Below are 121,896 nucleotides of genomic sequence, written 5' to 3'. Positions count from 1 at the left end.
TTCACACCACCCCAGTGAATTCTGCTTCCTTTTGGTTTAGAGGAGGGAGACTAAAAACTATTTGCAAATCCAGGCATTTATTTTTCCTAATGAGCTCTAGTACCATTAAACCAAACAATGAAACTGCGAGATTATTTCAGATATTCCCTACTAACAGTCAGCCCAGAGCCGTCCTGTTTCTAAGGTTTCTCTCCTTCCTTTTCTCTTTTCCTCTGGGGAAGAAAGCAGCAGGCAAATCAAATCAGAGCTCTCCTGACTGTCCACCAGAGAGGTAAGAGGAGCAAGAGCCCTGCCAGAGAGAACTGAGGTTAGTTGTGCCGTTCTGCAAAGCTCAGGCTTCTCAGCATGCCCACACCCTGAGCTCTGCAGCTGGTCCTCGGAGACTGTATAGTCTCCGCTTTAAATGTAAATATATATATAAAACTTCCCCTGTCTCTTTCTCTCCTCCTCTCTCTCTTTTTTTTAATTTCCTATAATAAAGTTTCCTATTGGATAGGGTCAGCTCCCTGATTTATGCCTGGCTCCTATTGGAAGCTCACAGAGGCTGACATCACTTAGGAAAGCGAGGGGGTAGGGCTGCCAGATCAGTTTGTCACCACCCAGCTCCCTTGCCTTTGGCTGGGTGCAACTTCCATTTTAGGTGTTGGACCAGTGGGGGGAAGAGAGAGAGAGAGGAGAGAGGAGAGAGAGAGAGGGGAGAGAGAGAGAGGGGAGAGAGAGAGAGGAGAGAGAGAGAGAGAGAGAGAGAGAGAGAGAGAGAGAGAGAAAAGCAGGAAAGATCCTGAGAGAGAGAGAGAAAAGCAGGAAAGATCCTGAAAGGAGGAAGAGGTGGCGAAAACCAACTGCCTTGCTGGATTTGTCTTTCTCAGCACATTGGTGAAACCTGGGTTTCTTTCTTGAAGGACGGATTTTTTAAAGTCCACATTTGAGGTGTGTGCTTTTTTTCTTTTTTAAAAAATGTGTGTGAAGATGAGCAAAGGAGGATATCCAAGTTGAATTTTTGTCTTGACGGTAACTGGAGAGAATTTAAAAAGGAGAGTCTGTTAATACTGATGGGTGACTTTCAAGCAATTATTTTTCTTTCTACTTTCACTACTTTGGTGGTATTCGGGTATTTTATTTATATTAAGGGAAAGGTAAATTATACAAGACTTAGAAACAAACTTCCAGGTCTGATACAAGGGACTGAGTAGAATCAAAGGGATAAGAGAAGTTGTGTAAATTCCAATTTTGTGTGTTTTTTGATTTTGAGGGTTTTTTTCTTTTTCTTTTTCTTTTCTTTCTTTTTTTCTGTATTAAGCTAACATACTTATGTTTTCGGAGCCCAAATGAAAAGTTGTTTTTTTTGGCATGTTGTGTGTGGGTTGGGAAAGGAATTTGTCCGGGTCGGAAGCTAGTTGTACAGATGGTTCTTCATATGCTTCAAAACTTTCATTCCCCCCCCCCCCCCATTTGCTATTGGATTTGTGGCAATGGCAAATTGCAGGGAGCTTTACAGCTTAAATAGTATTGTCTATTTCCCCCAGAGAATTTGAACTACCGAGATCGGTTTTAGTCCTGCTGCTCCTGGGTGGATCCTTCTTACTTTTCCAGGTGCGGTGGGTGGGATCCCCATTCGCTGGTTGACGATTGCTTCCCTGGTTTGCTTCATAAAAGAAGGCAACTGGATCTATGTTAACCGAGTTGCCACTGGTTTCTTCGTCCTAAAATGCACATTTGATGGCAAAGATCCGTGAAAGTGTTCTATGTTAAATGTGCAAATATGATAATGTTTGGTTTATGTGCTTAAAAGGGATAAGGAAATTCTAATCATGGTTTTTATTTCTCCTGAGCAAAGTGGGCAGCTCACCTGAAAATATTTTCAGCCCTGTGGTCTGTGAGAGGGCTGTGGGTTGTGTAAGGTTAGGCTAAGAGAAACCACTTAAGAAAACTTCAGTTTTCAGTATGCATTTGAGAAAACACAAAAGAGGATTTTTATTTTTAGACCAATTGGAAAGTTAAATTTTTAGAAGTGAGTTTTTGTTTGGTTAATTTACCATTAAGTCTTAACGCTGTTAGGGCTGAAGGCCCGTACCATGATTGCTTTCATATCTTACATTTAATCTTAAGATTCCTATGGCTTTTGTTTTGCAAAAGTACTGATTGTCCATAATTGTATAGCCACTGCTTCAGGAGCTGGAAACTAGGATGTTCTCTTCCTTCTCCTTTTAAAATGTGAATCAGTCAAAATTACACTGGAATAGATACTGCCCTAATGTAACAAGATGGGTTTTACTATATAACTTGCTTATGAGCTTTATCTTTAATAATCCCCTGATCCCTCGTTCTTTTTAGACTGGAACAATTTCTTGAATTTCTTTTCTAAAATGAAGACATTTCTTGTAAGATGATTTCATCCTTATGAGGTTGTGGCTTCTGGAAGAAACAACTTTTGTTCCTCCTTTCCATATAATCTAGGCAAAGGCTGCAGGAAAATTTTGATGTCTGGATCTCAGAATAAAAAATGAGTTGAAGAAAAAGGAAAAAGATGTGTCAGTAGCGCTAAAGTTGTAGTTAAATTTTTTTAAAATTTTTCTTTGAAATGTTTTCTCTGCCTTGACTGTAGCCTGAGGAGGTTTCTTGGTGGGTCTTTGAAGGGTTGGTCATGTTGCTTCCTCGAGTCGGTTTCCCACTCAACCTTTAGGGGGAGGGATGAGAGAGCTGGAGTACAAAGGCAGTTTGAAAATGGGTTCTGGATGACTGGTGGTGGTTTAGGTCCGGCTTTGAAACTGGGCTTTGTGTAGCTGTACTGAGCATCATAGTTAGGGTCCAGAACTGTTTTCACAAACTAAGGCATTGTTTTCCCTGGTATGTAGCATAGGGCTTGGGAGATAAGATGGAAGATTTGTCTTTTACTTCACCTCCACTGGTTCTTGCAGTAATTACTGGAAGGGGTGCATATAAGTAAGTCTTTTATTTTGTTGTTGTTATTTTTACTGTGCTCCTTTTTTTGATTTTGGGGTCAAAAATGTTGACAACCCATTTGCATGAATTGTACAGATTTTTCTTTCCCTGTTTGCTTCCCATATATAACACTGTTGGTTTCTTTGTTATGTGAGTAAGGTAGTGGTCTGTCTTTCAGGTGGGCTGTCTTAGCTGGTTAGATTTCTAGTACCTTTCTTTTGATTCTTTTATGGACAGTTAAGGGGTTAGAACATGTTCTCAGCCAGTATAAAATTTGGACTATTTGGAGATCTACAAAGCTCTACAAAATTACCATTCAGCCTTAAGCTTTTCAAGTAGGGAAGGGTGACATAGGATGCTTGCAAGTAAATTCAGCATAGATTACTATCAGTTGGAATAACAATGATTAGCTCTGTGTAATTTCTTTCTGTTTTAGTAGGTGTGGTGATCCTCTGTTAGTAATTGCCAGATTCTCCTGTCCCTACCCTCCCTCTCATTTTCTTCCTGGGTGCTAATAGCATTTTGCATAAGCTGTTCACTTAATTTTTGATAACTTTTTTTTAAAAAAAGATTTTGAGACACAGAAGCTGAGGTTTACTGAAAATTCCACTGTCTGTAAATGGTGGAGGCCAGGATTAACCCTGGTCTGATTAACTACAAAGTCCATGGTTTTAACCACTAATAAACTGTTGTTCTCCAGAAGAGAGTGGAAGTAACAGTTGAACTAAATGAATGAACCCTTGCTAGAGGCAGGAATATGTAATTTTAGACACTGACCTGTTGGGATAATATATGTAAATGATCCAATTTTTCATAGCGTTTGTGGGAGTTGGTATTGCTAGTATGGATAGTGTTTTAATCCTGAAAACAGGGTTCTGATCAAATGCATGTCACTGCTGTCCTGATTTTATTTTCCTCTCCTCTCCTCGTCTCCCTTCCCCTCTCCCTTCTTTCTTTCCTTTCTTCCTTTATCCTTCTCTTTCTTTCTTTTTGTTTTTCTCTAGGTAGGGTCTCACTCTAGCCCCTAGCCCAGACTGACCTGGAATTCACTATGTAGTCTCAGGCTGGCCTCGAATTTGCATTGATCCTCCCACCTTGTCCTCCCAAATGCTGGGATTAAAGGCGTGAGCCACCACACCCGGCCTGAAAAAAATTTTACTAATGGTTGGGGTTGTAGCTCAGTGGTGGTACCACACTTGCCTAGTATGTATGAGGCCTTACAATATCAATACTTCAAAAGAAAAGAAGAGCCGGGTGTGGTGACGCATGCTTTTAGTTCCAGCACTTGGGAGGCAAAGGAGAAAGCGAGCAGTGAGTTCCAGGCCATTCTGAGACTACATAGGGAATTCTAGTTCAGCCTGGGCTAGAGCGAGACCCTACCTCGAGAAAACAAACAAACAACAACAAAACCCAGGAGAGTACAAACTAAGTTTGGTGGTGTATGCACTTGGGAGGTGGAGGTAAGAGGATTGCTGTGCATTTGTGGCCAGTCTGGGACTACAGGGAGAGTTCCAGGACAGCCTGGGCTAGTAAGACCCTGCCTGGGGAGAAAAAAGTAAAATTTCTTTAAAAGAGTTTTTTCAGTTCTTTGGGTTGAAATGAAATTAGTTTGTAGTGAGGAATGTAGGAGATACTTCAGGTAAATGTACTTATACTGTATTAAAAGTACATGTTGTCCTTCACTACAGATAGAGCTTGGCGTAGGTACTGTCTTATCTCTCTTTAGCACCAGTCTTAGTATGTCTAACATACTTATGTGCTCAGTAAGCCTTGGTTAATTAAGGTACTTGATGAGAATTAGTAGGGACTTCTGGGGAAAGCTTGAAAGTTGAGAAAAGAAGCAAAACAACATAGTGACACTAACATGTAATTCTGAAACTTTTTTTATTTTTTATTTTTTGGTTTGTTGAGGTAGGGTCTCACTCTAACTCAGGCTGACCTGGAATTAACTATGTGGTCTCAGGGTGGCCTAGAACTCATGGCAGTCCTCCTATCTCTGCCTCCCGAGTACTGGAATTAAAGGCGTGCACCACCACGCCCGTGTAATTCTGAAATTTTTACTGTAAGCTGTCATTTTCCTATTTATTGTTTGTTATTTTATTAATTAATTTATTTGTTTGCATTTTTGAAGTAGGGTCTTGCTGTAGTCCAGGCTGACCAGGAATTCACTATGTAGTCTTGGGATGGCCTCGAACTGCCAGTTCTCCTACCTCTTCCTCCCAAGTGCTGGGATTAAAGGCAGGCAAGTGCCTTCACCACTAAGCCATCTATCTCTCCAGCCCCCTCCCCTTTTATTTAATTTATTTGAGAGAAAGAGGCACATATGTATGTGTGTGTGTGTGTGTGTGTGTATGTGTGTGTGTGTCTGTATATACATAAATGGGCACCCAGGGTCTGTAGCCATTGCAAATGATGAACTCCAGACGCATGTGTTACCTTGTGCATCTGGCTTACATGGGTACTAGGGAATAGAACCTGGGTCCTTAAGCTTCACAGGCAAGTGCTTTAACTGCTAAGCCATCTCCCCATCCCTCATTTATTTGTTTTGTATAGTCTAGGTTGGCCTTGAGCTTGCTATGTAGATAACAATGACCTTGAATGAACTGGGCTTCAGAACTTGTGCCACCATACTGAGTTTTATGCCATACCGTAATGGGGATTGATCCTAGGATTTGTGCATGCTAGGCAAGCATTCTACCATCTGAGCCACATTCCCTACCTCAGCCTTTTATATCTCCTCCCCCTACTCCCGCCTGTTTTGATTATTTCTGTTTTCCAAGGTAGGGTCTCTCTCTAACCCCACTGACCTGGAATTCACACTGTAGTTCCAGGCTGGCCTTGAACTCAAGGCAATCCTCCTACCTCTGCCTCCTGAATGCTGGGATTAAAGGTGTGAGCCATCCTGTCAGGTCTGGTCCCCCCCCCCCCCCCCCCCCCCCCGCGTTTTACTAATCTCACTAATGTTCCTCGTTGGCCTTGAACTTAAGTGATCCTCTTGCTTCTGCCTTCTGAGTATAGGTATTACAGGCCCGTGTCACCATACCTTTAAGTTTTAGCTTTTCTGTCAGTCAATCCAAAGAACAGAGTTAAAAAAAATATAGGAGGCCTACTTAGGTCATTTCATAACTTACGCAGCTGTTATATTCAGTCACTGAAAACTTCATATAGCCATTTTCTGGGAAAACATAGGACAGCAAAATGAAGGCACTGATTTTAGCTCTGGTTGAAAATATAATGACCATTGCCGGGCGTGGTGGCACACACCTTTAATCCTAGCACTCAGGAGGCAGAGGAGGCAGAGGTAGGTGGATCACTGAGTTCAAGGCCACCCTGAGACTACATAGTGAATTCCAGGTCAGCTTTGACTAGAGTAAGACCCTACCTCAAAACAAACAAACAAACAAACAAAAACCCCCAAACAAACAAAAAAAGAAAATATAATGACCATGGAATGATAGTTGTTTTTTTTTTCCTCGAGGTAGGATCTCACTCTAGCTCAGGCTGACCTGGAATTCACTATGTAGTCTCAGAATGTCCTCAGTCTCACAGTGATATTCCTACTCCTGCCTCAGTGCTATGATTAAAGGCGTGTGCCACCAGTTTTGAAATGAAGATTTTGAGTATCATTGCTTCAGAGAAAATGTTTGATTTTTCTTTTGTATGTGTATACTGTGCATATGTACATTCATATGTGTGTTTAGGTATATATGCATGTGTGTGTGTGTATATGCATGTGTGCGTGGTGGTGGTGGGGAGACCAGAGGTCAACATTAGATGTCTTTCTCAATTGCTCTCCATTTTATACTTTTTTTTTTTTAAATATTTTTTTGTTCATTTTTTATTTATTTATTTGAGAGTGACAGACACAGGGAGAAAGACAGATAGAGGAGAGAGAGAGAGAATGGGCACGCCAGGGCTTCCAGCCACTGCAAACGAACTCCAGACGCGTGCGCCCCCTTGTGCATCTGGCTAACGTGGGACCTGGGGAACTGAGCCTTGAACCGGGGCCCTTAGGCTTCACAGGCAAGCGCTTAACTGCTAAGCCCTCCATTTTATACTTTGAGACGAGAACTTCTCAGAGTATTTTCAAGAGTTTGAGGCCATCCTGGGACTGTATAGTGAATTCCAGGTCAGCTTGGGCTAGAGCAAGACCCCACCTTGAAAAAACCAAGAAAAAAAATTATATGCGTATGTGCAAGCAACTGAATTCCAGGTACATGCACCACTTTGTGCATCTGGCTTTATGTAGGCATTAAGGAATCAAATCAGGCCAATGTGCTTTGCAAACAAGCCCCTTTAACTGCTGAGCTATCGCTCCCTTGCCCCAAGACAGGGTCTTCTCACTGGACCTGAAGTTTACCAATTCAGTTAGTTTAGCTGGTCAGTGAGCTCTAGGGTTCTTCCTCCCTGACCCTGGGATTGCAAGTGCACACCACCGTGCCCTGCATTTTACATGGGTGCTTGAGACTCTCATGCAAGCATTGCCAAGGGCTTTACCACTGAGGCATCTCCCCACCTTTTCCTTTCTTTTTGTTGTTGCTTTGAGACAGGGTCTCATGTATCTCAGGCTGGTCTTGAACTCTTGATCCTTCTGTGGCTACCTCCCAAATGCTGGGATTATAGGGTCATAGTGGGTTTTTTTTTTTTTTTTTTTGAGTAAATTTCCCCCGTAATGTACTTGAGATTGCAATGATAATAAGGCCTGAATTTATTGTTTTTGTTCAGGGACAGTGTTCTCCATTTTTAGGGTCACTTCTTTTCTAGTAAGCCCTTCAGATTGATTGGAGTGGTTTTCTATAAGAAGGCATGATAAGAATCCAAAGATTTTTTCAAGTGTTCTGTGCTGATCAGCAGTAAGTAATTGGTGAAAACTTTCACATGTACCACTGTATGATAAAAGTTTTTTTTTTTTTTTTTTTTTTTTTTTTTAAGGTAGGGTCTTGTTATAGCCCAGGCTGACCTGGAATTCACCAGGTAGTCTTAGGGTGGCCTTGAACTCATGGCGATCCTCCTACCCCTCCCTCCCAAGTGCTGGGATTAAAGGTGTGTACCACCACACCCAGCTGAAAAACAATTTTTTTTTTTCAGAGGTAGGGTCTCACTCTAGCCCAGGCTGACCTGGAATTCACTATGTAGTTTTAGGGTGGCCTCAAACACATGGTAATCCTCCTACCTACTGCTGCCTCCTGAGTGCTGGGATTAAAGGTGTGTGCTGCCATGCCTGGCAAAAGTGTTTTTTAAGGTTTTTATTTGAGGGATGGCGATTTGGCTCAGTGGGTAAAGGCACTTGCTTATAAAACTTGCCAGCTCAGGTTTTATTTCCTAGTACCCATGTAAAAGTCTGATGCACAAAGTGGCTCATGGGTCTGGAGCCCTTTTCTCTCTCTACTCCCCAAATTAAAAGGAAAATATAAAACAAAAACCTTAATTTTAATTTCAAACTCTGAGGAATTTTGCAAGACTCGTGCATTAACTTTGATACTCTTCATGAAGACACCAAGAATTTTTTTTTTTTTTTTTTGAAGTAGGGTCTCACTGTAGCCCAGGCTGACCTGGAATTTACTCTGTATTCTCAGGATGGCCTCAAACTCACAGTGATCCTTCTTCCTCTTCCTCCTGAGTGCTGGCATTAAAGGCATGCGCCACCATGCCCGGCAGACACCAATTATTAATATTTTACTTCAAATGTTTTACTGTTATGTTTTGTTGTTGTTTTGTTTTGTTTTTTGAGGTAGGGTTTTGCTCTAGTCCAAGCTGACCTGGAATTCACTATGTAGTCTCAGGGTGGCCTTGAACTCTCCGCGATCCTCCTACCTCTGCCTCCCAAGTGCTGGGATTAAAGGCGTGCGCCACCATACCCGGCTCTGCTATGAATTTTTCTCACTATGTTGAAACAAAAGCTTAATTTATCAGAAAGTCCCACCAATGGTAAGTCAAGGCAACAGAATAGTGGATAAGAAAGAGCAAGGATGCTTAAGCCAGACTGGGTTCAAACCTTGCTTTGACTATATAGCCTAGAAGTGAATTGCTTAGTCACTGCCTGCCTTGGTTCCCTTGTCTCCACAATGGGGATATTAATCATCTCAGTGAGGATATAGCTCAGTGGTAAGTGTCCTTGTCTTGCATGTTCTGGGCTGTAGGTTGGATCTCTAGTACCACCACCACACAAAAATAGTATTAACCATGTCAGAGGCTTGTCATGACAAGTGGATTTTATTTCTATATAGGTCACTGAACAGTGTACAACTCAGCAACACCATGTATTTACCTTGAAACCATGACCTAATTCTCAAACTTCATTTGTTGGACCAAATGTCTTTTATTTATCTTCCATTGTTTTTTTTTTTTTTTTTTTTTTTTTTTTTTGAGGTAGGGTCTTATTCTAACCCAGGCTGACCTGGAAAATTCACTATGTAGTAGTCTCAGACTGATCTTGAACTCATAGTGATCCTCCTACCTCAGCCTCCCTAGTGTTGGAATTAAAGGCATGTGCCACTTACACCTGGCTTCCATAGTATTTATTTTTAATTAAAAAAATATTTTAGGGCTGGAGAGATGGGTTAGTGGTTAAGTTGCTTGCCTGCAAAGCCTAAGGACCCAGATTTGATTCTCCAGATCCCACGTAAGCCAGATGCACATGATGGCGTATGCATCTGGAATTCATTTGCAGTGGCTAGAGGCCCTAGCACACTCATTCTCTCCCTCTCTGTCTCTAATAAATAAATAATAAATAAAATATTTAAAACAAAACAATTTTTTTATTTTAGGAAGAGCAACAAAGAGACAAAAAGAGAGGGAGATAATTGGTAGTTTTAGCCACTGCAATTGAACTCCAGACTGCTTGTGCCACCTAGTGGGCATGTGCAATCTTGCGCTTGCCTCACCTTTGTGTATCTGGCTTATGTGGGATCTGGAGAATCAAACATAGGTCCCCAGGCTTCGCAGGCAAGCACCTTAATCACTAAGCCATCTCTCCAGCCCTTCTACAGTATTTTTTTTTTTGGGGGGGTTGAGATAGGATCTCACTCTAGCCCAGGCTGACCTGGAATTCACTATGGAGTCTCAGGGCGGCCTCAAACTCACAGCAATCCTCTTACCTCTGCCTCTCAAGTGCTGGGATTAGAGGCATGTGCCACCATGCCCAGCTCCTTCCATAGTGTTTTTGAAACAATTTTATTGTATAGCCCAGGCTGACCTCATATTCAAAATCTTCCTGCTTCCCAAGTGATAGGATTCCAGGCATGTACCACTATACTCAGCTACCATTTTTGTTTTTTTTTTTTTGTAAGTAGTAGGCAACTTTGAGGAATGGTGGTATGAGAGTAGATAACTTGGGCCAGAAAGATGGCTTAGTGGTTATGGTACTTGCATGCGAAGCTTAAGGACGGTCCAAGGTTCAACTCCCCAGAACCCACATAAGCCAGATACATATGGTGGCTCATGCAGCTGGAGTTTGTTTCCAGTGGCTAGAGGCCCTGGTACACTCATTCTCTCTCAGTAAATAATAACGTTAATAAAAAGAGAGTGACTATAAACCGGGTGTGGTGGTGCACGCCTTTAATCCCAGCACTTGGGAGGCAGAGGTAGGATTGCCATGAGTTTGAGGCCACCCTGAGACTACACAGTTAATTCCAGTTCAGCCTGAGCTAAAGTGAGACCCTACCTCAAAAAAAAAAAAAAAAAAGTAACTTTTCATCAAGTGAGGCATTAACTAGGGAGACAAACAGGTGGCAACACCCTAATGCCTTTAAAAAAGTTATTTATTTACTAGAGAGAGAGAGAGAATTGGCATGTTAGGGCCTCTAGCCACTGCAAACGAACTCCAGATGTAAGCACCACTGTGTGTATCTGGCTTACATGGGTTCTGGGGAGTCGAACCCAAATCCTTAGGCTTCACAGGCAAATACCTTAACTGCTAGCTGCTAAGCCATCTTTCTAGCCCTAAATGTCTTTGTTTGTTTGTTTGTTTGTTTTTCAAGGCAGGGCCTTACTCTAGCCCAGGCTGACCTGTAATTCACCATGTAGTCTCAGGGTGGCCTTGAACTCACAGTGATCCTCCTACCTCTGCCTCTGTGCTGGGATTACAGGTGTTTGCCACCACATCCGGCTTTTTAATTTTTATTTATTAGTTTGAGAGAGATATATATATACAGAAATAGGCAGGTAGAGAGAGAGAATGGGTGTGCCAGGGCCTCTAGCCACTGCAAACGAACGAACTCTAGTGTGTGCGCCCCTTGTGCATCTGGCTTATGTGGGTCCTGGGGAGTCGAACCTGGGTCATTTGGCTTTGCAGGCAAGCTCCTTAACCACTGAGCCATCTCTCCAGCCCCCACATATCTTTTTTGTTTGTTTGTTTTGTTTATCCAGGTTAGGGTCTTGCCCTTGCCCAGGTTAATTTGATTTCAGCAGAATAGATTGAAAATGGTTTTGCTTAGGTTTGACCTTGAGCCTTTTTTTTGTTGTTTGGTTTTGTGTTTTTGAAACCAGGTTTCACTATGTAACCATGTTGGCCTGGAACTCCCTATGTTGAATGAAAAGCCTGGCCCTGAACTTGAATTTGGTGATCCTCTTATCTCTGTCTTGCTGTATTTGGATTACAGGCTTGTGCCACCACACCTGGCTTTAACCAGATTCTTTACCTCGATTTTGTTTGTCCAACCAGAACTTTGTAGGATAATATTCAACAGGTTGAGCAAAATACAATTATTTATAAATGAAAGCAGGCTTATCCTGCTTTCCTTTATTGAAACGAGTGTCCTCCTTTGTTGTTCAGCTGAGTGTAGTTACAGCCCTTGTTTATGGACATTTACAAAACTGTGACATGTAAAAATTTTGAGCTCATGAATATTTCCTGTAAAAAGTATTCTAAGAAAATAATTTGTTTTTATAAGTGGAAAAAACAAGCTGTGACCTGGGGGATATTATGCATAAGCTGCAGCCTTGCTGGGGACTTGCAATTTTATTTCAGCCTAGGGTTTTCTTCCTCTCCTCCCCTTTTGTCCCTCCCTTATTTATTTATTTATTTATTTTTTGGTTTTGCGATGTAGGGTCTCACTCTAGCCCAGGCTGACCTGGAATTCACTATGGAGTCTCAGGGTGGCCTCGAACTCACGGTGATCCTCCTACCTCTGCCTCTGGAGTGATGGGATTAAAGGCATGTGCCACCATGCCTGGCTTTATTCTTAAATTATTATAGCTTTTTCAAAATTATTTATTCATTTGCAAGGAGAGAGAGAAAAAAAGCAAAAGCAAAAGAGAAAGTATGGATGTGCTACATGCATGCACCACTTTGTGTATTTGGCTTTATGTGGGTACTGGGGAATGGAACCAAGGCTGTTAAGACTGTACAAGCAAGCACTTTTCACTGCTGAGCCATCTCTCCAGCCTTATTCATTTTTTCAAAATTTTTACTTGTATTTTTTAATTATTGACAACTTCCATGATTGTAGATAATGAGCCATGATAATTCTCTCCTTCCCATTTTCCCCTTCACAACTCTACTCTCCATCAGATCCCCTCCTCTCTCAGTATTTCTTTTTTTTTAAATTTTTTTTGTTCATTTTTATTTATTTATTTGAGGGTGACAGAGAGAGAAAGAGACAGAGAGAGAGAGAGAGAGAGAGAAAGGGGGGGAGGGGGGAGAGAGGGAGGGGGAGAGGGAGAGAATGGGCACGCCAGGGCTTCCAGCCACTGCAAACAAACTCCAGACGCGTGGGCCCTCTTGTGCATCTGGCTAACGTTGGTCTTGGGGAACCAAGCCTCCAACCGGGGTCCTTAGGCTTCACAGGCAAGCGCTTAATGGCTAAGCCATCTCTCCAGCCCTCAGTATTTCTTTATTTGTTTTTTTTTTTTTTTTTTTGAGGTAGGGCCTCACTCTAGCCCAGGCTGACCTGGAACTCACTATGTAGACTCAGGGTGGCCTCGAACTCTTGGCAATTCTCCTACCTCTGCCTTCTGAATGCTGGGATTAAAGGCGTGCGCCACCATGCCCGGCTTCAGTATTTCTTTTTTATTTATTTATTTACTTTTGTTTTTTGAGGCATATGCCACCATGCCTGGCTCCTCCCTCTCTCTTTTATTTTGATGTCATCCTTTCTTCCTGTTATGATGATCTTGCGAAGACAGTGCCACCAGGCACTGTGAGGTTATGGTTATCCAGGCCATTTTGTGTCTGGAAGAGTGCACTGTACGAGTCCAGCCCTATTCTTAAATTATTAACTGCATTTGTGCTAAAAGATACAAGTGCTAGGATACTGCTTTTGCTTTACTTCTCTTATATTACATGAGGATTACAGTTGTACTCAAGAAGATTAAGATTAATCTCTTCTAGTAACTCAGATTAGATATTCTTTCTTTCTTTTTTTTTAATTTTTTTTTTTTTTTTTGGTTTTTTGAGGTAGGGTCTCACTCTGGTCCAGGCTGACCTGGAATTAACTCTGTAGTCTCAGGGTGGCCTTGAACTCATGGCGATCCTCCTACCTCTGCCTCCCAAGTGCTGGGATTAAAGGCGTGTGCCATCATGCCCGGCTCTTTTTTTTTTTAAAATTTTTATTAACATTTTCCATGATTATAAAATATATCCCATGGTAATTCCCTCCCTCCCCACCCCCACACTTTCCCATTTGAAATTCCATTCTCCATCATATTACCTCCCCATTACAATCATTGTAATTACATATATACAATGTTAACCCATTAAGTATCCTCCTCCCTTCCTTTCTCTTCCCTTTATGTCTCCTTTTTAACTTACTGGCCTCTGCTACTAAGTATTTTCATTCTCACGCAGAAGCCCAATCATCTGTAGCTAGGATCCACATATGAGGGAGAACATGTGGCACTTGGCTTTCTGGGCCTGGGTTACCTCACTTAGTATAATCTTTTCCAGGTCCATCCATTTTTCTGCAAATTTTATAACTTCATTTTTCTTTACCGCTGAGTAGAACTCCATTGTATAAATGTGCCACATCTTCATTATCCACTCATCAGTTGATGGACATCTAGGCTGGTTCCATTTTCCAGCTATTATAAATTGAGCAGCAATAAACATGGTTGAGCATGTACTTCTAAGGAAATGAGATGAGTCCTTTGGATATATGCCTAGGAGTGCTATAGCTGGGTCTTTAAGGTAGGTAGGGTCTCACTCTAGCCCAGGCTGACCTGGCACTCACTTTGTAGTCTCAGGCTGGCCTTGAACTCACTGCTCTCCTCCTACTTTTGCCTCTCAAGTGGTGGAATTAAAGGCGTGTACCATCATACCAGACTCTCAGATTATCTTTTGTCTTTGATTTTCAGATCTCATCTACATTTCCTAACTACTCATTTTGCCTTAGCAGACAGAGCAAAAAAGTTTTGTGTATATACACTGTGGTGTTCTTTATTGGAATGAAGTAGTACTTTTCTCATTGTGAAGTGAAATGATTTTTGTTTTAGGAAGCTGATATTTTATTTAAAAAATTTTTTACTTTATTTATTAGAGAGAGAGAGCCAGAGAGAGGGAGAGAGAGAATGGGCACACCAGGGCCTCCAGCCACTGCAAACGAACTCTAGACGCACGCGCTGTCTTGTGCATCTGGCTTATGTGTTTCTTGGGGAATCGAACCAAGGTCCTTTGACTTTGCAGGCAAATGCCTTAACTGTTAAGCCATCTATCTAGCCCGGGAGCTGATATACATACATACATATATATAATTTTTTTTTTTGTTTTTGGTTTTTCGAGGTAGGGTCTTACTCTGCCCCAGGCTGACCTGGACTTTACTATGTAGTCTCAGGGTGGCTTTGAACTCATGGCGATCCTCCTACCTCTGCCTCCTGAGTGCTGGGATTAAAGGCGTGCACTACCATGTCTGGTTTGGGAGCTGATGTTTTGTTTTGTTTTGTTTTTCGAGGTAGGGTCTCACTCTGGTCCAGGCTGACCTGGAATTAACTGGGAGTTGATATTTTAAGGAACCGAAATTTATTCTGATAGTTGAGGACATAAAACATTGTAGAAACTAGGTCAACTTTTCAATACCCTTTTCAATGCACCTGCAGTTCTCATCTCTTTGTAAGTGAAGTAAAAATCTCATTGAAGTAAAGTAGCTGGTGTATATTCAATGCACTTTTAAAATAGAGGAGTCTATTTTAAAAGAGAAATTGGTGCCAATCTGATTTCATTCCTGCTTCTTTGTTGGGATGGGGGAAATTCTGCAACCTTTTTGCTGTTCTCTTCATTACTGACTTTATAGGACACAGTTGGCCACTTGTGAGTCTACCCTGCTGAAGGTAGATGGACCCTAGGCAAAGAAGGAGGTAAGGCTGTAGGAGTATAGGAGTCGCTAATTCATACACCTAAGAACACAGTTAGGAGAATACAAAAGTAGAAAGCTGCCAGGCATGGTGGCACATTCTTTTAATCCCAGCACTTGGGAGGAAGAGGTAGGAGAATCACCAAGACTTAGAGGCACCCTGAGACTACATAGTGAATTTCAGGTCAGCTTGGGCTGGAGTGAGACCTTACCTTGAAATACAAAAAAAAAAAAAAAAAGGTAGCCAGGCTAGGGATATGATAGTAGAGTGTTTGCCGAGTGTGTATGAAGCTCTGAGTTCAATCCCCAGTGCCACAGAAACTGAACATGGTGACACATACCTGTAATCTCAGTATTCAAAATGAATTAATTTCTGTCTCACAACTAGAATGTAAAATCTGTGAGGACAAATATTAATTAGGCTATTTGGTTTATTGTGTACCTAGGAGCATTTATAGCACAATACAAATTTTTTGGTGGAAGGCTGGAGAGATGGTTTAGTGCTTGCCTGTGAAGCATAAGGACCCACGTTCAATTCCCCAGTACCTATGAAAGCCAGATACACAAGGTGTCTCATGTGTTTGGAGTTTATTTGCAGTAGCTAGAGGCCCTGGTGCGTCCAATAAATAAATTAAAAAAAAAAGATTTTTTTCTTTTTTCCCTTTTTCAATTATTATTATTTTTAATTTTTTTGTTTTATATTTATTTATTTACTTGAAAGTGACAGAGAAAGAGGCAGAGAGAGAGAAAGAGAGAGAGAGAATGGGCACGCCAGGGCCTCCAGCCACTGCAAACGAACTCCAGACGCATGTGCCCCCTTCTGCCTCTGACTAACATGGCTCCTGGGGAATCGGGCCTCGAACCGGGGTCCTTAGGCTTCATAGGCAAGCGCTTAACCGCTAAGCCATCTCTCCAGCCCATCAGTAATTATAATTATAATTATTTTGTCTCACTCTAGCTCAGGCTGACCTGGAATTCACTATGTAGTCTCGGGGTGCCTTGAACTCTCCACGATCCTCCTACCTGTGCCTCCCAAGTGCTGGGATTTCAATTTTTAATGGTGGAGATTGAACCCAGGTCTTGTACATGGTAGACAAGTGCTCTACCACTGAACTATATATTCTCTAGTCCCTGGTTTTTTCTTTGTTTTGTGCCAGTCTTGCTATATATAGCCCAGGCTGTTTTCAAACTCCTGATCTTCCTGACAGCCTCAGCCTCAGCTTCAAGTGCTGAAATTGAAAACACACATCACTACACCCAGCTTTTTGTTTGTTTGTTTGTTTGAAGCCAGGGTCTAATGCTACCCTAGACTGATCTGGAACTCAGTCTATAGGCCAGGCTGGCTTTGAATTCTTAGTTCACCTTTCAAATATCTTATTTTTCTCTTTCTTTCTTATTTTGTTTTGTTTTGTTTTTTCAAGGTAGGATCGCACTCTAGCCCAGGCTGACCTGGAATTCACGATGGAGTCTCAGGGTGGCCTCAAACTCAGGGCAATCCTCCTACCTCAGCCTCCTGAGTGCTGGGATTAAAGGCGTGCACCACCACGCCTGGCTAGATTACTTTTAAATGAATAAATGTGTTTCTAGTTCTTCAGTGAAAAATTATCAATTTTGTTTCATTTTTATTATTTTTATTTTTTGCTTTTTGAGGCAGGGTTTCACTGAAGCCCATGCTGACCTGTAGTCTAAGGGTGGCTTCAAACTCACAGCGATCCTTCTACCTCTGCCTCTGGAGTGCTGGGATTAAAGGCGTGCACCATCATGCCTAGCTTTGTTTTTTTGTTTTTTTTTTTGTTTTTTGGGGTTTTTCGAGGTAGGGTCTCACTCTAGCTCAGGCTCACCTGGGATTCACTATGTCATCTCAGGGTGGTCTTGAACTCATGGCGATTCTCCCACCTCTGCCTCCCAATGCATGTGCCACCTTTTACATCTGGCTTTACATGGCCACTGGAGAATCAAACCTGGGTTATTTGGCTTTGCAGGCAAGTGTGTGAACCACTAAGCCATCTCTCCAGCCCCTTGATTGCTTTTAAAATATTTTATTTTTCGCACGCCTTTAATCCCAGCACTCGGGAGGCAGAGTTAGGAGGATAGCTGTGAGTTCAAGGCCACCCTGAGACTCCATAGTGAATCCTAGGTCTGCCTGGGTTAGAGTGAGACCCTACTTCGAAACCCCCCCAAAATTTATTTTTATTTATTTGACATAGAAGGCGGGGGGGGGGTGAGAGAGACAGGGAAATAGAGATAAAGAGAGAGAATGGGCATACCAGGGCATCCAGCCACTGCAAACGAACTCTAGCTGCGTGTGCCCCCTTGTGCATCTGGCTAACATGGGTCTTGCAGGCAAACACCTTAACCGCTAGGCCATCCCTCCAGCCCCCTTTGATTGCTTTTTTTTTTTTTTAATTTATTTGAGAGCGACAGACACAGAGAGAAAGACAGATAGAGGGAGAGAGAGAGAATGGGTGCACCAGGGCTTCCAGCCTTTGCAAACGAACTCCAGATGCGTGCGCCCCCTTGTGCATCTGGCTAACGTGGGACCTGGGGAACCGAGCCTCGAACTGGGGTCCTTAGGCTTCACAGGCAAACGCTTAACCGCTAAGCCATCTCTCCAGCCCCCTTTGATTGTTTTTTAAGACAGGGTTTCATGTATATTTCAGGCTGGCCTAGAGCTGATCTTCCTACTCTCACTTTACAAGTTCTAGTGATTTCTTTGTATTTTTAAAAAATATTTTATTTTTATTTATTTATTAAAGAGAGAGAGAATGAGAATGAGAGAATGGGTGTGCCAGGGCCTGCAGCCACTACAAACAAACCCCAGATACATGCACCACTTTGTGTATATGGCTTACGTGGGTCCTGGGGAATTGAACCTGGGTCCTTTGGCTTTGCAGGCAAGCGCCTTAACTGCCAAGCCATCTCTCCAGCCCTGGTTACTATGTTTTTGAAGAGTGCTCTGGAATGGCCTTATGTATAAGGTATATTTGGGAGAGACTGGAAAAAAAAATGAGGGATGTTGGGCTTGGTGGCGCATGCTTTTAATCCCAGCATTTGGGGAGCAGATGTAGGAGGATTGCTGTGAGTTCGAAAGCCACCCTGAGAATACAGAGTGAATTCCAGGTCAGCCTGTGCTAGAGTGAGACCCTAGCTCGAACAACAACACACAGAGGGGTGGAGTCATGTAGATAAGAAGAGTGGAAAAGCCAGGCGTGGTGGCACCTGCCTTTAATCCCAGCACTTGGGAGGCAGAGGTAGGAGGATCACCGAGAGTTTGAGGCCACCCTGAGACTCCATAGTGAATTCCAGGTCAGCCTGGGCTGGAGTGAAACTCTACCTCGAAAAACCAAAAAATAAAAAAATAAAATAAAATAAAATAAAAAAAGAAGAGTGGAAAGTAAGTGCAAAGACTCCCAAGGCTTATTGTTGCCAGTGACCAGGAAAGATGGTAGAAAAGTAAGAGACCTGTCCTGACTGGTGTGTATTGAGGGGAAAGGGAACTAATATAGGGCTTTGTTTAGCACTACAAAGAAAAGTTATCTCCTCTCTCCTGGCCCTAGAGACAACAGCTGTTACCCCTTTTTTTGTATATTTCTCATATTTTGTTACAGCACCTGTCCCAGCCTTAATCGTTTTCCCATTATAGAAGCTCTATGAGAGTCATTTTCTTTTTAAAATATTTATATTTATTTATTTATTTAAGTGGGGTGCTGGAGAGATGGCTTAGTGTTTCAGGCGCTGGCCTGAAAGCCAAAGGATCCAGGTTCAATTCCCTAGGATTCAGGTAAGCCATATGCACAAGTTGGCACATATGTCTAGAGTTTGTTTCCAGTGGCTGAAGGATCTGGTATGTCTATTATCTCTCTCTTCCTCTATCTGTCTCTTTTTCTCTTTGTATCAAATAAATAAATATAAATAAAATTTTAAAAAATCACCCAGGTAGGTAGGTAGCACACACCTTTAATTCCCCCAGCACTTGAGAGGCAAAGGTAGGAGTATCACCGTGAGTTCAAGGCCACCATAAGAATACATAGTGAATTCCAGGTGAGCCTGGACTAGAGAAATACCCTACCTTGGGAAACAAAACAAAAACAACCACAAAAATCAAACAAGGGGCTGGAGAGATGGCTCAGGGGTTAAGGCACTTGTCTGCAAAGCCTAACAACCTGGGTGTGATTTGCCAGTACCATGTAAAGTCAGATTCATTCATCTGGACTTTGTTTGCAGTGGCTAGAGGTCCTGATGTGCCCATTCTTTCTCTCTCTCCCCTTGTTAATAAATAAAAATTAAAAATAAAACAACAGGGCTGGGGAGGTGGCTGGGGGGCTAAAGATTTTTGTTTGTAAAGCCTGCTGGGCCTGGTTTGGTTCCCCAGTACCCATGTAAAACTAGAAGCACAAGGTGGTGCATGTGTCTGGAGTTCTTTTACAGTGACATGAAATCCCTGTATACTCATGCTCCCTCAATAAAATAAATAAACAAATAAATAGATAAATAAATAACTACTACTATTAAAAACCCAAAATCAATCAACAAACTAACCAACCAAAAAAACCTTATCTATCCACCTATCTGTCCTATTGATTTGTTCTCTCCCTTCCCCCTTCCATTTAGGGGAGAGTGGGAATCAAACCTAGAATCTTACCTATGGTAAGAAAGTGTTCTGCCACTGAGCTAAACCCCAGCCCTAGTTCTGGTTCCCTGGAAAATTTATTATTTAAGAAATAAATAAATAAAATTTATTATTAAGAGAGAGAGAGAGAGACAGAGACACAGAGTAAGCAAGTATAGGCACACTAGGGCCTCCTGCCACTGCAAACAAACTCCAGATGCATGTGCCAATTTGCATCTGGCATTACATGGGTTCTGGAGGATTTAACTTGGGCCATCAGGCTTTGAAAGCAAGTGCCTTTAACCACTGGGCTATCTCTAGCCCAAGAGAATAATTTTCTTAGTAGTAGATTTTGCATAGTTGATGAGTCTTGTCTTGGAGATTTATAATATTAGGTCAATTACTTAGACTGAGTTCCATGTGTTTGGGAAGTATGCTCAATTTTATTTTATTTTAATTAATTAATTAATTTATTTTTTTTGGTCTACTCTTTTTTTTTTAATTTTTATTAACATTTTCCATGATTAAAAATATATCCCATGGTAATTCCCTCCCTCCCCACCCCCACACTTTCCCATTTGAAATTCCATTCTCCATCATATTACCTCCCCATTACAATCATTGTAATTACATATATACAATATCAACCCATTAAGTATCCTCCTCCCTTCCTTTCTCTACCCTTTATGTCTCCTTTTTACCTTACTGGCCTCTGCTACTAAGTATTTTCATTCTCACGCAGAAGCCCAATCATCTGTAGCTAGGATCCACATATGAGAGAGAACATGTGGCGCTTGGCTTTCTGGGCCTGGGTTACCTCACTTAGTATAATCCTTTCCAGGTCCATCCATTTTTCTGCAAATTTCATAACTTCATTTTTCTTTACCGCTGAGTAGAACTCCATTGTATAAATGTGCCACATCTTCACTATCCACTCATCAGTTGATGGACATCTAGGCTGGTTCCATTTCCCAGCTATTATAAATTGAGCAGCAATAAACATGGTTGAGCATGTACTTCTAAGGAAATGAGATGAGTCCTTTGGATATATGCCTAGGAGTGCTATAGCTGGGTCATATGGTAGATCAATGTTTAGCTGTTTTAGGAACCTCCACACTGTTTCCCACAATGGCTGGACCAGATTGCATTCCCACCAGCAGTGTAGAAGGGTTCCTTTTTTTCCACATCCCCGCCAACAATTATGATCATTTGTTTTCATGATGGTGGCCAATCTGACAGGAGTGAGATGGAATTTTTTTGAGATAGAGTCTCTAGCCCAGGCTGACCAGGAATTCACTTTGTACTCTCAGGGTGGCCTCGAACTCATCATACCCAGCTGAAATTTTCTTTTTATCTACATAGTCAGTTTTCCATGAAAAACAGAGACCTGATACAATTTCTTTTTTAATACATTTGTTAATTTGGCTTATGTTCTTTTGGGCCTAATGCTACATTTATCCACCTGCTTCTCTCTCTCTCTCTCTCTCTCTCTCTCTCTCTTTTTTTGTTTATTTGAGGTAGAGTCTCACTGTAGTCCTGGCATTCACTATGGAGTCTCAGGGTGGCCTCAAACTCAGCGATCCTCCTACCTCTGCCTCTGGAGTGTTGGGATTAAAGGTGTGCGCCACCACACCCAGCCTTTTGAGGCCAAATTCCAAATTGGAATTGGAAGAGTGCACTGTAAGCAGTCCTTCCTAGCTTCCTTTGGCTCGTATATTCTTTCTGCCTCCTCTTCCATAATGGACCCTGCCCTGGAGAATGTGATAGCGATGTTTCAGTGCTGAGCACTCCTGTCACTTCTCAGCACTATAGTTGCCTTTTGAGTCAAGGGATGATCATTCTTGATAAGCACCTGAAGGGCTCTGTTTTTCCTTTCCAAATGTCTGTTTAGCTTATTAGGGATTATCAGAGCATACAGTGAGCCACCTCACTTGGTTGATTTCAATGGAACTGAAGAAGCACCAACTGTTGTATGATTTGGTGTTCTTTGGCAACCCATATAGGAAAGTAAAAGGATACTTGATTACTTGAGTACCTATGTCTTTATCACGCACTCTTACTTTTCCTGTCAAGATTTCTGGTTAAACTAGTCCATCATACAAAGAATCTAGTGTTCTCTCTCTCTCTTTTTTATGTTTTTGAAGCACTGTCTCAGTCTGTAGCCCAGGCTAGCCTAGAACTCACTATATATCCTGGCTTGTCTTTGAATTTGAAGCAATATTGCCACAACCCAGCCTCCCCTGTGTGGAGATAAACAGGTATGAGCCACCATGCCCAGCTTTCCCTCCCTATTTCTGTTTAGATTATAGCCCTGGTACTTGACCTGTATCCTATTCTTCCTTTTAATTATACTTATCTAGTTGTTATCTTGTTATTTAATACCATACTTGGGAGATGACCTTAATGAAGGGACATTTCCCTTCCTCCAAGTCCCTTTTCCTCTGATCAGGTAACTGTTGCAGTCACAGATTTCCCTAAGATTTTCTCTATTAGTTTATTTTGCTTCCTTTGGTCTTTCTCAAACAGAAGTTGAAATAACTTGTTTGGATAAGTGTCAGAGATAGCTCTTGAATTCTCAATTTCTGGTTTCCTTCCTTCCTTCCTTCCTTCCTTCCTTCCTTCCTTCCTTCCTTCCTTCCTTCCTTCCTTCCTTCCTCCCTTCCTCCCTTCCTCCCTTCCTCCCTTCCTCCCTCTCTTCCCTCTCTTCCCTCTCTTCCCTGTCTTTCTTCCTCCCTCCCTCCCTTCCCCCTCCCTCCCTCCCTCCCTCCCTTCCTTCCTTCCTTCCTTCCTTTCTTTTTCTGAGGTAGGGTTTCAATCTAGCCCAGGCTGACCTGGAATTCACTGTGTAGTCTCAGGGTGGCCTTGAACTCTCTGCGATCCTCCTACCTCTGCCTCCCATGTGCTGGGATTAAAGGCGTGTGCCACCATGCCCATCTGGTTATTTTTCTTTTTTTTAAAATTTTTATTAACATTTTCCATGATTATAAAAAAATATCCCATGGTAATTCCCTCCCTTCCCCCCCTCCACTTTCCCCTTTGTGGTTATTTTTCTTATACGTTATCAAGTGGGTTAGGCTTTGTGATAGAATATGGAATTTATCTTTGAAAAATTGATAAAATTCTTTGTTCCTTGGAGGAAATTTTAAGGCATTTAAAAAGTCATTGGAGTTAGATGTGGTGATACATGCTTTGAGACCCAGAAATTGGGAGGCTAAGGAAGGAGGATCTTTGTGAACTGAGGCCATCTTGAGCTACGGAGTGAGTTCCATGTCAGACTGGGCTAGGGTGAGACCCAGTCTCATCATTCCCACTCCAAAAGAAAGTAATTGGGTTGTTGAGTCTGTAGTGTCAATAATAGGCATATATACTCCAGTGTAGTCACTCATGAAACCCAAGGAGGGTGGTGCTGTTCAGTTCTTCCTTCTAGGTTCTGAATCTAGAAAATATGATTTAAAGCTAGGTTCAGTGGTGCACACCTTAATCCCAGTTCTTAGAAGCAAGATAATCACTACAAGTTTAAGGCTAGCAAACTGGTCTATATGGTGATACCCTGTCTGAAAATAACCCCCCTCACTTATACACAAGGGATTTAGGATTATGCCATTCCAGCCATCCTATACTTAAACCCATGCTTTCAGAGTCTAATCCAGACTGAGTAATGCTGAGGTATCTAGTGAGCAGCAAAACAGGCCCAAGTGTATTTTGTAACTAGTGCTCTTTTTACAAGCAGAATGTGGTAGGTAGTTAGGGGGTTGTCAGGGATAGGTCGGTTCCCTGTGGGCTATCAGAGTCACAAGGAAGTTTTTTTTTTTTTTTCCAGGTAGGATTTCACTCTAGTCCAGGCTGACCTGGAATTCACTATGTAGTCTCAGGGTGGCCTCGAATTCATGGTGATCCTCCTACCTCTACCTCCCAAGTGCTGGGATTAAAGGTGTGCACTACTACACCTGGCTGAAGTCTTTTTAAAAAGCATGACATCCTGGCTTTCCCTCTCCATAAATATTTGTGATGGTGTTTTTTGAAAGCTCCTGCAGTTCAAGAACACAGAACCTAAACATTCAAGTTTGCAGGTGGGTTGTTATTTAATTTGAGTAAGTAGAAAAGACTGTTACATCATAGTAATAGACATGGTAAGAAGTGCTGGACAGGGCTGGAGAGATGGCTTAGCGGTTAAGCGCTTGCCTGTGAAGCCTAAGGACCCCGGTTCAAGGCTCGGTTCCCCAGGTCCCACGTTAGCCAGATGCACAAGGGGGCGCAAGCGTCTGGAGTTCGTTTGCAGAGGCTGGAAGCCCTGGCGTGCCCATTCTCTCTCTCTTCCTCTATCTGTCTTTCTCTCTGTGTCTGTCGCTCTCAAATAAATAAATAAATAAAAAAAAATTAAAAAAAAAAAAGAAGTGCTGGAGGTCCTGGTGCGCCAACACACTCTTTCTCTGTCACTCTCTGTTGCTCTTAAATAAATATAATTTTTTTTAAAAGAAGCTGGTTAAACTGCAGTGAGATTATCTGCCTCTATGTAACTCCATATTGCTTTATTAGAGATGTTAATGCTAGCTTGAAGGTTATGCCAACTCTTAGCATGGAATGGAGAACTTGCTTGTTTAGAGGAAATTTTTAAACCATATCTCCATTTCCCCTCTCAGTTTTAAGATTGTGGAACAAATTCAGAAGAGGATGTTAGTATTGAAATTCAGTCATACAGTTTGTTTAAAATTGGTCAGGAAGGGCCAATTTACTTCCCGTCTGAAAAGGAAATGCTGGCTTCCTCAACTTCCTCCTTGGCTAACTCTGATCAACTTGGAATATGGGTGGGGGAGGAGTTGCCATGTTAGTACTCTTTTTTTTTTTTTTTTTCAGGGCTAGGGATTTAATAAAGAGTTTCATACATGCATGCCATGCATGGTGACACATGCCTTTAATCCCAGCACAGGCAAGGTAGAAGAATCGCCATGAGTTTGAGGTCACCTTGAGACTACGTAGTGAATTCCAGGTCATCCTGGGCTAGAGCAAGACTCTAACCTGAAAAAAGAAGAAAGAAAAAAAAGAACCTCATACATGCTAGCCAAGTGCTCTACCTCTGAGCCACATCCCCAGCCTCATGTTAGTCCTCTTAACTGGCTACCAATGCCTTAGGACATTGTGCTAAAGCCAATGTTTGCGTATGGCTGTGGAATGCTTGCTGCTTTCGTCTGTGGTGTGGGCTCTTGTTTATTACCTTTTTGTGGGAGCCTTGTAGTAGGAGTAGATTTTGCAGTTAAGGAAACCTTATTGTGCAGACCTTATTTAGTCTTATATATACCTTTCCTGAATTCTCTTAACATTTAAACCAAGGAGTTGAGGGAAGAAACTGAAATCCATTTGACATTGAGGGATAGGTTGTAGAGAGAACATAATTGGGCAGAGTGGAATGGATGACAAAGGTTTCTTATTTTTAAATTGGGCCAAAAAAGCATTCCAAGTGGGGCCAGTTGGCACTCTTCCTGCTATTTTAGTCCAGGCTTCTCCTTCCTACTGACCAGTCAATTGTATTAAGTGTTTGATATGAGTTTTAACTGTGGTCTCAGGAGGTGGGGGAGGGCAAGGAGGGAGTGTGGTGGAAACAGCTGGTGCCTTCATCAGATTCTCTTAATTATCCTTCTTTTCTAGTGCTTAGGAGTGAGGGGTGGGTAGCAGTGTTCCAGTTACTCTCTATGGAGTCTTGGTTCTCTTAATACTATGTGGGATGTTGGCCAGTTGGAATGTACTAGCTAAACTTTTCCAGTCACATTCTTTTATATGCTCCCCCTCCCTCTAATTCTTTTTTTTTTTTTTCCCTGAGACAGGGTCTCACAATAGCCTTGTGGTCTCAGACTAGCTCTGTAGATCAGGTTGGCTTCATTCTTGGAGCAATTCTCCTTCCTTTGCCTCCTAAGTGCTGAAATTACAGGCATGAACTACCATGACTGTCTTTCTTGACTTTTTGTTCTTCTTAAAGAGTGTTTTTGGAGCCAGGTGTGGTGGTGCCTGCCTTTAAATACCAGCATTCAGGAGGCAGAGATAGGATGATTGAGTTCAAGGCCATCCTGAGACTACATAGTGAATTTCAGGTCATTCTGAGCTAGAGTGAGACTCTACCTCAAAAAAATGAAAAGATTTTTTTTTTTTTTTTTTTTTTTTTTTTTTTGTTGGGAGTCAGGTTGAAGAGATGGTTTAGCAGTTAAGTGTTTGCATGCAAAACCTTACCGCCCGGGTTCAAGTCCTCACTATCCATGTAAAGCCAGTTGCACAAAGTGGCACATCTGGAGTTGGTTTGCAGTGGCTGGAGGCCCTAGAATACCCATTCTCTCTATCTGTGCTTGCAAATGAATAAATTAAATTTATTTTATTTATTTATGTATGTGTCATATGTGTGTGCCACTTTTTGTGGCCTAGCTTTGCTTGGGTACTGGGGGGATTGAATGAAGACTTTGCAAACAAGCACCTTTAACTAGTGAGCCATTTCTACAGTCCCTGCTTTTTTTTTTTTTTTTTTTTTTAGACAAGGTCTCACTGTGTAGCCTACTCTGGCCTTGACTTTGTGACAGTTCTCCTGCCTCTGCCTTTCAGGTGCTGGTTTTAGAGTCCTGATCCACTCACCATTTGCAGCATCCCTTTTCAGATGTGGGACTACTCTGGAGACCTGTTTAGGAAGGTACATAGCAAAACAGACTCATCCTTCTCACCCACTGAGTTAGTTAGCTTTAAGTCTTAGCCTTCCAGGGATCTCTCCTTATCCATTCACTATTCATTTGGTTGGAATTTCCAAATACATCTGCAAAAACCAGATATGAAATTGGAACCAGGATCTCTGGTGAAAGCACTGTGATTGGTTGGATATGCTAGTATCCTTGCTTCCTTCTCACTTCAGTATGCAGTATGTCTGAGTATGACTTTTGTATGAGCACTCCTTTTCTCTCTCACCTACTCATGCCCAAGATCTGCCAGTCATCATTTCAGAGCAGCAGCCTTTGGAGGGGAATGCTTAGTTGTCTAGTTAGGATGTCTTTACATCCTTTGTGTGTGTGTGTGTGTGTGTGTGTGTGTGTGTGTGTGTGTGTGTGTGTTTTAAAGTTTCTCAGAAAGACTCTCCTTAGATGTTATTGTCTTTATCATTTGTATGTCCATCACACCCTGTGGTACTTAACTGACTTGTTTGGTCTGGACTATGAGCAAGAGAGCACTGAGTAAAAATACTAACATTTATAACTAAATTTTCAATATGCTTGAGAGAGGAGAGTTAGTGTGATTTTATTGCTAAATAAGAGATCTTAAACTTTTGTTTTTTGTGTGTGCTTCAGTGATAGAATTTACAGTGGCTTGGCCTTGCTTTTCTAAAGCATAGTGTTGCTAAATATTCATTTCTTTCTAGCCCTAGAATAGCTGACTGCTGTGTATATTCCTGCTCTACCTCTCCATCTGGTTGTACCAGATCCCAGACAAGGACGAAAGTCTTCTAAATTGTCTTAGAATTAGCTTCTTTTGCCTCCTGTGTGGCATAGACCAGGATGTAGCCCAGAATGCTTCTAGGAGGTCCAAGAAGGAGAGGGAGCCTCAGGGGAAGAAGTGGAGGAGGAAAGATGGAAGATGGCATTTTCTTAGTTTCTTGCTTGGAATGTCCTGGGTGGAGAACTCTGCTGTTTACACATAGTGAATTGAGCCCTATGGGCAAAGGATGTCTTTGGATTTCAAGACTGTCTGGCTAATAGAGCTTAACCTCCATCTAAATCTTTGCTTCTGGGGCTTAGGGCTAACTTCCAATGGGCTGTACAAGATAAAAGAAAAATGCATCATTTAGCCCATTCTTGGAGCCAGCCCAGAATCTTTATTAGGAACTGAGGTTCTCTTTTCTGACCAGAGTGCAGGCAAAGCTGAGGTTGCTATCTTGACCTCTTTGCTCCAGGGTTACAGTGCAATTCCTAGTGGCCTCCTTCTGTTCTCTTGGGAAGTGGGGAACTTTGCCCTCAGCCCTTGATAAACTGCCTCTTTGTAGGGTGGAGTCTGCAACCTCTGTTTGTTTTCTGTGGGGCCCGGTTTAGGAATCAGCTTTGCAGGGCAGAGAAAGGAAGAGTTTGAAAGCTATAGAAATAGGTGATAGGGAAGGGAATAGGATATGTCCTAAAGTGGTTCTCCAAGTGGGAATATTCTATTCTCTGAATCCAAATTGGTGATCAAATTGCTTTGATGAAGCTTTCTTGGGATGTCACATGTATTTGAGCTGACTGTAACAGCCGAATTAGCTCTAAAATCCCCTGCACTGTCTCCAAAATCTTGCCCAGTAGGAATCTTAAAAAAATCCCTTGCCCTCTCCAGACTCTTAGGTCTGTGCATACAGTATCATTCTGCTGAGTCTTAAAAGGCCTGAGCTTTGTCCTATGTAGTGTTGGCTTTGGGGCTGGGAGGAGGGTTGTTTTCCCGAACATGATAAGGAATGGAGCAGGGCAAAGTGGGAGCTCCGGCTGGTGATTGGTAGACAGGATGCCCTGGAATGTGGTTGGCCTGCAGCCCAGAATCCAGCACTTTGTATTTGTTTGTTTCTGGGAGACTGTGGTCTGGTGCTACTGTGACAGGAAGTGAGAAAGCTGGGAGTGGGGGAACAGAGAGGGGCGATGTCTTTGTGGTTCTCCTGTGAAATCTCTTTGTCCCTGGAGAGCAGCTCTGCTACCGATCCCTACTGAGAAGAGAGCAGCCTTTGTGTGTCTAATGGGTCTCAGAGCATCTAGCTACTCTGAGGGATTAGAGGGTGTGAGACTGACTGTGGCCTTTTAGGTCTTGGCACTTGAGTTATATAAATGGCCTTGATCTCTTAGCATTGGAGAGTTTACTGAGTTTTGTGTGCTACTATTATGTATGAATCTCTAGGATTTAATTAAGAACAGAATTCTAGAAGGGTGTAGATGTTAAATAGCATTCATGTACTATATGGGTAGCAAGTATCTTGTTGGGTCTAAAATGGTCAGACGGAGACAGGTAATGCTGGGGCTGTTATATTTAGATCTCATCCCTCTACTCTAGTACACATAGAACATGAAAATTCTGCTCATCCTTTGTTTTCAGTATTGAGTTATTGGTGGTTATCTGCTGTTTGTACATGGCTGGGAATGGTTGATAGTGTCCTGGGACTTTCCTGCTCCCTGAGTCTATTGAAATAGCACCTATGGTACTTAGTCCTCCTCTTCCCATTCTCTGTCTACCTTGTTTTTTGTTTTTCCTGCCCTTTATTCCAGCTGCGAAACAGGCATCTTTTCTCACTTTGGATTGGGTGTCTGAGTCCTTAATTTCTTGCCAAATTGGCCAGCCCCTGAGCACACTCACAGACCCTGCTTTGACTGCCCTGGACGACAGCTGCCCTAGAGGCAGATTGCTAACATACCACCAGAACAATCCCTCCCCTCTGTTCTGATGCTGGCTGGAGCAGTGTTCTCTGCTTCTAGTTCCTTCTCTTTCCCTCCCCAACTCTGATTATTGCTTTTGGCTTAGCGAGATGTCATACTAAAAATGAGAGTAGATAAAACTACACCTATAGTTCTAGCACTCAGGAGGTTCAGACAGGAGTATCAGAAGTTCAAGTTCATCCTTAGTTACAGCCTGGAATGCATGAAACCCCATCTCCAAAAAAGAAGGAAAAATTAGAGTAGGAATATTTGTGCATAGATTTTCCCTGCTGGGGTGAGGGTGATCAGAGAATGTGACATGTTGTCAGATTTCTAGACTAGGTTGCCAGTAGAAAGGTAGGTGAATGGTATAAGTCATATTGTTTTGAGTATTTGATCCTTGAAAAGGGACCTAAGTCTGAAGTAGATTGCAGGGTGCTCCTTCTTTCCCCAGAATTGAGTAAGGACTTTTAATTTTTATTTATTTATTATTTTTTAGGAAGGGTCTTACTCTAGCCCAGGCTGATTTGGAATTCTCTCTTTAGCCCAGTCTGGTCTCAGGCAGTCCTCCTATTTGGGATTATAGCTGGGATTCATCATATCTTGCTTTTTATAAAGTGACGATAAGATCTAGAGATTTCAGGATACTTTTTTCTCTTGCCACTCCCCATCAAAGAAAAAAAAATTTAAGCTGTGGGCTTACTACATAACTCAGGCTGGTTTTGAACTAAAAATTCTCCCACCTCAGCCTTCCCAATGCAGAAACTATAGGTGTGTACTACCATATCCTGCTTTAAAAAATCATCAAATCGCTGGGCATGGTGGTGCACACCTTTAATCCCAGCACTACGGGAGGCAGAGTAGAAGGATCACGGTGAGCTGGAGGCCACCCTGAGACTACATAGTGAATTGCAGGTCAGCCTGGGCTAGAGTAAGACCCTACCTCGAACCCTCCCCCCAGTCAAACAGCTTCTCCATTGGATTTAGAATGACTTTTTTGTTCATGCACGCACATGTGTGCGCGCCTGTGTGTGTGTGTGTGTGTGTGTGTGTGTGTGCATGCATACAGAGGCCAGAGAATGAGTGTCCTTCTCTCTTTTTAAAATTTTTATTTGAGAGAGAGAGATAAAGAGGGAGATAGAGAGATAGAGATGCATGTGTCACCTTGTGCATCTGGTTTTACACGGATACTGGGGAATTGAACCTGGGTCCATTGGCTTTGCCAGCAAGTGCCTTAACCGTTAAGCCATCTCTCCAGCCTGAGTGTCCTTTTCTAATGGCTCATCAGTGGATTTCCTTGAGATGGGGTTTCTCCTTCAACCCAGAGCTGCTGTTTGTCATCAAGCTCCAGTGATTCTCTGTTCGTTAGCCTGTACCCCTTCCTCTTAGGCTGGGATTATAAACATGCTTGGCAACACCGAGATGTTTGTGTGGGTTCTGGATAGTTGAACTTTTTTTTTTTTTTGGCTTTTCGAGGTAGGGTTTCTCACTCTGGCCCAGGCTGACCTGCATTTCATTATGTAGTCTCAGGGTGGCCTTGAACTCAAGTGATCCTACGCCCAGCAATAGTTGAATTAAAAAAATTATTTATTTATTTGAGAGAGGGAGGGAGAGAGAAATAGGGGGAGAGAGAGAGAGAGAATGTGTAGGAGCACCCGAGCCTTTAGCCACTGCAGATGAATTCCAGATGCATGCACCTTCTTGTGCATCTGGCTTTATGTGGATACTGAGGAATTGAACTTGGGTCCTTTGGCTTTGTAGGCAAGCACCTTAAACTGCTCAGGTATCTCTCCAGTCCTGGATAGTTGAATTTGAGAGGTCCTCATGTTTAAGTGGCAAGTGCTGTTAACCATTTAGCCATCTTCCCAGCCAGAATGACTTAATCACAAGAACCATAGAATGTCTGAGTTTCTCCCACTTGCTGGAGAGAACTCATTACTTCTAATACATCTTGGATGTGCTCATCCATGCAGGTGATAGGCCCGGCTGCTCTGGAAGCTGTGAAGGGTCACTTGAGTGCACCTGTTGTTTCAGAGACTAGCCTGGCCAACAACCCAGACCCCAGCTCAAAGGTGTTTGGGGAGCATTATCTTCTAGGGTGTTGAGGATTATATGTGATAGTAACTTTTACCTTTCATTCTGATTGGGAGGAATATTTCCTTCTGATACCTGTTTTGTACCTAAAATAGGACTTTTAATCAATCCTGATTGATTTCTTCTTAGATTCTTTCTCCCTAAAGAGAGATGTTTCTTAAATCTGATGGGAGGGGTGCCTGATGTGCTCTTTCCAGAGCTTTGAGGACATTGCAAATATGGCTCAATTATATGTTTTTTTACCTTTTCCAAATGATGGACAGAGACTGGGGAAATGCCGTAGATAGAAAGTTAGGGGTCTGGTTAGAAGCTGCCTCTTGAAACAAGGAATGTGCGCTCACACAGTTGGATGAACTCTGCTAAATCTTAAGGTTAAAGCTTTTCCTGAATATTTTTTTTCATGAGCCTAGGTGGCACAGAGTTTAAGGTATCACAGCTAATTTTAGGATTTCTCTTTTATGATGAGAGTTAAAAGTACGTTCCCATTTCAGTTAGATTTTTCTCACTTCCCGTCGTGTACTGGACCTGCCTCCCTTTTTCCCTCCTTTTGCAGGAAGGAGAAAGGCATTTGGCCGCTCCCCTTCCTCTAGTCTGACACCTCCCTGTTCTTTTTTTTTTTTTTTTTTGCCCCTCCCTCTTATCTTTGTTTCCTTATCGGCCTCTACTGAAAGCTCTGCTTTCTCCTTATAAGGCTAAGCGAGGTGCCCTTGGCAAGGTTGCAAAGGGATCCAGGTAAGTAACTCTGTCTCAGTGTTTCCCAGGATTGAGAGAAAATTCAATGTTGTTTGTCCCAGTTGAGGGCCTTGGAGAGGAACCTGGGTAATGGGGGAGGAGAAGGAGGTGGCCTGGCCTGGGAGATCAGGACTTGTTAGACCAGTCCTCTGTGTGTGTGTGTGTGTGTGTGTGTGTGTGTGTGTGTGTGTGTGTGTGTGTGTGATGCAGTGCCAGGGAGTAGCTGGTTTTGTTGCTTTCTCAACCCTTTCGGTCCTGGGCCGCCTTGCTAGCAGTCACACCTTTCCTCTGCTTCAAAGCCAGCCCAGCTTCAGCCAGTGTCAGTGCACTATGGTTTGGGGATGGTGGTAGGGGTTCCTAGAATATGCAGGAGGGAAAAAGCAAAAGATAATGTTTTATCTGGTTTTAAAGTTAGATGGCATGATGGTAGAGGTGACTTTTTTTTCTTTTCTTTTCAAGATGGTGTCTTTCATTATATTGCTTACTTTAAGCCCTTGGACTCAGGTGTGTACCAACATACCCTGTGGTTTTTGTTGTGGTAGCACTAGGGATGGAACTCCATTCTTCCTGCATCCTGGGAAACCTTTTACCACGTAGCTACATCCCCCGTCCCCATTTTATTTATTTAGTTTTTTTTTTTCGAGGTAGGGTCTCACTCTGGCCCAGGCTGACCTAGAATTAACTATGTAGTCTCAGCGTGGCCTCAAACTCACGGCGATCCTCCTACCACTGCCTCCTGAGTGCTGGTATTAAAGGCGTGTGCCACCACGCCCGGCTTTTTTGGGGGGTTAGGTTCTCCCTCTAGCCCAGACTGACTTAGAATTCACTATGTAGCCTCAGGTTGGCCTCAAACTCATAAGTGTATTCCTATCTACCTCTCGAGTGCGTGCTGGGATTAAAGGCAGGCACCACCATGGCCGGCACAATAATGCTTTTATGAGTTTTTTTAACTTTATTTTTTTTAATTATTATTTTACCGTGATCCTCCTTCCTTAGCCTCTTGAGTGCTGGGATTAAAGGCCATAATGCCTGGCTTTTTTTTTTTTTTGAGTCTCACTATAGCCCTTCTGAACTCATACTGGCCTTGAACTCTCAGTGATCCTATTTCAACCTCCCCAGTGCTAAGATTATAGGTGTGATGGATCATACTTAGTTTACACAACAAAACAAAAACCTTTGAAACTGGGGAAACAGATTGCTCAGTGGGTAAAATAAAGCACTCACCACAGAAGCACAGAGTTTGGATCTCTAACACTGACATAAAATGGGCATGGTGGTGAGCACCTGTAATCCCAGCACTGGGGAGGCAGAGGCAGAATATCTAGGGCTTGTTGGTTACTGTCCGTGAGCTCTAGGTTCAGTCAGAGAACCTGTCTGGAGAGATCGCTCAATGGTTAAGGCACTTGCCTGAAAAGTTCCATTCCCCAGTACCCACATGCAGCTAGATCCACAAAGTGGAGTTTGTTTGCAGTGGCAAGAGGCTCTGATGTGGCCATTCTCTCCCTGCCGCCGCTGCTGTCTCTCAAATAAATAAGTAAATAAAATATAAAAAGAATTAAGGTGGAAAACATTGAGGAAGACATCTGTTGACCTCTGGCCTCTACATACATTCACCATTTATACATGTATGCTAAAACATGTTAATGTGCACTTACATCTGTGTGCACGCACGCACACACACACACACACACACACACACACACACACATCCTAAACTTATTATTATTATTATTTTTATCCTCAGTAATAGGGTCTCCTCTAGTTCAGGCTGACCTATATAGCCTCAGGCTGGCCTCAAACTCATAGCTGTATTCCTATGTACTTCCTGAGTGAGTGCTGGGATTATAGGCAGGCGCATGGTTGGCACAGTAATGCTTTAAAAAAAATTATTTTTGTTTATTTTTATTTATTTACTTGAGAGCAACAGGCAGAGAGAGAAAGAGGCAGAGAGAGAGAGATAGAGAGATAGAAAGGGTGCACCAGGGTCTCCAGCCACTGCAAGTGAATTTCCAAATGTGTGTGCCCCTTGTACATTTGGCTAACGGTCCTGGTGAATCAAGCTTCGAACAGGGGTCCTTAGGCTTCACAGGCAAGTGCTTAACCTCTAAGTCATCTCTCCAGCCCACCATAATACTTTTATGAGTTTATTTTATTTTATTTTTCTTTTCTTTTTTGAGGCAGGGGCAGTCCTCCTACCTCTGCCTCCTGAGTGCTGGGATCAAAGGCATGCACCACCACACCTGGCTTTATGAGTTTATTTAAAAAATTTTTTTGGTTTATTTTTATTTATTTATTTGAGAGTGACAGAGAGAGAGAGAGAGAGAGAGAGAGAGAGAGAGAGAGGGAGGGAGAGGGAGAGAATGGGTGCACCAGGGCCTCCAGCCACTGCCAATGAACTCCAGACATGTGCACCCCCTTGTTCATCTGGCTAACGTAGATCCCGGGGAATCCAGCCTCCAGCCAGGGTCCTTAGGCTTCACTGGCAAGCGCTTAACCGCTAAGCCATCTCTCCAGCCCATGAGTTTATTTTAAGTTAAAGAAAAAAAAGATTTTGGGTTGGAGATATAGGTCAGAGGTAGAGAAAATTAAATAAAAATGTTATGTGTCTATTCCCCCTCCTCCTGGAGAATCACACCTGAGTCCTTTGGCTTCACAGGCAAATGCCTTAATATCTGAGCCATCTCTTCAGCTATATTTTATTGAGTGGATTCTTTTCCTCTTCCCTCCAGGGTCTCACTCTGTTGTTCTAGGCTTGCCTTGAATTTACTTTGATCTTCATACTGAGTGTTGGGATTAAAGGTGCATGCATTACCAAGCCCAGCACTGATTGGGATTCTTTTTCTTTTCTTTCTTTCTTTTTTTTGGTTTTTCGAGGTAGGGTCTTACTGTAGCTTAGGCTGACATGGAGTTCACTATGTAGTCTCAGGGTGGCCTTGAACTCACAGCAATCCTCCTACCTCTGCTTCCCTCCTACCTGTGCATCCCTAGTGCTGGGGTTAAAGGCATGTGCCTCCACACCCAGCTTTTGATTGGAATTCTTTAGTGGGAGGTTCTGTGCATTGAAAATAAACATTTTAGCTGGGTGTGGTGGCGCACACCTTTAATCCCTGCACTTGGGAGGCAGAGGTAGGAGGATCCCTGAGAGTTCGAGGCCAGCCTGAGACTACATAGTGAATTTCAGGTCAGCCTGAGCGTGAGTGAGACCCTACCTTGAAAAACCAAAAAAAAAAAAAAAAAAAAAAAGAAGAAAAGAAAATAAATATTTTAGGTGGGCGTGGTGGTGCACTCCTTTAATCCCAGCACTGGGAGACAGAGGTAGTAGGAGGATCACAGTGAGTTTGAAGCCACCCTAAGACTATTCTAGGTCAACCTGAAGGGCCTGCCACAACAAACAAACAAGCCAACAAACAATCGCAAAACCCCAAAACACATTTTATGTCCCTAGAAGACATGAATGTGGAGTTTGCTAATCAGTTTAGAGGGAGAGCATACATTTATGACGTTGATTTTGATTCCATAATGAATAGGAAGAGGAGAGGTACCTTTTTGCTATTAATATTTTTAAATTCATTAGGAACTTTATTGTATGGTGCTATTTCCCTCATATTATCCTAGTATACCCCCTTCTTCCCACCCTCATTCCACTGAGGGCCTTCCTCAGTGGGGTTACTGTTCGCCCTGGGGTTATAGGTTATGAATGCAGCAGTTCCTGTGGGAGGGGCTATGCCTTAGAATACTCCTTGCCACCCTGTGGCTCTTAAAATCTTTCCTCTTCCGCAGCGTTCCCTGAGCCTTACCAGTGTGTTATAAGTTTACTTTAGTGTTTGCAGCATCTACTTTGATAGTTTTTTTTTAAATTTTATTTATTTATTTATTTGAGAGTGACAGAGAGAAAGACAGATAGAGGAAGAGAGAGAGAATGGGCGCCCCAGGGCTTCCAGCCTCTGCAAACGAACTCCAGATGCATGTGCCCCCTTGTGCATCTGGCTAATGTGGGACCTGGGGAACTGAGCCTCCAACCGGGGTTCTTAGGCTTCACAGGCAAGCGCTTAACCGCTAAGCCATCTCTCCAGCCCAACTTTGATATATTTTGAGTGTCCTTAGTGTCTGTTGCCATCACCCTGGATCAGGTTGTGAGGATAGCCCAGAGAGTTGCACTCATGTTTAACTTGCTGTTTCCTCTGGTTTTACCTGGACCCTGGCTGATATGCAAGGGGTGGCTCATCTCATGACAGAGAAGAGAGTCAGGCAGTCTGCTATCTTTTCTTATCATGTTGATGGATTTTGGTTCTCCCTGGTTTTCCCCACTGTAAAAAAGAAAACATTCTCCAACTGCGGGTGAGAGCAGCATGGATTAAATGGGATAAACACAGTTAATTGAGACACATTTTGATGGGTATAGCCACACTGGCCAGACCAGTGGGAGCTTCACTTTGGAGTCTATGACGGTCATCTCCAGAGGATTCTGATTTGATTCTTAGTACCAGGTATGAGTCCTCTCCCCTACCCCCATCCCCCGCCACCCCACTGAGGAGGCCTCTTATCCAATCAGACAGCCTCTGGTTACCTGAGTGCCATTCTAACACAGATGTGTGCATCTTCTCTGGCTGGTTGATTTCATAGCTAGCAGGATTGCCTGCTTGTTCACACTGTTGGTGATCATTATTCCCCAGCAGCTCGTGAAACATTTTCTAGCATGATGTGGGCTGGCCATGGGAAACTGGCTTCCTTCTAAATTTCAGCATGACCTCTTCATGTCCTGTGTCTGTAGCTTGTGGTGCCTTTAGCAATAGGATCTTACCTTTTAGCTTATGGGTGAACAAGTGCTTTAGCAGAAACCTGCCTTCTTTTGAGAACTTTTTTTTTTTTTTCTTTTTCCAGGTAGGGTCTCAGTCTAGCCCAGGCTGACCTGGAATTCACTATGGTGTCTCAGGGTGGCCTTGAACTCACAGAGATCCTCCTACCTCTGCCTCCCAAGTGCTGGGATTAAAGGTGTGCACGCCCGGCTCTTTTGAAAACTTCTTAAGTCTACCTGACAAGCAGCTCACTGTGCAGTATAAAGAGCTACCTTTGACAAGACTGTCTATAGAAGATTAAAAAAAAAGTTTCTTCAAGAACCCAAAACAAAAATTGAAGTTTATAGTTTATCTTAGAACAAATTTCAGTTTCTCATTTAGTAGATCCTTGTTTGCTGAATTCCAGTCATGTCTTTGGGTATACTTACCTGAAGTGGGTGGAGGTAGGGGACATGTTAGCGAATTAAAATGAAACCCTCAAAGGTAATAGAATTTGAAGCTTACAGCAGTTACTAGCAGAGCCAGTGATTGAATCCCAGGTGTGTTGACTCCTTTTCCCATTACGAGTGAAGAGTTTCTGTAGCGATGAGAGCATGGGAGGACTTGTGCCACTAGAATATTGAAACTCTAGTAGTCCCATGTGTTTGTAAGTAGTAGTTACTACAGTAACATTGCTAATGCTTTCCAGGTATCAAGACCTTGTCCTAAGCACTTCACATGGGTTGTTTCATTTAATTCTCATAATTGGTCTATGGATTTTTTTTTTTTTTTTTGGAGGGGTGTTTCGAGGTAGGGTCTCACTCTATTCTAGGCTGACCTGGACTTCACAATGTAGTTTCAGGGTAGCCTTGAACTCATAGTAATCCTCCTATCCGGGCTTCCTGAGTGCTGGGATTAAAGGTACCACCACATCTCGCTTTAGTCTATGCATTTTTGCTTTTCCATTTTATAGAGAAGAAAGCTGAGGTTTATTGTGATAAGTGTTAGGTCTCAGACTTGAATGTAGTCAAATTTGAAAGCCCATATTCTTTGATTTTTTGGGGGGGGGGCTAGAGAAGGCCCTCTGATTTCTTTTTTAATTGAGATAAGGCCACCCTGTCTCTGTAGCCCAGGCTCTCCTCAAACTCATAGCAAACCTCTTGCTTCTGCATCTCAAATATGATTACAGTCATGAGCCGTCTTGCCTGCACCAAATTAGATTTCTGTACTGAGTTTACAGTGGAGCAAGTCATTTCATAGACTGTACTGTTGGTAACTGGTCCATACTGCTATTTGGTTGGCGTTAAATATTTGGTTCTTCTGAACATTCATGACAATCCTCCTACCTTTGCCTTCCTAATGTGCCACCACGCCTGGCTCTGAGATGTAATTTTTATCATTGTCGTTACTTGAATGAAGGAGTTGTAGATTCTGGGTCATTAGATAGAAAGCCTTTCTAGTGTGACAGGTGGGATTCAGTAATATAGGACTAATTGCTTGTTAAGAGTAAAACCACCTATTCTCAGAAAGTATAGTCTTAGGAGAATAACAAGGCTCATATTATGTGAATTCCTTGATGATTTTTTTTAAAATATTTGTTGTCATTTTTATTTCTTTATTTGAGAGTGACAGAGAGAGAGGGAGAGAAAGAAACAGATAGAGAGAGAATGGGCACACCAGAGCTTCCAGCTACTGCAAATGAACTCCAGATGCATGCGCCCCCTTGTGCATCTGGCTAATGTGGGTCCTGGGGAATCGAGCTTCGAACCAGGGTCCTTTAGGCTTCACAGGCAAGCACTTAACCGCTAAGCCATCTCTCCAGCCCTCCTTGATGATTTTTAAAAATTTATTTATTTATTTTTATTTTGTTTTTTTGAGGTAGGGTCTCACTCTAGCCCAGGCTGACCTGGAATTCACTATGGAGTCTCAGGGTGGCCTTGAACTCACAACAATCCTCCTACCTCTGCCTCCCAGTGCTGGGACGAAAGGCATGCACCACCATGCTGGCCTTAAAATTTATTTTTATATTTTATTTTTATTTATTTATTTGAGACAGACAGAGAGAGAGAGAGAGAGAGAGAGAGAGAGAGATTGAGAGAGAGAGAGAGGGAGGGAGAGAGAGAGAGAAATTGAGAATGGGCATGCCAGGGCCTCTAGCCACTGCATATGAGCTCTAGATGCATGTGCCTTCAAGTACATCTGGCTTATGTGAGTCCTGGGTCCTTTGGCTTTGCAGGAGTGCTTTAACTGCTAAGCCATCTCTCCAGCCCCCCTGATAATCTTTTTTAGTGAAAGCAAGTGTAATCTATTTTAGAACATTGAGTGGCAAACCTGGAAAGGTGTTGGACCAGATTTACAAGACTTTCCTGACTATCTGCCAAAATCAGTTAATGGTTTGCAGACTCTGGTCTGTAGTACAACCTTTTTGTGATATATATGGCATGGAGAAGAAACTTACTCGTCTCTGAGTTATAAGACTGTATACTGTAGCTGTGGTAGCTTCATTCTTGTTTCCAGTTTGTTTCTTTTTCATATATGGGTAATTCTTTTGTTAATTTTTTTGTTTGTTTTTTTTGAGGTAGGGTCTCACTCTAGCCCAGGCTGACCTGAAATTCACTATGTAGTTTCAGGGTGGCCTTGAACTCATGGCATTCCTCCTACCTCTGCCTCCCAAGTGCTGGGATTAAAGGTGTGCACCACCATGCCTGGCTATGGGTAATTCTTTTTTCTTTTTAAGATTATTTTTATTTATTTATTTGAGACAGAGAGGGAGGGAGGGAGAGAAAGAGGGAGGGAAAATGAGAATGGGAATGGGCGTGCCAGGGCCTCTAGCCACGGAAATGAACTCCAGACACATGCACTACCATGTGCACCTGGCTTATGTGGCTCCTGGAGAATCGAACCTGAGTCCTTAGGCTTCGCAGGCATGCTTCTTAACTGCTAAGCCATCTCTCCAGCCCTAATTCTTTAGCTTAAAGAAAAGTGGAAAATTTTTCCTTCCCTCTTTTCCTGTAATGGTTAGGAAGAAAGCTTTCAGAGGTTTAGAGCAGAATGACTTGTACCATCTACCTTTTTCCTTTTCTGTTTTCTTAAGATATATATAGATATTTTTTCAAGGCAGGATCTCACTGAAGCCCAGGCTGACCTGGAATTCACTATGTCATCTCAGGATGGCCTTGAACTTGTGGAATCCTCCTACCTCTGCCTCCCAAGCGCCTACCACACCCAGCTCTCTTTTAAGATTTTTTAATTTGCACATGCATGCCTATGTATAGGTGTATGTATGTGAGCTTCTCAGGGTCCCTTGTCATTGAAAATGAATACCTATCCAGCTTTATATGGGTAGCTGGGAAATTAAACCTGGGAGGGCAGGCTTTGTAAGCAAGTGCCTTTAACCACTGTGCCATCTCCCCAGCGCCGTCCCAGCACCCTTTGAAACATAGTTTTGCTGTGCAACCTTAGGCCTTACTTGAATTTGGGCTCTTCCTGTCACAGTTTCCTGAGTGGTGGGATTACAGGCATTTGCCACTATTCCCTGCTTAGACCATCATCAGATACTGTGCTTATACTTGGATAGCATGGCATAGAAAGAGAATGTAGGCTTTGGTGTAAATTCCAGATTTGCTATAAATTCTAAGACTTTGGTTAATTTTTTTTTAACCTATGATGTATCTGTTTTCACATTTGCAGTAAAACGTACTTCCTTATTGTTGTCACGATTGCCTGGATAAAAACAGCAAAGCATTCAGTAATTTATAATGTTTTGTGTGTTCTTTTTCTATGTGGTATTACACTGGAAAGGCTCAGAATAGGACATAAAGAACTTAGTGTAATAGATTTGTAATGCTGTAAGAACTGCCAGCCACTAGCTAAGCAACACTGGTCTAGGTGGGACCTTGTAAATAGAGTTGGAATAGGGAAACCAGCTCAATCACATTGCAGAACCCAGTTATGTTCTTGATCTGGTTAATTTCATCTACTACTTCACAAAATAGTTTGGGGCTGAGACATTACCATGAAGTAATGTAATTGGAAGACAGAAACTAACTCTTGTAACAACTTAATACCTCACATTTGTAACATACATTGTCTCACCTAATCCTCACAGCAGCTCTGAGGTAGACTCAGCTGGTGTTGGGTATCATGAAGATGAGACCAACCATTGTTGGCTAGTGGTGGAGCTGGGGCTGGGACTAGTCTTGTGGGTTGTCCCATGTAGCCTCTGCTTCTGCTTTCTTTCACGCAGAAAATCTACTCATGTGTTGTTTAGAGCAAGGAATCTGACCTCTCTTTCTACTTAACTGTGCTGTCCTCCAATTAGAGCAGTTTGGTCAGCTTTAAAGCCAGGAAGATGAAGGAAGCAAGTGTTTCTCCAGACTGCTTTCTGACCTAGATCCCTGGGTATTTTTCCTAACTTCCCTCCTAAGCCCCTTGATTGAAATAAAGTTGTGGGGGCAAAAAGTGACCATTTATGGCACGATGGCAGTTTCTTTCTGCAGCAGGCAGTGTTGTTTCTGTGTGCCCCATCGTAGTGGTAGTTTGAGCTTTTATTAGCAAAGAAGATTACAGGGTAGAGGCTGCCAGAGTGGTAAGTGCAGTGCAGGCCCTGTTCAAAAGGAGTAACTGGAAGAATTTCTCTCATGCTGAGTTTTCATGGTGTAGAAGGTTCATAGGTCATTGTACATAGTAGATAAAGGCAAGTGGTTAAAATGAAGAAACAGATGCAAAGGGAACAATTTAAAAGAAAAGGGCTGGGACATGGTGGCACACACCTTTAACCCCAGTTCAAGGCTTCCAGGTCAGCCTGGGCTAGATTGGGACCCTACCTTGGGGGAAAGGGACCACTGGTGTGGTGATGAACTCTTGTGATCCAGCACTTGGGAGGTAGAGGCAGAAAGATAGGAATTTAAGGCCCACTTAAGCTATATGAGACCTTGTCTCAGGGAAAGAACAAAACATTTCTTTCTAGTGGCTCATAGGATTGCTGGAGTATAGGGTGGGTATATTAAATGATATTAGGATTTAGACTGAAAGAAAGAACAGGGATATGTGATTGTGGGAGCTGAGTAGCACTGATTTAGGGGAGGTTCAACATGTTCTCAGATTTGGGGCTGAATGAATTTTGGAGTTATTGGGCATCTGCTTATCAGTTTTCTCTGGATACTCTTGCTTGCTTTTAGATACACTCTAGACAAACAGTCCCAAGGTTTTATGCTTGGTGGGGCTCTGGGGAGCGTGGGAAAGGGAACCTAAGCAAAAGGCTCAGCTTAGGCTAGTCCCCACATGTTTTCCCCACCGTGACTATTGCATTGGTTTCTCAATGTCTTTGTGGGCATGCTGGAACTGGGCTTTGAGGTTTCTGCCTTAAGGGTGGGAAGGCGGGGGAAGGGCATTCCAACAGCAATTCCCCCCCCTAGTTTGATTGCGGGGCACAAAGGATATGTGGGTTTTTATCAATATCATAACTGGTTCTGGTTCTGTATGAATTGAAAGTAGATGAACTCTGGCATGACAATAGAATCATGTTATAATTAAATATGGCGTAGTGATCTGAAGAAAAAAGTTTAAAGGGCATTTGTAACATTAAGCAATTCCAAGTTATATTTTAAATTACTCCCTTTCATTCCTAATACCCCTCCTTGCTCCTCTTTTATTTATGTATTGGGTATGCTTTATTTTCTTCTCATTTCATTTTTCTTCCAAATCTGTCTGCAGCTCTCTGCTTCCTGCTTCCTTCTTGCTGTGGTGGCTTGGATGCTTCTTCCATGATTTTCTTGAATCTGGACTGGGCTGTTCTCTGTGTTAAAGCAATCAATTACTACCCTTCTCTTAAAAGGTGTGTATAAGATATATATTTATTAAGAGTAAAGAGGTATTTTAGGTGCCTTCTTTTCTTAGAAGGTTGATAAGAGTGAAGATTAGGGGAGATTTATTCCTCAACTTGTCTTAACAGTATATATTTTGGATTGGCCATAATGTTTCCCATAGCTTATAAGTCAAAAGGCCCACAAAGTTCAATAGTATGAGTAATAATGCTTCTTTATTTACTAGCCAACTGGCTGTTTGTATAAGGACATGAGGAGGTCTTCATGTCTATGTTACTGTGATTTTTCTGGTATTGGGGATTGAATGGAGGTCCTCATACATGCTAGGAACTGATGGATATAGGCCTTACACATGATAGGCCAGCACTTTACCACTATGCTGTACCTTCAGCTCTTTTTAAAAAAATAAAAAGCAAAAATATTTTGAGATAGGGTCTTGCCAAGTTGTCCAGCCTGGCCTTGAATTCATTCTGTAGCCCAGATGGGCCTTGAATTTTTAGTCTACTGCCTCAACCTTCCAATAGTGGGGATTAAAGGTCTGTACCACCAGGCCAAGCTATTATTTGTTGTATAAGTAGCAACATAAATCCCTTAAATATATTGATACCTACCCTGAATTGAATCAAGTAAAGGGGTAAAAAGTCCTTTTTAGAATGTTTACAGGCTTTTAAGATAGAGGAAGTGCCAGTGCCAGTTGTTAATGTCTGGAGGTAAGGGTATGGACTACTTTAAGGCACCATATCAGAGTTTGATCCTAGTTTTCTTTCTTGTTTCTCTGTCTCCTCTTTGTTTTTGAGGTAGTGTTTCTAGCCCAGACTGACCTGGAATTCACTGTGGCCTCGAACTTGAGTCAATCCTCCTACCTCTGCCTCCTGAGTGCTGGCATTAAAGGTGCGGGCACCACCACACCCTGCTCTTTCCCGATTTCTATGGCAGTGATAATCTCCCTTTTTAGTGGTGCTCAGGATTGCATCCAAGGCCTCTTATGTGTTAACAAGCTCTCAGCTAAACATCCCAGCACCCCCCCTTTTTTTTCTCCCCTCAAGGCAGTATCTACTGTAGCCCAGGGCCGACCTGGAACTCAGTGGATCTAGCACCAGGCTGGCCTTGAACTCATGATGATCCTTCTGCTTCAGCCTGGGTCTAAAGGTGTGCACTGCCATGCCCATTTTTTTAAAGTTTGTATTATTTATTTTGGTTTTTCAAGGTAGGGTTTCACTGTGGCTCAGGCTGACCTGGAATTAACTATGTAGTCTTAGGGTGGCCTCGAACTCACGGTGGTGATCCTCCTACCTCTGCCTCCCGAGTGCTGGGATTAAAGGCTTGTGCCACCATGCCCGGCTTGCCTTGTCCATTTTGAAATAGGGTCTCACTAAGTTGTCCACACTGTCCTTGACTCTGTAGTTTGGGCAGACTTTGATCTTGTGATCCTCCTGCCTGGTGAGCAGGTGGTGTTATAGGCTGGGTTTGAGGCTGCCTTTTTACAGTGTTTTGTGCTTCTGTCACTGTCTTGTTTCAGTTAAGATATGCTTCGTCCTGAGAGGATAGTTTTGGAAGGTAGAAAGACCTCTTTAGAAATATATGAAACATGGAGGCTTTAGTTTTCTGCCTTTGATTGTAGGAAGTTTTTTATATTTCTGTTTCTTAACTGGCATTTTAAAGTAGATCTCCCCTCTTCCCCACACCAAGTGAGTGTTGGGGATTGGATGTTCTCCTTATACTTGTACAGCAAGCGCTTTTACCCACTGAACCAACCATTTCCCTGGCCCTTTCAGTGGCCTTTTGTTTTTGTTTTTGTTTTTGGAGGTAGGGTCTTGCTCTGACCTGGAATTCACTATGTAGTCTCAGGATGGCCTTGAACAATCCTACTCTGCCTCCCAAGTGCTAGGACTAAAGGTGTGTATCACCACGCCTGGCTTTTAAGTGGCAGTTTTGTTTAGCATATTAGTGTACTAAGTCAGTTTGTCACTACTGAAGCATTTTTAGTGTTCACATTTGGGAAAGGATAAGGAAAGTCCGTACTGTCCCACTGTCTCCAGAAGTGGCATGTCCTTGCTAGACAGTAAGTGCTTATCCCAACTGTAGATTTAAAACTTTTAAATTGGTGCCAGCAAAATTTTCCAGGTTAAAAGAATCTGATTTTAGTTTCATGTCATGAGTACGGTGCTTAGCCACACTGTCCTTGTCCTGATAACAGTGGAGACTCTTGGATCTAGTTGCACCTTTCTTTTCCATAGATGTGCTAGTGTTGAAGGGGGTAGTGAGTGAAAAATCCTGCTTGAGCAGACACTGGTGGTGGGCTCCCAAGCTTGGTGGTGGCTTGCTTTCTGTATTGCAGTAAAACCACAGAGGGCATCTTTGGCTCTGGGTTTAACAATTCAGCTGTCTTCTCTGACCTGTGGTCTTTTTTCTCCTCTCCCTTACCCTTTCCCGATAGTGTGGAGTGAGGGAGCATTCTTCCTCCTTCCTACTCCCTCTGTGATCCACCTTCCTTTTTACCCTGCCCTGCGGCGGCTCCGCCCCTTACCTTCATGGACGACTCAGAGGTGGAGTCGACCGCCAGCATCTTGGCCTCTGTGAAGGAACAAGAGGCCCAATTTGAGAAGCTGACCCGGGCGCTGGAGGAGGAACGGCGCCACGTCTCGGCGCAACTGGAACGCGTCCGGGTCTCACCACAAGATGCCAACACACTCTTGGCCAACGGCACCCTCTCCCGTCGGCATCAGGTAACCCCTCTCTCCACCAGACCTGGAGGTAGGACTTAGGCATGGTCCCAAGAGGCTGTGACCTTTAGTGAGAAGCTAGGCTTTCCTTAGGGATAGGCTATCTAATTCCCATATTCTATGATGAGTTTTTTTTCCCCCCAGGAATTTGAAGAGATAAAGGAATACCCATGCAGAGCTGAGTTGGCTGGACTTTAGAAGCACCATGTCACTTCCTGTTTTTGTTGCAGTGGGTTTTCTAGATAGGGATGCAGTTCTAGAAATGGTAGTGTCGTTTGGAGTTTTACTGGAGTCTCTTGACTGTTTTCTCTGAAATACATTTTTCTTGGTGTCAAAAATCTAGAAATTAGCTGGGTGTGCAGGTTTACGCCTTTAATCCCAGCACTTGGGAGGCTGAGGTAGGAGGAGCTCAGTGAGTTCAAGGTCAGCCTGGGCTGCAGAGTGAGTTCCAAATTAGCTTGAGCTAGAGCGAGACCCTGCTTCAAAAAACAAAAACAAAACAACAGACTTCTATGTTATACCCACCTAGTGGTTGGGGACGTTGGGCATTTTGTGCACCTGGGGTCTGGTCTGTAGATTGTGTATCCTGTTCTGTATTGTCCTTGCATGCTCTTTGTTGGCTGTGTAAATCATGTCTTGAAGGATGGCATCATTGTTAATTCGTGGTTAGGGGTGGAGAGGGAACATCATTATTAAATAATAAAAAATAAAAAAAAATGAAAATTAAATCATAATTTAGCCCAAATAACCATAGGAGCCAATGGGCTTTGGGTTGGCTGATTCTGTGATGTGACTGAGAGAGTTGTTAGAAATGAGAAGTAACTTGTGTAGTTTATATGTTTTATCTAGTCTGAGATTTTATCAGTATGTGTGCACATACACACACACACACAGTCACGCCTGGCTGTAGACATTACTTGATATATAGCATCTATCGAGGTCCTTAGGTGAGAACTAGAACACTGCTTATAACTGATAGTATATCTTACTGATTGCTTGCTTATTCATTTATTTATCTTGTGGTGCTAGGGTACCTTACACATTCTTGACAAATGCTCTACTGTTGAGCTACATAAGAGACTTACTGACTGACTGACTGACTGTCTACCTGTGTGGAACTGAGGATGGAACTCAGGGCCTTGTGCATGCTAGGTATTTGTTTTGCCACTGAGCATAATTCCAAGCTCCTTGAGGTTTTGAGGACAAGGTCTTACTATGTATCTTAGGCTGCTCTCAAATTCATGATTCTCCTGCCTTTGCTTCCTGAGGGCTGGGATTATAGGCATGTGCTATCATACCTAGCTGCCTGTTTAATATTTTAAGATATGGTAAGTCTGTCATGCTGAGGAGCCTCACAATAAGGTGAGAAGACAGAATTCCAGTTGGGGACAATCAGGAATATGAGAGAGGCTGTGTGTGTACAATTAGGATTTGGGATGAAATATCTTGAAAGGAGAACAGGACTGCTCAGCCTTAGAAGTGGTGGGGAATCCCAGGATTTATGTGGTTTTTCTCTCCTACTGTCTATTTTTAACTTCTGTTCAGCAATGAAACCACACCCTTCCTTCTTCCTGAAAGTAATGTTTAACTTCCTTTCCCTTAGTATTATACTCTATGTAAAGGGGCGGAGTCTCCCAAGGCAGTTGGATCTCATTGTATTCTACTGGGAGAGGAGCAAAGATTTTTTTTTTTTTTTTTTTCAAGGTAGGGTCTCACTCTAGCCCAGGCTGACTTGGAATTTAGTATGTAGTCTCAGGGTGGTCCTGAACTCATAGTGATTCTCCTATCTCTGCCTCCCAAGTGCTAGGATTAAAGGCGTGTACCACCATACCAGGCAAGAAATGTATTTTTTTAAAAAAAATATTTAATTAATTTTTAGAGAGAGAGAATGGGTACACCAGGGCCTCCAGCCACTGCAAACAAATTCCAGATGCATGTGCCCCCTTGTGCATCTGGCTAACGTGAGTCCTGGGGAATTGAGCCTTGAACCAGAGTCCATATGCTTCACAGGCAGGCGCTTAACCACTAAACCATCTCTCTAGCCCAAGAAATGTATTTTTATGGGTATAATATCATTATATTATTTTTTGTTGCTTAAGACAGAGCAATTTAGAGGCATTCTAGAATATGTTTTGTAGCTGTAATTTGATTTAAAGACATTGACACTGTTCTTAAAGAGAATTGGAGTACTTGCTTCCCTCATATCTAGCTGGATTGGAAGTTTCCAAATGGTAGTAGAGCATGAAGATTCATAGGGCAATACAGAAGGCATTTGGAAACCCCTATTTTTGCTTTTTTAACTTTCCTTATATTCTTAGGGCTTTCCAAAAAGGTTGTATGTAGCTGACTCTGTATGTAGTTCAGCATGTAGTTTCTGATGGACAGTTACATATCCTTAAACAAAACTACTGACTCCAAAACCTGTATACTCTTGGGATGTTCATTCTTATGTTCCAGTCTACCAGAATTCTAGGCCTAATTCCAGTTTTGAACTATACACTAAAGAGTATTGTGGTTCTTTTGAGTATTGACACCAGGACTTCAGGCCACAAATGTCTTCTTGTAGGCCCATTTCCTATTTGGAAAAAAGACATTTGGGTGCAACACAGCAAAAGAAGGCCATAAGTTGAATTGTCAACTTGTGGGTTATTTTTCAGAACGGCCGGTTTGTGGGCGATGCTGACCTTGAGAGACAGAAATTTTCAGATTTGAAACTCAACGGACCCCAGGTAAATCTGTTGATTTAAGGTCTGGGTGGTTTCATTGATGTTATTTCTTCCCTACCTTTATGAGAATATTGGTATTTTGTAAAATGCCAGGCACATCGTAAACACCCATTAATTCTTTCATTTAGGAAAGAAGGTATACCCCCAAAATATGTGACGTTTTGTTGATGATGATGATGATGATTATTAGTTTGGTTTTTCAAGGTAGGGTCGCACTCAAGTAAGTCTAGGCTGACCTGGAATTCACTATGTAGTCTCAGGCTGGCCTCCAACCCAAAATGATCTTCCTGCCTCGGCCACCTGAGTGCTGGGATTAAAGGTGTGCACCACAGACCTGCCAATTACTATTAGTATTTTTTGGTTTTTCGAGGCAGGGTCACACTCTATCCCAGGCTGACCTGGAATTCACTGTGTGGTTTCAGGGTAGCCTTGAACTCATGGTGATCTCCTACCTCTGCGTTGCTGGGATTAAAGGTGTGAGCCATCACCATTGGTTTTTATCATGACCTTCCTATTCCCTCACTTTTACTGTAATTTTGGGGAGGACATGATTCTGCTTTGTAGAAAACCTTACCTAAAATCTGACTGGACAGTATGTGAAAAGTAACAGAGCAGTCAGATGACGATTTACTGGGTCTGGTGGCCCAGGACTAAAATCCCAGCTACTGGGGAGGTGGACGTAGAAAGATTGAACTCCAGTGTAGGCCACTAATGATGTCTTTCAAAATAAAAAGTAAAACTAGACCTGAGGGTATAGCTCAATAGTAGAGCTCTTGCCTACCATGAATGAGGCCCTAGTTTTAACCCTAGGACTACAAAAACAAAACAAAACAAAAAAGGATTGGAGAAAAAAAAGGAGGATTTTTCCTTTGTATCTTAAAAATCTTTCTTGGGTTACCTCCATTTTTGAAGTATCACTCATGTATAGCTGTAACCAGTTAACACAGTTCATATTCAAGTAAGTGACCAGAACTGGGAAGTTAATCTGATGTCTCTGTTATTTGGATGTCAATGTGGTATAGTCAACTCGTTTCATGTTTGTTAAGTAATTAGAGCTGGAAAATTATATTAACTATCCTTTTATACAAGTTTAAAATGACAACTACCCTTTCTAAAAACCACACAGTCTATGGAAGATGCTGGATGAAGCCTCCCCATCTCCACAGGCAGGCACACGTGCTTATTAGATGGATGGTCAAGTCATACAGTTTTTTTAAAACAAAATTTATTTATTTGAGAGAAAGAGGTGGTGGGGAGAGGGAGGGAGGGAGAGAATGGGCACACCAGAGCCTCTAGCCACTGCAAGCCAACTCCAGACGCATGCACCACCCTGCCACCCTGTGCATGTAGCTTATGTGGGTACTGGGGAATTGAACCTGAGTTCTTAGGCTTTGCAGGCAAGTACCCTAACTGCTAAGCTATCTCTCCAGCCCAATACATAAAGTTTGATAGTAGCTTCATTCTTTTTCCTATTACAGGATCATAGTCACCTTCTGTATAGCACTATCCCCAGGATGCAAGAACCCGGGCAGATTGTGGAAACCTACACGGAGGAGGACCCTGAGGGAGCCATGTCTGTTGTCTCTGTGGAGACATCAGATGATGGGACCACTCGTCGCACAGAGACCACAGTAAGCTGAGATCCATATAGTGTCTTGAAGTGATAGATCTTCATAGTATCTGTAGGGAAGAGATTTGTCAAGGGCCAGTAATCTGTGCTGATGCCATGAAGTAAGTGATCTGGTTAAACAAAAGGTAAGGGAGATAGATGAAAATACAGTGGAATGGGAAGAGAGGTACTGTTAAGATCTGTAGAAACTTCCCTTTGAGGTTCAGTTATTACTAGGGCAAGTTTCTTGCTTAGGGACATCTATGGGATAGAAAAAAAGAAGGATGGCAGGCCACCAGATTTTTCTAAGTAAAGTGACCTAGACTCCTACTTACAGGTAGGGATTTCTTTTCTTCCTTTTTTTTCCCCTCACTCTAGCCCAGGCTGACCTGGAATTCACTATGTAGTTTCAGGCTGGCCTCAAATTTATAGTGATCCTCTTACCTCTTGCCTCCCAAGTGCTAGGATTAAAGGTGTGCAAAACCATGCCCAGCAGGGGTTTCTTTTCTTAGGATGGTCTAGAATTTGGGTGGGAGAGATGGCTCAGTGGTTAAAGGCACTTGCTTCCAAAGCCATCTCCCCTGGGTTCTGTTCCTCCAGTACCCCCTATAAAGCCAGGCACACAAAAGTGGTACATATGCCTGGAGTTCATTTACAGTGGCAGGAGCCAGTGGTATGCCTATACTCTCTCTTAAAAAAATGAAAAGCTAAAGCCGGGTGTGGTGGCTTATGCCTTCAATCCCAGCACTCGGGAGGCAGAGGTAGGTAGATTGTGAGTTCAAGGACACCCTGAGACTACATAGTGAATCCCAGGTCAGCCTAGGCTAGAAAGTGATACCCTACCTCAAAACAAAACAAAAAAACCAAAAAAGAAAACAAACAACAATCTTCTCGGCCTTTTGGCTAAGATCAAGTGTAGAAAACAAACAAATAAAAAATCAAAAGATAGTCAGGCTTGGTGCCTTTAATCCCAGCACTATACAGTGGATTCCTGGTCAGCCTGGGCTAGAGCAAGACCCTATTTCGGAAATCCCCCCCCCCAAAAAAAAAAGGAATGGTCTGGAATTTAAGTTTATGTACTTCATTTCTTTCAATAGTTTTTCTTTTTCTCATTCCTTAACCGAAGGTCAAGAAAGTTGTGAAGACTGTGACAACACGGACAGTCCAGCCAGTCGCTATGGGACCAGACGGGCTGCCTGTGGATGCCTCATCAGTTTCCAACAACTATATCCAGACTTTGGGTCGTGACTTCCGCAAGAATGGCAATGGGGGACCTGGTCCCTACGTGGGGCAAGCAGGCACTGCCACCCTCCCTAGGAACTTCCACTACCCTCCAGATGGATATAGCCGTCACTATGAAGATGGGTATCCAGGTGGCAGTGACAACTATGGCAGTCTTTCCCGGGTGACCCGCATTGAGGAGCGTTATAGACCCAGCATGGAAGGCTACCGGGCCCCTAGTAGACAGGATGTCTATGGCCCCCAGCCCCAGGTTCGGGTAGGTGGGAGTAGCGTGGATTTGCATCGCTTTCATCCAGAGCCGTATGGGCTGGAGGATGACCAGCGCAGCATGGGCTATGATGACCTAGATTATGGCATGATGTCTGATTATGGCACTGCCCGTCGGACTGGGACACCTTCTGACCCTCGCCGACGCCTCAGGTAGGCAAGAAGGGAAGGCTTTTCCCTCTCCTAAGGACTTTTAGGAATCAAAGACACTTAAGGCTTCTCTCCCTCTCTGTTTTTCATGGAAGGCTACCCTGTTTTTCCTTTTTCTAATTTCAGATTAATTTGCTGCATTATTCTTTTCTGTTATGCATTTCATAGATTGTAATTATGGAAAACTTTTTTTTTTATATTGAGGAGTAAAATAGGGCCTTGTGCATGCAGGCAAGCACTCTACCACAGAGCTATATACTCAGTTCCCCTTTTAATTTTTTTTTTTTTTTCGAGGTACGGTCTCACTCTAGCCCAGGCTGATCTGAAATTCACTATGGAGTCTCAGGGTGGCCTCGAACTCATGGCAATCCTCCTACCTCTGCTTCCCAAGTGCTGGGATTAAAGGCGTGCACCACCATGCCCAGCTTAATTTTTATTTTAAAAAATATTTTAGGAATTTATTTATTTGTTTAATAGAAAGAAGCAGATAGTGTGAGTATTGGAGCATCAGAGCTTCCTGCCACTGCAAACCAGCTACAGATACATGCACCACTTTGTGCATCTGGCTTTATGTGGCTACTGGGGAATTAAACCCTGGCCATCAAGCTTTGCAGGCAAGTGCCGTAACCACTGAGCCATCTCTCTAGCCCCTTATCTTTTTTTTTTTTTTTTTTTTTTGTGGTAGGGTCTCACTCTAGCTCAGGCTGACCTGGAACTCACTGGGTATTCTCAGGGTGGCCTCGAACTCACAGTGATGCTCCTACCTCTGCCTGCCAAGTGCTGGGATTAAAGACGTGTACCACTATGTCCAGATTAATCACTTAGGTTTTAAAATTTATTTATTTGCAAGCTGAGGGAGACAGAGGGAAAGTGAGTGAGAGAGATGAGATGGGATAGGGAGAGAGAGAGAGAGAGAATGGGTGTGTTGGGGCCTCCAGCCCCTACAGATGAACTCCAGAAGCATGTGCTACCTCATGCATCTGGCTTACATGGGTCCTGGGGAATTGAACCTGGGTCTTTAGGTTTCACAGGTGAGCACCTTAACCACTAAGCCATTTGTCCAGTTTTGGTTTTCATATTGTAAACAGTCTTAGTTCTAGAGTTGTACAAAAATCAGGTTTGACTCTGGGCTGCAAACAGGTCTGTGTTAGGCCAAAAATAAGGGGTGATTTATAGTTGTCTTCATGGTAGCTGTTGCTGAATTTGTGTATATAGGGGGTCATAACCTTCTAAAGCAAATGCCTTGCTACTTCCCTTAGATATTAGGTTGTATTGGCTAGGAGTAAACTGGATTGGGCTGGGAACAAGGGTAGAGGCCCCATTATCTAAAGCCTGGGTGAGTCACTCACCTTTCAGATGTCTTGGTTAGCTCATCCAACTTCCCATGTGACTCACTTTTTATTCCTGAAGGGTCACCAGACCTGAGCTGGTGCAGCCTAGAGCAGTAGATAACAGCTATGATTGGAGCAGTCTGCCTAGGGTGTGGGCTCTAGTACAAGTCTACTTTTTCTGACTTCCTCATTAGTAAAGAGTGATTAGACCCAGATGGGTGTGGATGGCTAGGCCCTTCTCTGCTGTGCCTAGCTATAGCAGTTAACAGAAAGAGAGTTTGGGGCTTGGTTCTTGGGTTTGTTCCAGGGTGGTGTTGGACTTAGAAACCTGCTAGACTAGCAAGAACCTTGGCAGCTTCCTGTTAGGAGTCTAGGAGAGCAATGCAAGGTCAAACTAACACAGTGAGGCAGTGATTAGTGGAAAGAACACTGAACTTGCTGGGCGTGGTGGTGCACTCCTTCAATCCCAGCACTCGGAAGGCAGAGGTAGAAGGATCGCCGTGAGTTCGAGGCTACCCTGAGTCTTCATAGTGAGTTCCAGGTCAGCCTGGACAAGAGTGAGACCCTACCTCGCAAAACAAAAAACAAACAAACAAACAAACAAACAAACAAACAAAAAACAAAACAAACAAAACAACAACAACAAAAAGAACACAGAACTTGAACTTGAAGACCTTGGTTCTGGTTGCACCTCTGCCACCACTTGTATAACCTAAACCAAGTCCTTTGATCTTTTGGGCACAATGTGATTATAAAGTGAAAGAAGGAATCTTGATCCTCTGATATTTAAAAAAAAAAAAAGGAAATACAAGATAGATTTCAAATAATGGTTCCTTTCCTGAGTGACTGAAATCAAGTCACATCAGTTATTTTTAATTGCTTATCTAAATAAAAAAGGAAAAAAAAAACATGCTCAGCTCACTGCTTGAAGCACCTAGAAAGCACACCATTCACTTTTGAAGAACCCTTGTTAATGTTTTGGGACATCCCTTGAACTTTTTTCTGTAAACATGTCCATTTCTCCCTCATTGAAATGAAATTTGGGGGCTGGAGAGATGTCTTAGCAGTTTTTTGCTTACAAAACTTGCTTTACAAAGCCTAACTACTAGAGTTGGATTTCCCCAGGACCCACTTAAAGCCACATGCAGAATGGCGCATATGTCCTGAGTCCATTCGCAGTGGCTGGAGGCTCTAGTGTGTGCCCATTCTCTCTTACTATCTCTGCTTGAAAATAAATAAATATTTAAAAAAAAATTGGGGGCTATGAGACTCAGTGGATAAAGAACTTGCTATTCAAGGATGAGCACTTGAGTTCAATTCCCCAGATGTAGAGCCAAATGCTGCAGCCTGAGCGTCCCAGTGAGCTTGTGATGAGAAAGGGAGGTGGAAACAGAATTCTCAGAACCTTTTGTGGGCCAGCTAGCCTGTCTAATGCAGTAGTGAACAGCCAGACACACTGCCTCAAACAAGGTGGAAGGCTCTGACTTGTATATACAATGTGCTGTGTGTGCATATGTTCTTTCATACTTGCACATTGGACACACAAATGAAAAAAAAAAATTTTTTTCCCCATGTACTGCTTAGTAGCCTGCTTTATTCCCTCCCTCCACCTTGTAGTGTCTCACTCTGGGCCAGGCTGACCTGGAATTTGTCTCAGGGTGGCCTCAAACTCATGGCAGTCCTATTTCTGCCTCCCAAGTGTTGGAATCAAAGGTGTGCACCATCATGTCTGGCTAGTAGCCTGTTTTCTTTTTAAATCGTCAAAGTTTTTTTTTTTTTTTTAATTTTTATTTATTTATTTATTTGAGAGTGACAGAGAGAGAGAAAGAGGCAGATAGATAGAATGGCCACGCCAGGTCCTCCAGCCACTGCAAACAAACTCCAGACGCATGCGCCCCCTTGTGTATCTGGCTAATGTGTTTCCTGGGGAGTCTAGCCTTGAACCGGGGTCCTTAGGCTTCACAGGGAAGTGCTTAAATACTAAGACATCTCTCCAGTCCCAGTAGCCTGTTTTTTAAAATGGAACTGTATAACTTGTTCCTTTTATGTCAATGATATTTTATATTAGTGATCCCCCAACTGTGATTTGTCCCTCTGTTAAATGGTCACTGTTGATACCTGTGAGATGGCTTACTTTGAGTGTTTAGTGACAGTGGGAATGGCTTTATTTAGCAACAGTCTTGTTTGAAGCATCTCACACAATAGATTTTGCCTTTCTCCTGTAGAAGCCAGAGTAAGATGAGCTCACAAATAATGGGGCTCTTCCTTTCTGGTGGTTATGAATAAATAATAATGTGACAGCTTCGCCCTCTAGTGGATGTTGATAGTACTGAAGCAGGAAAGATTGCCTCCTATTTGACTTGACCTTCAGTTCTCTCTGATCCTTGTAGTAGAGCATCCCAAATTTAGTATTGGCCAGTAGACTCCATTTTGACAAAATTGGAAGTGCTCAGAAATTGGAAGATGGAGAGGGGACTTGGGAGATGGCTTAATGGTTAAAGGCACTTGCCTGCAAAGCATGATAGCCCAGGTTCAATTCCTCAATACCCACATAAAGCCAGACACACAAAGTGGCACATGTGTCTGGAGTTTATTTGAAGTTACAGGAGGCTGTGGTGTGCCTATACTTTTCTCCCTCCCTTTCTCTCTTTCTCTTTCTCAGATAATAAATAAAAATATGGCCAGGTATGGTAGGACATGCCTTTAATCCCAGCTCTTCAGAGGCAGAGGTAGGAGGATCGTCATGAGTTCATGAATTCAAGGCCACCCTGAGACTATGTAGTGAGTTCCAGGTTAGCCTGGGCTCAAGTGAGACCCTACCTCGAAAGACCAAGAAAAAAACAAACAACAATAACAAAACAACCAACCACTCCCCCCCCAAAATAAAAGAAATTAGAAGATGAAACTTCTCAAACATACTTGAGTAGTAGATGTGACCTTGGGACAAGCCATGAATTAATGTTCAAGCTTGTACCTTAGTACCAGATGATGTAGCAAGACTTCTTTCTCTCTGCTTTTCTTTTTTTATTAAATTTTTAAAATTTTTATTAGCATTTTCCATTATTATTAAAAAAAATCCCATGATAATTCCCTGCCTCCCCACCCCCCACACTTTCCTCTTTGAAATTCCATTCTCCATCATATTACCTCCCCATCACAATCATTGTACTTACATATATACAATATCAACCTATTAAGTACCCTCCTCCCTTCCTTTCTCTTCCCTTTATGTTTCCTTTTTAACTTACTGGCCTCTGCTACTAAGTATTTTCATTCTCACGCAGAAGCCCAACCATCTGTAGCTAGGATCCACATATGAGAGAGAACATGTGGCGCTTGGCTTTCTGGGCCTGGGTTACCTCACTTAGTATAATCCTTTCCAGGTCCATCCATTTTTCTGCAAATTTCATAACTTCATTTTTCTTTACTGCTGAGTGGAACTACATTGTATGAATGTGCCACATCTTCATTATCCACTCATCAGTTGAGGGACATTTAGGCTGGTTCCATTTCCCAGCTATTATAAATTGAGCAGCAATAAACATGGTTGAGCACGTATTTCTAAGTAAATGAGATGAGTCCTTTGGATATATGCCTAGGAGTGCTATAGCTGGGTGCTTTTCTTTTTCTTTTTTCTCCAGTTAGGGTCTTGCTCTAGCCCAGGCTGACCTGGAATTTACTATGCAGTTTCAGGGTGATCTTGAACTCACAGCAGTTCTCTTCTGTCTGCCTCCCAAGTATTGGGATTAAAGGTGTATACCACCACATCTAACTTCTTTTCTTTTTTTTTTTTTTTTTTTCAAGGTAGGGTCTTGCTCTAGTCCAGGCTGACCTGGAATTCACTATGTAGTCTCAGGGTGGCCTGGAACTCATGGTGATCCTCCTACCTTTGCCTCCCAAGTACTGGGATTAAAGGCGTGCGCCACCACAACTGTCCTTCCCTTCCTTTCCCTTCTTTCCTCCTCCTTTCCCTGTTTTCCTCTTCCATCCCCTTCTTTCCTCCTCCCTTCCCTTCCTCCCCCCCCCCCCTTTTTTTTGAGGTAGAGTCTAGTCCTAGCTAAAAAGGCCCTCTATAGTCTCAGGCTGGCCTGAAACTCACATTGATTCTCCTATCCCTGTCCTCGCCCCCCAGTGCTGGGATTAAAGGTGTGCGCCACCACGCCCGGCTTCCTGCCTGTTATTTTCTGAATCAACAAAATTCATTACGAGAAAAAAGAGTAGTTTTAATCTCATTGTAGGTTGCCTATAAAGTTTGAAAATTGGACCTGGCTCAACAGATAAAGGCACTTGCTTGCAAAGCCTGCTGGACCATGTTTAATTCCCCAGCAACCATGTAAAAGCCTGATGCACAAAGTGGTATATGTATCTGGAGTTTGTTTGTTTGCAGCAGCAAAAGGTCCTGGTGCATCTATGCTTTCTCTCTCTTGCAAGTAAAATAAATAAATAAATAAATAAATAAATAAATAAATCAGCCTACCATGTGTAAAATGAAGAGGATAGGATTTCTGTAGTAAATTTGGGGTTAGTCCTTCCTTGAAGATGAGGGTAATAGGAACACTCAAGAAAGTAGACTTAACTGCTTGATTCTTTGTTCTTCCAAAACTTTGCAGGAGCTATGAAGACATGATTGGTGAGGAGGTGCCATCGGATCAGTACTATTGGGCTCCTTTGGCCCAACATGAGCGGGGAAGTTTAGCAAGCTTGGATAGTCTGCGCAAGGGAGGGGCCCCACCTCCCAACTGGAGACAACCTGAGCTGCCGGAGGTGATTGCCATGCTGGGATTCCGCTTGGACGCCGTTAAGTCGAATGCAGCTGCCTACCTGCAGCACTTATGCTATCGCAATGACAAGGTGAAGACTGATGTTCGAAAGCTCAAGGGCATCCCAGTGCTGGTGGGATTGTTAGACCACCCAAAAAAGGAAGTGCACCTTGGAGCATGTGGAGCTCTCAAGAATATCTCTTTTGGGCGTGACCAAGATAACAAGATTGCAATAAAAAACTGTGATGGTGTTCCTGCCCTTGTAAGACTGCTCAGAAAGGCTCGTGATATGGACCTTACTGAAGTCATTACTGGTGAGTTCTAGATCTGAAGAAGTTGCTTGGGAGTCACTATTACTTCCTAGAATTAAAGAGCTAGAGGGATTGCCCTTTAGCTGTTGACTTTAGGTTGTGAAATGGTGACCTTTGGTTCAAATCCACCTCATAGATTTATTTAGGTAACACAGGGTTAAAAAATCATTTGCTAGTGCTTAAAATTCTTCATGGTAGCTTCTGTTAGGTGTGGGGAAGTCTGAGGGAATTAAATCTGTTTCTCGCTACCAGCACTTGGTCTGAGCTGATTTGAGGGCCTGTGTTCTTCAGTTTGCAGCAATCTCCAATACATTCTGTTATTTCTGACCAATGTCTGTCAAAAAGGAAGATGTTTCCCACTCATGTGGAAGCGGCATGTCAATGCCATTTACCCACACATAGTGTTATAATTTGTTCTAAATATCTGCCTGCCTTGACTCATCTGCCTGGTCTATGTAGAACTTGTGATCCTAGCTTTATTTAGAATAGTAATTTTCCAGATTGTGGGTAGTGATCCATTAGTGTGAAATGAACAAAATTTTGCGGGTCATAATCGTCATTCTAGAGATAGAAAAAGAAATACTATAGATGATTAGTTTCCAATTGGGAGAGATTTTGGCTCCCAGAGAACATCTGCAGTATTGAAGTTGGGTTTGATTGTGATAATTTGAAGTGGAGTAGTGAATGCTCTTGGCATCCGGTGAACAAAGCTAAGACTCCTGGTAAACAGAATATCTAAAAATGGGCAGGACAGCTTCCTGTAATAAAAGATTATGTGACCTAAAGTAACTGTTGCTGGGTGGAGAACCTGATGTAGATTATTGAGCATTGCTTATCCTGTTGTGATCTGTGTGTTTGTATTGAACTAGAGCATAAAATATATATGTTAGCATGGGACATAAACAGAAGCACAGAGTCATATGGGCTCCACAAAGGACACATATTTGATTGTTGAGGAACAATAGAAGGAATGGAATAGTGGGTTCTCTCTGATATTCTCCAAGCACTATCTTGAGTACTGGTAAGCTCTTTAAATTGTTCCTGACAGGAACACTGTGGAATCTCTCATCTCATGACTCAATCAAAATGGAGATTGTAGACCATGCACTGCACGCCTTGACAGATGAAGTGATCATTCCACATTCTGGTTGGGAGAGAGAACCTAATGAAGATTGTAAGCCACGCCATATTGAGTGGGAGTCGGTGCTCACCAACACAGCCGGCTGCCTTAGGTAAGTGAAGGTTTATATGAAAATAGACTGAATTTTTACTGGGTCTGGTGGTATAGACCTGTAATCCAAGATACTCCAGAGGTAATAGTTCATAGCCTGTGTGTACACTACAGAGTGAGTCCAAGGTTTGTTGGATAACTTTGTAAGACTCTGTCTCAAAAAAAAAAAAAAAAAAAAAAGGTAGTATAGTGCTTATTTGGCATCCACAAGGCTCTAGATTTTATCTTTAGTACTATATACCCCCTAAAAGAAAAAGATTAAATTTTGATGATTGATATCTTTTCTTAAAAAAAAAGAAAGTTTTTTTTTTTGTTGTTGTTGTTTTGTTTTGTTTGTTTTTGGAGGTAGGGTCTCCTTGTAGCTTAGGCTGACCTGGAATTCACTATGTAGTCTAAGACTGGCCTTGGATTCACAACGATTCTCCTACTTGTGCCTCCTGAGTGCTAGGACTAAAGGTGTATGCCATCATGCCTGGCCTTTTTTTTTTTTTTTTTTTTTTTAAGATAGGGTCTCACTGATACTGGGGAACCCATCAGGCATTGCAAGCAAGCACATTTAACTACTGAGCCATCTCTCCAGCCCCCATCATTTATTATTTTAAACATTTTATTTATTTGAGAGAGAAAAAGAGGCAGATGGATAGAAAGAGAGAATGGGTTCCTCTAGCCACTGCAAATGAAGTCGACACATGCACCACTTGTGTATCTAGCTTATGTGGGGACTGGGGAGTTGAACCTGGGCTTAGGCTTTGCAGGCAAGTGCCTTAACCGCTGAACCCATCTCTCCAGTCGGTCATCATTATTATCTTTAAGACAAAGTCTTGCTTTGTAGTCTAATTTGGCCTTGAACTCTTTTTTAAAAATTTTTTTTTATTATTTATTTCTTTGATAGAAAAAGAGGGGAAGAGAGTGAGCATGGGGACACCAGGGCCTCCAGCCACTGCAAACGAACTCTAGATGTGTGCACCCCCTTGTGCATCTGGCTAATGTGGGTCCTGGGAAATTGAACCTGGGTCCTTTGGCTTTGCAGGCAAATGCCTTAACCACTAAGCCATTCCTGTATTCCTGGCCTTGAACTCTTGATTCTCCTACCTCAGCCTCACAAGTGTTGGGATTATAGTTATGAGCCACCACACCTGGCCCTCTCCTCCCCTCCCCTCTCCTCTGTTCCTTTCCCCTTCCTTTCTTTCCCCTCCTATCTTTCCTCAGGGTCTCACTCTAATTAGCACCCAGGCTAATCTGGAACTCACTCTGTAGCCCAGGATTTTCCCAAACTCATGGTAATTTCCCTACTTCTGCCTCTTGACTTCTGGGATTAAAGATGTGGCCCACCACACTTGGCCAGTGGACTTTTTTCCCCTCCCTGAGATAGGGTCTCACTTTGGTCCTGGCTGACCTGGAACTCACTCTGTAGCCAGGCTGGGCTTGAACTCACAGCGATCCTCTTACTTCTGCCTCCTCAGTGCTGGATTAAAGATGTGCACCATCATACCTTGCTAGTGTACATGTTTAATCCTGACTCCATGGGCTTACAAATTGATCATACTGTCAGTCAGTTTTGTCTCAAGTGTAGAGCCTTGTTTGTAATAGGTATTGATTATAGTGAATAGAAAAGGTTGGTGTTGGGATATTTATGAGAGACCTTCTGAATTTGAGTCATTTTTGGCACCTTCTGGTTCCCCTCAGGAATGTAAGCTCAGAGAGGAGTGAAGCTCGCCGGAAACTCCGGGAATGTGATGGCTTAGTTGATGCCCTCATTTTCATTGTTCAGGCAGAGATTGGGCAGAAGGATTCAGACAGCAAGGTAAGTTAATAGCTGAGTGAATTTCATTCACTGCATGTATGAGGTACCTGTAGTTCAGACCTACCACTTCAAGCTCCCAGATAATGTGAAATAGTTATGCCAGTCCCTTCTTAGAGTAGACATTCAGTTGAAAATAGTTTTCTTCAGAATTTCTTTCACATATGTATTAAAGCTGCTTAGTAGTCTTCAAAGATTATAATTTTTTCTTTAAATTAAAAAATATTTTTAATTATTTGAGAGAGAGAGAAAGAGGCAGAGAGAGGGAGAGACAGAATTGGCATGCCAGGGCCACCAACGACTGCAAACAAACTCCAGATGCAGGTACCCCCTTGTGCATCTGGCTTATATGGGTCCTGGGGAATGGAACAGGGGTCCATTGGCTTTGCAGGCAAATGCCTTAACCACTATCTCTCTAGCCCTAGATTGTATGTTTTCTAAGTAGGGAAAAGAGTGGCCTAAGTTTTGGAGCCACACACCAAATAATAGCAGGAGCCATTCTGTATCTATAATTAGACCTTCTGTTAGCCTGAAGATACAGGATTTTGGGAAGCATGGGGTGCTGAAGAGGCATCCTAAGAGATGATTGATTGGTCCAGTGTTTATTTTTTGTTTTTTTGAGGCAAGGTCAATAGACTGGCTTTAAAAAAAAAATGTTTGTTTTTTTTAAGTCTGAGAGAGCAAGAGAGAGAATTGGTACACTAGGTCCTCCAGCCAGTGTAATCAAACTTAAGACGTTTATGCCACCTAGTGTCATGTGTGACCTTGTATGCTTGTGTCACCGTGTGCATCTGGCTTACGTTGTACCTGGAGAGTACAACATGGGTCTTTAGGCTTCACAGGCAAGCGCCTTAAACAACAAGCCATTTCTTCAGCCCAAGCTGTGCATTTTAAGGTTGATATTTTATTGGCAACTTATACTTCCTTGGAAATCACCATAGGCATTGTTTTCTCCTATTGAATTTTTTGCCATACATCCCTAAGCTTGTGGAGAACTGTGTCTGCCTCCTTCGGAACTTATCCTATCAAGTTCACCGGGAAATCCCACAGGCAGAGCGTTACCAAGAGGCACCTCCCAGTGTTGCTAACAATACTGGGCCACATGCTGCCAGTTGCTTTGGGGCCAAGAAGGGCAAAGGTGAGTTGTAATTCCTGCTCTGTAGTGTGGAATAGGAAAAGAAAGGAACATTTAGCTTTAGGTACTTGCAAACAGTATGGGGGTCTGTCTTTTTGCTCTGTTGCTGCTGCTTCCCTTACTTTGTCTGCTTTGTGGTGGAAATGGCGGCGGCGGCGGCGGCTTTAGCTGTGGTGGTGGACCTGGGAGTGTGGCAGTCCTGGTGGTGGAGGCGGTGGTGGCATATCAGTGTATGGGGCAGTTTAAGACAAGAACTCAACTAACATGGGGCCTTCTTCCCCATTCCTCCTTTGTGTTTCTTCTCTGTGCTTTCCTGCTTACTTGCCCATGATGCTGTTGACATCTTTCTCCTGCATTCACTTCCTTCATTTCTCTCCTCTGCTTTCCGCCTTGGTGATGCACTGGAAGATGAGTGGTTCTCCAGAGGTGAGTGGATTCTTTTAAGGCACTTGTCTTATTCTAATTTGCATGTTTGGTTTTCCCTTCTCAAATGTTTCCTTGCCTAACCCTTCCCTGTGAATGCATGCAGGAAAATTCAGTTGAGAAAAAGCAGATACAAATTTAGCTCTCTTAGCTCTTGGGTAATGGCATGCTGTTTCTGGGGGCAGTCTCTGTTATCAGAACTCAGGTCAGCAGCAGCAAGAGTTGTCCTTGTACCAGTCTATTGCTGGGCTTTGTCCTTGTTTCTGCCTAGCCCCTGCTGGGACAGGTGTGAGTGGGGCTTCCTTTCTTTTGCCCCTTTTGATGCATCTCTGATCTGAAGATTCTGACTGAAGGATGAAAAATATGTCAGTTGGAATTTTACCTTCCATGAACTTTTCACACTTGTTCTCCCTGCTTTCTTTCCCATGTCTATAGGTAAAAAACCCACAGAGGATCCAGCAAATGATACAGTGGATTTTCCTAAAAGAACTAGTCCTGCTCGAGGTAAATATCCTTTTTTCTTAGCTTCTAAATGTCTCATAAACACAGTCCACAGGTCAGGTAGACATATCTGGTCATGGTGACAGCATGCTTTATCAGTGTGTTCACTATTCTCGTGACTTAAGGATTTGAAGTGATGGTGAAGATATTAGGAAAAACTTACAAAGGACTGCTTGTTAAGGCAGGGTTTTAATTACTTGAGGATTGGATAAGGTCCTGATGGTAGTCTGAAGGAAGAAACTAAGCTGGGCATGGTGCCTTCTTGCCTCTAAACCCAGTATTTGGGAGGCTGATGCAGGATGATTGCTGTGAGTTCAAGCCCAGCCTGGGCTAGAGTGAAACCATGTCTCAAAAAAAAAAAGGGAGGAAGTTCCTAGAGAAATGGCTTGGTGGATAAAACACCACATTAGCTGGTGTACTTGAGTTCAATCCCCAGACTTCATGTACAAAGCAGGAAACCACGAAGGGCTTCTCTAATACCAGCATATAGTCCTGATGCTGATGGTGAGACAGGAGACAGAAACAGGACAATTTCCTAGAAGCCTGTGTTGATCATAGCAAAGTATAGCAGAGCAAGAATTCAGAGTAAGAAGCCCTGCCTCAAATGAGTTTCATAGCCCAGTACTGACCTCAAAGTAGTTCTCTGATCTCCACAGGGCACACTGTGGCATATATACACCTTTACTCACATGTATGTAGTCACTCACAAATATGCACATGCATGTGCAAATAAATTTTAAAAATCAGAGGATAATTAAAGGGTATGCTGGAAAGATAGCTTAGTTGGTAAAGTATATACCTTGGAAGCATGATGCATCAATCCCTAGAACTCAAACAAAAGAAAATGCCAAGCATGGTGTTATGTGCCTGTAACCTCAGTGCTGGGAAGGTACAGACAGGCAGACCCTTGGGTCTTACTGGCTGGTTAATCAAGCATCCTAAGGAAATTTCAGTGAGAGACCTTGTCTTTTAAAGGGTGAATGATGCCTGAGAAGGGTTATGTTTGAGCTCATTGCCTGGTCTCTACATCTACCTGCACACACATCCTCCCATCTTCATATGTAAAGACTTAGCTACTGAAAGTGGCCACTGCAGTTCTGGGGACTTAAACTTTACTGTTAGAAGAAGCTTCTTTACCACAGTTTAGATCTCTGGACCCATTGTATTAATGAATTTAAAGTATACAGCTCTCCATGAATTTGAAAAATGTAAATGTTAAATCTGCAGTAGTTTTTTACATTTAGTCATAGCCACTGTACGATGAATGGCTGAGTTACATTAGAAGTAATTCATCTGAGATGAGGCATCTTTTTAAATTTATTTATTCGGATGGAGAGAGAGAGAGAGAATATGAATGAAAATGAGAACAAGAACGCCAGGGCATCTAGCTACTACAAAAGAATACCAGATGCATGTACCACTTTGTGTTTTATGTGGGTACTAGGGAATCAAACTTGGGTCATTTGGTTTTGCAGGCAAGCACCTTAATTGCTGAGTCATCTCTCTAGCTCAGATGAGGCCTCTGAGTCTTAAGTGGTATTGATAGGCTAACTGAGTCTCCTGAGTGCTTGTGATAGAACCAAGGAAGCTGTGGAGTATGAGAACCAAAAAGGATGGAGAGAGAGGATTTGAATATATATGATGGAGTTGATGTCTCTTCTACTTTTGCCATAGGCTAATTGTTCTTAAGGTATGAGCTCAGCAAGGCATGGTGGTAATATTTGGCTGTAGTTCCAGAACTCAGGCAGAGCCAGGATGATGATGAGTTTGAATATAGCCTGACTTTGTAGTGAATTTCAGGCCAGTCTCAAAAACAAATCAACTGGGTATGGTGGCACATGCCTTTAATCCCAGCCCTCGGAAGGTAGAGGTAGGAGGATTACTGTGGGTTTGAGACCACCCTGAGAAGACTACATAGTGAATTCCAGGTCAGCCTGGGCTAGAGCAAGACTCTACCTTGAAAAACAAAACAAAACAAACAAACAAATGAAAAACTGAAAAATTCCTCCAGCTCTTCATGACTTTATCAGTCCTCTGGTTCTTGAGTGTCTGCTTCAGTTACTTTTATAATAGGTCTCATGTTTATGTAGGCATGCTCCTAAATTTAAATGTATTTTAAAAACATTTTAATTTTTATTTATTCATGTGTGTGTGAGGGGGGGGCGGGGAGGAGAAAGAATGGGAATGGGCACCCCAGGGCCTCTAGCCACTGCAGATGAACTCTAGCTGCAATTGCCACTATGTGCATATGGTTTACATGGGTACTAGGGAATTGAACCTGGTCCTTGGGCTTTGTAGGCAAGTGCCTTAACCACTAAGCTATCTCTAGCCCTTACATGCTTTTTTTTTTTTTTTTTTTTTTTTGTCTTTAAAGGTAGGGTCTTTCTCTAGCCCAGGGTCACCTGGAATTTGTCTCACACTAGCTTGGAATTTACAGCAATCCTCCTACCTCAGCCTCCTGAGTGCTGAGATTAAAGATATGCACCACCAAGTCCGGCTGTTAAATGCATTTTTAAAAACTCTGCTAAACTTTAGAAGATGCTGTGAATATCATTTTGAATTGGGAGTAGAGCTAAAGAAGCCCAGCAACAACAATGAAAGTCCAGATGTGGTGACACATGTGTGTAAGCCCTTCACTGAAAGAGGGTAAAGCAGAAGGAGTTACACAATAAGACCCTGTGTCAAAAGACAAAACAGATTGGGTGTGGTGACGTATGCCTTTAATACCAGCACTTGAGAGGCCAAGGTGGAGATCACCATTTGTTCAGTTTGATGCCACCCTGAGATTACAGGGTGAATTCCACATCAGCCTGGGCTAAACCCTACCTTGAAAAACCACAAGTAAATAAATAAGTAAGTAAGTAAACAAATAAAAGATATGAAAACACACTGGGCAGATGATTTAGTGGGTAAAAGCACTTGCTATGCAATCCATGATGACCTAAGTTAAGATCCCCAAGTAAAAGCTAGACACAATAGTACATGTATGTAATGCCAACACAGCCATGATGAGATGAGTGGCAAAGATTTATGGATCAGTTAGCCTGACTTATGCAGCAGTGGATATTAAGAGACCCTGTGTCAAACAAGGTGGAAAGTGAGGGCCTGTAGTACCCAAGGGTATCCTCTGACCTTTGTATATGCACCTGTACTCATACACAGAAGCATACACACACACATTAAAAAGCAAAACAAGCCGGGCGTGGTGCCGCACGCCTTTAATCCCAGCACTTGGGAGGCAGAGGTAGGAGAATCACTGAGAGTTCGAGGCCACCCTGAGACTACATAGTGAATTCCAGGTCAGCCTGAGCCAGAGTGAGACCCTACCTCGAAAAACAAACAAAAAAAAAAAAGGGGGGGGGCAAAACAAGGGGCTGGAGAGATGGCTTAGCAGTTAAGGTGCTTGCCTGCAAAGTGTAAGGACCCAGGTTCTATTCTTCAGGTCCCACGTTAGCCAGATGCACAAGGTGGTACATGCGCCTGGAGTTTGCAGTGGCTGGAGGTCCTGGCATGCCCATTCTCTCTGTCTGTCTGTCTCAAATAAATAAATAAAATAGATTTTTAAAAAAAAGTAAAGTAGGAGGATCACTGAGTTTGAGGCTAGCCTGAGACTATTAGGGTCTCACTCTAGGTCAGGCTGACTTGAAATTCACTATCTCAAAAAACCAAAAACAAACAAACAAACAAACAAGCAAACAAACAAAAGCAAAAATCCAAGGCATGGAGTCAACAAGCCTCTGAGTGGATAAGAGTTCAAGGAGTGTAATGATTAGGAACATGAATGCATCAGACTAAAGTAATAAGGCTGGACTCTGAAGAGCTAGAGCCCAGTTTACAGGTATTTCATTAGCTTTTTCTGCCTTCTTGCCCTTTCTTGTGCAGGCTATGAACTCTTATTTCAGCCAGAGGTGGTACGGATATACATCTCACTACTTAAGGAGAGTAAGACTCCTGCCATCCTAGAAGCCTCTGCTGGAGCTATCCAGAACTTGTGTGCTGGGCGTTGGACAGTGAGTACCTTTTTGAAAATGGATGGGAGATGGAAAATAGAGATAACTAGTTTGCTGCCATTTGTAAACTGTTTACCACTTTCCCTGTGCTTCCTAGTATGGCCGATATATCCGCTCTGCCTTGCGCCAAGAGAAGGCTCTCTCTGCCATAGCTGACCTCCTGACCAATGAACATGAGCGGGTAGTGAAAGCTGCATCTGGAGCACTGAGAAATCTGGCTGTGGATGCTCGTAACAAAGAGTTAATTGGTAAGGATTTGAACACAACTTGTGCTTCAACGTTTAGCATAGGCCTGGAAGCCAGCAATTGCTTAATCATTTATTTGTTAAAATCACTAAAGGGAGACCTGGCATGGTGGCACATACCTTTAATCTCAGCACTCAGGAGGCTGAGATAGGAGGATCGTTGTATGTTCAATGCCAGCCTAAGACTTACATAGTTGATTCCAGGTCCGCCTGGGCTAGAGCTAGACTCTATCTTGGAAAAAAAAAATCACTAAAGGGAAGGTGCCTGGCCCTCCATACTTTGTTTCTGAGTGTTGGTTCATAGTTTGATTTTGGGAAAAATAAGACATGATGATTCTTCAAAAATAGAACTAAGACCAACTATTATTAAGCATTGATGCTGTTGCTGGCCATTGTTAAGCAGTTCTCTTTTCTTTTTCTTTTTTTTTTAAATTTTTTTTTTTTGTTCATTTTTTAAATTAATTTATTTGAGAGTGACAGAGAGAGAGAAAGAGACAGAGAGAATGATTGAGAAATGGCGCGCCAGGGCTTCCAGCCACTGCAAACGAACTCCAGACACGTGAGCCCCCTTGTGCATCTGGCTAACGTGGGTCCTGGGGAACCGAGCCTCGAACCGGGGTCCTTAGGCTTCACAGGCAAGCGCTTAACCGCTAAGCCATCTCTCCAGCCCAAGCAGTTCTCTTTTCATTTACTCACTACCACTTTGCAGAGGTCCTTTTTGTTTTAAAAAAATTTTTATTTATCTATTTGAGACAGAGAGAGGAACAGAGAGTGAGTGAGTGAGAATGGGCCTCTAACCATTGCAAACGAACTCTAGATGCATGTGCCACCATGTGCATCTGGTTTATGAGGGACTAGGACAATTGAACCTGGGTCTTCAGGCTTCTCAAATGTCTTACTGCTAAGCCATCTCTCCAGCACCACCCCTTCCCCTCCTTTTTTTTGGTTTTTCAAGGTAGGATTTTACTCTAGCCCAGGCTGACCTGGAATTCACTATGGAGTCTCAGGGTGGCCTCAAACTCATAGTGATCCTCCTACCTCTGCCTCCCAAGGGCTTTTTTTCTTTTTAAATTTGGTTTTTCAAGGTAGGGTTTTATTTTAGCCCAGGCTGACCTGAAAACTGTGCACTACCAGGTTGGCCTTGAACGTACAGAGATTATTTTACCTGCCTCCTGAGGGCTGGGATTAAAGATGTCCTCTACCACACCCAGCCCCCCTTTTAATAATAGGATAAAGAAATAGGGTAAAATAAGTTAATTTATTTGTCCTGAGTTAATATAGTTAGTGAGAGAGTCCAGGGTTGTTTGTTTTTTTAAAATTATATTCATATGACTGTTCTCTTGCATTATTGCAATATTGAGCATTGCTTTTGACTATCTAAAAAGATTTCTACATATTTGACATGCAATGCTCATTTATATTGTTTGAATGTGATTGAAGAAAAAGAAGAAATGAAGGAAAGACAGTGAGTTCATGGTTCTTCTATGATCTTTCTTTGTCTTTTTAAAATTTTTTTTAAAACATTTTTTAAATTTTTATTTATTTATTTGAGAGCAACAGACAGAGAGAAAGACAGATAGAGGGAGAGAGAGAGAATGGGTGCGCCAGGGCTTCCAGCCTCTGCAAATGAACTCCAGACGCGTGTGCCCCCTTGTGCATCTGGCTAACGTGGGACCTGGGGAACCGAGCCTCGAACCGGGGTCCTTAGGCTTCACAGGCAAGCGCTTAACCGCTAAGCCATCTCTCCAGCCCTTTTTAAATTTTTTTTTTTTTTTTTTTTTGGTTTTTCGAGGTAGGGTCTCACTCTAGTCCAGGCTGACCTGAAATTAACTCTGTAGTCTCAGGGTGGCCTTGAACTCACGGTGATCCTCCTACCTCTGCCTCCCGAGTGCTGGGATTAAAGGCGTGCGCCACCACGCCCGGCTTAAATTTTTTTTTGAGGTAGGGTTTCACTATAGCTCAGGCTGACCTGGAATTCACTATATAGTCTCAGGGTGGCCTTGAACTCACAGCAGTCCTACCTGTGCCTCCTGAGTGCTGTGATTAAAGGTGTGCACCACCGTACCATACCTCTTTGCCATTTTGATATGGTAATCTTTAGAATAATGAAGTTATCTGTATGGATAGAATTTACACTTGATGTGATTAATGATCTGACTCTGCTTTTTCTCACTGTATGTTCCCCTTCTGTATTACTGCTATAGGTAAACATGCTATTCCTAACTTGGTAAAGAATCTCCCAGGAGGTCAGCAGAACTCCTCCTGGAATTTCTCTGAGGACACTGTGGTCTCTATTTTGAACACTATCAATGAGGTTATTGCTGATAACTTGGAGGCTGCCAAAAAGCTTCGAGAGACACAGGGTATTGAGAAGCTGGTGTTGATTAACAAATCAGGGTGAGTTTACACTTAAGTCACAGCTTGAAGAATTTAAGTATGACATGAGGGTTGCTATAAGGACCTTTCAGTTTTTCCTTTCTGAGAAGACTTCTTACATGTAAAGTGTATTTTCAGTATTAATGTTGGCTAGTAGACCCTTAGATCAAACAATATTTTCCTTTTTTTTGTGGGGGGGGCTTTCGAGGTAGAGTTTCACTTTAGGCCAGGCTGACCTGGAATTCACTATGTAGTGTCAGGGTAGGTGGTCTTGAACTCACAGTGATCCTTCAACTTCTGTCTTCCAAGTGCTGGGATTAAAGGCATGCACCATCACGCCTGGCTCAAACAATATTTTGTATAAGTGTTTTGAACAGAGTATGAAATTTGTTCACCCATTTTAGAATTTATATTGTGTTGTATAGTTTCTACATCATCCTGGTCTTATACCCAAACTTCATAATGTGTTATTTTCTTCAATAGGAATCGCTCAGAAAAAGAGGTTCGAGCAGCAGCACTTGTATTACAGACAATCTGGGGCTATAAGGAACTACGGAAACCACTGGAAAAAGAAGGATGGAAGAAATCAGACTTTCAGGTATATAACTCTCATGAATCAGAATTTTACTTTAAAACAAACAAATGGAGCCAGACATGGTGGTGTACACCTTTAGTCCCAGCTCTCAGGAGGCAGGGATAGGAAGATGCCCATGAGTTCGAGGCCAGCCTGGAGCTACAGAATAAGTTCCAAGTCAGCCTGAGAGATAATGAGACCCTACTTCCAAAAAAAAAAAGGCTCATGTTTAATGTTTCTGTCTTCTTTGGTGTGCTTTATTTTACTATCCTATTAAATCTTTTTTTGTTTTTTAAATAAATATTTTACTTAATTATTTGAGAGAGCATGGCCATACCAGGGCCTCTAGCAACTGCAAATGAACTCTAGACACATGTGCCACTTTGTGCATGTGACTTTATGAGGGCACTGGGGAATTGAACCTGGGGGTTTTGGCTTTGCCAGCAAGCATCTAAACCACTAAGCCATCTCTCCAGTCCCTAAATCTGTTTTTGATCCAAGTCTCTCAGCTCCTCAAGGCATTACTTGCTATGCTGCTTCTTACAGAGTTGACTTCTGCTGGAGTAGGTCTAGTGTCCTCCTGTCGTCATGTGCAGTAGGTGCTGGTGATGGTGGAGGTTGGTAACAGCCTCTGGACGTTGTCCCCATACTTACTGTGACTCTTCCAGGATCACTGTTGGTTTCTGACACCATGTGTGAGACCTTGGTCATCTCCTTTTCTGTTTGCTTCACTGAACAGGGTATTTATTGAACTCTCATCAATCTCCTTTTTTTCTTTCCTCTTCCTTCTTCTTTTTTTTTTTTTTTTTTTTTTTCCGTGGTAGGGTCTCACTCTAGCCCAGGCTGACCTGGAATTCACTGTGTAGTGTCAGGGTAGCCTTGAACTCATAGCAATCCTCCTACCTCTGTTTCCCTGAGTGCTGGGATTAAAGGCATGCGCCACCACATCCAGCTTTCCTTTCTTTCTTTAATCTGTCTCTCTCTCTCTCTGTTTTTTGGGGGTAGGGACTTGCTCTAGCCCAGGCTGAGTTGGAGAATTCACTATGTAGTCTCATGGTGGCCTTTAACTCAGGGTGATCCTCCTACCTCTGCCTCCCAAGTACTGAGATTAAAGGTGTATGCCACCACTCCTGGATAATTCCTCTCTTTCTTTCCTTTTCCTCTGTTCTCTCTTTGCTAGTTCAGGCTGATTATGAACTCAATATGACTTTGAACTGATCTCCTGCCTCTACCTCCCAAGTACTGGGTTTAAAGCCATGTGCAATGGCCTACCTTCACTTGCTTTTTCTTTCTTTTTGAGACAGGGTTTCATTTATCCCAAGTTGGCCTCACTACATAGCAAAGGATAGCCTTGAACTCCTGATCCTCCTGCTTCAGTCTCCCAAGTGCTGGCACAGTGTGGGTCACCATGCCTAGTTTATGTGGTGCTAGGGATTGAACCTAGGGTGCAATGTATACTAGCTGTGTATTCTATCAACTAAGCTACATTCCCAGTTCCAATCACTTTTTTCCTAAGAGTTGTAGTTGTAATTATAAAACAAGAGACCTCAGCCCATTAGGGAATAAGATGTGTCAGAGGGGCTAGGGCGTATGGTTATAGAGAAGGTAAAGCTGGGGAAGGAAACTTAAACTTGTTTAGACCTTCTGAAGAAGGAGGTACAGGGTTGGGAGGAAAAGCAGGAATACTTGAAGGGGACAGAAAAGTGTGTAGCTGGACATGATGGTGGATGCCTTTAATCCCAGCACTCCAGAGGCAGAGGTAGGAGGATCGCCATGAGTTCAAGGCCACCCTGAGACTACACAGTGAATTCCAGACCAGCCTGGACTAGAGTGAGACCTCACCTCAAAAAAAAAAAAAAAAGTGTAAAGGCTGGGGAGCTTGCACAGGGGTTAAAGGTGCTTGCTTTCAAAGCCAGCTAGTTCAGGTTTAATTTTCTAGCCACTCAGGTAAAACCAGATAGGCATCTGTTTGCAGTGGCAAGAGACCATTATGTATCAATACACACATGCACACAAGTATATATTTTTTCTCAATTAAAAAAAGGTTTTTAATTTTTTTATTAACAACTTCCATGATTATAAAAAATACCCCATGGTGATACCCTCCCCCCCCCAAATATATTTTAAAAGAAGTGGCTATATTCAGTTTTCTGACATTAGATTTTATGTTTGCCTGCAGGTGAATCTAAACAATGCTTCTAGAAGCCAGAGCAGTCATTCATATGATGATAGCACTCTTCCCCTCATTGACCGGAACCAAAAATCAGGTACAGTATCCAAAGGGTACTCTTCTTCTTCTGTCCACTTCTGCTATTCTTTAATGGGCTTATTAACTAATAAGATGTGTGTGTGTGTTTCCAAGCTAGTCTTTGGGGAGGGAATAATTCTTCATTTTAGGATTATAATACAAAAGAGGATAGGTTGGACCTTAGAAATGAAAACAGGCAACTGTAGGAGGTTCCCTGTGATCATAGCATTCAGGAAGATCAAGGTGTTCAAGACCAGCCTTGGCTACAGAGTGAGTTTGAGATCAAACAGGGCTACATGAGACTTTTTAAAAAAAAAAAAATAAATAAAAAGAAACTATATATGTGTGTGTGTGTGTGTGTGTGTGTGTGTGTGTGTGTATATATATATATATATATTGTATATTTGCCATGCAATTGATGAAAAAGAATTGAAGTGAGTTCATGATTCTTCTATATGCTTTGTCTTTATGTATTATATAAATATAAATATATATGATAAATATATATTATATATATATGTGTGTGTGTTAGTTACTGGGGGTTGAACATGTTAGGGACTTGCACATGTTGGTCAGGAACTCCTGAGCTATATCCTAGCTAAGATTAGAGCCCTTATAACCCCTTTACCGTGTGAGAAAACACCTTTTCCGTCATGAGATGAATTATGTGTTTTGTTTAGTAAACATTTTCTCATCATTGAAAGTGTGTATCATAACCTTTACTATGTTAATGATGCTTGGCTTTAGATACGATCCGTAGCTCTTGAAGTGTGGCATAGTGTAAACCAGGCTAAGCAACACCCATCTGAATGAGTTTTTTAAATTCTTTTTAAATATTTAATTTATTTATTTGTGAGAGAGAAAGAGGCAGATAGAGAGAAAGAGAAAGTGGGTGCATGCCAGTGCCAGGGCCTCTAGCCACTGCAAACGAGCTCCAGACACATGTGCCCCCTTGTGTATCTGGTTTACATGGGTCCCAAGGAATTGAACCAGGGTCCTTGGGCTTCTCAGGCAAATGCTTTAACCACTAAGCCATTTCCCTATGAGAATGAGTTGTCTTTAACACCATGTACCCTACAGTTAATAAAAGAGCCACTTCATAGCCAGGTGTGGTGTTGTATACCTTTGATCCCAGCAGAGGTAGGAGGATCTCTGAGTTCAAGGCCAGCCTGAGAGTACATAGTGAATTCAGGCTGACTGCAAACTCACTCTGTAGTTCCAGGCTAGCCTTGAACACACAGTGATCCTCCTACCTCTGCCTCCTAAGTTCTGGTATTAAAGGTGTGTGCCACCACACCTGGCTTTATTTCTTTTTTTCTTTTTCTATTTTTTTTATTGACAACTTCCATAATTGTAAATAATATCCCATCATAATTCCCTTCCTTCCCCACTTTCCCCTTTGAAACTCTACTCTCCATCATATCCCTTCCCTCTTTCAATCAGTCTCTCTTATTTTGATGTCATGGTCTTTTCCTCCTGTTATGATGATCTTGTGTAGTTAGTGTCAGGCACTGTGAGATCATGGATATCCAGGCCACTTTGTTGTCTGGAGGAGCACCTTGTAAGGGGTCCTACCCTTCTTTTGGCTCTTACATTCTTTCTTTCCATCACCTTTTCCACAATGGACCCTGAGCCTTTGAATTCGTGATAAAGGTATTTCAGTGCTGAGCACTCCTTTGTCACTTCTCAGCACCATGGTGCCTTCTGAGTCATCCCACGGTCACTCCCATCTGAAAAGAGAAAGTTCTCTAACCAAAAGTGAGAGTAGTATTAATATATGGGTATGCGCATTAAGAAGAGTGCTTACTGAGCAGTTTGGTTAACATAGTACATACATTTATCCAGACACCAGCAGACGTTACATCCCTAGGGTTCATGATTACCCCTGTTGTAGGGATGTATTACATGGCAATGAGGATGTGAACTCAGGTCCTCATGCTTGTGTGGCTAGTTTGGACTTTTGTTTTTTATGAGACAAGGTCTTACTCTAATCCAAGATAGCCTGGAATTTACTATGTAGTCCAGGCTGGCCTCAAACTCAACAGCAATCTCCCTGCCTCAACCTCCTAAATGCTATTCCCTCCCATGGAGCGGGCCTCCAGTCAAATTAGAGGGTGGTTAGTTTTCCCCATAACAGACATACCACTATTGCACCCAGTGGCTCCTTTGGCCTGTTTGGCCAAATCTAAGGCTTGCAGTGTGCACTGTTGTGTATCTTCGCTGGTGATTTCTCTCTCCCCCATTGAACTGCATGCAAGTGTGGCTTTTTCCAGCTTTCTGTTAGCTGGTCTACATGGAGGAGGTTTTCAGCTCAGCTTCAGCAGGGTTTCTCAGTGACCATGCAGCCCAAATATGTGGAGTCTTCAGCAATAGGGTCTTACCATCTATTCCTGGTGGGAAACCATGGGCCTTGGTAATGACCTGTAATGTTTTGGAGGCATCAGAGACCTCCCTGGCCAACAACTCACTGGAAAGTATCCCATCCCTGGCACTGAAAATTTTCTATACAATTTTCAACAATCTATAGCTCCTGAGTGTTCTGTTGTCCAAAAAAGCACGTTTCCATGACTTACTTATATCCTCTTAGATTTCAATTAGCCCTCCTCCACCTTTCCTTTACTCAATCTCTTCCCCTGACCTCACTTAGGCCTTTTACCCTCATTAATCTGTTCTGCTTACATTTTATACCATATAAACTATGATTCTTTTTGTTTTTTTTCTGAGTTAAGGTCTCACTGTAGCCCAGGCTGACTTGGAATTCACTATGTAGTCTCAAGTGTCCTCGAGCTCACGGCTACCTCTGCCTCCCAAATGCTGGGATTAAAGGCGTGCGCCACCACACTCAGCTTCAAACTATGATTAAGATGTGAGTATTTGATAGACATTTCCTCAGAAATGAATAGATTATCTTGGTGATCAAAATAATTGACACTATTGCTCCCTGGATTTTCAAATAAAAATTATAATTGGCTCAGTATGGTGGCTCACACCTGAAATTCTAGCATTTAGGAGGTTGAGGCAGGGAGATTGCTGTGAGTTTGAGGCCAGCCTGGACTGCATAGTAAATTCCAGGCTATCTTGGATTAGAGTAAGACCTTGTCTCATAAAAAACAAAAATCCAAACTAGCCACACAAGCATGAGGACCTGAGTTCACATCCTCATTGCCATGTAAACAGGCCTGGTATAGTTGTGTAGAGACAAGGGGATCCCATATACTGTAGTGTGTAGCTATAATTCCAAATCACCTATAGTGAGATGGCAGGTGGAGACAGGGGCTTGCTGGCTAGGTAGTCTAGCCAAACTGGTGAGTTCCTGGTTAAGTGGTAAACCCTGTTTCATATAATGTTGAGAGCAATTGAAGAAGACATCCAACATCACCAGCCTCCACATGTACATGCACATATGGATAGACAGACATACAGACAGACACACACACATCAAAAAAATATAATCTTGAAAAACTTCATCGGTGTCTTTGAGCCTAGTAACTTCCCAATAACATTAAATGCCTTTCTAATGAAATATATGATGATATGAATGTGACTTTAAAAAGCGTAAGTATAGGGACTGGGAGATGGGGAATCAGTTAAGGTCCTCACTTACAAAGCCCACCTACTTAGGTTCAGTTCTCTAGGATCTACATAAAGCCAGATGCAAAGTAGCACATGCATCTGGAGTTCATTTGCAGTGGCAAGTGAACCTGGCATGCTTGTTCACATGATAATAAATAAAAATTTTAAGATACATGGATAAGAGGACCTAGCATGTCCATACACACACACAAACACAAGCAAATACATAGTTTTAAAAAATATTTATTTATTTACTTATTAGACAGAGAGAGAGACAGAGGGAGGAAGGAAGGGGTGGGGAGAATAGATGCACTAGGGTCTCTATCCATTGCAACTGAACTCCAGACACATGTACCACCATGTGCATCTGGCTTATGTGGGACCTGGAGAACCTAGCCTGGGTCCTTAGGCTTTTCAGGCATGCACCTTAACAGCTAAGCCATTTCTCCAGCCCAAATATATAAATTTTAAAGAAACATGGTACTTTGAACATATATGTTTATCTTCTTTCTAGAGCCCCACAAAAATGAGAGCAGCCAAGGCATCATGGCTCATGCCTTTAATCCTAGCACTCAGGAGTCTTGGGTAGAAGGATTGTAGTTGTAGTGAGTTTAAGGGCAGCCTAGGTTACAGAGTGAGTTCCAGGCCAGCCTACGCTGAAATGAGAATCTGGCCTAGGGGGAAAAAACAAACAAGATGAGAGCAAACAAATAAAACCAGAATAACCTCACAAGGATAAGAGTGAGAGGCAAACATCAGTGGAAAAAAACACGCACGTGTAATAAAAATGTGCTAACTTTTGGAATATTTGCATCATTCTGTGAACCAATATCTTTTTTTGTTTGTGTTTTTGTTTTTTCCAAGGTAGGGTCTCTCTCTAGCCCATGCTGACTTGGAAGTCACTCTGTAGTCTCAGGATGGCCTCAAACTCACAGCAAACCTCCTATCTCTGCCTCCCAAGTGCTAGGACTAAAGAAAGGTATGTGCCACTAGGCCTGACTGAACCAGTGTCTTTTTTTGAGGTAGGGTTTCACTCTAGCCCAGACTGACCTGGAATTCACTGTATAGTTTCAGGGTGGCCTTGAACTCATGGCGATCCTCCTGAGTGCTGAGACTAAAAGCTTGTGTCCCACAACTGGCTTGAACTTGTATCTTAAAAAAAATATATTATTTGAGAGAGAGGGAATGAAGGAAGATGGGTGTGCCAGGGCCTCTTGCTGCTGCCAACGAATTCCAGATGCATGTGCCCCTTTGTGGATCTGGCTTACTTGGGTACTGGGAAATCCAACCCAGGCTGTTAGGTTTGCATGCAAGCACCTTTAACTGCTGAGCCATCACTCCATTCCTGAACCAATATCTTATGGGTGCTCAATGCCATGATGTTTTAGAATGATACTTGAATAATTTTTTTGAGGTGGCTTTGCTATGGGCCTTGGTTGGCTTGGAACGTGGAGCTATCTTCCTGACTGTGCCTCCTGAGTACTGGAATATGTGCTTGGCTTCTAGGTCTTGAGATTCTAAAGAGGTATGCAAAGAATGTAGAGCTAAGCCATTAAGGCACTTTCCTGCAAAGCCCAAAATCTGGATTTGATTCCTCAATACCAACATAAAGCCAGATACACATGGTTGCGCATATGTCTGGAGTTTGTTTGCAGTGTCTAGAGAGTGGCATGCCCATTCTCTCTCTCACTCTCTTTCAAATAAATAATAAAATATTTTAAAACTTTATGATGCATTAAATTTATTTCTTAAAATGAAATAGACATTTGAGTTTCTCAGTGCAGTAAATATAATTTAAATCATTTTCAAAATTTTATTTTGTTTTTTTGAGGTAGGGTTTCACTCTAGCCCAGGTTGACCTGGAATTCACTCTGTAGTCTCAGGCTGGCCTCAACTCTTGGTGATCCTCCTACCTCTGTCTCCTGAGTGCTGGGATTAAAGGCGTGCACCACAGTACCAGCCTCAATTTTTTCTTCTTTGTGTCCTTGGCTTTTTTTTTTTTTTTTTTTTTTGTGCTGGGGATTGAACCCAGACCCTTAGTCATGATAGCAAATGTTCTGTCCAGCACTGAGCTACATCTCCATTCAGATCCTCATAATTTTTAAGATTGTGCAGGTGATGGGAAGATGGCTCAGTAGATAAAGTATGAGTAGCCAAGGTTAGATCTCCAGAACCCACACTATGCCGTACATACACTGTAACATGCATCTGTAATCCTAATGTGCCTATAGCAAGATGAGAAGTAGAGAATAAATTTTCTAGAAGCTTGTGGGCTAACTAGCCTAGAAAAAGCAATGATATAGCAATGAACTAGAGACTACCTTAAATAAGGTGGAAGGCGAGGACATACCCAAGATTTTCTTCTGTAACATGCACGCCATAGTATGCACTTGCCTTCAGTACTCACATATGAACACACATCCCTCCTTCTTCCCAAAAAAGTCTGCAAAGGGGCTTTAGACCAAATAACTTTTAAAAGCTGCTAGCTTAGATCAAAGTGTCCATTATATTAGAGTGTATAGGAAAGGGATCCAAGTCCCATGAAAGCTTGGTTAGCAACTGTAGGGTTGTGGTTAGTGCTTGGCACTTAGTGGCACTAAGCAGTGAAGGAAGGAGGACAGACCAGACAGAAAGAGATTGTGTGTATAGGCTTTAATATGTTAAAATTTTTTTAACATTCTTTTTTTTTGAGTTTTCAAGGCAGGGTTTCACTGTAGTCCAGGCTGACCTGGAATTCAGGGTGGCCTCGAGCTCACAGCCATTCTCCTACCTCTTCTTCCCGAGTGCTGGGATTAAAGGTGTGCACCACCACGCCCACCTTGATATGTTAAATTTTGACTTGGACAATTTTCTAATTCCATATAGATAAGAAACCTGACCGGGAAGAAATTCAAATGAGCAATATGGGATCAAATACAAGATCATTAGGTAGGTGATAAATTCCTGCTTAATGATATGCAATAGTGTTAAATTGGGATGAATAGAACTGAGCGCTCTGTAGTTTTCCCCACCCTATTTACAGTCACCTAGGTTGGCCTTGAATTCACTTGTCAGCTGAGGGTGATTTGAACTCCCTTCTCACTCTTCTACCCCTATTTCTCAAGTGGATTATGGCTGTACACCACGATACCCAACACAAACTCTTTCTCTCTCTGAATATCCCCTCCCTCCTTGCTAGAATCACATTGATTTGTCATCCATTTGAAAGGACATGTGGAAATATAGGAAAACTTTGTCACATGTAGCTGAGGATAATCTTGAACTCATGATCCTCTTTCCACATTTGTTCTTCGAGATCTTCATATGTGTATCATAGTCTGCCTCAGTGTCTGTCCTTGTCTCCTCTCTCTCTGCTCTATTTCAGCCTAGCTGATCTGTTTGCTGTTAGGTGTGGGTTTAAATTTGTTTCTTGGGGCTAGGTTTCACAGTCTAGGCTGGCCTTGAACTTACTATGTAGCTAATAATGACCTTGAACTCCTAATCTTCCTGCCTCCCACTGTTTGTATCTTTGCATTCTACACTATTTTATTTTACTTTATTGTTTTGCTTTAGTTTTTTGAGGCAGGGTCTCTTGTGTAGTGATGGCCTCAAACTCATTATGTAGCTGAGAATGAGCTTAAATTCCTGATTCTCCTTCTACCTCCCAAAGTTTAGGAATTATAGTGTGTACCATAACACCCAGCACTTTCTGCATTATTTTAAAATTTTGCTTGTATTATACCTTCTACTGAAATGTCCCTTCCATTTGCTGTCCTAAATTTTCTTCATCTCTAAGCGCTAAACTCAAATCCCATTCTCCTTTGTGTGGCACCTCCTGTTGCAGCATACTTCACTCTCCTCATTCCGTTAACCCCATATGGGCACATCTCTTTGTAGTCTTATTAACATAGTTTATAACATATAAGCTGAAAGTTTTTTCTTCTCTCTCTCTCTCTTTTCCCCCCAAGCTAGGGTCTCACTGTAACCCAGGCTGACCTGGAATTTACTATGTAGTCTCAGGGTGGCTTCGAACTCATGGCAATCCCCCTGCCTCTGCCTCTTGAGTGATGGTATTAAAGGCATGCACCACCACACCCAGCTTTCTGAATGCTTTTTGTTGTTTTTGAAGTGGTAGGGATTGAATCCAGTGCTAAGCACTATACCACTGAGCAATATCTCTAGCCCTGGGCATTTCATATGTATTATTATTCCCTATATATTATTCCCATTATATTTAGGTTCTTATTAAGTCTCAAAGGCTTTAACTGTCTTTTTGGGGCATTTCGTTTGACAAAGCTCATTTCCTATCAGAGGTGCCTAATTTGTACCTATCTACTTGCACATATTTTACATTAGAAGGGGATATCTTCATTTTTTTTTTCTTTTTTGTTTCTAGATAACAACTATTCCACACTGAATGAGAGAGGGGACCACAACAGAACACTGGATCGGTCTGGGGATCTGAGTGATATGGAACCATTGAAGGGAACACCCCTGATGGTAAAATCTTTAGAAATTGTTCTGTGTCTGAGGCTATTTCTGTCTTGAAGCATATGTAATTTGTATAACAGGGTTGGGGAGGAAAAAGAAAAAGAGCAGACATTTTTAGGAAAAGTAGGGGTTTTGACCCACCCTGGAACTTCTCAAGATATTATTCTGCATCGGTCACACTGAGAGAAGAGGAAGTCTGTAAAAGGGCTTCTGATCCGACTAACACTAACTGATCTGTTCTCATACTTCACCTTGTTCTTGCCCCTGTCTGTTCATGGATGTTTTGCCCCTCTTTTACTATTATAGTGTGTGTTTCAACCATCACATTTTGGGATTTTTCTCTAGGTTTGGCACACACTCAAGAAGCTTTATCTTGACTAAGATACTAACAAATTGCATGTGTTCACAGCAGGACGAGGGTCAGGAATCTCTGGAGGAAGAGTTGGATGTGTTGGTTTTGGATGATGAGGGGGACCAAGTGGCTTATCCCCCCATGGTATGTCCTCCAGTCACTCCCAAGCTGGTTCTGAGGAAGGAGGCTCCTGTGTGCCGGCAATTTACCAATCATGCTGCTCTGATCTGGCCTGGGGCACTAGTCTCAGCCGTGTGGGGTTCTGCTTCTGATATTATTACCTCAAAGTTGGACATGTAGCTGGTGATGGTTGTCCCCTGGGCTGCTTTCCTTTCTCCAGATTCATTCTTGTGTTTTTGGTTTTCCTTTTTCTTCTTCTAGTCTTCTTATTCTCATTCTTATTAACATTCTTTCTCTTTTTTCCTTACAGCAGAAGATTTAGCACCACTCTATCTGCTCCACCTGGGCTTATAATATATATATATACACTTTTATTTTTTGGTGGTGAAATGGACTGATGATTTTTCCTTTTATTTGCTGGACTATTGTGCCAACTGCCAGGCTGCCTCCTGCCCTTATAGCCCCAAGTGGCTGCCTTCATTCCATCAACTCTCAACTTTTTCCATTCAAGTCCTCCCACCCCTACCTCCAGTTTTCCCCATGAAACCTGATTCATTTATTTGCATATTTTGAGAAACTGCTGCAGATTAGCCCTTTTTGCCAGCTCTCCCTGGAACTCTTGGCCTTGTGTGGAGGGAGGGAGAGAGTGGAAGTCTTCACTGGAAGCTGTCTGAAGAACAGAATGTTACAAGCTGTATCTACAATGTTCAGCAATTTGATAAACTGATGATTCTGAGACTGTTTTCCTGATGGGGAAGGGATGTTTTATTTCTTTTGCAGAAGGGGAAGTATGAGTTCTTCCCTCATTCCACTGGCTGTTTTTGAAGCCAAGAAGGCTGGCAGTATTGGCATACTCCATTTGCAAGAGCCCTCGAGTAAATGAAAGTCTCCTAGAACTGGGATTGAGAACCCTTGCTTCCTCTCTTCCGAGGCAGAGACCACAAAGGACCTACAGACTCCATCTCTTCTGCCAGCCTCAGGCCAGCTTTGGGCTGCTGCTGCCCCTTACTGAGGCTGTCCTTAACCCTCAAGCCTTCCTCTCCTACCCTGTGATAAGTCTGCTAACTTGGCTTGACCATTTATATAAAGAGGAGTGTGCCATGTAAGACTTTGGTTAAGAAGAAGCAGAAAGATTCTTTTGGGAAGAAGAGGACCCTTTAGGAGGAGCTAAAAGGAATGTACGTGAAGCAGTTAGTCTGAAACTGGCAGGAAGCTTCAATGCTGACTTCCCCTGTCCCATTTCTCCTTTTCCTTCCCTCCTAGGCCTGCCCTCCCTCTCATGCTCCCTGGATTTGTTGGCCAACTACAGGACTTGATGTACATAACTCTGTTCCCTTTGCCCTGACAAGGTGGGGATCACCCTGGCTTTGCCTCCTCTTTGTGCCTTCGGCCTGGGGTGCATCTTCTCCCTCCCTTCCACGTGCCTTTCTTTCCCTCTGCAGTCTCATTTCTCCTGATTTTGCAAGTTGGATTTTGTTGTTTTCTTATCCACTGTTGACCCTCAGTAGCTGAAAGCAAATGAAAGGAGAGGAAAGGTGACCTAGAAAGCCCCAAGTTCTGTTGGGATTGGTATAGCCTCTGAGTTTAGTCATAGCAAGCTTTTGCACGACAGTGTGTGGCTGGGATTTGTACAAGTGTACTGATAAGCTTCGGTGAGGCTGACAGGAGTCAGTGGTGTGACTCCCATTCCTGAGTTGCACAGAATTACCAGTTATCTTTGAGGGGGTTGTAGGTGGTAGAGGGGGTCTCCCCAGTTCTCCTTTCACACCCATAATGCCTCGTTTACTTTAGTGCATATTGCAGGTTGGTCTAGAAAAATCAGCTGCTCTGAGGGTTGATTTTTTTTTTTTTTAACTTTATTTGGTTTCTCCCCTTAATCTAAAAGCTCTATTCAATGCAACTGGAATTCTTTATCCTTCTCTTCCCTTTCCCTAATACACTGAGGCTATGGGGTAGGAGAGAAGTGCACAACCCACCAACCCCCTTCCCCATGCATTAAAATTCCTTATTTACCTTCCTGCTCCCATTTCTTCCTCCTCCCATATACCCTTTCTGGCAAAAAGGAGCCTTTTGCTCTGTGATGCTCAGAGCACACTGCACAGGGACCTCCCCCATTCAGATCAGGCTCTACTCTTGGTTTCTCTTGTCCTTCTCTGCTCTTCCTGGTGCTCTTTTTTCTCGGTGGGGTGTGGGTAATAGAATAGCCATGGGCTTTTGGGGACCTTTAACTGTTTTGTTTTTCCTCCTTCATTTATAAAAACACTAAACATTCAATTCCAGAAAACCAAAAAAATCCCACCTTCCCACCGAATACTACTAAGGGGCATGTCTTTTGCTCCATACCTTTGCTCTTTTTCTTTCTGTCTGTTAATGCTTTTAAAAACAAATGAGTTTTTTATATAAATAAAGTTTTTAAAGTGTGTATGTGGGAGGTCTGTGTCATTTCTTCACTTCAAGCTGTATTTCTTCCCTCTTTTCATCTTGGTTACTTCCTTAAGTATCAGTGTTCTTTATCATTCTGGAAAACCAGAAGGAAGTTATACCAGGATGGGCTTATTTTGAGCTGAGTCCCAACTCTTTTTTTTTTTTAAATTTTTTTTTTAAACTTTATTTATTTATTTATTTATTTATTTGAGAGCGACAGACACAGAGAGAAAGACAGATAGAGGGAGAGAGAGAGAATGGGCGCGCCAGGGCTTCCAGCCTCTGCAAACGAACTCCAGACGCGTGCGCCCCCTTGTGCATCTGGCTAATGTGGGACCTGGGGAACCGAGCCTCGAACTGGGGTCCTTAGGCTTCACAGGCAAGCGCTTAACCGCTAAGCCATCTCTCCAGCCCCTGAGTCCCAACTCTTATCAAGCAGTATTCTTTTAAAAAATTATTTATTTATTTATTTATTTGGGGGAGGGAGAGACATGGACAGACAGACAGACAATAGGTACACCAAGGCCTCCAGCCACTGCAAACGAACTCCAGGCACATGTGCTACTTTGTGCATCTGGTTTATTTTGGGGCCTGGGTAATTGAACATTAATCCTTTGGCTTTGTAGGCAAGTGCCTTAACTGCTAAGCCATCTCTCCAGCCCTGCAATATTCTTTTTAATTGCACATGAAACATTTTCTTTTTTTCATCTGGAGATTCTTTGAACTGGAATGTGGCTGCAGTAGAGCATGGGGAGCATTGCTAACTCAGAGATAGGAGACTGGGGTGAAGAATCACTGGCTTCCATAGTCTGTGGTTATTGTGCACTACTTGACAAGACTACATTGAGGAAATCTTTCTGTACTAAATGGCCCTTTTGAATTTAACACACTGAAGATTGGAAGCTAGCTGTCCTAACTGACATCCTAATAAATATGAAAGAATGTAGACTTCAAAGGCATGTATATGTAAATATCAATCACAGGGCCATTATCTTGCTCCTCCAGTTGTTGTGGACTGGGCTCATTGACAGGACATCCTGCTAAATCCTGGGTGGGTAACAGGTACATAATGTGTTACTTAGGAATTTCATTCATTGCAGATGCCAAGGATTTAGGCCTATGGGAAGACTCATTTGTTTCTGGGGCCCTTATATTCTGTCATAATTATAAAACCTCAAGAAAATCTGTGTAACATGTTTTCTAAGTGACCGAATTTTTAAAACCACTGATATATTCCTAATGATAGTCCCTAACTATTTTGTTCTAGTAGGACTTGGATGTAAGAACTTTGTAGGGTGAGTGAGACCAGGGAAGCTCAGCACTGTAGCTGTGTTTACACTGCAGTCTTAGACTAGAATGAAGTATTAGAGTTTGTCTTCCAAGGAGAAGCCATAAGGATGGGTTAGTAGTCTTTTACTTTCATTCAATTCTTTTATTATTCACTGGCACTGAGCTAGATGCAAACCCTACTGCATTGTTGTAGAGATTAAATTTAGTGAATTAAGCAGATGGATCTAATCCATAAGAATTTTATGTAGATAAGATCTATGATACATTCTCTCTCTCTCTTGAGGTAGGGTCTCACTCTATCCCAGGCTGACATGGAACTCACACTGTAGCCCCAGGCTGGCTTTGAACTTAATAGTAATACACTTCTGCCTCCCTAGTGCTGGAACAAAGGCATGTGCCACCACTCCTGCATCTCTCCTTTCTTTGAGAAGCCATCTTGCCATGTTGCTCAGGCTGGTCTCAACCAAACAATTCTGCCTCTGTCTTCCCAGCGCCAGGATTACAGGTGTGTACAATCATGTTTGGCTATAGACAGATGTTATTCAAAGATCATAGATCAAGCCTCATTGGTGGGGCTTACCTGTAGTGCCAGCACTCAGGAGGCAGTGGCAAGAGGATAACTCATTTGAGGCCAGCCTGGATTACATGGCAAGACCCTGTCTCAAATATATATATGTGGCTGTGTTCATATAAAATGAGGTGGAAAATATGCTGGTCTGCTGGGCATGGTGGTGCACACCTTTTTTTTTTTAATTAAAAAAATTTTTTTTTGAGGAACTAACTATGTAGTCTCAGGGTGTTCTTGAACTTACAGGGATCCTCCTACCTTTGCCTCCCCAGTGCTGGCATTAAAGGTGTGCATAGGTCTTTAAAATCCCTGTATTTGTTAAGTTTTTTGTTTGCTTGGCTGGTTGGGTGTTTTTGTTTTTTTTTTTAAGGCACAGTCTTCCTATGTAGACTTGTCTGGCCTGGAATTTGTGGTTATCCTCTTGGATTACAGGTATGATCTGTAAGCCACTACACCAAATTTTCTGCTAAGGTTTTTATTTTTATTTTTTTTATTGAACTTTTTAAAAATTTTTATTAACATTTTCCATGATTATAAAGTACATCCCATGGTAATTCCCTCCCTCCCCACCCCCACACTTTCCCATTTGAAATTCCATTCTCCATCATATTACCTCCCGATTACAATCATTGTAATTACATATATACAATATCAACCTATTAAGTATCCTCCTCCCTTTCTCTTCCCTTTATGTCTCCTTTTTACCTTACTGGCCTCTGCTACTAAGTATTTTCATTCTCACACAGAAGCCCAATCATCTGTAGCTAGGATCCACATATGAGAGAGAACATGTGGCGCTTGGCTTTCTGGGCCTGGGTTACCTCACTTAGTATAATCCTTTCCAGGTCCATCCATTTTTCTGCAAATTTCATAACTTCATTTTTCTTTACCGCTGAGTAGAACTCCATTGTATAAATGTGCCACATCTTCATTATCCACTCATCTGTTGAGGGACATCTAGGCTGGTTCCATTTCCCAGCTATTATAAATTGAGCTCTGCTAAGGTTTTTGACACTGATTTAGTAATGCTTTTGAAGCCTTGACCTCTTACTCATTACTAGCATTAGAAAACCTTTGAAATTTACTAAGAATTTGTTCATATATTCTCAAGTTTGTTACAATCTCAGTTTTGGGGGGTGTGGTTAAAAATTATGATCAATAATAATAAAGTGTTTAACAATAGGCCTGAGGTTTTTATTTTTAAATGAATCTTGATGTGGCATACTTTCAGATACATCAGAGTTGTGACCTCATTTAGTCACTTGTTCTTTCTTGCAGGAACTATTGTGAGGTGGAAACATCTCATCAAGGAACTATGGGCTAGTCTTTTAATATCATTCTTTCTCATTTTGCCTATTTTTATATCTGAAGAAAACAGCTTCTTTGTACTATGATAGCTATAAACCAGGTAGACGTAGCTTTACAGACTTGAGCCAATTCATGAGGATTAGTTGGGTTGCTTGTTAAAAATATGGATTCCAGCCAGGCATGGTGGCGCAGCTTACTCCCAGCACTTGGGAGGCAGAGGTAGGATCACCATGAGTTTGAGGCCACCCTGAGACTACATAGTGAATTCCAGCTCAGCCTGGGCTAGTGCAAGATCCTATCTCACCATACCCCTGCCAAAAAAAAAAAAAAAAAGATTCCAAAGCTGGTTGTGATGTAACATGCCTGTAATCTCAGCACTTGGGAGGCTGAGGCAGAAGGATTGTCAAAAGTTTGAGGCTAGCCTGGCTGTACAATGATTTCCAAGAGAGTCAGAGCTTCGACCCTATATCATCAAAAAAAGGGGGGAGGGGGGATGGTATTACTATGGGATTTTGTTTTTATAGTCATGGAAGTTGTTAATAAAAAATATTTTGAAAAAAAAAAAACAAAAACAAACTTTAGGCACTCGGGAGGCAGAGGTAGGAGGATTGCTGTGAGTTCGAGGCCACCCTGAAACTCCATTGTGAATTCCAGGTCAGCCTGGGCTAGAGTGAGACCCTACCTCAAAAAAAACAAACAAACAAACAAAAAAAAAAAAACAAAAAAACTTTAGGCTACTGGGTATACCTGTAGCTCAGTGGTAGCGTGCTTCCCTAGCAGGTCCAAGGCCCTGAACCATAGGTTCCCATGATCCATTTTTAAAACTGATTCAGTTGATGGTGGGACTCAGGAATCTGAAATCTTGTGAAATGAGCCAGGTTATTATGAGGCATGTGGTCATTTAACTATTTGTGAGGGGAATGGCTAAGCCAGGTCCTGTAGCTGCTGAAACTCCAGGTGCATGCACCACTCTACACCTGTCTATGTGGATACTGGGAAATCATACAGGCAGCCTTTAACTGCTGAGCCATTCCTCAGCCCTTAACTAACTTCGGACACTGATCTAGTAACTTGCTTAAGCCTATTGCCTCCAAGTGGACACAGAGCAACTGACTAATTTCATTGGCAGTGATACTGGTTTCATGGTAGGTGGCGGTAAGTGATGATAACCATAGGAAAACGGTTCATAAGGGAAACAATGTTTACTTGAAAGGAATTGCTTGTTTAGTAGGGAGAAGCTGCCCTGTGGCATCAGAGTAGGATAACTCCTTACCTTACACATCATGTACATAGTGCCCACCCTGCAGGGAGGGAATCTAGTTCTGAATATGGTGTTCTTTAGGGCAGAGAAAATCACTGCATCTATTGACTAATGCATCTCTTCTGGCTACAAAGACTACTTCAAGTAGGGAGCAAATGGGCCATTGTTCAAAAAGTCAGGTCTGGAAACTGAGTCACTCCAGAGAGGGGACCTACCTCCAGAATGTATAAAATTATAAGAACTAAGATTGCCCGAAACAAATTTATTCATCTAACTTAGACACCTAGATTACCCTGCCATCTAAGTGTGTCACTTAAAGCATTGATTCTTTGGATACACTACCCAGAATTTCCTGGCAGATGTGAATGGAGAGAAAGCTGTGAGGAAACAAGGTAGGTAAAATGACAATAAAAATAATCATTTTGATCTGTTTATGTTGCTGAGCCTTTGTCTTTCTTTTATGTAATATGCAATGACTAGGGCTGTCCATCCATGAGTGGAGTGAATCAGGTGGTTTATCATTGCTGTAATTGTAGGAGCTGTAAGCATTTACGCAAGTTGCAACATTAGCCTGAGAGTACTAAGCTGCTCTGTTTTCATTGTTGAAAAGGACAGGCTGTTCCACTTTTATGAAGACACAAGCGATTTCTGTCTTGCTGTCTTTTCCTGAGGTCTCCAGGGCTAATGGTCTGAATGCTGTAAGGTCTCTGAGGAAAAGAAATAAGGATACTTAGTCATGTTCCAGTCACTTCTTATTCACTAGTCTTTAGTCTTCCTTCCTTCCTTCCTTCCTTCCTTCCTTCCTTCCTTCCTTCCTTCCTTCCTTCCTTCCTTCCTTCCTTCCTTCCTTCCTTCCTCCCTCCCTCCCTCCCTCCCTCCCTCCCTCCCTCCCTCTTTCTTCCTTCCTTCCTTCCTTCCTTCCTTCCTTCCTTCCTTCCTTCCTTCCTTCCTTCCTTCCTTCCTCCCTTCCTCCCTTCCTCCCTTCCTCCCTTCCTCCCTTCCTCCCTCCCTCCCTCCCTCCCTCCCTCCCTCCCTCCCTCCCTCCCTCCCTCCCTCCCTCCCTCCCTCCCTCCCTCCCTCCCTCCCTCCTTCCTTTCTTTCTTTCTTTCTTTCTTTCTTTCTTTCTTTCTTTCTTTCCTTTCTTATGATTCAGCCTTTTGTTTTTGGTGGTATGGTGGATTGGATTTTCTAAAAAGTCTTTTCAGTAGAAGGAAGGAAGAATCTGGGTAAATGTAAAATATGCTTTCTTCCCTATGGATTTCCTAGGGATTGAACAAAGGCTTCACACATGTTTGTCAAGTTCGCTTTTTAAAAACCTTTTTTTTGGTTATTTTTATTTATTTATTTGAGAGAGAGGGAGAGAGAGGGAGAGAGGGAGAATGGGCATGCTAGGGCCTGCATGCAGCCACTGAAAATGAACTCCAGATGCATGCACTACCTCATGCATCTGGCTTATGTGGGTACTGGGGAATCAAGCCTTGAACTGGGGTCCTTAGGCTTCACAGGCAAGTGCTTAACCACTAAGCCATCTCTCCAGCCCAGGTACTCTTTTTTAAAATTAATTTTTATTAACAACTTCTATGATTGTAAACAATATCCCATGGTAATGTCTTCCCTCCTCCCACTTTCCCCTTTGAAATTCCATTCTCCATCATATTCCCTCCCCATCTCAGTCAGTCTCTCTTTTACTTTGATGTCATGATCTTTTCCTCCTATTATGATGGTCTTGTGTAGGTAGTGTCAGGTACTGTGAGGTCATGGATATCCAGGCCATTTTGTGTCTGGAGGAGCACATTGTAAGGAGTCCTACCCTTCCTTCGGCTCTTACATTCTTTCTGCCACCTCTTCCACAATGGACCCTGAGCCTTGGAAGGTGTGATAGAGATATTGCAGTACTGAGCACTCCTCTGTAACTTCTTTCCAGCACCATGATGCCTTCTGAGTCATCCCAAGGTCACTGCCATCTGAAAAGAGAAGATTCTCTACCAAAAGTGAGAGTAGCATTAATATAAGGGTATGAACATTAAGAGAAGTGCTTACTGGGCAGTTTGATGGGCATAGTACATACATTTAGCCAGACACCAGCAGACATTGCACCCCTAGGGCTCATGACTAACCCTGTTGTAGGTTTTCAGTATCAGGGATATATTCCCTCCCATGGAGTGGGCCTCCAGTCCAATTAGAGGGCATTTGGTTTCTACCATGACAGACGTGCTTCTATTGCACCCATTGGCTCATTTGGCCTGGCTAGCCAAATCTAAGGCTTGCAGTGTCCGCTGTTGAGTAGCGTCACTGGTGATTTCTCTTTCTCCCACTGAACTGCATGAAGAATGGTTTCTTCCAGCTTTCAGTCAGTTGGTCTACATGGAGGAGGTTTTCATCTCCGTTCTAGTAGGTTTTCTCAGTTGTCAAGTACTCTCTTTTTTTTTTTGTTGTTGTTTTTTGTTTTTCGAGGTAGGGTCTCACTCTGGCTCAGGCTGACCTGAAATTCACTATGTAGTCTCAGGGTGGCCTCGAACTCATGGCGATCCTCCTACCTCTGTCTCCTGAGGGCAGGTGGTGCACGCCTCGCTTAATTGTCAAGTACTCTTAACAGTGAACTATACCCCCAGCTCTGTAAAAAGAAAAAAAAAACAAACAAACATTTATAAAACACATTGCTGGAGGCAGGGAGAAAAAAAAAGGCAAGAAACCTTATCTAAAAACCAAGCAGAAATTGGAATTTGGTCAGGTATCTGATAAAGCCAGCATTTACTCAGAATTTTTGGCAAATTCGGCAGACATTAAGCATTTCTAAGGAATATGTGAAAGAAACAAGGAGGAACTTAGCAGGTTTGAACATAGAGCCACATGCCCTCAGTAAAGATGGACAGAAATGAAGTCCATAGAAAGGGACAAGAGACTACCTCCACCCTGGTAATACATGGAAGGGCTTGCAGTCCAAATTTAGGCTGCTTATGTGGCCCCAAACTATAAGGAGGGACTTTAAAGTGGTATTCAATTGTCATGCCTCCAGATGTTCTCCAGAAGCCAGCACAACTCTAAAGATTGAAAAACAACTAGAAACTTGGAAGCCAAATGACCAGCCTTGCTCAGAAATTACACATGAAGAAATAGAGGACTGAGTGAGAAGTGAAAATAGGAGCAAATGGACTCACAAGCTGATCCTTCAGTATTAAAAATACTGGCATTACCACTGAGTATAATAAGGCATGAATGAGGTTCAGTGAGCTTAGAAACCACATGTAAAGGCATACTAAAGATCATTAACTAGTGATAATGCTGGTACAAGTAAATCTCCACTATAAAAGCAGCATGTAATTTGTTGGGGGAAATGTAGGATACTAGACTGTGGCATGTAAGTTGAAAGGGTGATTAGGACAAAAATTTCAGTCTCATATTTCGGAGGAAAGGAAAGAAAATGGCAAAACTTTTGTGAAACTGAGTATATGTATTAGCTAGAACAACTGCTAACAAATAGACATAGAAGATAAAATGCCAAAAGTTGTGGAGAGAGGAAAGCAAAAGGAGGCTGGGGAGTTGGAAATGGTGTTTTATCTGATGGAACAAGCTAAGATCCTAAGCTGCCACCTTAAGGGACGTACCTATATCTGTATTTTAGTGCCAGGGTCAGCTGACACTGGTGAATAAATATGTGCAGCAAAGTGCAAAGATACAGGGAGCAAGTCTCCAAAAAAGGCAAACTTAATAAATGAACAAAAAATTTCATTGGCTGCTGTGTAGGTTGGTCAGCTTGGCTTAAGAGACAAAAAGGGCAAAACAGAATACTTACATCTCATTGACTCATAAATTGCTGATTCTTCAGAAAACAAAATTTTATTTTAATAGCCTCCCATATATATATATATTGTCTTTTTCAAGGTAGGGTATCACATTAGCCCAGGCTGACCTGGAACTTACCTGTAGCTCCAGGCTGGCTTCAAACTTACAGATCCTTCTGAATGCTGGGATTATAGACATGTGCCACCATGCTGGGCAAGCCTCCCATATTCTAACTGGGCTTGATCCAGAGCGGGGTTGGACTAAAGTTTAACATGGTGGAGATGTACCTTTTGGGGCTGCTAACTTCAGGGTGGGAGAGATTACTAGGGAACATTGGGCATTCAAGCTCATTTCAGCATTGTTAATCATGTCTTGGGCCCCAAGGTCTTTCAAGTACATAAACTAAAAATTTGGACCATTAATGGTGTACCATTTTGGTGGTTTATGGTGGTTTTATGCACAATTCAGGAATTGCCCATAAGCAAAATACTTTAATGTTTTAAAATTTTTATTGGGGGGGATAATTAGTGCGCCAGGGCCTGTAGTCGCACTCCAGATGATTGCATCACCTAATGGGCATGTGTGACCTTGCACTTGCCTCGCCTTTATGCGTCTGGCTTACATAGAATCTGGAAAGTCGAACATGGTTCCTTAGGCTTCACAGTCAAGCACCTTAACGCAACATGTATGTTCTGAATGCTTAGGTTTCTCACTTGGTGGCACATTTGCAGTGGATATGTCTCCTCTATGATGTATTTCAAACCTGCCTTCAATATATGGCATCAATTTTTACATGGAAGAAAGATGTGCTACCTAATGTCTTATTTAGATGCCTGTTGCTTTAGTTCTTTACCTCTGTGTCTGGGTGAGTGTCTGAGATCTATCATATGGAGTCTTGAGATGATTCAGAATGATGACCTATACAAAACTCAGCACCAAGCTCAGGCTTCATTCTTCTTGAGATCAAGGTCTTCCTCTGTCACAGCTCTATGATCTTTACAGATTTCTTTCTTTTTTTTTTCAATTGTTAAATTATATTTATTGAGGGAAGTACAGAGCTCAGGAAAGGAACCCACATGGCTGGAGATCCCATTTAAGGGCCTGGAAAAATCATGGAAATAAAAGAGAAACGAAGTTTAAGGAGCTTCTGCCATGTGGAGAGCTGGAGGGGATAGAGAACCCATGTGGACAATAGGGCTAGAATGGCCTCCCCTTGGTTCAATGTGGCTGGGCCTGGGCTAGAGAAAAACTCACCCACAGCTGGACGTTTCCAAGTGGTCACTGCTCTCCTGTTGTAAAGTACAGCCTTATAGTTGTATATATAAGGTATAACCTTATAGTGGTGGGCTGTCTTCCAGCTTAGTGAACCAGAGGGACAGCTCATTTTTAAGGGCTAGGGGATGTCTCACGAAGAGGCTAGCCCTGATAGAAAGTTCCAGGGGCTGAACTTGACCAACCACAATGTTTAAATCCTATCAAAGACCTCTCTCCCAGAAGGGGTCCTGGTAGTTTGGAAGAAACAGGTCTAGGGAACTAGGTAAGTGATAAGAAGTCAGATCACCTTTGATTTTTAGCAAATGCAGACTTTCCTGCATTCTTTATTTGCAGAGGTCCAGTCACCCTAACTGTACCCCCTCTGATTCTCCCATCCCATAAGAAGACACTCTAACTGCTGCTAGAGGAAAGCAGATGATGATGTCAGATCTTGAATTTCTTGAACAGGGGTATAGGAATATGGTAGTTAGTATCTCCCAGAGAGGGGAACTATTCTAAAGGACCTTGAAAGTGTATTGATGGAGTGCAGGAAGATAGTCTTGGAAGAAAATGTTGGGTGAAAAAATAAAAGGTAGGAGTTAATGACAAAGCACACAGCAAACTGGTCTCCTCAGGGTTTCTCTTGTGGACTTCCAGGCCTTGGGCAGTATTTGAGGGAACCCAGGTAGACAGAGTTGGATTGTCTCAGGATCATCTGAGCATGAGCTGGGTGAGATTTTCTCCCAGAACTCATCATCAAATGTTTATCTATCTCTTTACTTTTTTTTTTTTTTTATTGGTAGTGCTAGTGATTGAACCTAGAGCTTTGCATATGCTAAGCAGTCACTTTTATCATTGCACTACATTCCTAACTCCTTTATATTTATTTATTTTTAATTATATGATTATAAACAATAACCCATGGCAATGCCCTCCCTCCCCCAATTTCCCCTTTGAAACTCCATTCTCCACCATAACCCCTCCCCCTCTCAATCAGTCTCTCTTTTATTTTGATGTTATCATCTTTTCCTCCTATTATGATAGGCTTGTATAGGTAGTGTCAGGCACTGTGAGGTCATGGATATCCAGGCCATTTTGTGTCTGGAGGAGCACATTGTAAGGAGTCCTACCCTTCCTTCGGCCCTTACATTCTTTCTGCCACCTCTTCCACAATGGACCCTGAGCCTTGGAAGGTGTGATAGAGATATTGCAGTGCTGAGCACTCCTCTGTCATTTCTTCTCAGCACCATGATGCCTTCTGAGTCATCCCATGGTCCCTGCCATCTGAAAAGAGAAGATTTTGAGAGTAGCATTAACATAAGGGTATGAACATTAAGAGAAGTGCTTACTGGGCAGTTTGATGAGCATAGTACATACATTTAGCCAGACACCAGCAGACATTGCACCCCTAGGGCTCATGACTAACCCTGTTGTAGGTTTTCAGTATCAGGGATATATTCCCTCCCATGGAGTGGGCCTCCAGTCCAATTAGAGGGCATTTGGTTTCTACCATGACAGACGTGCTTCTATTGCACCCATTGGCTCATTTGGCCTGGCTAGCCAAATCTAAGGCTTGCAGTGTCCGCTGTTGAGTAGCGTCACTGGTGATTTCTCTTTCTCCCACTGAACTGCATGAAGAATGGTTTCTTCCAGCTTTCAGTCAGTTGGTCTACATGGAGGAGGTTTTCATCTCCGTTCTAGTAGGTTTTCTCAGTTGTCAAGTACTCTCTTTTTTTTTTGTTGTTGTTTTTTGTTTTTCGAGGTAGGGTCTCACTCTGGCTCAGGCTGACCTGAAATTCACTATGTAGTCTCAGGGTGGCCTCGAACTCATGGCGATCCTCCTACCTCTGTCTCCTGAGGGCAGGTGGTGCACGCCTCGCTTAATTGTCAAGTACTCTTAACAGTGAACTATACCCCCAGCTCTGTAAAAAGAAAAAAAAAACAAACAAACATTTATAAAACACATTGCTGGAGGCAGGGAGAAAAAAAAAGGCAAGAAACCTTATCTAAAAACCAAGCAGAAATTGGAATTTGGTCAGGTATCTGATAAAGCCAGCATTTACTCAGAATTTTTGGCAAATTCGGCAGACATTAAGCATTTCTAAGGAATATGTGAAAGAAACAAGGAGGAACTTAGCCTGGATGGCCAATTATAAGGCTTGCAGTATCCACTGTTGAATATCTTCACTGGTGATTTCTCTTTCTCCCATTGAACTGCATGCAGAATGGTTTCTTCCAGCTTTCTGTCAGCTGGTCTACATGGAGGAAGTTGTTAGCTCAGTTCCAGCAGGATTTCTCAGTGGCCTTGCAGCCCAAGTATGTGGAGTCTTCAGCAATAGGGTCTTACCATTGATTCCTGGTGGGAAACCAAGAGCCTCAGCAATGGCCTGTAATGTTTTGGGGGTATCAGGGACCTCCCTGGCCAACAGCTCAATGGAAGATATCCCATCCCGGGAACTGAAAATTTTCTAGTAACAATCTATAGTTCCTGAGTGTGCCATTGTCCAAAAAAGTAGGTTTCCATATGATTTATTAATATCCTCTTAGATTTTTTTTTTTTTGAGGTAGGGTCTTACTCTAGCCCAGGCTGACCTGGAATTCTCTATGGACTCTCAGGATGGCCTCAAACTCATGCAATCCTCCCACCTTGCCTCCCGAGTGCTGGGATTAAAGGTGTGCGCCACCATGTCTGGCTCCTCCTCTTAGATTTTGATTAGCCCTCCCTCCACCTTTCCTTTACTCAATCTCTTCCTTTGACATCACTTAGACCTTTTCACCCCCATTAATCTATTCATATATTCCTATTCATACATTCCTACTAGCTACCCCCTCCCTTCCTTTTTATTTTCTTTATATCTCTTTTATAGCTTACTGGCTATATAAAAAGTTTTCGTCCTACTCATACAGAAGACCAATTATCTGTAGTTAGGATCCACATATGAGAGAGAACATGTGATGTTTGGCTTTCTGGGCTTGGGTTACCTCACTTAGTATAATCCTTTCCAGATCCATCCATTTTCCTACAAATTTCTTTTTTTTAAATTTTTTTTCTCAATTTTTATTAATATTTTCCATGATTATAAAAAATATCCCATGGTAATACCCTCCCCCCCCGCTTTCCCCTTTGAAATTCCATTCTGCATCATATCCCCTCCCCATCTCAATCATTCTACTTACATATACACAATACCAACCTATTACGTACCCTCCTCCCTTCCTTTCTCTTCCCTTTATATGTCCTTATTAACTTACTGCCCTCTGCTACTGAGTTTTTTCCTTCTCACGCAGAAGCTCAATCATCTGTAGCTAGGATCCACATATGAGGGAGAACATTTCTGGGTCTGGGTTACCTCACTTAGTATAATCCTTTCCAGATCCATTCATTTTCCTGCAAATTTCATAACTTCATTTTTCTTTACTGCTAAGGAGAACTCCATTGTCTAAATGTGCCACATCTTCATTATCTACTCATCAGTTGAGGGACATCTAGGCTGGTTCCATTTCCCAGCTATTATAAATTAAGCAGCAATAAACATGGTTGAGCAAGTATCTTTAAAGTAATAAGACGAGTCCTTAGGATATATGGCTAGGAGTACTATAGCTGGGTCATACAGTAGATCAATTTAATGTCTTAGGAACCTCTATACTGTTTGCCACAATGGCTTGACCAGATTGCATTCCCACCAACAGTGTATAAGGGTTCCTCTATTTCTGCATCCTCACCAGCATTTATGGTTATTTGTTTTCATGATGGTAGCCAATCTGACAGGGGTGAGATGGAATCTCAACATAGTTTTAATCTGCATTTCCCTGATAACTAGGGATGTAGAACATTTTTTTAGATGTTTATATCTCATCTATATTTCTTCTTTTGAAAACTCTCTATTTAGTTCCCTAGCCTGCCCCCCCCCTTTTTTTGTTTTTTTTTTTTTTTTTTTTTTTTTTTGCGGCAGGGTTTCACTCCAGTTCAGGCTGACCTGGAATTCACTATGTAGTCTCAGGGTGGCCTCAAATTCATGGCAATCCTCCTTCCTCTGCCTCCTGAGTACTGGTATTAAAGGTGTGTACCACCATGCCCAGCTCATAGCCCATTTTTTAATTGGGGTGTTTGATATCATATTATTTAATTATTTGAGTTCTTTGTATATCCTAGATATTAATTCTCTATCAGATGTATAGCTGGCAAAGATTTTTTCCCATTCTGTAGGTTGCCTCTTTGCTCTATTCACAGTGTCCTTTGCCCTACGCAATCTTCGTAATGTCATGAGGTCACAGTGGTTAATCTGTGGTTTTATGACCTGAGCAACTGGGTTTATATTCAGAAAGTCTTTGCCATGACCAATATGTTGAAGGATTTCCCCTGCTTTTTCCTCTTGCAGTTTCAGAGTTTCAGGTCTGATGTTAAGGTCTTTATTCCTTTTGGACTTAATTCTTGTGCATGGAGAGAGATAAGAATGTATTTTCATTTTTCTACTGATACATATACAGTTTTTCCAGCACCATTTGCTGAAGAGGCTGTCTTTTCTCCTATGAGTAGTTTTGGCATTTTTGTCAAATATCAGGTGGTTATAGGTACCAGGACTTACATCTGGGTCCTCTATTTTGTTCCATTGATCTACATGTCTGCTTTTGTGCAAGTACCATGCTGTTTTGTTACTATGGCTCTGTAGTATAGGTTAAAATCAGGTATGGTGATACTACCAGTCTTATTTTTGTTGCTCAGTATTATTTTAGATATTCGAGGTTTTTTGTGCTTCCAAATGAATTTCTGGATTGGTTTTTCTATTTCCATGAAGAATGCCACTGGAGTTTTGATGGGGATTGCAATAAATGTGTAGATTGCTTTTGGTAAGATTTCCATTTTCACAGTGTTGATTCTTCTGATCCAAGAACAACAGATGTCTTTCCATTTCTTAGTGTCTTCTGCAATTTCTCACTTGAATGTTTTAAAGTTTTCATTGTAGAGATCCTTTACTTCCTTGGTTAGGTTTATTCCAAGGTCCATTTTTTAAATGCAATTTTGAATGGAAGTGATTGTCTGATTTCATCCTCTTGTGTTTTTGTTGTTAGTTTATAAGAAGGCTACTGATTTCTGTGTGTTTATTTTATATACTGCTACATGGCTATACATGTTTATCAGCTCTAAAAGTTTGCTGGTAGAGTCTTTTTCTTTCCTTTTCACAATTTTTATTAATATTTTCCATGATTATAAAAAATATCCCATGGTAATACTCTCTCTACCCCCCCAACTTTCCCCTTTGAAATTCCATTCTCCATCATATTACCTCCCCATTACAATCATTGTAATTACATATATACAATATCAACCTATTAAGTATCCTCCTCCCTTCCTTTCTCTTCCCTTTATGTCTCCTTTTTAACTAACTGGCCTCTGCTACCAAGTATTTTCCTTCTCATGCAGAAGCCCAATCATCTGTAGCTAGGATCCACATATGAGAGAGAACATGTGGCGCTTGGCTTTCTGGGCCTGGGTTACCTGACTTAGTATAATACTTTCCAGGTCCATCCATTTTTCTGCAAATTTCATAACTTCATTTTTCTTTACCGCTGAGTAGAACTCCATTGTATAAATGTGCCACATCTTCATTATCCACTCATCTGTTGAGGGACATCTAGGCTGGTTCCATTTCCCAGCTATTATAAATTGAGCAGCAATAAGCATGGTAGAGCATGTACTTCTAAGTAAATGAGATGAGTCCTTTGAATATATGCCTAGGAGTGCTATAGCTGGGTCATATGGTAGATCAATCTTTAGCTGTTTTAGGAACCTCCAAACTGTTTTCCACAATGGCTGGACCAGATTGGATTCCCACCAGCAGTGTAGAAGGGTTCCTCTTTTTCCACATCCCTGCCAACATTTATGATCATTTGTTTTCATGATGGTGGCCAATCTGACAGGAGTGAGATGGAATCTCAATGTAGTTTTAATCTGCATTTCCCTGATAACTAGTGATGTAGAACATTTTTTTAGATGCTTATGTGCCATTCATATTTCTTCCTTTGAGAATGCTCTATTTAACTCCATAGCCCATTTTTTTTTATTAATTTTTTTTAAATTTATTTATTTGAGAGCGACAGACACAGAGAGAAAGACAGATAGAGGGAGAGAGAGAGAATGGGTGCGCCAGGGCTTCCAGCCTCTGCAAATGAACTCCAGACGCGTGCGCCCCCTTGTGCATCTGGCTAATGTGGGACCTGGGGAACCGAGCCTCGAACTGGGGTCCTTAGGCTTCACAGGCAAGCGCTTAACCGCTAAGCCATCTCTCCAGCCCCCATAGCCCATTTTTTGATTGGCTTGTTTGATTCTTTATTATTTAACTTTTTGGGTTCTTTGTATATCCTAGATATTAATCCTCTATCAGATATATAGCTGGCAAAGATTTTTTCCCATTCTGTAGGTTGCCTCTTTGCTTTATTCACACTGTCCTTTGCAGTGCAAAATCTTTGTAATTTCATGAGGTCCCAGTGATTGATCTGTGGTTTTATTGCCTGAGCAATTGGGGTTGTATTCAGAAAGTCTTTGCCAAGACCAATATGTTGAAGGGTTTCCCCTACTTTTTCCTCTAGCAGTTTCAGAGTTTCAGGTCTGATGTTAAGGTCTTTAATCCATTTGGACTTAATTCTTGTGCATGGCGAGAGAGAAGAATCTATTTTCATCCTTCTGCAATATATATCCAGTTTTCAAAATATCATTTGCTGAAGAGGCTGTCTCTTCTCCAATGAATAATTTTGGCATTTTTATCGAATATCAGGTGGCTGTAGCTACTTGGGCTTAGATCTGGGTCCTCTATTTTGTTCCACTGATCTACATGTCTTTTTTTGTGCCAGTACCATGCTGTTTTTGTTACTATGGCTCTGTAGTATAGGTTAAAATCAGGTATGGTGATACCACCAGCCTTATTTTTGTTGCTCAGTATTATTTTAGATATTCGAGGTTTTTTGTGATTCCAAATGAATTTTTGGATTGTTTTTCTATTTCCATGAAGAAAGCCTTTGAAATTTTGATAGGGATTGCATTAAATGTGTAGATTGCTTTAGGTAAGATTGCCATTTTCACAACATTGATTCTTCCAATCCAGGAACAAGGGACGTTTCTCCACTTTCTAGTGTCTTCTGCAATTTCTTGCATGAGTGTTTTAAAGTAATCATTGTAGAGATCCTTTACTTCCTTGGTTAGGTTTATTCCAAGGTACTTTATATTTTTTTGATGCAATTGTGAATGGGAATGATTCTCTGATTTCATCCTCTGTGTGTTTGTTGTTAGCATATATGAAGGCTACTGATTTCTGTGTATTTATTTTGTATCCTGCTACATTGCTGTAGGTTTTGATCAGCTCTAACAGTTTGCTAGTAGAGTCTTTAGGATCCTTTATGTATAGAATCATGTCATCTGCAAATAATGATAACTTGATCTCTTCCTTTCCAATTTGTATCCCTTTTATGTGTGTCTCTTGCCTTATTGCTATGGCTAAGACTTCCAAAACTATATTAAATAAAAGTTGGGACAGTGGACACCCTTGTCTTGTTCCTGATTTTAGTGGAAAAGCTTCCAGTTTTTCCCCATTTAGTAATATGTTGGCTGTAGGCTTGTCATAAATAGCCTTTATTATATTGAGATATGTTCCTTCTAGTCCCAGTCTTTGTAGGACTTTTATCATGAACATATGTTGGATTTTGTCCAACGCTTTCTCTGCATATAATGAGATGATCATGTGATTTTTGTCCTTCAACCCATTTATATAATGTAATATATTTATAGATTTGCATATATTGAACCATCTCTGCATCTCTGGGATAAAGCCTACTTGGTCAGGGTGAATGATGTTTCTGATATATTCTTGTATTCTGTTTGCCAATATTTTGTTGAGAATTTTTGCATCTATGTTCATGAAGGAGATTGGTCTGTAATTTTCTTTTTTGTTCTATCTTTGTCTGGTTTTGGTATTAGGGTAATGCTGGCTTTATAGAAGGAGTTTGGTAGAATTCCTTCTTTTTCTATTTCATGGAAAAGCTTAAGAAGCAATGGTGTTAGCTCTTCCTTGAAGGTCTGATAAAATTCAGCAGGGTATCCATCTGGGCCTGGGCTTTTATTATTTGAGGGATTTTTGATAACTGTTCAGATCTCCATGCTTGTTATAGGTCTATTAAGTGATTAATCTCATCTTGATTTAATTTAGGTAGGTCATACAAATCAAGGAAATCATCCATTTCTTTCAGATTTTCAAACTTTGTGGAGTATATGCTTTTATAGTATGTCCCTATGATTTTTTGAATTTCTCTGGAATCTGTTGTGATGTTACCTTTTTCATCTCTAATTTTATTAACTTGTATCTCTTCTCTCTTTCTTTTGGTCAGATTTGCTAAGGATTTATTGATCTTGTTTATCCTTTCAAAGAACCAACTCTCTGTTTCATTAATTCTTTGTTTTTGTTTTTCAAGGTAGGGTCCCAGTCTGGTCCAGGCTGACCTGGAATTAACTCTGTAGTCTCAGGGTGGCCTTGAACTCATGGTGATCCTCCTACCTCTGCCTCCCGAGTGCTGGGATTATAGGCATGCACCACCACACCCAGCTGTTTCATTAATTCTTTAGTTGTTTTTTTTTTTTAATTTCTATTTCATTAATTTCTGCCCTAATCTTTATTATTTCTTCCCATCTACTGTTTTTTTTTGTTTGCCTTGTTCTTCTTTTTCCAAGGCTTTAAGGTGAAGCATTAGGCTGTTTACTTGCGACCTTTCTAATTTCTTAATATAGGCACTTAAGGCTATAAATTTACCTCTTAGAACTGTCTTCATTGTGTCCCAGAAATTTTGGTATGTTGTGTTCTCATTATCGTTTGACTCCATGAATGTTTTGATTTCCTTTTTGATTTCTTCATTGACCCATTCATCATTTATTAGTGTATTGTTTAGTTTCCATGCTTTTGTGTATGCTCTATAGCCTTTCTTGCTACTGATTTGTAGTTTAATTCCATTGTGGTCAGATAGTATGCAAGGAATTATTTCAATTTTCCTGAATTTGTTAAGATTTGCTTTGTGTCCTAATATATGGTCTATTTTAGAGAATGTTCCATGTGCTGCTGAAAAGAATGTATATTCTTCAGCATTTGGATGAAATGTTCTGTATATATCTGTTAGGTCCATTCCTTCTATGACCTCATTTAGTCCAGATGCCTCTCTGTTTATTTTTATCTGGGATTACCTGTCAATTGATGAGAGTGGGGTGTTAAAGTCACCCACCACCACTGTGTTTGGTGTTATCTGTGACCTTAGTTCTAATAGTGTTTGTTTGATGAATTTGGGAGCCACCATGGTAGGTGCATATATATTTAGGATTGTAATGTCTTGTTGTTGGAGTGTGCCCTTAATCAATATAAAGTGATCTTCTTTGTCTTTCTTGACCTACGACTGAACTGTACCAGTCAGATATTAGGATAGCTACCCGTGCTTGTTTTCTAGACCCATTTGCTTGAAACACCGTTTTCCAACCTTTCACCCTAAGATAATGTCCATCCTTTGTAGCAAGGTGAGTTTCTTGGAGACAACAAATTGTAGGATCCTGCTTTTTAACCCAGTCTGCAAACCTATGTCTTTTGGTTGAGGCATTGAGGTCGTTGATATTAAAAGATATTATTGAAGGTGTGTATTTATGTTTGCCATTTTTTTTTTTTTGTGGTTCCAGATCTACCTTTGCTCTCTTCTGTTAACTAATATTTGAGTATTGCTTGTTTTTTCCAGTTTCCTTATATTTATGCTTTTCCTTTTGTTCAGCATGGAGGATTCTATCAGGTATTTTCTGTAGAGCTGGTTTTGTCTTCAAATATTCCTTTAACCTGCTTTTGTCCTGGAATGTCCTTATTTCTCCGTCTATTCGAATGGATAGCTTTGCAGGATAAAGTAACCTTGGTTGACAGTTGTTATCTTTCAGAACTTGGAATACATTACTCCAAGCCCTTCGGGCTTTTAAAGTTTGTGTTGAATAATCTGCTGTAATCCTGATGGGCTTGCCTTTGTAGGTAACTTGATTTTTCTCTCTAACTGCTTTCAATATTTTCTCTTTGGTTTGTGTGTTTGGTAGTTTGATTATAATATTGCGAGGAGAGATTCTTTCCAGGTTTTATCTGGCCGGGGTTCTTAAGGCTTCCTGTATCTGCATTGGCACCTCTTTCCCTATTTGGGGGAAGTTTTCTTCTATAATTTTGCTGAAGATGCCTACTATGCCTTTGGAGTGGAATTTTTCTCCTTCAACTATGCCCTGAATTTTTATATTTGATCTTCTCATAGTGTCCCGAATATCTTGAAATTCCCATTCATACTTTTCTGTAAGTTTGTCTTTCTCTTTGTTGGACTATATTAGATCTGCCACCTGGTCTTCTAGCTTAGATCTTCTGTCCTCTCCTTCATCCATTCTACTGAGTTTTGTATTTCATTAACTGTGTTCTTCATTGCTAGTAATTCTTTCTGACTGGTTTTTCTTTATTATTTCTATTTCCTTATTTATGTCTTGTATTGCCTTCTTTATTTCATTAAATTGGAGTCCTGTGTCGTCTTTGATTTCCTCTTTGATTCCCTTGATTTCCTCTTTGATTCCTTTGATTTGTTCTTTGACTTCTTTGAACATATTTACAATCATTCTTTTGTAATCTTTCTCAGGCATTTTCTCCAACTCGTTCTCACTGGAGGTCATCTCTGATGCATTAATACTTTTAGGTGGGTTTATATTGTCTGGCTTTTTAGTGTTTCTTGTGTTATAATGTATATATTTTTGCATCTTGGATTAAGTTAATTCTGGATTTTATAGCTAGCTGGGTATTCTTAGCTGTATCAATTGATTTGATGTTGTATATCTTCAGGATAGGAGCTTAAGGTGTTAAGACTCTTAAGACTCTCAGAGTATCTACAGAGGTGTTCCTAGGGGTTGAGTTTCCCTGCTATGCGAGTATTCAACTAGGCTGAGTGGAATAAAATACAGGTAGATTCTAAAATTTAACTAAACACTGTACACATTCAATCAAAAACAGCACCAAGTATTTATGGAAGAGTAGTTGTTATAACAACCTGATCCTCTATCAACAAAGAGATTAAGATGTCTGGTCTGTTGAGGGATCCAAGTCAGCTTGTGATCAAGTGAGACCCTTTCCTGGTGCAATCCCAGTTACCTTTTTGGATGATTTTGGTCTCAGTCAAGTTGCTGGCTGGGTTGTTGGGCTGCTGTTCTGATTTCTGGAGCTGGGCACTGGCTTTTCCTGTGGGGAAAACCCAGCCTGGCAACTGTGGCCCTGCAGATCAGCACCCCCACTGCTGGAACTGCTACTCCTGTTGCTGAAGCTGCTGCTGCTGGATATGTCACTGTTGTTGCCACCACTGCTGCTGCTGTAGCTTTCACTGCTGCATCTGCTGCTGCTGCCTCTGAAGCTGCTGCTGCTGGGGCCGCTGTTGTGGGTGCCAGAGCTGCTGATGTTGCTGCCAGACTCTGCTCCTGTTTGGGTCCTGTTGTTGGCTCAAGTTGGCATGGCCGGGTCCCAGGACTGCTGCTCTTTTCACCGGAGCTGGGCACAGGCGGTGGGGGAGGAGAGCCACAGCTGTCCTAGTTCTCTCACTGTTCCACATGTTCTTCTGCCTTGTGATGTGCTCCATTGCTCACTGCCGCTCTCCCTTCACGTTTCTTGAGTTGCGGAGAGCGCGGTGTGAGTGGAAGCTCCCCTCACCTGGCATTTCCTGCGGCTCGAGCTGAGTCTGGCGGCTTTCTGGTGCGCTGCTGCCGCTGCCGCGGTTGGTGGTCCTGCCGGGGCTGCTTTTGCTGGCCTGTGCGGACTTTGGATGCTCAGGATCTCTTGTACTTCTCCACTGCCGTTTCAATTTCCTATACACCTCACTTTTTAGTAAAAGTGTGTATTTTGCTGAGTTTTTTTTTGCTCTTCCCCCCGCCCCCCCAGGCTGCTTTGGCGTGGTACCTACACCTCCATCTTAACTGGAAGTCCTGCTGGTAGAGTCTTTAGGGTCCTTTATATATGGAATCATGTCATCTGCAAATAATGATAACTTGATCTCTTCCTTTCCAATTTGTATCCCTTTTATGTGTGTCTCTTGCCTTATTGCTATACCTAAGACTTCCAGTACTATATTAAATAAAAGTGGTGACAGTGGACACCCTTGTTGTCTTCCTGATTTTAGTGGAAAAGCTTCCAGTTTTTCCCCATTTAGTAATATGTTGGCTGTAGGCTTGTCATAAATAGCCTTTATTATGTTGAGATATGTTCCTTTTATTCTTAGTTTCTGTAAGACTTTTTTTTTTTTTTTTTTGAGGTAGGGTCTCACTCTGGCTCAGGCTGACCTGGAATTCACTATGTAGTCTCAGGGTGGCCTTGAACTCACAGCGATCCTCCTACCTCTGCCTCCTGAGTGCTGGGATTAAAAGCGTGTGCCACCATGCCCGGCTCTGTAAGACTTTTATCATGAAGGGATATTGGATTTTGCCAAATGCTTTCTCTGCATCTAATGAGATGATCATGTGATTTTTTTCCTTCATTATACTTATATAATATATTACATTTATCAATTTGCATATGATGAACCATCCCTGCATCTCTGGGATAAAGCTTATTTGGTCAGGGTGAATGATCTTTCTGATATATTCCCTGTATTCTGTTTGCCACTATTTTTTGAGAATTTTTGCATCTATGTTCATGAGGGTTTTTGTATGTAATTTTTTTTTCTTTTTTTTTGTTCTATCTTTGCCTGGTTTTGGCATCAGGGTGATGCTGGCTTCATAGAAGGACCTTGATAGGATTCCTTCTTTTTCTTTCTTTCTTTTTTTTTTTTTTCGAGGTAGGGTCTCACTGTAGCTCAGGCTGATCTGGAATTCACAATGTAGTCTCAGGGTGGCCTCAAACTCACAGTGATCCTCCTACCTCTGCCTCCCGAGTGCTGGGATTAAAGGTATGCCCCACCAAGCCAGGCTCTTTTTCAATTTTATGGAAAAGTTTAAGAAGCAGTGGTGGTAGTTCTTCTATGAAGGTCTCATAAAATTGACCCATGAATACATCTGGGCCTGGACTTTTTTTAGTTGGGAAATTTTTGACAACTGCTTGGATCTCCATATTTATTATATCTATTTAAGCAATTAATCTTATCTTGATTTAATTTAGATAGGTCATATAAATCAAGAAAATAATCCATTTCTTTCAGATTTTCATAGTTAATCGAGTGTATGTTTTTATAGTATGTCCTTATGATTTTTTGAATTTCTCTGGTATCTGTTGTGATGCTGCGTTTTTCATCTCTAATTTTATTAATTTATGTCTCTTCTCTCTTTCTTTTGGTCAGATTTGCTATGGGTTTATTGATCTTGTTTATCCTTTCAAAGAACCAACTCTTTCTTTCATTGATTCTTTGGATTATTTTTTTGGGGGGGGTTTCTATTTCATTAATTTCTGCCCTAATCTTTTTTTTTTTAATATTTATTTATTTATTTATTCATTTGAGAGCGACAGACACAGAGAGAAAGACAGATAGAGGGAGAGAGCGAGAATGGGCGCGCCAGGGCTTCCAGCCTCTGCAAATGAACTCCAGATGCGTGTGCCCCCTTGTGCATCTGGCTAACGTGGGACCTGGGGAACCGAGCCTCGAACCAGGGTCCTTAGGCTTCACAGGCAAGCACTTAACCACTAAGCCATCTCTCCAGCCCCCTAATCTTTATTATTTCTTGCCACTTACTGATTTTCGGTTTGCCTTGTTCTTCTTTTTCTGAGGCTTTAAGGTGAAGCATTAGGTCATTTTTTTGAAACCTTTCTAATTTTTAATATAGGCACTTAAAGCTATAAATTTCCCTGTTAGGACTGTCTTCATTATGTCCCAATTGTTTTGGTATGTTGTGTTCTCATTATTATTTGACTCTGAATTTTTTGATTTTCTTCTTGATTTCTTCAATGACCCATTCATCATTTAGTAGTGTATTGTTTAGTTTCCATGATTTTGTGTATGCTCTGTAGCTTTTCTTGCTATTGATTTGTAGTTTGATTCCATTGTTGTCAGATAGAATGCAAGGAATTATTTCAATTGTCCTGTATTTGTTAAGATTTTTTTTTGTGTCCTAACGTATTTTAGAGAATGTTCCATGTGCTGCTGAAAAGAATGTGTATTCTGTAGCATTTGGATGAAATGTTCTGTATATATTTGTTAGGTCCATTTGTTGTATGACCTCATTTAATCCAGATGCCTTGCTATTTTTATTTATTTATTTATTTATTTATTTTTTAAATATGTATGTTTTCTTTTTTTTTTAAATGTATTTATTTGAGAGCGACAGACACAGAGAGAAAGACAGATAGAGGGAGAGGGAGAGAATGGGCGCGTCAGGGCTTCCAGTCTCTGCAAATGAACTCCAGAGGTGTGTGTCCCCTTGTGCATCTGGCTAATGTGGGACCTGGGGAACTGAGCCTGAACTGGGGTCCTTAGGCTTCACAGGCAAGTGCTTAACCGCTAAGCCATCTCTCCAGCCCGCTATTTATCTTTTTTTGCCAGGATGACTTGTCAATTGATGAGAGTGGGATGTTGAAATCAGCTACTACAACTGTGTGTGGTGTTATCTGTGATCTTAGTTTTAATAGCGCTTGTTTGATGAAGTTGGGAGCCCCCATTTTAGGTGCATATATGTTTAGGATTGTAATGTCCTCCTGTTGGTGTGTACCTTTAATCAATATAAAGTGACCTTTCTTATCTTCCTAACTAACATTGTTCTGAAGTCTACCTTGTCAGATATTAAGATAGCAACCCCTGCTTGTTTTCTAGGTCCATTTGCTTGAAACACTGTTTTCCAACCCATCACCCTATGATAGTGTCCATCCTTCGCAGAAAGGTAAATTTCTTGTAGGTAAGAAATTGGAGGTCCCTGCTGTTTAACCCAATCTGCAAACCTGTGTCTTTTGTTGTGGCATTGAGGCCATTGATATTAAGAGATATTATTGAAAGGTGTGTATTTATTTTTGCCTTGTTTTGGTAGTTCTTCCGGTTTTACCTTTGCTCTCTTGTATTAACTAGTATTTGAGCATGGTTTGTTTTTTTTCCTTGTTCCTTATATGTGTGCTTTTCTTTTTCTTCAGCATGGAAGATTCTTTCTTTCAAGTATTTTCTGTAGAGCTGGTTTTATCTTCAAGTGTTCCTTTAGCCTGCTTTTGTTGTGGAATGTCCTTATTTCTCTGTCTATTTGAATGGATACCTGTGCAAGATAAAGTGACCTTGCTTGACAGTTGTTATCTCTCAGAACTTGGAATACATCACACCAAGCCATTCTGACTTTTAATGTTTGTGTTGAGTAATCTTCTGTAATCCTGTTGGGCTTGCCTTTGTAGGTAACTTGATTTTCCTCTCTAACTGATTTCAGTATTTTTATTTGGTTTGTATGTTTTGTAGTTTAATTGTAATATAGCAAGGAGAGGTTCTTTCCAGTTTTTTTTCTGGTTGGTGTTCTAAAGGATTCCTGTATCTGCATTGGTACTCTTTCCTAATTTGGGGGAAGTTTTCTTTATGATTTTGTTGCAGACGCCTACTATGCCTTTGTGGTAAATTCTTCTTCTACTACTATGCCCTGAATTCTTATGTTTGATCTTTTCATAGTGTCCCAAATATCTTGAAATTCCCACTCATACTTTCCTGTTAGTTTGTCTTTTTCTTTGTGTAGTATATTAGATCTGCCACCTGGTGTTATAGTTTAGATATTCTGTCCTCTCCTTCATCTATTCACTGGTGAGATTTTCTTTTTTTTTTTTTAAATTTTTTTTGTTGTCATTCATTTTTTATTTATTTATTTGAGAGCGATAGACATAGGGAGAAAGACAGATAGAGGGAGAGAGAGAGAATGGGCGCGTCAGGGCTTCCAGCCTCTGCAAACGAACTCCAGACGCGTGCGCCCCCTCGTGCATCTGGCTAACGTGGGACCTGGGGAACCGAGCCTCGAACCGGGGTCCTTAGGCTTCACAGGCAAGCGCTTAACCACTAAGCCATCTCTCCAGCCCCACTGGTGAGATTTTCTACAAAGTTTTTCATTTCATTGACTGTGTTCTTCATTGCTAGTAATTCTGACAGGTTTTTCTTCATTATTTCTATTTCCTTATTTATGTCTTGTATTGACCTCTTTATTTCAATAAATTGGTTTCCTGTCTCTCCTTTGATTCCTTTTATATCTTCTTTCATTCCTTTGATTTCTTCTTTGACTTCTTTGAGCATATTTATAATCATTCTTTTGAAATCTTTCTTAGGCATTTCCTCTAACTCATTCTCATTGGAGGTCATTTATGATGCCTTAATATTTTTTTGGTGGATTTATATTGTCTTGATTTTTGGTGTTTTTGTGTTATAATGTATATATTTTTGCCTCTTGGATTATTTTAATGCTTGGATTTCCTAGTTATTCACAGTATTATTAGATGTATCAATAAATCTGATGTTATATATCTTCAGGGTAGGAGCTTATGGTGCTAGATGTGGCTCTTAAGACTCTCTGAGTATCTATATAAGTGACCCTTGATGTTGGATTTTCCTGCTATGAGAGTATTCAAGTAGGCTGTGTGGAACAAAATACAGGCAGATTCTAAAATTTTACTAAGGAATGTACACATTCAATGAAAAACAGCACGGAGTATTTATACAAGCGTAGGTATTATGACAACCAGATCCTCTAACAAAGTCACTGTCTGTTAGGATATGTGTTGCCCCACACCCTTAATCAACTAGGAGGTTAAGATTTCTGGTCTGTTGAGGGTTCCATCTCAGCTTGTTACTAAGTGAGACCCTTCCCTAATGAACAGAAGAGGAAACAAAACCACTATAAATCAGGAAGCAACAAATAATAAGCCCAAAATATAGCTTATTTAGGAATGGCAAATCCGACCATCCATCAGATTTAACATATAATTTATCCTGATATGGAAGTGCAGTTAGCACTTCTGATTCAAGCCCATATACCAGGCTTCTTTGGTGGGTACCTGGTGTAATCCCAGTTACCTTTTGGGATGATTTTGGTCTCAGTTATGCTCACACCTGCTTGTGTCCCTTTTTGGTACACTGTGGGTTCAAGTAGGCTGGCTGGGGAGTTCGATTGCTGTTTTGGTCACCTGTGCTGGGTGCTGTGAGCTCTCTTCCCCCATCTCTGGTGCTTGCTAGCACTTGTGCTGGCAGTGGGGTTGGGGAGGCTGTGGATGGCGGCTCTAGTTCTCCCTCTGGTCCACATGATCCTCTACCTCATGATCTGCTCTTCCGTTGGTCACTGTGGTCCCCCCTTCATGTTTCTTGAGTTTGTGAGGAGCTCTGGCTTTAGTGGAAAATCCCTTCACCTGGCTTTTCCTATGTTGAAGCCAAGACTTGCAGCTGTGGTCCTGTGGACCCAGTGCCACTGCTGCTGGAGCCGCTTCTGCCTGCCTATGTGAGCTCGAGATGCTCTGGATCTCTCCTACTTCTCTGCTGCCATTGGTAATTTCTTATACACCTTACTTTTTAGTAGAAGAGTGTATTTTCCTTTTTCTTTTTTGACTTTTCTCCCCCAGGCTGCTTTGGTGTGGCTCATGTGCCACCATCTTAACTGGAAATCACCATTCCTAACTCTTAACCTGTGGTGCTTCTCATCATGGTACTGACATTATGTATGATGGAAAATAAGATGGGATTATAAAAGTAATTGCACTTAGAATAGTACTTGGTACATACTAAGATTATGATTATTACTTTTATTCAATTTTTTTTGAAGGAGTGGGAGAGAGAATGGCCATGCCAGAGCCTGTAACCCCTGCAAATGAACTCTAAATGCATGTGCTACCTTGTGCAATCTGACTTACATGAGTACTAGGGAATTAAACCTCAGTCCTTACGGTTTTCAGGCAAGCACCTTAACCATTAAGCCATCTCTCCAGCCCATGATTATTACTTTGTGATAGGTTCTCTCTGGTGCTATGATTATAGGTATGTGATAACACATTTGAAATACTGTATTATTGAACCTATCACCAGGTAGTTTTCTTCTACCTAAGTGTATACATAGTTTGTGTTCATATATAGTTATTTTATTATTCTGCCCAGTCATTATATCCATGTACTTCAAGGATGATTTTAAGGGCCACCCCAAATAAGCAAGTGGCATACATGTCCAGCCTCTGGATTAGGGTAAGAAGATAATATTAGTTATTTGGTAGGTATTTATACCTCTTTGTCCAGGCTCTGTGAGTGCCTATGGGAGTGATCATTGCAGGCGTCAAAGAAAAGATCTAAGAGACTACTTTGTGACTGGTCTAGGTAGAAGCATACATTAAGTCTGGTGGTGCATTTGGTAACACATAGGCTTTTATGAATAGGATGGACAAAGACACCTTGCAGAATACCATGATTTTCTGAATGGGTGAATCCCTGGAATATAAGGAAGTAATCTTTATGAACAGCCTATGAGAGATGAATGAAATAACATAAAAATTCACATGTAGTCTGGAGAGATGGCTCAGCAGTTAAGGTGCTTGCCTACAAAGCCTAATGACCTAGGTTTGATTCCCCAATACCCAGTTAAGCCAGATGCATAAAGTGGTGCATGCATCTGGAGTTCATTTGTAGTGGCTTGAGGCCTTGGTGTGCCCATATTCTCTATCTTTCTGCTGGTAAATAAGTTAAAAAAAAAAGGCAATATGTTTACTAAGTACTTTGCTGTATGCCAGCCCTCATGCTAGTAATAGAAGTTATTGTGACCACAAGCTTTGTCCCTAAGGAACTTATGGTTGTTTACCCTGAGGACAAAGAGTCCTAAGTAATGATGTCACCAGATTAGAGATATGGAGAAGAGTATAGAAGGAAGAAGACTGATGCTCAGATAGATGAAGCTGCATGATTTTAGGTAAGAGGTAATGATGGTTTAGATTACTGAGTCAGAATGTAGAGGTTTATCAATTCCAGATCTATACCATAATGGTGACAAGTGTCCCACTCCCTGCCCTATTCTTGTGCTTGAACTAAGGGCTTTGGGCAATGCTAGGCAAGCTCTCTAACACTGAGCTTCATCACAATTCTTTATTCTTGAAGAGGGTCTCACTAAATTGCCCATACTGTCCTTGAAAGTTGCTGTATAGCCAGGGAATCTTGAACTTGTGATCCTCCTGCCTCAGGCTTCTCAGTAGCTGGGATTATGGGCCTGCTCCCCAACAACCTGGTTAGTGCCTACTATATTAAGACATTTTCCTAAGTATTTAGAATATAGTGATATTTAATCTTTAGCTCAGCTCTATGTTGGGAGGAATGACATAAACTGTGTGTTTTATCCTTTCTTGCTTAATGTGGTGGCTTGATTTAAGTGTCCCCCATAAACTTAATGTGTTCTGACCAGCTGGTGGTAATTTGGGAATCGAAGCTTGCTTGTATTGTTGGGGGCTAGCTTATGGGTGTTATAGTTAGCTTCCTCTTGCCAGTATTTGGCATACTCTCCTGCTGCTGTTGTCTACCCAATGTTGGCCAGGAGGTGATGTTGACCCTCTGCTCATGCCATCATTTCCCCCTGCCATTATGGAACTTCCCCTCCAGTGTGTAAGCCAAAATAAACCCTTTTCTACCATAAGATGCTTTTGGTTGGGTGTTTTCTGCTAGCAATACGAAGCTGACTACAGTACTTATATTACCACAACTTGATGATTATTCCCATCTTACAGATGATGAAACGCAACCCTAAAATAATTCATCTTGGATACAGTCAGTGGCAAGGTCAAAAGGTTTGTTTGGTTCCAAATTCTCTCTCCTTCCCTCTCCCAGACTAATGTGTCTTTTATCTCCAAGCCTTTCAAGTGCATGATACACACTCTGCACAAGTTGCCTGTGTCTAATGAGAATAAGCTGTCAACAGTCCTGTCTTAGAGGTGAAGCTCTTTTGTTGACATCCTCCTGAGTCTTTACTGGCTTCTGCTCCACTGTGTCTTGGCTAGGTGTGTGTATTTTAACCTTTCCCTTGCCCTCTAACTTGATCCTAGAATGAGGGCTCCTTAGTTCTGAATTTTGACACTTACTAAGACAGTTCTTAGCATTCCTGGTTTTAGACTCTTTGAGAATCTGGTGATAGTTATGGACCCCCTTCTCCAGAAAAAATGCACACTCAATATTTTGCTAACAATTTAAGAGTTTAGATTGTTAAGGCTGTGCTTCATGCAAAAGGAAAACCTGGGGGAGTGAAGGGATTGCTTGATATAGATGCAACTATTCTTGGTTCTATTATAGCAGATTTTTCTGACAGCAGAATCAGCAATTTAAATGATTTTTCTGATAATTCTTCAGTATACTAAAGTTTGAAATATTCTCTTTACTATATCTTGTCATCAACCAGCTACTTAACTCTGAAAAGTTCAAACTTTACAGTTCTGGTCCTCATCTAAAGAGAACAGTCACTTTCCTTCAGGGCTGAAAGGTAAAGCTCCTTTTTATTTATTTATTTATATTTGAGACATATAGAAAGGGAGAAAGGGGGGGGGGAAGAGACAATGGGCATACCCGGGCCTCTAGCCACTGCAAATGAACTCCAGATGCATGTGTCACCTTGTGCATCTGGCTTATGTGGGACCTGGAGAACCCAACGTGGGCTCTTAGGCTTCACAGGGAAGCACCTTATCCACTAAGCCATCTATCTCTCAGCCTTCCTTCTTGGAGAAGCTCTGAAGTCTGACAATGGTCTGGATCATATTCATTTCCAGACACAGTTTTGAATTCAGAGAGCCAAGTCATATCCAAGAGAGCTATACTGTACTCTCCATCTCTCTACTTCTCATCAACTCTTTTTTTTTTTTTTTTACTATTTTTATAAGTTTTATTTTTATTTATTTATTAGAGACAGAGAGAGGGGGAGAGACAGAGAGTGAGTGAGAATGGGCATGCCATGGCTTCCAATCACTGCAAACGAACTTCAGATGCAGGTGCTACCATGTGCATTTGGCTTATGTGGGATCTGGAGAATCGAACTTGGATCCTTAGGCTTTGCAGGCATGCGCCTTAACCATTAAGCCATCTCTCCAGCACCCCCCCTTTTTCTTTTGAGGCAGGGTCTCACTCTATCCCAAGTTGACCTAGAATTTACTCTGTAGCCCCAGGCTGGATTTAAGTTTATGGTGATCCTCCCCTCTCAGCCTCCTGAGTACTGACATTATGGGCATGAGTCACCACACCCAGCTGTCTCATCAACTCTTTCTATTCTCATCTTCTTCCTACACAGTCTGGAACTTCCCACCCAAGTAAGAGGGAATATGCTTTTGCACATTTGTCTCATCTTAGTTGAAACATTCCTGTGTGTTAGCCAGAGACTCAGAGGACATTTACAACCAGGCTAGAGGGATACAATAGAAGGTGTGTAGAAGCTGGACATGGTGATGCATTCCTGTAATCCTAACACTTGGGAGGTAGAGGCAGGAGGATTTGGAGTTTATGGTCATCTTCGGCTACATCGTGAGTTTAAGCCCAAATGGCTAGATGAAATCCATGTCTCAAAAAGTCAACTTTAAGCCAGGCATAGTGGCACATGCCTTTAACCCCAGCACTTGGGAGGCAAGAGGTAGGAGGGTCACCATGAGTTTGAGGCCACCCTGAGACTACATAGTGAATTTCAGGTCAGCCTACCCCAGGGGTAGAGTGAAACCATACCTTGAAAAACCAAAACCAAAACAAAACAAAAATAAACTTTGCAGAGTTAAGCCTACATCACATCCTAGCAATTTTTTGAGGTTTGAAACTGATAACAGCAGAGAAAGTCATAGTGGGTAACTTTCTTTTAGTCTTTTTTACTGGGAGAGGAAAAGAGAGAGAGAGAGAATGGGTGCATCAGGGCCTCCAGCCACTGCAAACGAACTCCAGATGCATGTGCCACCTTTTGCATCTGGCTTATGTGGGTACTGGGGAATCAAACCTTGAACCAGGGTCCTTAGGCTTCACAGGCAAGCACTTAATCTCTAAGCCATCTCTCCAACTCCAAAGTTACTTTTTTAACAAGATAAGTCAATTATATTACTGGGTCTCTCTATTTAGAGGCAACCACTATTAGTATTTTGGCATCCTTTCATTTTTTTCCCATTTTTAAATATAATAGTGCTAATGCAATATAGATAAGTCAGTCATCTGGTTTTCCTATCTAACATTGTTTTACATGATAATATTTCTAAATTGATTCTTCAAAACCATTATTTTTTCATGGCTGCATAGATACATTATTTAACTTTTGCTCAGTTGTTGGACACTTAAGTGTTACACCTATATATAATATGCTGTAATAAATTTATTTGTGCTTAAACCTTTGTTTACTTAGAAGAGAAACTGCTGGGTCAAAAGCTGTGAACATTTTTAATGTAAACCACTTTCCAGAAAGCTTACATCCATGGAGCTATCTGTTTAAATCACATTTAGAAATTGTAAATTGTATTACCTATCAAAAGTGCTTCAGAGGGTTCACCTAAGCAAGACCAATGAAGGTTCTACTGAGGGGTGGGTAGGACTGAGAAAAGGTAAACGGAACCTACTCATGCTGAGGAGGGGTGTCTGTCCTGTGCATTCTAGTAGCATAGCTCTGTCCTGGGCCACATTCTCTTAGACAATCGAGGCAGGCGTATGTAAAAATCAGGACAGAATTTTGGACTTTGCACCCAAACTCAATTTCCCATCCCTGTTCTAAAGACCTAGAGATTTTCCTTCTTTCTTATTTTCTGCTTTGGCAATTGTTTTTTCCTCTCTAGCCTCTTCACTGCTAAGACTCGCTGTTATCTCTTAGCTGGAATAGCATTTATGTCTCTTGCTAAGAAATTCCTATTGACTGAGACTGGATTCTCAGCACTTAGTGCTCCTTTCCTACACCCCCTACACCCTCTGGGCTGTGTTCACTCTCTGAATTTCTTATAGTTCCCTTCATTCAAGACCTTGGTGCATGGTTGTTAGGAAAAGAAACAAGAGAGAAGATCTGGCTCAACAGTAGACTTTGTTCAGGGCATCCTGAGAAGGGCTCTGATCAGAGAGGCCAAAATCTGCCCCCCTTCCAGACTAGGGGATATATATGGAGCAATGGCAGCACTGGCATTCTCTGGTTGCTGGGTGGTCCACCTTGCCTCAGAGCTTGGGCCACGAAAAGTGATAATGGGAATGGATGGTCCTGGTCATTCAGGAATGTAATAATGGAGATGTGTGGTTTGGGTTTTCTAACAATGCTCTCCAGAACCTGAGCTGCGATGATTATCAGTGTCGTCCAGTGACACATCACACCTGCTCTCTGCCAGCTGCAGATAGCCATCTCTGGACCAGCAGGTCTTCCAAGTATTAAGTTTCTACCAGTCCAAGGCACTCCTTAGCACTGCTATAGAACTTGGGCTAGTTTTTCTTTTTTCCAAGGTAGGGTCTTGCTCTAGCCAAGGCTGACCTGGAATTCACTTTGTACTCTTAGGCTAGCCTCAAGCTCATGGTGATTCTCCTACTTCAACTTCCTGAGTGCTGAGATTAAAGGTGTGTGCTACCATGCCTGGCCTGACTAGTTCTTCTGAACCCTTCTTGCTGACTACTTTTTCCAAGGAGACCTTGGAGTCTCATGCTGGTAGGACCTCATGTTTTGCCTGGTCCTTCTAGATTTCCCAAGGTGCATTTGCACCTTAGTGCCTGTCACTTATTATTAAGCAAATACCATTTCCTAAAATTTGCTACTATATGAAAAATTGGTACTATTTTCATTTTTTCCTTCAGCTACATGACAACTAAGGCTATGTCCTCTTTTGGGGCCCAGTTTCCCCTTCTATATGACTCATTTGAGTAATGTATTTAAGTTCCTATCAGCTCTGAAATTATATGAAGTAAAAGGAAATAGTCATGTATTTTAAGGCTCACTGCAGATATCAGAGACATACAGCCCTAAGGGTAAAGAGAAGCTTATTGGGAAATGAATAGACCAAGTATAACTCAAATTGTGAAATGGAGTAGCACAGAAATGTGTCCGACTGTATACAAGACTAGGATAGGTTATCACAGATCAATGAGGGTAAATCAAAATAGTGTGGGGTAATGGAGGATCTTCTTAAATTTCCTGTCTCATCACACACATTTATTTAGATTTTATTTTATTTTGGTTTGTTTTTTGAGGTAAGGTCTTATTCTAGACCAGGCTGATCTGGAATTCACTATGTAGTCTCAGGGTGGCCTTGAACTCATGGCAATCCACCTACCTCTGCCTCCCGAGCTCTGGGATTAAAGGTGTGCACCACCATACCCAGCTTTTCTTTAGATTTTAAAAGTTACATTTTAAAAAGGAAAACAAAACTTGACTGTTAAATTTTGAAAAACCATGCAAGTTTAGCAACAGGCCAGGGGTAGTGGTCTGTACGTACAGTCTCAGCTACGTAGGAGACTAGAGCAGGAGAATCATGAGTTTGAGGCCAGCCTGGGGAACATAGGCAGCATAGCAAAATGCCACCTTAACAACAGGACAGGGCATAAAAATAGATCTTTCTGGAGCAGTGACAGAAAAATTGATTGCATGTATAGAAACTGCCCTATATCTCTGTTCCTCCAGTTTTCCTTACTGTTAATATCTTGTATTATTGTAGCACATTTGGTATAATTGAGGCACCAACACAGATTCGTTTGCAGTGGCTAGAGGCCCTGGCATGCCCATTCTCTCTCTCTTTCTCTCTCTCTCACGAATAAATAAATAAATCTTATAAAAGGAGTTTTGGGAAGAAACTGTGGGGGTTGGATGATGCTGAGCCCATAAACGATAGGTTGTTATAAAAACATGCTTGTGCCAGGGGTGATGGGATACCCCTCAGAGCATTGTTGGTCAGGGAGGCTCCTGAGGCCTCCAAAACAATACAGGCTATTGCCAGGGCTCTTGGTTGCCCACTAGAGCTAGATGGTAAGACTCTGGCTGAAGACTGTGCTGAGCTGGAAGCCTCCTCCCTGTTGACTAGCCGACATAGTCCCAGAAAATGTTATGCTGCTGTGGGAGAAGAAAGGTAATCAATAGTTTTTACCACCAACAGACTGTAAGCTACACAACTAACCAGTCAGGCAAAATGTACCCACTAGTGCAATAGTGGCATGGCTGTTATGTGGGTGACTGACTGCTCTCTGATTAGATTTGAGGCCCACTCCATAGGAAGAAATTCATGCTCGATACTGAAAACTTGGATAAATGCCTATGGCTAGGAAGGTCATTTTTTTTTTTTTTTTCCTTAGGAGATAAGGTCTCATGTGTCCCAGGCTGGTGCTGAACTCACTATGCAGCTCAAACTGGCCTGAAACTCATGGTGCTCTTTTTGCTTTCCACCTCCCAAGCATTGGGATTATGGATTAGTACTTCTATGCTCTTCAAACATGATTTTTAAGAGGGAGAATATCCCATGCGATAGCATCCCAGTGATAAAAGATGGAAATTAACTTTTTTTTTTTTTTTTCTCGAGGTAGGGTTTCACTCTAGGCCAGGCTGACCTGGAATTCACTATGTAATCTCAGGCTGGCCTCCATCTCATGGTGATCTTCCTACCTCTGCCTCCCTAGTGCTGGGATTAAAGGTGTGTGCCACCATGTCAGGCTGGAAATGAACATTTTGAAAAAATATTCATTCTTTATGAGAGGGAGAGGGAGAGGGAAGGAGAGAGAGGGAGGGAGTGAGTGAGGGAGGGAAAGAAAGAGCATGCCAGGGCCTCTAGCCACTGCAAACTAGACAAATGCATCACCTGTGCATCTGACTTTACATGGGTTCTGGGGAATCATCAAGGCTTTGCAGGCAAGTGCCTTAACTGCTGAACCATCTCTCCAGCCTGGAAATGATCATTTTATTGCTCATAAGTCCTAATAGAGTACATGGCATGCCTGAAATGTGTGCACACACATCAGGCAGGTGACAGAAAAAGAGGATATTAATGCTTTCATTAGAGTTCAGGACATTAAACAAGTGGTCTGTGGAGAGTTTTAATTGGTAGGTTGCAAGCAAGCTGGCCCTTTTCAGAATGTCATACAATTAGTGCCTTAGATGACTCAGCCATCATGGCACCTCAGCTACATCATGCATTTGCAACCATGCAGTCTTTCCAGGTTGATTTCCTTTACTAAGCAATATGAATTTAAGGTTCCTACATATCCTTTTGTGGTTGGAGTGTTACTATGTTTTTTATTGCTACACTACAGTTTATGTACTTACATAAACAAAATCAAGAACATGTAAATTGTTCCTGCCAGGTATTTCCAGGAAGATTATAATCTCAATACTTGGTAGGCTGTGGCAGGAGGATCCCAAGTTAAAGCTAGTCTGGGCTATTAGTTGATCCCATCTCAAAAATCCAACCAACCAAATAAGCACCATATAAATTCTTCTCACATGCTCATGGACTGTTTTCTGGGATATGCCATATGCCATGCCATAAAACCTCAATAAATTTAAAAGGTTGAAATTAACTGGAAGCATGTTCTCTAACCTCAATGGAATGAAATTAGAAAGCAGTAACTGAAAGAAAGCCAGGTGTAGGGGCACACACCTATAATCCCAGCACTTAGGGGTAGAGTTAGCAGAGTCAGAAAGGAGTTCAAGGCCAGCCTGGGCTACATGAGACTCCAAAACTGGGTTGGATGTGGTGGCATATGTCTTTAATCCCAGCACTTGAGAGGCAGAGTTAGGAGAATTGCTGAGTTTGAGGCCAGCCTGGGAGTACATAGTGAGTTCCATGTTAGCCTGGGCTAGATTGAGACCATATCTGGAAACTAAAACCAACCCAAAACTACAACACTTTGATGACTGGCCTTGGTGGTCAGATATTGTTTCCCAAAAAGATACAGAAATGGGCAACACATACATGAAAAAGGTGCTTGAGACTTTTATCTAGTTTTTGTTTTTATTCATTGTTTTTTTTTTTTTCCCGAAGTAGGATCTCACTCTAGCCCAGGCTGATCAAATTCACTATATAGTCTGAGGGTGGCCTCAAACTCATGGTGGTTCTCCTACCTCTGCCTCGCAAGTGCTGGATTAAGGGCATGTACCACCATACCCAGTTTTGTTTATTGATTTTTATCTCTCTCTCTTTCTCTGTGTCATTTGTCATGGTGAGCTTGTGGAGGTCAGAGGCTACTTCCTCTTCCTTTGAGAGAGGGTCTGTCTTGTTTTGCCACTGAGTGCACCAGACTAGCTGTCCTGCGAGCTAGTCTGGATTTTGGCTCCACGGCTCATTGCTGTAGCCACATTGGTAGTGTACCATTCAGCTTTTTGCATTTGGCTTTATATTGGAACTAGGAAGGATCAAATCCAGGTTGGCAGGCTTACAAGTAATGTCTTTAACTGCTGAGCCATTTCCCCAGCTCCATATGTAAATATAAATGTAAATATATATATATATATATATATATATATATATATATATATATATATATATGTGTGTGTGTGTATGTAAATATATATATAAATAAATATAAATGTAAATATATATATGTGTGTATTGTGTTGAGAGACAGTTGTATGTGTGTGTATGTATGCATGCATGTATATATATGGAGACAGAGAGAGAGAGAGGGAGAGAGAGGGAGAGGGAGTTTTGCTATATATTCCAGGCTAGCCTTGAATTCACTATGTAGCCTAGGCAGGCTTTGAACTCAGTCATCCTGACTCTGTTTCTTGAGTGCTCAGATTATTGGCATGAGCCATCACATCTGCCTGAAATTTTCATTATCAAGAAAAAGTTAATCAGGCTGGGTGTGGTGGTGCATGCCTTTAATCCCAGCATTTGGGAGGCAGAGGTAGGAGGTTCCCAAGAGTTCAAGGCCACCCTGAGACTACATAGTGAATTCTAGGTCAGCCTGAGCTAGAGTGAGACCCTACCTTGAAAATCCAAGATGCTTGACCCCCCCCCACCATTGTCTATGTGCTAGAATGAATTTCCCCATATGCTAATTAGGCATCAGAAATGAACCTGGCATGTCCAATCACCTTAGGACCCTTTTCCCCACCTTGAGATGCTTATAAACCCATTTCACTGACAATAAACTGAGAGAGCTGTTCGACTTTCTCCTAGGAGTGTTTCTCTCATCATGCACTCACCCACCCCCATTGCCTGGATGCCTTTGGGAGGAACCAAGGCCATCCCCCAGAGCAAGAATACAGGAACACACACAGTACCCATGTAAAGCCAGATGCACAAAGTGGCATATGTGTCTAGAGTTCTTTTGCGGTGGCTAGAGGCCCTGGCATGGCCATTCTCTCTATCGCTCTCTTTTCTCAAATAATCAAATAAATCAATAACATATAAAAAAAAATCTTTAGAAAAAAATAGTGAATCAAAATGCAGACAACTGCCAAATTTTTACATATTGGCATTTTTCTTAGATATTATACATTATAACACCCTTTTTTTTGAGACAGAATCTCATGTAACCTAAGCTGGTCTTGAACTAAAGATGTAACTGGAGAGAGCCTTGAACTTCTGATCCTCTTACCACTACCTTCCAAGTTCTGGGATTACAGGTGTGCACCACCATGTACAGTTGACATCAAATGCTTCTGAACTTCCTTTTTATACTGAACTTTGACTTTTCCTACTTCAGTAGACAGATATCTATATCTTATTACCTTCCTTTAGCTGTGTTGCCAACCAAACACGGCAAAGTTTCTGCAGTGCTGTGACATTTCATTACATATTTGCCCTTATTTACAAAAAGTTAGTGGAAAATGGAAAAATAAAGTGCTGATGTTAATGATTTTATAATCGAGATATTTACTATGCCAAAAACAGTAAATTTGATCCTTTTTGAATTTAAGCAAGTCTGACAGCTGTGTTCAATTATAAAGGAAAACAACAAAACTTAAAGCACATGTGCAAAATGTTATAAATACACTGCCAAATTTTGTGGCTAAAAAATAGTATGCAGGGATGGAGCAAATGTATAAATATTTATAGTTATATATAGTAGAAACTACTCTGATATACTGATTTTTTTCCCCCTGGAAAATTGTTTTTCCCTTTTAAAATTTTTTCTAAATATATTTTTTTAACCCCCGTGTTCCTTCCTCATTCAAACATGACCTCTTGCCAGCCAAGCCCTGGGGTATAGTTGTAGCATACTGTAGATACCAAGAAAGTCAATCCTTGGCCTTTGAGGTTTAAAATATGTTTTGGAAACTGAAGGCAGAGATAAAACCTTTGTGATCAAAAAG

General features: G+C 41.9%; 1 protein-coding gene across 11 annotated transcripts; it reads left to right on the top strand.

The window, feature by feature from the left end:
• The first annotated feature begins 604 nt into the window (after positions 1-604).
• Positions 605-83,248, top strand: Ctnnd1 (catenin delta 1). Of its 11 annotated transcripts, none has more exons than XM_045147157.1 (20): positions 606-930; positions 42,539-42,659; positions 45,086-45,374; positions 48,029-48,100; positions 49,576-49,728; positions 50,833-51,368; positions 57,307-57,770; positions 58,816-58,999; positions 60,685-60,802; positions 61,784-61,937; positions 62,343-62,360; positions 62,793-62,861; positions 66,741-66,868; positions 66,966-67,116; positions 69,318-69,510; positions 69,973-70,087; positions 72,243-72,330; positions 78,750-78,812; positions 80,260-80,363; positions 81,140-83,248. In XM_045147157.1, the coding sequence occupies exons 3-20, from the start codon at positions 45,180-45,182 to the stop codon at positions 81,146-81,148; spliced, it is 2,814 nt and encodes a 937-aa protein (XP_045003092.1). In that variant the 5' UTR covers positions 606-930; positions 42,539-42,659; positions 45,086-45,179; the 3' UTR covers positions 81,149-83,248. The 11 variants fall into 11 exon arrangements, with proteins under 11 accessions (XP_045003116.1, XP_045003092.1, XP_045003107.1 ...); XM_045147121.1 differs by having other exon boundaries at positions 608-930; positions 81,137-83,248; XM_045147130.1 differs by lacking the exon at positions 606-930 and adding an exon at positions 2,716-2,943 and having other exon boundaries at positions 81,137-83,248.
• The last annotated feature ends 38,648 nt before the right edge of the window (positions 83,249-121,896 follow it).

This window comes from Jaculus jaculus, chromosome 1 (genome assembly GCF_020740685.1).
Source record: "Jaculus jaculus isolate mJacJac1 chromosome 1, mJacJac1.mat.Y.cur, whole genome shotgun sequence".
Taxonomy (NCBI): Eukaryota; Metazoa; Chordata; class Mammalia; order Rodentia; family Dipodidae; genus Jaculus; species Jaculus jaculus.
The sequence above is the reverse complement of the archived record's forward strand: the minus strand, read 5'-3'. Positions and strand labels throughout refer to the sequence as shown.

Excerpts from the sequence above, each read along its gene's own strand:
- Ctnnd1 (XM_004667718.2), top strand. The coding sequence starts at position 45,180 with ATGGACGACTCAGAGGTGGAGTCGACCGCCAGCATCTTGGCCTCTGTG. Across the intron at positions 57,771-58,815 it reads CCTTACTGAAGTCATTACTG|GAACACTGTGGAATCTCTCA; the intron begins GTGAGTTCTAGA and ends TGTTCCTGACAG. Across the intron at positions 66,869-66,965 it reads TGTGTGCTGGGCGTTGGACA|TATGGCCGATATATCCGCTC; the intron begins GTGAGTACCTTT and ends TGTGCTTCCTAG.